Consider the following 144179-nt stretch of genomic DNA (forward strand, 5'->3'; position numbering starts at 1 on the left):
AGAAGCCACATCGTTATGTTGGTGCTCGATGTTGAATGAGCAGATATGCCGGGGGGATTGCCTGTATATCACGTAGGATTAACGAGTACGACACACGGTAAAACTTCTCAAGTGTAACTGAGTTTGTAGGCCACCTCTGGAAGAGTAATAAATGAACTATGAAACACTTATCACGACGACACAAGTATCACTTTCTATATCTGATAGTCTTCAGCTAGTCATAATGTCTACCTCACCGATGGCGCCATTGAAAGGCTTTCCCTCCCTCTTCCATTCCTACCAACCAAACATTCTCACCTATGACATGCCTTTAAGCTCCTCCATATCTTCGCCATTATTCTCTCCTTGCAAATTCACCCTGTTAACTCCTGTATATCATCCACATATATATGTACAACTGACTTTGTACGCTTCCCATCTGCTTTAATTCCTTCAACACACATTCTCTCCCTTGGCCCGTTACCATTTCCTGATTATATACATAGGTTATTAATTTATGAGAGTTTTAATTATATAAGTGTTTCAATAATAGTTCCTTACTTAACGTATTCCGCTTCTTTAAGAAAATCGTGAATAATCTTTGCCAACGTATTCTAAAACGTATGACCTTCCTAATTCCGAACAGTTATCGAAGAAACTATTATCAGAAACTATGCTATTTTCGTGGAAAGTAAAAGGCCGATGATTTATGGCTACCCTGTCACCCTTCTCAAACCAATAACTGGAATCACTTGCCTCCTCCATTGGTCCCCCTTGATCTACAAAGATTTCGGGCTGCTTCACGGTCTCAACTTTGAAATCAGTAATCCCTTCTCCAGTAAAAGAAATTACCCTTAATTTTCCTGTTCTTCGTTCCCGTTTTCCCCACGGCTCTTCCGCCATAAAATTATCGAGACTTTCATTTTTACTGGCCTTGCGTCGTTTACTTCATGCGGGGGGGGGGATTTGTTAAAAAAATTCCTTTGCTCGAGAGAAGACACGGGGTTTGATTGCCCTAAAAAATCTGCCGCACGGCAACTGTAAATTATAATCCAGAATCGTGTTTTTCACGATTCCGAACCACCTTTTCACGCTTGCGTTAATATATCGTGGTCCAAATAAAGATAATTCACCTCTGCCCTTCAAAATGTTCGACCAAAGAGGTATAAACGGTAAGAAATGCTTCAAAAAAGTAGATAAAAATTTAGGACTGAAAAAGAGATTTGGATCCCCACAGCACTCAACGTTTGCATTTCCCGCAATGACAGTGAAGAGGAGAGAAAAAGGACTACTCTTATAAAGGCTGCTTTTACGGACCCGAGGAATGGAAAAATCTTTCCTGATAACGGTTGAAGGAGTCACTGAGCTCTGCGTAACCATCTCTTGGATTTCACACACAGCTGCATCCACCGCCTCGCCACGCTTCTCGCATTTCAATATAATGGAGAAATTTTTGAAAATATTTTCCAAGACGCTCATGGAATTTGACGTAACCATCAAGCCAATTACAGCTGCCGAGAATTTCCTGATTTTTTTTTGGGATAAGCCTTAGCAAGATGTCGCGCCACCAAATGCATAAAATGAGCGCAGCAGATGAATACGGGAACTTCAATTTTGGCATCCATCTTCCCAATCAACATATCATAACAATCATACAAATACTGGGAGAGGGTGCAACGTGACCAAACCAAAATTACAGCATTAATAATGGCAAAACTGAAATCACACACGATGCCATTAAATATAGGTGAATTTACTTTTGTGACGTAGCTAGCGAAATGATGGAACTGAAATAGAAAGTTGGCTATCGCAGTGATATTGTGCCTATCGCTAATTATTTCCAAAATGGGAACAATTACATATCCTATATTAACAACTCCTGCGTAATAAAGAACGCGTTTTTGAAAACTGGGAAGGCGTTTCACGACAGACCCCAATGCATCTAGGTGGAGATATGGTCGGCTTTCTTTCGACAAGGAAGCCACAAGACCAACTTGCTTAGTTGAAAAACAGTATACTGTTAAAGGGAGTCCAAAGAATTGGATGTATCTCTCCTCATCCTTTTTTTCTGCCATAAACATTTGAATTAAATCATATACGGGATTGTTGCTGAAATCCTTTTCGGCTTTGCTCTCCATCCGCGCGCGTTGTAGAACATTAAGAGAATACAAGCCTTGCAAATTCCCACTTTCCAAAGAACCCTCTTCTGAAGATAAAACCGCTCTACTTCGGAAAACAAATGGCCTTTCTTTCTTTAGAATTACTTTTGCAGCTTCTCTATCTGATCCACGAAGAGGACGACAAAATTTTTCGGTGCCATGTTTTTCTTGGCCCTTGCTGAAAACTCTTAAGAACACCTCACCACTATCACTTATACTTGGATCGTCTACCATTATATTAAAGACCTTGCACTCCTTATGCTTACAATACGCCCTAATCACAATACTACCATTGCCTCCTCGGACGCGATAGTCTCGGACAAGAAGAACACAGCGCGAATTAATCGCAAAGAACTTTCTACTTAGCACATTAGTCCATTTCCCTTTAACAAATTTTCCTTGAACAAATATTTCCTCCCACTCCTGACGGGAAAAATGAAACTGCCCTTCACATACACCTCCCGGGTTCCAATTTCTCCCTATTCTCATGCTTTTCTGGGCTGTAAGTGAACTTTCGTCTTCCATTTGCATGCGTAAATCTTGAGGAATTGCAAGCACTTCCTTATTATTATCCATAGTGGAACCTCATTTGATAAACTTTTCCGAATCCCACCCACTTCTTGTGGCAAGCCCTTTCATTATTTTATATCGCTTGATTTTCTGTCTACGGCAAACTACTTGAGAGTATGGACGTCGTACTATCTGGCTACTGCGCAATGGTCACCCTTGTTTGAATGAAGCTTCACTTGTTTATTCCTTCGCCAAAAGTAGTACACCGTACGCCTTCTCCTCTTGTCGTTACCCCCAAGGAATTCGGAGGCGGCATTCCCAAAAAATGTACACTCCATGTAACCAGCAGTCTCCAAAGTAATGAAATCCAACCCCCGCGAAAGAAAAAAAATCACTCATAGCACTTGGACTAAGGGCACACTTCTTCGGAGACGTCATTGCCATCATGAAAAGTGAACTTATTAGGAGCAAGTGACAAGATTAATACGAATAAACATGCACAGGAAAGGGAAAAGAAAAAATTGACAAGAAAGAGTGATTATGAGGATAAAAATCGGTGACTGCTGATGCATATAAGCAGAACTACTCGATTTCGCAAATAATCAATTCCTCTATGAAACACAAATGAAGGGATAGAATCAACTTATCAACGAGATATACAGCAGATGATGGCGCACTCTCTCTGTTAGACGAAGCAGCAGTTGGTAGAAACAGCGATGTCCCTCGTCCGTATGCGAAAGAGCAATGAAACATGTCCGCACAGGGCCATGTGATTCGAGTCGCCCTGAAAAATCTGTGAATCCCGTTTTCCAGGAATACCCATATCACCTACTCCCAGAAGCAATTTATTTTACTCCTCTAAGGCCCGTTATTCTGCGGCTAACCCTTCCCTCCTCCCTCGACCCTTTTCTCTCCTGCAAGGGTGAAAGCGATGCATTTTCTCAAGCATATTTAACGCTCAGCAAAAGCTTTTGCAGGATATTCGAATCGATTTCTCAAGACGTCAGCAAGGGTGCCAGAGTTCGAAAAGTAACGCATCATATTTAGAGAAGTTCCGTTCATAACATATGTTCATTCTTAGTTTTCTGTACCAATGTATTTCCACGTAATGGGGATAACATGCTTTCCCAATGCCACCGTTAGTGAAGACAAATAAAAATAAATAACCTGAGGATAGGTATTTTCCATTGCAAGTTACTATTAATTTCATGTTCACGCGCAACAGGTTATTGTCATGATATTCAGTAGCTCTATTTCCCAATATTCATGACAGAGTTTTCGTTATGGTTATCACATTTTGCAGGCTCCTCTCTCAGGGATTTCCTCATAACCCTTTCTTGTTCAAGTTAGATATGTCTTTGTCATTTGCCAGGGTTTTTGTGCTAGCGCATAGTTGTTTACCTTTTGAGGATAAAGCCACCGCTTAATAGGGTAACAATTCCTTTCGGAAACTAGTGGCAAAGTATAAAGATATATTGTCATTTTAGAAAGAAGAGCAGACGTTGGCAAATCTAATTGGGTGTTTTGAGTGACAATGCTATTACTCATTTATAATAATGATAGGTTACATTATACCCTGCAAGGCACCGCTAGGGTGTGGGACAGGGGGTGACTACTCATGTTATGCTGATCGTTTATCGTCCGTGGGAAAAATGACATTAAAAAATACGATAAGTATTATAACCATGTAATGGTTATTTTTGTTAGATATTTTTAAGATGCTAGCTTACTTTAAATTGATTTTATACGAATACAAACGCTTCCGTGGGCGTTAAGCTGCTTTGTCCTCAGGGTTACGGATATCTCTGTAAACCAAAACATCCTCGGCCAATTAACTACGGAATTAATGTCCTTCGTTTTCTGGGTGAAACATGAACGAGGGATATGTGGAAAGCTAACAAAAAATTGGAATTTAATAGAAGAGTCCTCGGTTAATGCGATGAAAAGGTGAAAGAGAAATGTGATCTTTCGCTGATTAGGTCTCATTTTAAAAATGCTGCAAGTATATGGGATCCTCTCGAGGTTGGATTGATTGTCGACTTGGATCGCGTGCAGCGTGGATAGGAGTTAGATTTGTAAGACATTGTTATGACAAACCGAGTAGAGCATCAAAATAATTACAGCTGCTAAGCTCGGAATCACTCACGGAGGGGAGTTAAATTACAGATTAAATCGCTCGCAGGAATTGAAATGACGTCTCTTCAAGGAATATGTTAAAAAGGAACGCCTACTGCATTGGAAACACCGACATGGAATGAGTGAATTGAATTAAATGCCTAGGCGTTACCCTGACTCACGACCTCTCGTGGGTGAAGCACATATGGGAAATTTGTGGATAAGCTAACAAAAAGTCAGGATTTATCAGAGGAGTACTGGGTATATGTGATGAAAAGGTTAAAGAGAAATGTTATATTTCCCTGGTTAGGCCTCGTTTAGAATATGCTGCTAGCATATGGAATCTACATCTACATCCACTTAATGACCCGCAAGCCACCGCCACCCGTAATTTAGAAAAGAAAAAATACCGCATGCAAAACCCACAAAATCATGCATTCACAAAAAAACATGGCATACATCATGCAAGAACACTTACACCCCACACACATGCAAACACTCAATCTACATCTTACATACACATGCACCTGAAAGTATACCTACAGCTTTGTAGTGTTTAACTTTGCTCCGACTAGTAAATTCAGTGTTTTCAATATTTCTAAAGTTACTTCGGTTTCTTACTATTGTGATTTCTGATTGTTTGGGGAAAGAATGAGTATTTGTATCTATCTGTACTGGAATTTATCTTCCTTATTTTATCTTTGTGGTCTGATCTACTTAAGCAGTGAGGGGCCATTATAATTCCTTCAGTGTCATAGTTAAACTCGTTTGTTCTGAACCTTTCTAAAAGTCTAAGCCTCGCTTGTTCTCTTCGTACTTCAAGTGGTCCCAGCCTAAATCCTTTAAGAGACCTGTCACACTTGTGTTCTTATCATAACAATTTTTAACGAATCTAGCGGATTTTCTCTGGACTTTATCTAATTCTTTTTGCCAAATTTTCTCCCAAGGATCCCTAATACTTTCGGCATATTCCTAATGAGGGTCTAACCAGAGCAAAATAACACCTCTCTTTAACTATTTCATTACATTTCCCCACCACCGGTTTTATGAAGCCAAGTTTCTTTAAAGCTGAACCGCATATATTCCCGATATGTGCTCCCCATGAAAGGCGTTAATGAATCAGCAAAAAGGAATCCTGACGAAGTTGGATTGATTGCCAAAATAGATCGCGTTCATCATAGAGGAGCTAGATTTGAAAAATGTTACTTTGATAAACTTAGTAGCGTATCCAAAATTGTAGAGGAACCAGGCTGGGAATCACTCGCATAGCGAAAATTAAATTACAGATTCAATCTCTTGCATAAATTGGAAGGATGCCTCTATATCAGTGATGTTGAAAATTTATTATCACTCCCATCGTACTACGGTAGGAGGCATCATGTCAATAAAGTTAGAATGAATAAGTGTAGAATAGATGGATTCAAGACGCTATTTTTTTCACGACCGATATGGGATCAGAATAACATTGTCGCGTCGCAGTAGGGGTCATATTCGGCACCCTCTGCCAAACACCCCAGCGGTGGCTTGTAGGGTCCTAAAAAACTGCGCGTTCTTTTCATCTCCCTTCATGCTTTCCGGCATGCTTATGTCTTCCTTCCTCTACAACCCTAATCCAGGAGTTACATTTGTAAAACGTTTTTTTATTGATTACAATTCATCATGGATCACGAAGAACTCATAGAAGTAAAGAATCAGAGGGAACTGCGAAAATGAAGAATCCGTGGCGGGGAAATGGAGCAAAAATGAAAAAAAAAACACCCGTAAGTATTAAATTTAGAAACAGATTGCTGAAATGATGTGTTTTTCATAAATATATTGGTCTACTTTGTGACACTGAGGAAGAAAAAAACGGTCGCTAGAGAGAATATAGAGTACACAAAAGAACAAACTTGAATAAAACCTATCTCCATGGTCCAAGTTCAGTGTCGTGTCGTAGTCACTTTTGGTGGGCCCTGGCTACTATACTAGGCCATAAGCATGGGGTAAGCGAAAGACTGCCGAAAGTATATGTGATACCTAGTGTGCATTATTAAATTTAGAGAAAAAACGTTCTGGTTTAGGAGATATTGTGAAGAACTTTGTGTTTTTTCGTGTGAGATGACGATCATGGTGACGTTATTGGGCCCTGGTTACTAAACTAGGGCATGATCATGGGGTATGCGAAAGACTGCTGAAAGTATGTTGTGGTTAGTGTCTATGGTAAAATTTAGAGAAAGAATGTTCTGGTTTAAGAGATATTGTGAAGTACTTAGTGTTTTTTCGTGTGAGATAATGACTCTGGCGACGTTATTGGGCCCTGGTCATTAAACTAGGCCATGAGCATAGGGTAAGCGAAAAGCTGCCGAAAGTATATATTGCACTTAGTGCGTAATGTAAATTTTATAGAAGAAAATGTTCTGGTGTAGGAGATATTGTGAGGTACTTCGTTTTTTTCGTGTGAGATAACGACCGTGGTGACCTTATTGGGCCCTGGGTCCTAAACTAAGCCATGAGCATGGGGTAAGCGAAAGGTTGAATATAGAGGAAAGAGGGGTTAGTGTTTGTGCCAAATTTTAGAAAAAAAATTTTCTGGTTTAGGAGATATTGTGAAGTACTTTTTTATTTTTGGTTTGAAAGGTCGACTCTGGTGACGATTGTGGGCCCTGGGTCCTAAACTAGGCCATGAGCATGGGGTAAGCGAAAAGCTGAATACAGAGGAAAGAGGGGTTAGTGTTTGTGCAAAGTTTAGAAAAAAAATGTTCTGGTTTAGGAGAGATTGTTTAGTACTCTCTTATTTTTTGTGTGAAAGGGCGACTCTGGTGACTGCACTAGGCCCTGGATGCTAAATTAGGCTATGGATGTGGGTTTTATGCCTACGTCGTGGTAGAGTAGGGAGTGCCGAGTGTTTTTGGTAATTTTCAAGAAAAGTAGTTTTGTAGTTGAGCAGATATTTTTGAAAACGTTTTCGTTACGACCTCTTAGTTTTCGCTATAAAAGACGACCTCCCGCTTGGGCTAACTTCAGTGTAGTTGTCTTTTTAGGGCCGTAAATCATATACTACATAACTCATCCCGGTTTTACAATTGTGAGTGATTACAGGGAGTATCACTGAGTATAATATGTCCGTTGTAGTGAGATTACTGCAATGGTTTAGGGGATTTACTTAGCTACTTCGTGCAAAAATATTTACGTTGGTATAACTGAAAAATCCAGAGCTTCAACGGCCGGTACATAGTTGTGGGCTAGCTCTTCGTGAGCCAAGTTCGGTTCACTTAATTATTATTAGGTAATCTACCGGTTAAGGTAGGCTTTTGGATGGACGTAATTACTTGTTAAATAATTTGCGGCCCCTAGCAAAACACAACATCCTACTCTACATCAGGTCCCTCTTCAGCTCTGTGTACTTCCTTCCTCCTTTCATCCCGCCCAACATCCCTATCCTGTTCCTTCCCTTTCCTCGTTTGCCTAACATTCTCCCCTCAATTACAGTCTTCAACATCCCACTTCCGATCAATACGCCCTTCAGCCACTTTTCCTGCCTCCATAGGCTTGCTCCCAACAAACCCCTCTCTTCGCCCACCATACCAAGTACTTCCTCATTTGTTTCTTCTCTGTCCATTTCACCTTCTCCATTCTTCACCACACCCACATTTCAAAATCCTCCAGTCTACGTCTATCCTCCTGCTTCAATGACCACGTTTCCGCGCCGTACATAGCTACGCTCCATACCAAAGTTTTTACGAGTCTTTTCTTAACATCCTTACTCAAAGTCCCTGTCATCAACTCCCTCCTCCTTGTGAAGGCCTCTTTGCCAAACGCAATTCTTCTCCTTACGTCCTTACTACTTTGACCGTGTTGGTCCAAAACACTACCGAGATACGTTAACTGTTCTACCTGCTCTAGTTTTTGCCCTCTTATTTTAATGTTAAGCTTGGCCTTTTTCTTTCTAGAAAATCGCATAACCTTTGTTTTATTAATATTGATTCTCATCCCATACCTTTCCCACTGAATTTCCAATTCACTAAGCAATGCTTGCAGCCCCTTGGCTGACTGACAAACTAAAGCTTGGTCATCAGCAAACCTAACTGATTTTACGAATTCCCCGCCCACTTTCATTCCTACCTCGAGTTCTTCCCATGCCTCTTTAATCATTTCCTCTACATACAGGTTGAAAAGCAAAGGTGATAATGGGCAACCCTGCCTTACACCTCTTCCTAACACTGCCCATCCGGACTCCCCGTTCCCCACTCGTACCTGAGCTGTCTGAGACATGTACAGGTGTAGGATTAGCCTCCTTTCCTCAAATCTATTCCTATTTTATGCAGAATACTCATTAGTTTTTCCAAATTCACTCTATCAAACGCTTTTTCGAAATCTACGAAACAGGCAAATACCTCCTGGTTGTGTTCTATATTCCTCTCGGTTAATAAACTCATTACTGCAATGGTATCACGCGTACCTCTCCCCTTCCTAAACCCAAACTGATCATCTCCTAAGTAATCATTTGCCCTACTCTCTATCCTTTTGTTTATGATTTGTTGATGAGTTCACTTAATGGGCAAGCCTTAATTTTCTTACGATCAATGTCCTTTCCTATCATCCATCTGTTGCCATTACTCTGGTACAATTTGAACAACGCGAAATGTGTTTTCCCTTTCGAGTTAGAGGCCACCCCTCCAGGTTACTCCTTCATTCTGAATTATTATTATTAGGTAGACCGCCGTTTAAGATGGTGACAGACTGATAAATTTCTTGACAATATTACTCTTCCGTATTACTTTCATTGAGTTTTCCCTTTCGGTCGAACGCCACTGCTCAACTCTTTAGGACATTAATGGAATATGGATTATTTTCAAGGGAAATATCATGGCAAGGCGAAACGCTTTTGAATAAGACAGTATACAATTATATTTGGAAAAAATCTTCAAGGAGAATTTTTATATATTCAAGCTTCGTATGTTTATACTTATTACATATATTTCAAAAAAATACACTTTGATATTAAATGAAGAACAATGTTTTTTTCCACTGCTCTTTATTTTGGCAGTACTAGTTTCAACGCTTAGGCGTCATCATCAAATACATTGTGTTCTTCATTTAATGAATATGAACTTTCACAAAGTTGAGCCAGAAACAATCGAATACACTACGATATATTATCAAGTGTACTTATTTAGATACATAAATCTACGCATGCTCTTCATGTCGTCTTGAGCTGGTTTATGAACAGATATACACTATCCGTGCCAGTTTACCGGAATAAATTCCGCGCCGGGGACAAATACTAAGCTAACACACAAGCACTTGGGAAAGACGCGAGTGTGCTTCGGATACGCGTATTTTGGCCACAATGGAGCCCTCCTCAGAGTACTGAAGGGAAAGAGGACTTGCAAAAAAAGGTTGTAAGTTGCTTACACTTACAACCATTTAAACCATTTTGTCAGCTTTGTGTTTGTCACGGGCGCATAATTTATTCCCGTAAACAGTCACATATACCTCCTTCTCTGTTCATAAAACCAGGTATCCTCAACGGTGTCCCTTCTACCCTGTGAATGTTCTCAAATGTGGGTAAAAAAGAAACTGTACACTTCCACAATAAAGATTCCTCAAAGTTAAACCTGAAACTGCTGTGTTGATCTCCATTGGGTTTTAGTGTTTGGATCTGTAAATGGCCACTGGCAATGAAGTAACATTCCCGCAGATGGGTGGGTTGAGGAGAGTTTGGGGTTGGTCCCTGCCGGGGAATTTCTTATCCCACAACAAATTTTGTTTTCATTGCAGGACGAGCGTCGCTAACTTAATGCGGTAATTGCAGGTTTTATTTTAATAATTATCTAGGCCGTAGGGCTCAATTTCTTTTATTTTAGCCGTATTAATTTAATCTTTAAGTACAGCGACGACTGAAGCCATTTTCACTTTATCGGGTTTTTATCAATTTGGAAAGAGAAACGAAATTAAAAGCATTTCGATAATATCTCGTCGTGAACTTTTTATTCTTTAAATAACCTTTTAGATATTTTAAATGTAGTATTTTAGAATATCAATTGATTAAACCTGTACTTGTTGATGGAAGTTCTAGGACGCAGAAATCATTGGCATTGCCGGTAATTTTTTTTTAAACCGCGTCGTACCGGATGGAAAAATTTTATATTTCCACCTCGGCGAAAATAAATAAAATACAATAGCATAACGAAGATTTTTCCGGGAAAAATGACAAAAAAAACCTCTTGCCGTTTCAGTGTTTGAAACACTGCCGTGACCAGGATTCGAACCTGGGTTGTTGCGGCCACAACGCAAAGTACTAACCACTATACGATCACGGCTATTTCGAGGCGTGCGTGGTATAGGTTCTCAATAAAATTTAAAGAAACAATTGTATTTTGGCAACGAACGAATTATCAATTTGTTCTTTATGATTAACATTTTCGCTACAGAAACTGTAAAGGAATAGATAATATTTCACGAGTCTCTCCAAGACATCTATGCGGAGTCGAATTTTGTTATATATGTGTATCATACTAATAATGCGCTATGTGGTTGCTTCATCTGTTCCACTTGCGATGGGTTAGCTTTTCGGACGGTTACTCTCGTTTTTGATGTAATAAATGCATCACATTTTTCAGCAAAAAGATAACCATAGTACACATTTCGTTCCTTCGTATTTGTCATCAATGTTAATCAGGCCATTCCGTCTCGAATTGGATTACCGAAATGACCGTGGATAAAAAAAGGATCAAATAAGTCAATTTAGACACTTGTCTCTATAGATTTGTATTTCTTTTCAGGAAGAGATTTCGAGCAATATATTTCTTATATCGAAACAGTTATTAAAGTTTAATTTTTCTGTTGCAAATAGTTCCGCTGACGTCCATAACCGCGAGACTTCTACAATGCATGGCGTAAGTTTTCCATAAATTCCAAAGATTGCAACGATGAAATTTTCAGTGATCGTTTGCACATTATCCTATCTAACGTGACTGTATCTGCGGTATATATCGGCTAATTTTCTGCGAATATCCAAAACAGCACAAATCCCATGAATATCCTCAATATTTAATATCAAAACCTAAGTCCTTCTGACTAGGTAGTGGCATTAATTTATTTTGCCTAAATGTGAGATGTGTTCGAAATAAGATATCGGAGATGGAGGCAGTTGTCAAAAATGGTGGCTGCAGTGTGCTATGTCTCCATGAACACTGCATTGCAAAAAATGAAGTTAATTTGTATAACAGTGATTTTAGCTTGGCAACATTCTACTGCCGATCTGCAGCAAAAAACGGTGGTACCTGTATTTATGTCTTCAAAAGTATGCCCTTCAAAGTAATTGACCAGGACAATTTCTGGAATTTCACTTTGAAATAACTGCGAACATGATGAAGGACCTGAACCTGATTAACATTGCTTCTGTGTATCGCTCCCATAATGGTGTAGTTGAACGTTTCTGCAATCTACTGGAACTAGTGTTATCCCTATTCTTGACTCTAAAAGCCAATATCATAATTTGTGGAGATCTCAAAATTGACATAGCACTAAAAACCATTGTCATTGACAAAGCGATTGTCAGGTTCTTGAAAATCTTTTGCTTTCATATAATTTTTACTGGGACAACAAACAGCCTACTCGATTTTCTGCCTGCCTAGATAATGTAATTACCAATTATGGTCCTGAACTGTACAGTATAAGTGTTATTGGCTAACTCCTATCTGACCATCAAGGTAAGTTTCACCTTTGAGACTCAAATTACTCAAAAGATATTCTCAAATAGAGGTAAAACCATAATAATGAGGCCCATAACAATAGAATGTTAAGAGAGTTTCCAACTGCTTCTATCTTATATCAATTGGCATGGTATTTGCACAGACTCTGTAGAGGAAACTTGTTTTTCAAGTTTTTTAGGTAATTTCCGAGACATTTTTGATCAATGCTTTCCGAAAAAATACTAAACTCTATGCCCACTGAAAATAAAAATAACCTCTGGTATACTGGGGAATTATTAGCATTTAGAAATGATTTATTTACTGCCACTCTTGCAAAACCAGTGGAAGCCTGCATGACAAAGAGGCTTACTTGAAATACAAGAGAGATTATATTAACTCAGGTGTGCAAAAAATAAAGCTTTTGAGGATTTTATATTGAGTGCAGAAAATAAACAAAAGGTAGCATGGAGAGTAATCAATCAAGAAGTTGGTCATGGTAATGGAAAAGATATCATCCTTTTACCCCAGATGCTGTATATAATTTTTTCTTAAAAGCTGTTGAAGACAATTTGTTCTCTTGAAACGTTTATGCTGCCATTATTGGCAATATGCAGCAAAATCTTCCTCCGAACAATTTAAATTTTAAATGGAATTTTGTCGCTCCATTTGATATTATACCCCCTGCTAAAAAATTTTTTAAAAATCCAACAGTAAGGATATTTATGGTCTGTCTAATTCTCTAGTAAAGGACATTATTGTGTTCACTGCAGAACCATTAGTTATGTTACTCAACTTATGTTTTGAGACAGGAGATTTTCCAACAGCTCTAAAATATTCCAAAAAAGTACCTGTCTTTAAGAAAGGTGATAAAGACGATTTAGCTAACTACCGCCCCATTTCCATAGTCCATGTTTTTGTTAAAAATTTTGAAGCTCTTATGAAAGATCAAATATGTAATTTTATTTAGTCATATAATCTCTTTTCCAAATCACAGAATGGCTTTTGATTTGGGAAATTACAATTTTGGCAGCAGAGTCCATAGTTAATTGTGTCATCAATGCATTCGAAGAGAAGGAATCAATCTCTGTGACACTTTGTGATCTTAGTAAGGCTTTCGACTGTGTTATTCATTCCATATTACTTACAGGGCTAGAATATTATGGTGTTAAGGGAGTTACACCAAAACTAATGAAGTCTTACTTGCATGATCGCCATCATTTAATTGAACTTGATGGCTGTCGATCTGCAGCTCTGAAAGTAAAATGTGGTGTACCACAGGGCTCTGTGCTTGGCCCAGTACTTTTCGTCATCATGGTCAATGATTTGTCCTGTAATATGAAACCTACATCTGTTTTATATGCTGATGACACTGCTTTTGTGCAAAAATGTCAACATCTAGAAGATGCAAAGGTATGATCTAGTGCTGCCCAAAGACATATTATGGCTAAGGCATGGTTTGATATTAATCATTTACATTTAAATACTAACAAAACTCAGCATATTTTGTGCAGTCTTAAATCAAAAATAACTGATGTTGAAACTGCTAAAATACTAGGAATTTATATTGTTACAAAACTTGACCGGGGGACTCACATCAGTCATGAACTGATGTGTTAATTCCCCTCGTTAAACAAATTTTGCTACTACAAAAAGAGCTATTCACTCTCTTGCTAATATACCACCACATGATTCCTGCAAACCTTTTTTTATTAGGTATGGAGTCATTAATGTATTTAGTTTATATATCTTTAAGGCTCTTGATTCATTTGAAAGTTAATCTAGAAACTTACCAATTAAGATCTAACATCCATAACTACTCCACAAGAGGTAAATCAAATCTAAATACTACTCATTGTAGGTTTTCATCAACTTACAACGCATCTCATAACATGAGCATACGACTGTATAACTATCTGCCTACTCGGTTGAAATCAGACGGTATCCAGAGTCTCAAGAATAGGGTATACATATACCTGGTTACTCGCTCACCCACTTTACTCATTGGATGAATTCTTTTGTGACAATCTTCATCACATTTAAGAACTTATGTTTATATATTAAATAATATTTATATTAACAACATTTAATATGGTTGTACCATTTTTCAAATGAATACAGTATTATTATTATTATAGGTGCACCGCATATCCAATCCACAACCACTTATACAATTGAATCAATGAATATTCATGAATTAATATCTTTGGATAGGTAATGTTTATGCATTACACAGTCTAGCTCAGCTATACGTAAACATTCATCATTAGGTACCTGCCTAATATGCTAGCCTAGCGCGAATGAACTGTCTTAATAACTGGGTTGCCATGTCCCCTTGTTCAACCGATGAACTATTGAAATAAAGAATTCATTGATTTGAAAAGAAATTAAACAGTTCTTTCACTCACTTTTCAGTAGATACATGCAGCCAATTAACTTGAGATGTACACTTGTAAAGCTCACAATGCATCAATCAAAATGGTTTACCTCTAAATTAACACAAGAAGGTAAATATCTCAAAAATAAAAGCAAAATAAACATGAAAACATTCCCAATGTCTCGGTGATAATCCCTAATCAAATCATAGCTAAAAAATATTCCGATGACAAAGGAAGAGTCTAACGAAAACTGTATCAACAATTCATTTAACCAACAAGGAATCACATGGTCGCTAATGAAGAGATCCATGATGTCCTACTTTCTAGTACTGATCCTCAATTAATTACAAATGAATAAGACAGTTATTTTACCAACATATCAAACAGTGCATCCTGCTCTGATATGTAAAATATAGCTTTAAGAATATCGTTGAGCACACACCTGGAAAATTCCTTTTTCCTGGAACATTTCCACAAAAAATGACATGTGATTCTTAATAATATAGGAAGGAAGCAAAAGAAAACATTTAAGTAAGCATGTATAAATGCGCTTGTATTTATTTATTTACATACATATGCACTTACATGTACAAAGATATTTATATCACTGATCAGGAATTTGGAAGTTGAATTTAAGTATCTTAAGTTTTGGGAAAAAAGATGCTTAACTGAATTAGGTGATACTCCAAGCCTATTTTATTAATGAGAGAGTTTGACAAGCTCTTGGAAAAATTCAAGGCATTCATAAGGTGCACCTCAGCCACAATCCGCATCTCCCTGAGACAGTCCTAACCAATCCACCTACCCTTGGTTGTGGTACACACCTCTTGAATCATTACTGCTCCTTGTGCATTGATCATATGTTGAGTCACTTCAGTGGCTCATTCAAGGAGGGATTGAAATCAAAATCAACAATTGCAATAAATAACATGAGTTTATTCACCACTCATGTAATTACACAAACTGTGCGAGTGAAATGCAGACTGAAACAGGAGGAGGAACCAAGTGCCAACCGCTGGTATTTTTACCATCTACCACTGGCTTTATCATGACCATGCCATTGATATGAAGGCCGGTAAGTGCACTCAAAACAACATTAATTTTATGGCTGTTAAAATGCAATTTGTCGAGATAACTTTTTCACCAATGTCAATATGAAACTCACATTATCCTCAATAAAAATGCCTAATGCTTCCATGGATAATGCCAATGTCTCTACATTCAATTTTAAACATCTCCATTTACACAAATGTCAACTTTTAATTAATATATCAATGAGCAATGTTGAGAAACATCTTGCCCTCTTCTCATTAACTTTTCTCCTGCCCACAAGGCAAATTAGATGAGAGTGGTATAGCTGTGATGGCGGCTTCTGAACACTTTTCATCAATGGATAGGATCCCATTAAGCAATGCACCTCCATCATCCTGTGGAAGAAGCAAGCAACTACAGAGATCAATTCTCTAGTTTATAGGCTATTCTGTTTAATTTGGCTGGATGAAAAGTAATAATTACCATATCTGCTACAATAAGGCAACAGCCATAACACAAGCAATCCTTCAATTTCGAACAGCCGGCTTTGCTTGACATAGAACCTCCAATAATGTCTCCCTGACTCCTTGAGTCACTTCCACTGGGATCATCACTTTCAAGCACACAGTCATTGGACCAAACTTCATCCTTTGAACTTATTTTTCCCACAAGTTCCTTGGAAAACTGTGTTGCTTGCTGTGATGAACACTCCCGATTTTGTTGGTCCAGTGCAACCTGAAAAATTAGTCCGAAGGTTATCTCTGGAGCTAGGGAGTCAAAGAGAAAGTCAAGTCATTCAAGGGATGGGTACAACCCCACTGAAAAATGCAAGTGGTAATTCATGCAAATACTTGGTGGAATTGACATTACTTGAGACACTGATTCAGTCCAGTTTTGTCAAAAAGTAAATACAAAATAAAGAATTTCATGACTTCTACAAGGCACATTTAAGCATTTAACATCATGCTACATTTGTGAAAATAAAGTTGGTTCAAACAAAATATTAAAAAACAATGCAAGTAGTGTATAAAATAATAAACTATAAACCTTCGACCAAGGAGGGTAGGGCTGACCATGAACAGGGGCTAGTGGATCATTCTGGTTTTTTAGCTGTGGCATGCTTGAAGTAAGCAATGCACCTGCCCCACAAAATCTGACACCTACAGAATTCAAATCTTGGTCCTCTGGGTGGTAAGACAATAAATTAGCCACCATACCATCCCAATCCCCTTCCTGATACTTCTAACGGTAGCAATGAAAATAACATACTCCACACGGTAGGAAGGAATGGTAGTTTATGTGATTTATTTATCCTTAGGCAATATGGCAAAATGAAAATAGGCTACATGCAAACTTTGCCTGTTGCTGATACATATTTTATCATGTGTCTTACAAGGAAAATTAATATCAGAGCTGAAATCAAAAGTCTTCTGCATGTTGCATATGGTCAATGAATTAGGCAAGTATTTTGTAATGAGACCAGGTTCAATTTGACAAAGGATTACAAATTGTAATGATATCACGTGTGTTATTCAATAACTCCTTACAAACACACCAGAGATGGCACATGTAGTCTTGGAAAAGCTTTACTTTTAGTAAGCCTCATCTCTCACTAGACTGCTGTTAAAGTTTCATCTATTTCCGTCAAGTGGTTTTATTTTCATAGTCGACTGAAGCAACAAACTTTTGTTTATTTGGAAAAATGGAAAAAAAATGAGTTTCTCACAGTGATTAAATACTTCTATTTAAAAGGCTTAACAATGAAAGAGATCAAAGTGGAGTTCAATTAAGTTCATGGCACTTCTGCTCCCGTGCTTGGGACTGTTTACAATTGGATAAATGAGTTTAAACTTAGCCGTACATCCATAAATGATGGACATTGTTTGGGACATCTAGTGAATGCGACTTCCTCAGAAGTGATTGACAAAATCCACAATATAGTTTTGAGTGATACACGAATCAAAGTTCGGAAAATATTTCAAGCCACAATCACATCACAAGGTTCAGTTTTCAAGTGTGCATGAAAAATTGGGTGTGGAAAAATTCTTGGCCAGATGGGTGCTTCATTTGTTCCAGTGGAGAATGAATTCCATTGTATGGTGAATTCAGAGGCCGTTTGGCACTTTTCTGTCACAATCCTGATGAGTTTCTGCATCCATACATAACTGTGAATGAAACATGGATACACTACTACTCTCCAAAGACAAAGGAACGGTTGAAACAATGGGTTTCTAAAGACTATCTGGCTCCGAAGAAGTCAAAGATGTGGTGGAATTGGCTTACAAGGTCATGAACACACAATTTTTGGAGTGCAATCTATATCAATTACTTACTAAAAGCAAAAATGATAAACAGGGAGTATTATACATTATTACAGTAGGTGAGCAAAGTACTCAAGAAAAAGTTCTCATTTGGCAAAGAAAAAAATTTGCTTTAACGCTTTTATTTCTAAACTGGAATAAAAATTGCTCAGCAGAAAAGGATTCACATCAAACAAGGAGGTCATCATACCAACACAGATGCCTATTTTGAGGGCATTCCAAAATCCGAATTTTTGGATGGCTTAAAGGTTGGAGAAATGCTGGGAAAGGTGTAACAAAACTAATTGAAGATTGTTGAAAATTTTTTAAAAATCTACCCAAAATAATTTGCTTTTTCTATTTTTTCTGAAGACTTATTTAATGACCTATGAATCCACCATTAGGTTTGCTTGATGGATTTTTAAGTTTGAAGTATAAGTACTAAAAAAGCACTAAGTCTAAGCTTTATGGCTTGTCAAAGTAAAAAAGTACAACAATAGGTACATATTACACCAGCATAGGTAGTAAACATTTTTCCAGGCCTCACTGAGGCGCACCTAATTATTTTGAATTTATTATAACTTAAAATCTTATCAGTTGATACAACACATTAGTTTATTAAACAAATTCCTGCCACATTTTACTTGCATGACACCATCAAATACATACTAAGACTTGTAACATACATCATGCGTTACATGTAACATACGTCATTGATGTTTTGTTAGAATCAGAGAGGCCTGAAGAAACATACCTTACAAAGGACACACCTAGCAGATCCTTCAGTTGGGAGGGCCAGCTTGTCTCCAGTTTTAATTACAGCAGAAAATGTAGATGGGAAATCAGCATGCAACCCAAAGAGAAAATCTTCTGTCAGCCGTCTGATGCTAGCCATTCGAAATGTCTGTTCAATGAAGAAAAATTTTAATTGTTACCGGCTCAACTTCGCAGAAATTCATGTTGAATGTTCTTTTTTTTTGTACCTGATGATGACACTTGAGCGTTGAAACTGGTTGAACGTGAATAAAGGACAGTGGAAAGATACATTGTATTCTTCATTTAATTGAAGAAAAATATACTGATTATTTCCGTTCACTTATAATGCTATCATTAGAAAAGTCAGAAATACAGAAAAATTAAATAAATAGAGGCATAAATGTTGGGAGCACCTGCAAGCATAAGCATGAATGAGAAAAAAATTATGTATTAAAAAATGATTATTATATGTAATTATTACATGCTATATCATTGCCATATAATGATTTTGTTTATCCGAAAAAGCCTTTCATTCTTCATAAAATTGTGTAAGGGAAGAAATAATAATAAATTCATTTTACCAAAGAACAACATTTACATGTTACGTCAAGTACATCTAGTACCCTTCTTAAGGAGAATCATTATACGGAATTAGTAATAACAAATTAGGATCCATTAGCATAATATTAATTTACTATGTGGAATCAATAGCATCAAGTTATGACAAGAGAACTCTTGTAGCAGAAGTATTAGACATTTTGCATGGGGTGCATCGACAGCTAAAGTCGTTTTGAAGACAGAACAATTTAAAATAAAGGAAATCTTTCTTATTTTTTAATACTAACAAATGTTTAGTATGGCTATAAAATGTATCACAAATAGATCTGGGAGCATGGGCAGTTGCTGTTATGTTGAAAGATTTGGCAGGCTAGTCATTAAACTTCTATTTAAATAAGAATAAAAACTATTATTCAACAAACAAATCTTCTAAATTATAAAAAGTAATTGACAGAATCACTCAAATTGGAATTTCTCATAGAATATAGGGAACACGTTTGGTACTCATCAAGACTCAAACAATTAGAACAAAGATATTGGGTGTATATATACGTGTATTTGTTGCATCTCACATCAAGGAATATGGCATTTGCAGGGTATTTCCATGGAAGGATTTTTGCGAGGGAGACTTAAGTGGATATGCATATTGAAGAATGATTAAAAATTAAATTTAGGCTGGGTAGCAAAGGGTTGTTCATTGGGAATACAAATGGTTGGCCAACAAATTTTTTTGTTGGCCAAGACTTTCTGATCCCCAGGAGTTACTCTGAAAAATGAATAAAAGTTTAAAGAAGTGGTAAATTTTATAGCTATGAAAATAACATTTTATCAGAAAATAGCATTTTAAATTTGATCATAATGTGAATGTTCACATATTGGACAGTGGAGTAGACATGATATTATTAGCATCTGGAGTGTTAAAAAAACAAATAATGGGTTTTAAAGGAAAAATATTAGTTTTATAAAATTAGCTTAAAATAATTGATGAATATACATAAATATTTTGATTTTCAAACAATTCTGACTTAAAATGATTTAATTATTCAAATTAACCGTCCTTCCACAATGATCTGTCAAGTGGGAGTTAATGACAAAGGTTATCATGGCAAATAAATTATGGAAAACACATATAACAGTAAGACCATTACTATTTAGTTGCAGGAGATGCACAGGTTTTAATGAAAAATAAGTAAAAACTCCATTGAATATAATCACACTCCTTAATTCAAGCAAGCATAAGTTTTAAGGCCTTTCAGCCTTTCATTCCCTTTTGGGGTTGTTGAAGCCATAAAGGCCTGATTTTAAGGTTACTTCAAGGACACTAATTCAAATTTATAATTTATTCAATATCACCCTGTCTTTATTATTACTTTTTATTTGCCCATAGATCACAATACAAAAAACCAGGTGGGTGCTGTATGTACATGATATAAGGCACGTCAAAGAGGAGCAAAGACACACGCTCAGTTAAGATACATAAAAGAAATGATGCTCATAGTTACATAAATGTTTGGTACAAACCCATGAACATTGGCTGTAACATGCACATGCAACATCAAATTCAGAAAAATCATTGATCACCAACATGAATCAGACCATGACCATTGCTAGAAACTAAAAGTATGAACTTACTGGTTGGGAATATTGTTGAGATATTCTTCAACCAAGTAAAACATATTGCGCTGTAGATATCTTTTTAATTTATGCCTGAATGCAGCAGTTCCCTTTGTATCCTTGATACTTTTGGGTAGTTTGTTATATAATCTGATGCCCATTTCATTGGGTCCTAGTTTCAATGCTTTAGTTCTTATATTCCCATAATGGAAGTCATTCCTGCCTCTGGTGTAATGATGATGATAGGCAGAGTTAAGAGAATAGTTGCCGATGTTATTTTTTATATATAGAATTAAAAATATAATGTAGATGCATGGGAGTGGTAGCAAATTTAATTCACGGAAAATAGGCCTTGATGGAGCATTGTGAGGTTTCCTGGTGATGATTCTAATAGCTTTCTTTTTGCATTTTAAAGATGGTTTGAGAAATAGCAGCTGATCCCCATAATATTATACTGTAGGTTATATTTGAATAAATTTCCCCATAGTACAAATTGAGTAGTACAGTTTTACTTGTAGTTTCATACAGGTGTCTTAATAAGTAGCAAGTTGAACTGAGCTTGTGTTGAAGGGCTTTTACATGAGTATCCCAAGAATAATTTGCACATAGAGAAATACCTAGAAATTTGCATTCTGTCACATGTTCAATTGATTGGCCATTGATTTTTACCAGCAGATCATCTGACACGTTCTTATTGCGTGTAAAGTATACTATTTTACTTTTATTTACATTTAAGTCTAGAAGGTTGTCTGTACACCACTTATTTATTGCAAGTGTGACAGACTTAGATTTTTCCATAAGGCTGGGATATGTTTGTGTTGATATTATTACATTAGTGTCGTCAGCGTACAACACTGGTATTATTCCATCATTATTTGGTAAGCAGTTAGGTAGGTCATTGATGTATATCAGAAAGAGAAGTGGCACTAGGGTTGAGCCTTGTGGAACACCTTTGTTAACTTGGCATAACTGAATATAGGACTTCATCCAGTTTAAAGGAATTCCTCTAATTCCTATTCTATTGAGTTTAATTAGTAGTCAATAGTGGTTCACATTATCAAAAGCCTTTGACAAGTCAAAAAACATTCCATGAGTTTTGCGTTTAGCATCTAATGAATCAAGTATGCTGTCGATTGCCTGACATATGGCAGTTGTGGTAGACCTTTCAGATCTTAATCCATGCTGAGAATTTGAAAGCAGCAAGTTTTTTTTGAGATAAGATGCTATTTGCATATACATGGCTTTTTCAAATATTTTAGCAAATGTATTTTGGACGGCTATTGGTCTGTAGTTGTTCAAATCATTTACACAGCCATGGTTTTTATAAATGGGCACTACTTTTGATTCTTTTAATTGGGATGGGAAAATCTCTTGTATCAAAGATTCATTAATTAAAAATAAAAGGGGTGCTTTTATGGCTTCAAAACAATGATGAACAACTTTACCAGGAATTTCATCTGGGCCAGTACTGGATTTGTTTCTGATGGAGGAGACAATAGTTTTTAGATTGGTTTCAGAACAGGGCTTGGCAAACATTGACGATGGTGCATTTGCAAAAAGCACATTGGCTGGAGAAGTAGTTAGGCAAGGAGCTGATACGTAGTATTTGTTAAATTTATTAGCTAAAGATGAATAGCTAATGGCAGTGTTATTTTCAGGGTTACAAAGTTTTGGGAGAGTAAGTTGTGGATTTTTCTTACCTCTACAGTCATTAATTATTTCCCATGTAGTTTTGGACTTATTATTGCAATTAAGTAACTTATTATCATTATAAGTTCTTTTCGTGGTAGAAATCAGTTTACAGTAATACTTTTGAAATTCCTTATAGAGTAACCTTTGTTCATGATTGTTTGAACTTTTACTGGAGATAGCAAGTTTTTTAAGGATAGTTGAGTAGTAATGGATCTCGTCAGTTAGCCATGGCTTACATTTTGTTCTATGAAATATTTTATAATGTGTTACTGGAAAACACAATTCAAAATTGTGTTTGAAAATTGAATAAAAGTAATTGAAACCTTCATCTACTGACTTAAAGTCATAGACGTTGTTCCAGTTTTGGGACTGTAGAAGGAGCAGAAAATACTTCATATTTCCATGAGTAAGAGACCGCCTTGGGTAAGTTTTATCATTTAGGCTCTCTATTGGTTGGTTAGTATCAATACGTATTTTCACCATGCAATGGTCTGTTATACCTAGGTCACTAACAGCTGTTACTACTTTTTCTTGGTTAAGATTGGTCACAGCGTAATCAATTAGGATGGCAGATGTGGGAGTGACTCTGGTAGGATTATTGTTAAAACATTCCATGCCGTAAGTTTTGAACAGATTCAACAATTTGGATCTGAGTGGGGAGTCAACTAAGAGATTACAGTTGAGATCGCCGTTCAGCACGAGTATCCGGTTGTTTGCAAATAAGGAGCAAAAGAGTTGGTCCAGTTTTTTAATGAATGTATGAAAATCACCAGTTGGTGATCTGTAGATGGAGATGAGCACGAGCAATCACACTGGAGTTTCATGGAAACACACCGCACGTTCAAAACTTTTTTCTCCCTTCACAGGCACGTCAATTGAGTTAATAGTGCCCTTTATTCTACTATACACGAATATGGCCACACCTCCATTTTTATACGTGGTCCGGAAGAATGAGGCCACTAGGGAGTAATTTGAGATTGAAATAACCATTAGTTCTTCATATTTTAACCAATGCTCAGTATTACACAAAATGTCTGGTTCACACTCATTCACAGCCACTTCCAGCAGGTTTACTTTGTTCCTGAGGCACTGAATATTAACTTGCGTGATTGTTAAAGGCTGCCTAACTTTGACTAACCCTTTGCGGAGGTAAGGCGGGCCTTCAGAAAAAAATACCTACTGACACCAACATGTTTCGGCCAAAAGTCGGGACTTTCCACGACATCTTTTAAGTCTTCACCAACAGATACACGGAAAGAGGTATAGGTGCCTCTAGATACCTTCAGCTGCTCGATCTTGAAGCACTTGCCAGGTATTTTGCTTGATGCATACTTTTTAACTGCTTCGATTGTCGTGTCTTCTTTGAATTGTCAAGCGTGTATGTTGACCATTTTCGGCAGCCCGACTAAATCACTGTCCAAGTTTGACGTCCCCACAATCGGCTTTGGCCGAGGTTTCCGCTTCTTTGAGACCATGGTGCAGCCCTCATCGTCTTCTTTCCTCATGTTGCATGCAGTGGTATGCGGTTCCACAGGTGGTGGCTGTAAATTTCCTTTGCGAGCAACGGAAGAGTACGGCAGCGTCACCTTAGGAGCACGCTCTTTATTATTACCATTACTATCAGTAGCTACGACTTGAGAGTAATTAAAACGTTCCATGTTACTTTTCTTCTCTTTCACAGTTTTTTCGGGAAGTTGCAATCGCTCACTTTCCAATGAGTTGGTGATCGATATTTTAACGTCACCCGGTTATTCCCTGGGTTTCTCGTGCGTTTTCAGTGGACACATTTTTAGAATGGCGATTTCCTTTGACTGGTTATTTATTAAATTCAAACAGTCCATTAGCTTGACCTGGAGATCTGTCACTATATGTAGGACTTCATCTTGTTTAGACTCGATTTTTTTAATTGCGTCCCATGGACCAAACAAACACTTTTCACATCGATAGAGTAATTGCGAGTTGTTAGCTATGGAATTCGCCACTGATTCTGTTAGACCAACACATCCGTAATGGAAAAATGACTTACAGTCAAATCTACATTCCAAATATAGCTGGTTTTCAGGAATAATTTTGGAGCAAATATCACAGTTATTATCGGAAGTCGCCATCTTGAAAATCAATATCCTTCAATTCACTTTCCTAGAAATGGCAGGTACTTTCCAAGTAACTTTAACGGAGTCATCCAATATGCACATTACAAAGCTACAATTTCAATGATTTAAGTGTCTTACAGATGCCTGGGAAGCTTAACTGACAAAAGCAATCAGCCAGACTTTGAGGGATCTGGGTTCGAATGCCAGTCAATGCAAAAGATTTTCACACTTAGAAGTCGTTACATCTTGCATACTTCTCGCATCTTCTTCTGCCACATTCATGCACAGTTTTATTCATGCCATTTTGTTCCAAAGCAAAAACAAACAACTGTATTTAACAGGCCTCAAATTACCATTATAAAGAAACTATAAATGAAGTCCTACTGATTGGACTACCTTCACAGAAAAAACATTCAATCATCTATGAACCACTACTAATCAAGAGTAAAATCTTAGATATAATTTGACATACCAGATCATATAAAAATAAGTATGTCGGTAATAAAATCAAAATAAAGAGACTTAAATATTATATACACTTTCTGAATTTGCTCCAAGATTCCACACATGGTTAATTTGAATTTTAAGCCAAAAGAAGAATATTCGGGTTAATATTTGAACTATTAAGGCTCAAGTACTTTTGTCAAAAGTTGAATATCACTTTTGGCTAATTTCATTGCTGGTAATACAATAACTATTTTACAGATTTAAAAGATGAAACCAGGTTCTTTCCCTATAGGCATCAGTGAGAGCCAGAATCACCTTTGCCCTTTGCTTACTGGGACCATTCCATCAAATTCAGAGATGCCCACCTTTGTGCTCAGAGAGGGTAATGGCACTGCGCTGAGCTTGTTGAAGACACAATAGAAGGCAATTTCCTTGCCCATGAACTCCTTCAGCGGCCTCAAAATCATCACACCTGAATCGCGCACATCACAGAAACCCTGTCAGAGAGCAATGGATTAACAATAAATGAGGATTACTTTAAAATTGGTCCCGTCAGTTATTATTTTATTTAAAATTATGAAACATCTGTGGAAAATGCGACAGTGACAGCCATGATCACAGAATATGTCCTGTCATAGTTTTTCTTCAAGTTTAGCCATTGAGTTTACCAATCGAAAGTTAATAGTTTTTATACTTCTATCATGCGAAAATATAATTTTGAAATTTGAACCATGGACACACAAAATCTTCTGAGAGAGCTACAAAGATACTAAGGAGATACAAAGTAAAAGAAAATACCTGTTTATCTACAAATTGTCTACTTACAATATCCCAAGGCAAGTGAGCTCCTCTTCCGATGGAAACATTTGCGATTAATTTTACAGCCAATTGTGATCCGTTATCACCCAGGAGTATTTTGTTGCAGCCTAACTCTTTCGCAACAGCCATAAGCAGGTTCTGCCTGAAATGAAAATGAAAAAATTCCATCCTTACTTACTCCTACTTGAATCAAGAAATGCAACCCATTCTTTTCCTGCCAATAATAATAATACTTTATTCATTTGAAAAATGGTACAACCATATTAAATGTTGTTAATATAAATATTATTTAATATACAGGTATAAACATAAGTTCTTAAATGTGATGAAGATTGTCACAAAAGAATTCATCCAATGAGTAAAGTAGGTGAGGGAGTAACCAGGTATATACCCTATTCTTGAAACTCTGGATAGTGTCTGATTTCAACTGAGTGAGTAGGCAGATAGTTATACAGTCGTATACTCATGTTATGAGATGTGTTGTAAGTTGATGAAAACCTACAATGAGTAGTATTTAGATTTGATTTACCTCTTGTGGAGTAGTTATGGATGTTAGATCTTAATTGGTAAGTTTCTAGATTAACTTTCAAATGAATCAAGAGCCTTAAAGATATATAAACTAAATACATTAATGACTCCATACCTAATAAAAAAAGGTTTGCAGGAATCATGTGGTGGTATATTAGCAAGAGAGCGAATAGCTCTTTTTGTAGTTGCAAAATTTGTATAGCATGTGGGGAATGACCCCATAACTCAACACCATAATTCAAATGACATTGAAAGAAGGCATGGTAAAGCATTAAACGATACTCATTGGAAATGAGAAAGTTGAGCTTTCTTAACATATAAACAACTTTACTCAGTTTATTACAGGTCTGACTGATGTGAGTCTCCCAGTTAAGTTTTGTATCAATATAAATTCCTAGTATTTTAGCAGTTTCAACATCAGTTATTTTTGATTTAAGACTGCACACAATATGCTGAGTTTTGTTAGCATTTAAATTTAAATGATTAACATCAAACCCTTCCTTAGCCATAATATAATAGTAGTTCACACACACAAAGGAAGGACCTCTTGTTACAGTACATAACACTCAAGGAACAGAGGTAAAATAAATAGTCACATTAAATTACACTGGCTACCTTAGTTTTCCTAAAAGATCTTCTTTTGAAGTTAAAGTTCTTGTCTTGCAGAATAATGATGTTAATTGCTCATCGCCAGCAACTATTCTATTTTCATTCAAATCAATGTCTTCAACCTTTGCATTCACATCAAGAATACTAGTTGGATTAAGATTAAGGGAATTTGACAACTGAACAGTGTAGAAAGGGAAATTTAAATCTTCCGCCTGCTTGGCAACAGCTTTAAGTGCTTCAACCCGTTCGTCTCTTGAAAGCCCAGTCACAGCTCCCTCTGGAAATATTTCATAAAGGAGGATTTCAGTTTTCCCCTAGGGCAAATATAATCATTATTGGTAGCAATTGAATCACATAATTTAAATATTTGCAAAAATCTACAATGACCATCTATGTGTACTGCCAACGATGTAAATAAAAATCTCTTATTATTTTGCTCAGAGAGGCCTTCAGAAACCATGTGAAGGAGTGCCACTGAGGACTGGCTTCCAGATGTAGCCAAAAGGATTCGATCCTTGGGCCTCACTAATTTTGACTTTCCAAGGGTTGCTCGAAATTTGTGAGTGGCATACTTCAAGAAGCAGCCCCTGAAAATTTGGAAAATATCATTTAATAAAAATAACAGCAGATTTGAAATGAAACTTGACATTTTTGGCAGGAAACTTACTGGCAATAGGGATCTTTTGTCCGGAGTACCACTGAAGCTTTTTCTTGAGAACACTTCTTGCAGGCTGAGTTTCTCCTGAAGCAAAAGCCCACCGTTAAATCAATCAGGTCTCTCAACATGTGTGCTAGTAAACGTTGAAGTCTAGTATATAAACAAATCGTCCAGAAGCTGTACCAATGAACAGGTTAGTTTGATATTTACTCTTAGATTGAATACACCTTGAGACAATGGAGTGGTTGGGAACATGAGGGAAAAGAGCCACAATTTCATAAAAGGGGGAAAAAATGTCAGCAAACAAAGACATACAGAAAGGAAGAGCCAAAGTAGAAAAAGATAATTAATATTAAGCAGGGAAGAATGGATGAAGTGATGAGCTAACATTTTCAAGACTCGGTCAATCAAATCATAAGGCGAAATGCAAGATTTAAAGGATTTAACCCAAATTTGAACTATCACCAATCTAAACAATATCATAACTATCGTCCAATTGGACAATATGATTTATGTGTAGAAAATAATCGCCTCATTGCAGTAGTTTTATGATGGGCTCTAAACTGATTTGAGAAAACTGCGTTGCCATTGTCAATAAAAAAAAATTGTTTGGGATTTCACGCTATTTTATCCACCTGAGTCTATTTATTAAATCACACTATTTATCAAATAGACTCAGAGGAATACTGAGATGTGATCCGGGGTTTGCATATCTAAATTATGTATACCAGTAACCCACTACACCACAACAAAAAATAAAACTTTTTTGGCTTCTTGACTAAAATTTCAACTGTCATATAGGTAAAAGAGGGTGTGAAAGTCAAAATTATCAACCACCAACCATTTCTAATGATCAAAGTTTTAATAGTGCATAATGGTCGATTTTTATATTTGTCACCAATATTTGGCACAGAGACTTCAGAATTTTTTCTTTAGTTTTTCCTTTTGTATCTACTTTCTGATATTTATCTCATTGAACATTAATAATACTTTGTATAAACACCAAGGTATACCTCGCTGTTAAGTGCTTCTCCATTGCTCAAATATCTCGGAGAAATCATTCATTATGTTTGTCACGACTGATTTCTCTCAGTACATGGCAATCAATGGAAACAAAGTACAACATACATAACATTCAATAAAATGCAGTTTTTACGACATGCCACCCTTCATTCCGAAACAACTTTTAATTTTCTATCGTGCTACATTAAAATTACCACCTGAACGGTTACCACATCTGTGAATAGTGTATTCTAGCATTAGGAAGCCTCAACATCACTCAGGTGTATATATTGAAAACGTGGATGATGAAATATTTCCATTGTATTTGAAGGCCAATAATGACCCTACTCTTTGACTTCACTGAGTTGGCGGAACTGTTTTCAGCGATAAAGAACTTCATCACTATTTCTCTAGAGCATTTACAAATACCTTATGCAAGCCAATTTTAATATGCACACGCGAGAAATATAATCATTTACAATTAATTAATGGTTTACTAAACATTTATTTTTTATTCCATCAAAATACCAAGACTATGAACTTAAAGTACATTTTGTGAAATTATAATACTCTTTGAGTACGTTTATAGGCGCATCTTCGGACTTCTGTACGTATGTATATATATATATATATATGTATTTTTTATAAATGTATACATATATATGCATATAAAGTTCATGGTTTATCGTGTTATCATTGAAATGTTATTCAATAACGAAATTTGAAAAAAACAAATGTAGCATACAAATATCTTGTTTCATAAAAATACGGCTACGTGAACAAGAATTAAAGAGAGGATTATGTTGTGCTCATTCAATGACACATCGTATTCATCAACCTTGGAATTTACTAGGAACTGAATAAAGATATTACCTTAAATATAAATGAATCACTTAAATATCAATATTGGAACGCACTCACAAGTCATTTTTATTCCTTCTTTCTAGTGTCAAGTCGGCAATGCCTAAATCATCCTCGTTGACTGAACACATCTCTAAAAGAATTCTGTTTTAACTACACGATAATAATAATCACCGATGCAATGCACGACTGAATCTCAATTCAGGTTTAAAGCGTGAAGATCTCTTCGTGTATCATGTTACGCAGTGGTAGAATCAAGAGTTTTGAAGGAAGAGCGCATTTTCCATAACTGCGTACAATTTTGAGCGTTACGGATATTCAGGGACTGTCTGTCAACATTGCCTAAATAAGGTCCCTTAAACGACAACACGTGAGGCACTGCGCTTAAAAATGAAAGCATGTTTCTTGATTCAGAAACAAACGAAGAACACTATTCGTATATAATCGGAGCGCACTCCACAAAATAGTAAATATTATCAGTCTCGCTGAATATGATACTTACTGGAAATTTCTACGCGTTCTTGTGATGTATTTATATTATTCGTTGTAAATAAATGCGTCCAGGTGCTTAAAAATGAACCCTGATTCTTGGAAATCTTTAGTTCATTCGTCGTATTGGACTTCTGTTACTAGTCATGTTCTTGAAGAAAGCGGTATGAATAATTATTTGTTTAATAGGTTTGGAGGTAGATGATTTATTCAAATGATAATTCATTCCTATGATTCTGCGTCTTCAGGTTCTACGGCTTTTATTAGCACGAAGGAAGGATCATTCATAGAATTCCATAAAGGGGTAATTGAAAGGTCGTGTCTGACAGATTACTGCAGCGTACAGTCAATTGAACTATTTTTTACCTATCACCCTTATAGAAGATATTTTTTGTTAAAAGAGTGGGATAAATTAATAATAATTTCTGATCAAGAGGAGTTAAAGGTAAAGTATGGCTTTGTGTATCCGGATTTTAATTAAAACGTTTTTATGTTTAATACAAGTCATGGAATCTAATTTTTATTTAAAGATTGAGCAGGTTCATAGTGGAGTGAGCAAATACGAAATAGGAGATTTCAATGGAGAAGGAAAACCGGAGATTCAAGTTTGGTCATCTGATGATGCTAAAGAGCCATTTATCTTGAATATTTCGACCTTACCCCGGGATGTGAAAAGTGTATTAAAAAATCCTAGCGAAGACTTTCTTTCTTGCCGACTTCAACTTAAACTGAAGGTAATATTTTTTGTAGAATTTCGATCTGTACTTCTACGTTTGCCGTAGCTGTAGAAACATCTAGGAATCTATATTGTGTCTAGGAATTAATCTTAGAAGAGATTAACTTAATTGCTGGGTGGTTTTTAGATGAACTAAGATATTTATTGGAACCATTCCACTCTGGAAGAGAGCAAGCAAGGTTTATGTTCTTCAGATATTAACAGGACAATGTACTTCTCACGCCGGGGAAAATAATGGCTCCCTAAATTATAACAACAAATTAAACTATGGATAAAAGTACCTAAGTTAAATAGGCTTATCACTAATCAATTTTAATTTATTGATTTTTATGGTGACATACGAATTGTTTTCACCTAAGTGAATATTGAACTATTTCCACCGAGTAATTTTTTCTATCATTTCATCTCGTTATTTGACAAGTGTAAAATATAAGATATGCCATGCAAAGAAAAAAATAATGCGTACATATTGAGACATGGTAATGATTAATTTGCAGCATGTCATATCTTGACGAAAAATACTCATTTAGGCCACGAAAACAACTCTCGATTAAAAAGTTTAAACTTAGATTTAAACATCTGATATAAGTAGGTTACTTTTATGCCTGCTGGTAAATGTTTATAAATTTTAACGCCAATTTAAAGACGTCATTTTTGAAACAAAGAAGTAGAATGCTGTATTACATGCAAATTCTTTCTGTCTTGTGGCATTACAATGGGTACTCTCATTTTTTTTTTAAATTGACACGTGTTTTATCGAACATACACATAATGCTGGAAACTAACAAATTTAGTTTTCTGTGTATACCATCATCCAGCATTAGAAATCATATGTATAGGTTAATTCAAAATTTGGATAGTTGCAAATTTTTCCTGTGGAATTACCTACATAGTTTGAATTTAAAATGTGTGTAATTAGCGCTGGAAATACTATAATATAACAAAAGCACTTTTATTTAGGATATGTATCCTAGGTAAGGATTCGTTGATACCAGTGTTTAAATACTGACATTAATGGTTTGAATTGACTGGATTTAGGTGGTGATGGAATATTGAAGTATTTTCATTTTACATTCATTAGAGTATTTTTGATAGATTTTGCATTGGAAGGGTAATGTATTTGAAATAGTCACAAATAAAACAGCAAGGTTTTTTTTCCCTGTAAATATTTTTCCCAAAAGAAATCCTTGTATCCTTGTCGAATTCTCGGCCATGCACTTAATTTCCGGCTCTGCCCTCTGTAAGTGAAAGGCTCCCATCACCATGACTCCTTGTAATTTCTGCAGGAAACCAAGGATGTCCTGGCCAAATTCACCAAGGAGGTGGAGGAGAAAAGGAGGCTGCGAAGGGAGACCCTGCAAAGGTTGGCCCTCAATTGTCCCCTTGAACCCTGCCCTCCTCCCACTGAGGTAATTCATTTTTGTAGGCTTAACTTCCAGCTCTCATACATGTATTTACGTGGCTACTCCTTTCACGTCGATTTTTGATGGAATCTCATTTATTATTGTGTATTGTTTTTGTTGAATGTTTATTTTCCTTCTTCAGTTGCAGCGCTTCTTTGGTGACAGTGTTGGAGAAGATTTACCAAACGCTGAAGCTGATTCTTACCCCCTTCAAATTCATCACAGCTGGCAAACAACTTTCAGTGACAAATGGCTTCTTGGCTTGACAATTAGGAATTCAGACCATCGGTATGTATTTCTAGGTCTCAAAGCATCTCCGCTTGGCTGGCTCAGCTTTAGTTTTGGGACACAAATGCCTATTTGCATGAATGCTCTTGTCACATCTTCTTCATGTCTTCTTTTTGTTTTAAAAAATTGTTTCGGGCTTGGGTCATTCTCAACACGAAAAAATGAAACAATATCACTCTTTCTATTGTAAAACCGAGTCCAACACTTGTCCACACCAAGGGCACCCCTCACTCTAGGCAAATGATTTATGCCCTGTGAGACTTATTGCAGTATTTTTATTACGTCCCATACAGTTGCCTATTATTCTGACGCATGTGGAACCTTGTGATAACACACTCCCATTTTTAGTTCTCCTGATGTTTGCATCACCATGTGCTGGATTAAAAATAATTCTAAACCAGTCATGTCTATCAGCATTTATAAAAATCTTTTTGACTGTGTTTTGTATGCGTACATTTCAAAATACAAGAGAGAGCGGTAATGAAACCAGTTTTAGGGAAGACCTCTAATACAGCAGGTCAGCACAGAGCACCAATATTGAAAAATTTGAGATACTGTATTTTCCCATCAATTACACGCACCATATGTGTAACGCACAACCAAAACTTTGTAGTTCTCATGAATTTGTATAGATGCCACACGCCCAGGGCTTCATAGTTAGTAAGGTTTGGGAGTGTACGCATTGAATTGAAATATTGAATTTCTCGTGTCCAACAGGCCAAATGAGGGTCCATCTCCTTCAGACCTGGACCTCCTCTCCCCTCCCCACCCACGCACCCCTCATTTCTATATCCTTCCAAAGATTCACAAGCCTGGGAATCCCGGTCGTCCGATTTTATCCTCCCGTCACTCCCCAACTGAGAGAATCTCTGCATTTGTAAACCACTATCTCCAACCGATAGTCCATTCCCTGCCGTCACACACCAAAGATTCTTACCATTTCCTGGAAAGGCTAAAATGAACCTCCCTCCCTCCAGGTACCGAGATTATTATGGCCACTATAGATGCAACATCCCTATACACATCGATTCCCCACTCAGAAGGTCTCTCCGCTCTCAAACATTACCTCTCCCAACGCCCTGAGCCACACATGCCCAGCACAGATTTTCTCCTTAGTCTTTCCGAGTTCATCCTCACCCGCAACTCCTTTTCCTTTAACGATAAATTCTTCTTGCAAATCAAGGGCTGTGCCATGGGCAGCAGGTTCAGCCCTTCCTATGCAAACCTCTTTCTTGGTCTCGCAGAGAAGAAATTCCTGTCAAAACAACCACTGAAACCTCAATTGTGGCTCAGATACATCGATGATATCTTCCTCCTCTGGCCACACGGTACCGATTCCCTGAAAGCTTTCATTTCCGACCTCAATGCTTCGTCCTCTGTCTCCTTCAGTTCTACAGTTTCTTCCTCCCAAATCACCTTCCTGGATGTAAATGTAACATTAAGAAACCAAACATTTCACACCTCTGTACATATTAAACCCACAAACAAACAACAATACCTACACTACAATAGTTGCCACCCATATCACACAAAAGCTCCATTCCTTACTCCCTGTCCATAAGAGGACACAGAATTTGCAATGACCCTGATTCCCTTGATAATTTCCTTTCAAGTCTACACTGTTCCCTCCTCAAACGAGGTTATCCCGAATCCCTCCTGAACAAAAGGATCCGAAAACATGCGTACACTCCCAAACCTTCCTCCGCCACGGAACCCCAATCTCTCAATTTGTACAACATACACTGTACTTCCCGGGCTTAGAATCTCTACGATCAATCCTAAAAGACCTCTACCCTATCCGAAAAAATCATAATGCCACCGCCAACCTTTTTCCCCAATGCCCCTCAGTTACTTTCGAACGCCCCGCCAACCTATCCGATCTCTTCAAATCAACTAATCCACTCCTTAAATCCCCAACCCATCCTAAAACCACTCCCACGCCATGCAATAAACCCAGATGCAAAACATGCCCTATTTTCAAAACCAAAATCCCATCCCTCTCCCACCCGCTTTTTAACTCCCTCCCACCAATCCCCTCCTCTACTTGCACATCTAGCAATGTAGTGTACCTTCTGAAGTGCCAACTTTGCCCTGCCTATTATATTGGGCAGTGCACCACACCCCTCAATATCAGAATCAACAACCACCGAGCCTCATGCAAAAACTCTTCCTTAATTGATATGATCCCTATCCCCAAACACGCCTCCGAACACAACACTCCCTTTGATAAATGCTATAGTGTATCCATCATAGCATCCCTCCTACCCTCTGATCCTCCACTGAATCTGAAAACATTAGAGCAATCCTTCATCTGGCTCTTGGAGTCCTGGAACTGGCCAGGAATCAATATTAGGCATTAATTACCCTGATCCAATTATATTTTCATCCCCCTTCCATCCCCATCACCTTCTACATTTTCCCCACCCTTCTAACGCTGCCCCTCCAAACCCATCCCTTCGGAATTCTCTCCCCACCTTCCCCTTCCATCCATCGCTCCAGCCCTCGTATTCCCTTCAGTTCTGTCCCTCTCTTCCTTGATAAAGGTGGTCACCACCACCGAAAATTCGAAAAATAGTGAGTCTCTTTTTCGTGCGTTTCTGTGTTTTTGTCTGTGTCCACTAGTGCTAAGTGTTATACATTATTATTCACGTCCGTGAGACTTTCAAAAAGTGTTATATATATATATATATATATATATATATATATATATATATATATATATATATATATATATATATAATTATTATTATTATTAGGTAATCTGCCGGTTAAGGTAGGTTTTTGGATGGACATAGTTACTAATTAAATAATTTGTGACCCCTAGCAAAACACAACATCCTACTTTACATCAGGTCCCTCTTCATCTCTGAGTACTTTCTTCCTCCCTTCATCCCATCCAACATCCCTATCCTGTTCCTTCCCTTTCCTCGTTTGCCTAACATTCTCCCCTCTATTACAGTCTTCAACATCCCACTTCCGATCAATACGCCCTTCAGCCACTTTTCCTGCCTCCATAGGATTTCTCCCAACAAACCCCTCTCTTCGCCCACCATACCTAGTACTTCCTCATTTGTTTTCTTCTCTGTCCATTTCACCTTCTCCAGTCTTCTCCACACCTACATTTCAAAAGCCTTCAGTCTACATCTATCCTCCTGTTTCAATTACCACATTTCCACGCCGTACATAGCTACACTCCATATCAAAGCTTTTACGAGTCTATCCTTAATATCCTTACTCAACGTCCCTGTCATCGACTCCCTCCTCCTTGTGAAAGCCTCTTTGCCTAGCGCAATTCTTCTCCTTACATCCCTACCACTTTGACCGTGTTGGTCCAAAACACTACCGAGATACGTATACTGTTCTACCTGCTCTAATTTTTGCCCTCCTATTTTAATGTTAAGCTTGGCCTTTTTCTTTCTAGAAAATCGCTTAACCTTTGTTTTATTAATATTGATTCTCATCCCATACCTGTCGCACTGAATCACCAATTCACTAAGCAATGCTTGCAGCCCCTTGGCTGACTGACAAACTAAAGCTTGGTCATCAGCAAACCTAACTGATTTTACGAATTCCCCGCCCACTTTCATTCCTACCTCCAGTTCATCCCATGCCTCTTTAATCATTTCCTCATAAATACCACGGATCAGCCCATATAGCCTCTTCCTCCCACATTTTCCTATACTTTTCAGTAGTTCTGTGGGAATATTATCCACCCCCACAGCCTTATTTAGTTTCATCCTCCTTAATGCCCTTTCTATCTCATCGTTGAGTATGCCTGGACCTAAGCTATCTTCCTCTACGTCATGTCCCTTTTCTATGTCTAACTTTGTTGGCCAAAGTTCTTTACTATGCAGTTCTTGTATATATTCCTTCCATATCTCTAGGATCTTTCCTGTGTCAATTATTATCTTACCCGCCTTATCTCTTACTCACGGATGAAGCAGATGGAAGAGGCTACTCTAGGAGATGTAAGTTCAACAGATTCAGGCTTGAGGTCGTGGAAGTTCATCATAATGAAATAAGGACAATTTGCACTTTTCCACAGTTTCCACAACTGTGGAAAAGTGCAAATTGTCCTTATTTCACTAGGAGATGTAGCTTTGTCTCCAACTGAGAAATGGAGCAGGAACAGGAATTTTATAAGAGCGTATTTCCTGGATATGTGGGAATAGGAAACCTTAGAAAAGGGGAAAACAACCAGACAATTTTTACCTAGCATGAAGGAAAGAATGAAGATTAACTTTAAAACTTACAAAGGTATAATGCAAATTTTAACGGGGCACGGGGAGTTTAGATCATACCTCAAGAAAATAGGGGAAAAAAAGGAGGGGGACATGTGAATGCATAATGGAGGAAGGTACAGCAATACACAGAGTCCTTTATTGCCCAATTTATGCCAAGGAAAGACGCGAAATGGAGGCTATACTTGGGTATTTGCATAACGTCCAACAAATTGGGAAATATCTACACGAGAGACTGATTAGGAAAATATTGGAAAGATTTATCAACAAAAGATAAAGTAAGAACGGGGAGAGTAACTGAAAGGAATGTCATGTAACTCATATTTTGTATTTTGTAAAATTAACGACACTGTAATGGGGGTTTAAACATAAGGCACCCCAAAAAAAACTGAAATTGAAACAATAAATTGCCTGATCCTGCTCGAACGGGCCCAATTATTAATATTATTATCTGTAACTGTTGGTATAGATCTCATTTTCTTACTTCCCGATAAAGATTTAACTTTGCTATACAGCGCACCAACTTCACTCTTCCTCTGCAAACTTCCCATATCTTCACACTGCGTCTTCCACCATGCTTCTTTTGCTTTATTTGTTGCCCGCCTCAATTTATTGTTTAACTCTTTGTACTTCATTTTGCCTAACTCTGTGTGTACATTATTATATAGATGTATTTATATATATGTATGTGTGTATGTATATATATATATATATATATATATATGCTTTCATAGACGTAACACAGAAGTGCCGAATAGTACAATACACAGTAGCACACAATATAGAAACACAAAAAAAGAAGAACACTCACACGTTATTTCTTGATATTTCGACGGAAACAATCCGTCTTCCTCTGAAGATATAGAAGTAATGAGGGTTTATATATATATATATATATATATATATATATATATATATATATATATATATATATATATATATATATATATATATATATATACATATACATATATATATATACATATATATATACATATTTATATATATATACATATATATACATATATACACATAATATACTACCTTGATCAAAAATTTCCCGGAATTTATTCAGAAAATTAAAAATACAAGTTTATTCATCTAAATCTATATTGTCCCCTTCAAAGTAATCCCCATCGACTGCAACACACTTATGCCAGCGCTTGATCCAATCCTCGAAACATTTTTTATATTCGGTTTTCGGTATGTCCATCAGTGCTTCCTGCGATTTTTCCATTACTTCCTCTCGGCTGCTAAAACGCGTTCCCCGTAATGGTTTTTTAACTCGATTGAACAGAAAGAAGTCACAGGGAGCCAAATCAGGTGAATTCGGTGGCTGTTTGATGGTATTTGTTGCATTTTTCGTCAAAAAATTACGAATAATGATAGCACTGTGCGACGGTGCGTTATCATGGTGCAAAATCCACGAGTTTTCTGCCCACATTTCTGGTCTCTTTCGGCGAATTGCTTCACGCAAACGTCTCATAACGCCCAAATAATACTCTTTGTTTACTGTCTGGCCTTCTGGCAAAAATTCATGATGCACTACACCGTTGTAATCCATGAAAACCGTCAGCATTGCCTTCTTTTTTGACTGAAAACGACGTGGTTTTTTGGTCTCGGCTCATTTGGTGAACGCCATTCACTTGCCTGATGTCTGGATTGCGTGTCGTACTCATAAACCCACGTCTCGTCTCCAGTAATGATCCTTTTGATGAATGTGGGATCGGATTCAGCCTCGCAAATCATGTCTTTTGCGACGTCAACACGGTCTCTTTTTTGCATGAAATTGAGGTCTTTTGGCACCAACTTTGCTGCTACACGACGGAAACCCAAATCATTAACCACAATGTCTTGGGCGGATCAATAGGCAATGTTCAAGTCCTCCGCTATTTCTCTGATGGTTAATTTGCGGTTATTGACCAACATTTCTTTTACTTTATCAATTTTTTCACCGACTTTCGATGTCGATGGTCTGCCACTGCGTTCATCATCTTCGATTGACTCACGACCACTTCTGAACCGCTCGTGCCACTGGTAAACGACCGTTTTTTTTAGAGAATCGTTGCCGAAACACTTTTCCAACATTTCCAACGTCCGTGCGCCACTAAATCCGTTTTTTACGCAAAATTTAATACAAGTTCGTTGTTGCAAATTTAAATCCATTTCTGAAATTGTAAAAAATCGCCAACACACACAGAGATAGATGTACTCTTGGCTACGTAACTTTTGCAAATGTCAAGTTATGACACTAAGATTTAAAGGGAATATCAACAACAGATGTACCAATTTAACAAAAAAAAACAGAACTCAAATCGGAACGATGGGAGCGCCACACGGTGGTTATTCCGGGAACTTTTTGATCAAGGTAGTATATATATATATATATATATATATATATATATATATATATATATATATATATATATATATATATATATATATACAAATATATAAAAACACAGATGTAGATTTTTAGAATATAGAGACACAAAGAAAGGACACTCACAATTTGTTATTTTACGTTTCGACAGCACGGCTGTCGTCTTCAGATTGGCGTTCTTGGGGAAGAGCGGAGAACACTCCGCCTTTTCCTAATAATGCAAATAACCTCATCTGTCAGCCACCTCCCCTAATAACTGCTGTCACATTTACTTAAATTTTGAAGTTTGACATGATAATATGACTGGTAATTTGAAGTTGTATCAGCATGGGACCCTCCCCGGACTACAACCTTGACGTGGTGGAAGGGCTTGTGCGTTCCGATGACCCCTAGAGCTGTGCTGGCGGGAGTAATAAAATTTGCTCCTGGTAGGGTCACCCATGCCAGATAGGTCGAAGGTTAGGAGCCAGACGAAAGGTATTCCACGCAGCGTCTGTTCCTCAGTGAGGCGGCTGCAATGGCGTCTGACCCCAGTGGGGCGGCCAGTAAGTGATGGTGTCACGTTAAAAACACTATTGAGGAAGGCAACGGGAAACCACCTCAATTATCATTCCCAAGAAAAATATGATGGACAATAGAGATATTTTGAGTCCTGGCAACCACGGGGTTCGGCCCAATCGGCCGTGTGTCGTGCCCGGCAGCGGGGGAGGCAAGGCTTCCGCGGTCGTCATCCCACGAAACCCTTGCAAGGGAAAACCAGCAGCAGCAGGACAGAAGACGCAGGAGAAGAAGACCACATTAGTTAGAATAGGAACGTGGAATGTTAGGACAATGATGAGGACAGGGAAATTGGAGAATGTTAAGCGAGAGATGGAAAGGGGAAATATAGATATTTTAGGTCAATTTGAGGTGAGATGGAAAGATAGCGGGGATTACTGGAGTGATAAGTATAGAATAATATACAGCGGTGGGGACGAGAGTCAACGAGGGGTTGCCATAGTATTAAATGAAGAGGTAGGAAGAAGCGTAGTCAACATAGAGCAGGTAACGGATAGAATACTACTAGTGGAGATAAAAGATTTCGAAAAAGCGTTTGATAGAGTGAATTGGGAAAAACTAATGAGTATATTGCAGAAGATAGGAATAGATTGGAGGGAAAGGAGGCTAATCCGCAACCTGTACATGTCTCAGACTGCTCGGGTGCGGGTGGGAAACGGGGAGTCAGGATGGGCAGTGTTAGGAAGGGGTGTAAGGCAGGGTTGCCCATTATCAACGTTGCTGTTCAACCTGTATGCAGAGGAAATGATCAAAGAGGCATGGGAAGAACTCGAGGTAGGAATGAAAGTGGGCGGGGAATTCGTAAAATCAGTTAGGTTTGCTGATGACCAAGCTTTAGTTTGTCAGTCAGCCAAGGGGCTGCAGGCATTGCTTAGTGAATTGGTGATTCAGTGCGATGGGTATGGGATGAGAATCAATATTAATAAAACAAAGGTTAAGCGATTTTCTAGAAAGAAAAAGGCCAAGCTTAACATTAAAATAGGAGGGCAAAAATTAGAGCAGGTAGAACAGTTTACGTATCTCGGTAGTGTTTTGGACCAACACGGTCAAAGTAGTAGGGACGTAAGGAGAAGAATTGCGCTAGGCAAAGAGGCTTTCACAAGGAGGAGGGAGTTGATGACAGGGACTTTGAGTAAGGATGTTAAGAAAAGACTCGTAAAAACTTTGATATGGAGCGTAGCTATGTACGGTGCGGAAACGTGGTCATTGAAGCAGGAGGATAGACGTAGATTGGAGGCTTTTGAAATGTGGGTGTGGAGAAGAATGGAGAAGGTGAAATGGACAGAGAAGAAAACAAATGAGGAAGTACTTGGTGGTGAAATGGACAGAGAAGAAAACAAATGAGGAAGTACTTGGTGGGCGAATAGAGGGGTTTGTTGGGAGAAATCCTATGGAGGCAGGAAAAGTGGATGAAGGGGGTGTTGACCGGCAGTGGGATGTTGAAGACTGTGATAGAGGGTAGAATGTTGGGCAAAAGAGGAAAGGGAAGGAACAGGATAGGGATGTTGGACGGGATGAAGGGAGGAAGAAAGTACTCAGAGATGAAGAGGGACCTGATATAGAGTAGGATGATGGATATTGTGTTTTGTTAGGAGTAATAAAATATTTTTTTGGTAGTTGTGTCCATCCAAAAACCTACCTTAACCGGTAGATTAACAGCATGGGATCTATTGACCTTTGTCATTAATGAATGAAATGAGGCATAACACTTCTCATATGCGTATGTAATTGATTTTTAAGTAAATTTAAAGGTTTCATTCACTAGCGATCAATTATCTCCTTGACACCTTTTAGGAGAATTTGCAATATGAAAGTCTTCCTTAATGAGTCACCAAAGCAAAAAGTTAGCTACTCTGTGAAGAGGCTGAATGCCACCAAGATGGATGAAGTGTTCACTAGGATTGATATGAAAACCTTGGGAGTTTTCCCTCTTCCTGCGGTGGCTTGGCAAGGAGAAAGAGTGGACTCTGAGCTGCCTCCTGGTTGTGGGTGTGTCCTCATAAGTAAGTTAAGTGGAGGGACATATCTCCCTTCCTATCTTTTGCCTTCCATACTTAGGCTTAGTACTATATAGTTTTGGATTTTAAGGGCACAGCCTTGTGAGCATATTGTTTCATGTAATGCTAGATGCTGGTTTACACACTTCATTGCAATTCTTTTGCAGTTGTACTCCGATTTCCAGAATTCTTGTGGTCCTCAAAGAAGGTCATCTCTGGGAGACTGTCATATTATTTAGGTATGTTTTCAGTAGTGATTACTTAAATTTATTCATTTTGATTAATGGTACAGCCATATTAAATTTTGTCAAAATAAATAGTGCAATATGTAACATAAAAAAACAACATAAATCCCTAAATGAGATGAATATTATAATGAAAAAATTCATCAATTGAATAAAGTGGGTTTGCAGGTATCTAGGTATACAAGAAGATACATTATCTTTTAATTATTGCTGAAAAAAAAATCAAGATAGAAACTTAACTTTATTAGTTATTCTTAATACTTATTTTCATAGGCACCTCGCAGAGTTTCACATTTCTCAATCTCTTGGAGGCCGACATTGTTGAACTTGGCAGGTTGCATCGAATACTATTGTACCACCTCTTGAGTGATGTTATTTGTGTCGTCAATTCTCCAACCCTGCAATAGATTTTTGAGTTCTAGGAATAAGAAAAAATTAATTCCAAAGAAACTGCGGGAGATGCCGCAACAGTAACTTTTAACGGAGTCATCCGCTAATGTGCATTTCAATGCAACAATTTCAGAGCGTAAAAATCATTCGCCTTGACTGGGACTCGAACCCAGATCCCTCAATATCCGGTTGAGTGCTTTAGCCACTTAAGCTACCGAGGCGTCCTCTTAAACTCTGAAATTTTTGGGGCTTTTTACTTGGGATAAGATATGGTGGATGTGGCAAAACTATATAGCCACATTGCTTTGATTGCTGGTTGTGCCATGTTTGTTTCTGGAAAGGGGTCAGTAGTCATGGAACATAGCGCACTGTCATCTTTGACGTGTATAGTTCTTCGCGAATAATTTTCCACACATTGCTGTAACTTAGATCAGTCTCGTTCATGATCATTTGGATGGTTGCTCTTCCATTGGTCTAATAGGATAATTCCCCCCATTTCTTTGCTGGGGCAGCATGAGTAATGGTCTTACACTTCTTGGATATCCTTGTATTACTACACACTGCTGGACGAATCCCACAATGCTCTGAAAAAGAAACGGGGTGGCATGATCACCAAAGGCATTCGTGTTCCTACGGCAACGCACCTCCTCTCTCATCAGGAGGTGCAGTTGAGGAATCAAAGTGATTAGGCTTTGAAATTTTGGCACTTCGCCCTTTATCTCCCAACCTTGCCCCAAGTGACTTTTACTTATTCCCAAAACTCAAAAAATCAATGTGGGATTGAAAATTTGGCATTAAAAATGACGTCATTCAAGAAGTGGAACAATGTTTGTTGACCGAGTCGGCTGAGCTTTATAATAGCAACCTTTGAAAGGTCAAGACGCGTTGAGAGAAATCTATAACTCTGGATGGTGACTAAGCAGGGAAGTCTCAAGAAGAACAAATAAAATGTGTCTATCTGTATTATTTGTGAAGTAAAATTTGTCAAAAGGAAACACCATAAGTGTTTAAAGTTGGCTTTAACCTCGTGGACAGTGGTGCCTCGCGCACGACTACGAATGCCTGTGACATTGTATGTACGGTATTTCGTCATAACATCTTGTTCCTTTAAAAGCCCCAAAATTTCAGAGTTTAAGAGGACGCCTCGGTAGCTTAAGTGGCTAAAGCACTCGACCGGATATTGAGGGATCTGGGTTCGTGTCCCAGTCAAGGCGAATGATTTTTACGCTCTGAAATTGTTGCATTGAAATGCACATTAGCGGATGACTCCGTTAAAAGTTACTGTTGTGGCATCTCCCGCAGTTTCTTTGGAATTTAAAAATTTAAGGTTTATGATAATCCCTTGTGTTGATATGTGTGTATGGATAATAGCTAGATATGCGTAAAGCTCCATTATTATCTGCTTTGAATGAAGTCAGTGAAAATTGTATATGAACATTCAAAGAAGATTAATGGAGATTAGTAAGTGTACTAGTGTGTGTACCAGTGCTGATAACTTCATCTGTGATTAATAGAATACTTTCACTACCTAGGTACATCAAGGTCTATCCCATGAATAATTATTACCAGGAAGGAAAAGTGTTGCTAAATTATATATTACCATGGTTTTTGGTTGGCTTATTTGTTTTATGCAGCTTTCAACTGGAGAAGCTAATGAATAAGGGCGCTTATATAATTGTTGTTGCCTACTTTTTCAAACATTAACATATGTAATAGACTGAAGTTTTGCTGGATATTACATAATTCAGGTTCTAAATATTCTCTTTATATTTTCTTCATTCTGAACTTCAATTGCCTGACTTCAAAAGCGCAGTTCATTGAGACAATTGATTCATTTTATTCGTGTCTTCATCATTTCTTCTGCTTTCAGGTTCTCCTGATGACGGTGATGTGTTTGCGATAAAGTTGCCTCAATTCGAGGTAACACCAAGGAGTATTTTAGATGGCTCACTTCTACCCCAAGGGCCTCACAAACAATTTTGTAAGTAATGTGGAAAACTATTTCAAAGATATACATTTAGTATCTTAACTTCGATGAATTTTAAAATGAATGAAAAGACCCATTGTAGAAACAATCATGTATTTCACATCCATGGATTTTTCATACTAGTCTCAGCGGAGAAATGTTCTTTTGTACCGCCAATTTCCTTGTTCTCTGACCACCATTTCCTTGTTATATATTTCGCAAAACGTTTTCTTTCTGTGGGGAATCGGGATGTTGCGGGAGCTAACATATTGGCTTCCCACCCAGAGAGCCCGGGTTCAAAACCTGGGGATTGACAGATATTTCTCAGTGGCATGCTGATCCCTGCTGGAAGTGCTTTGTGGAGAGCACTTTGCCATCTGTCTGATGGGAAATTCCAAAGAAACTGCGGGAGATGCCGCAACAGTAACTTTTAACGGAGTCATCCGCTAATGTGCATTCCAATGCAACAATTTCAGAGTGTAAAAATCATTCGCCTTGACTGGGATTCGAACCCAGATCCCTCAATATCCGGTCGAGTGCTTTAGCCACTTAAGCTACCAGGCGTCCTTTTAAACTCTGAAACTTTGGGGCTTTTAAAGGAACAAGGACGCCTCGGTAGCTTAAGTGGCTGAAGCACTCGACTGGATATTGAGGGATCTGGGTTCGAATCCCAGTCAAGGCGAATGATTTTTACACTCTGAAATTGTTGCATTGGAATGTCTGATGGGACGTTAAACTGTGCACCCCTTGGCGCCTTTCGTCAAGAGGGGGCTAATGCTGATGCCAGGTTTCTCTCCACCCTTCCTCCTTTTGCATCCATCCCCAATAGCGGAAATGACCTCGGCTGTCGGTCGCCTCCCCTTAAACTACTGCTGCTTTTCTTTCTGCTCGGTACATGTTTATAGAGTTGTTTTTTCATTTTATGATTCTGATCCATATGTATTGATGCTACATTCATCACATTACTCATGTGGAGATATGTAGTTAATTCTATCATAGTATAGCAATCAACATGTTAGTTCTTTTGCCCTATTTTCCAAAAACCTTTCGAAATGTGAGTAAATTTCACTGCAATTCAAAGTTGTCTTTCCTTGGGATGTAACATTGGTGATGATGTGCAAATGCCAATCATTTTGTGCACCGCATTCATTTCATTGTCCTTCAATAGAATTATGACCCTATTCATTCATTTCATTAGTAACACATACATTCTTTGTGTAAAAATGTAAACTAGTTATTGTGCTTTAGTGTGCCTTGATGTGTGCTGTGCTCTAGTTATTAGTGCCTTGTATTATGTACTGACAACACCTACCTGGTAATTTTGTCATATTAACTTTGGGCAAATATATTATTATTACATCGGCTCAAATTGAAGTAAAAATTTACATGTAAGCGTGAAGAATTCTGAAGAGCGATGATGTCGAAGGTCTCTGGATTTTCCTTCTGCCGCAGATGGAGCACCACTGGAAAAAACCAGAGACCTTCTTCAATTGAAAATTCACAAAGTTGAAATTTATTATTCATCATATATTTTTAAAATAAAGGAATGCATTATTTTTTCAGTGCACACTATCAGTGCCATTGCCATGTGTAAGATGGTGACGCTAACAGTTACCATGGGAATCACACCTTCCCCCTGCGTGGAAGACATACTCACTGCTAAAATTGGGTTCTCGTGCACTCCCAGAGGAGATAACTTTTTTGTGCATCCTGGTTCAGATAGCGCTGCCCTTGGAGGATGTATGATTCAGATAATTCATGCTTCTGACGGATTCACGATGCAATTATATGCTAGGTGAGTTGGACATTGTTGTAGATAATCTTACTTACTGAACTTGCCATCATGTCATAAGATGCACCGATGTGTGAGATGCACACCCCTTTTTCATTCATATTTTTTTAGGAAAAAGGTTTCTTTTGCATTTTTCATAAAAATCTTTAATGTTATACTGTACTAATGTTATAGCTTTTTATTTCTTTGAAATATAACTACGGGACATTGTAGCTACGTGTCACCTTTTCATAGATTATCTGAAAACCCAGATTTTCATCTCCTGATATAAGTGAAGAATCACTTGAAGTGTCGTCTTCAGATATCATATCGCCATCAGCGACATCAAATACGGTAATCATTCCGCATCTCTTAAATGATTTCACAACTGTGTCACCTTTCACAACATTCCACGAAGTTTGGACCCATTGGCAAATCTGTGAAATGCAGGGCTAGACCTCTTCCTCCTTACTAAAGGTGTCACTTCTAAATCTGTGGACCAATTTTAATTTTTGGACCCATTTGACCAATGGTTTCCTGGGTCCACTTTTATTTTACTTCACAGTTAGTTGGGGATTCCTTTGAATCTTAGTTCCCCTTTTTACAAACAATAATGAGACATAAGGAAACAACATACATAACAAAACAGGCAAAAAGACAAAAATAATCAGACATAAGGAAAGTTTTTCTAAAATTTTAACATCTACAAGTGCTTATATATGTTGGGAGTTAAATTAATGATTAACAATTCAAGAAAAGAAAAAAAAAATCACTCAATAGACATATAGAATACATTGCTACATTTTACACAAAATTTTACACAAAATATTTCCCAGTTAGTTCGCTTGTTGTGGTTCACTATTTGCTGGTTTTCTTATTGCAAATTTTCCGAGCAGGTTATTGTTGTTCTTTAGGCAGAATGTAGTCATTTCCCTAATGCTCGTTAGCTTCTCTTCCATAGTGTTCCATAAGAGTTGCCGCTCTGTCTCATAGAAAACACAATCCTCCACTCTGTGCTCTGCTGTGTCTTCTTTTCCACAGTTACACCATCCAACTCTTCAATGTCTCCCTCATTGAACCTTGATGTGATAAATGATGCAAGCATCTAAAGGTTGAAGCTGACTTGCTTGGCCACCTGGAAATACCGCTATTCAAATATTTTGGTCAGTTGAAATACTCTTCCCAGCTTCCGTTCTGTGACTCAGAAACTGATCCCATTATAGTGAGGCAGGTTTTTAGGACACTGAGACTGTCCACAGCTTCTTCCCCCAATTCATCCATCCAGCCCTTTGGATGGGCATGTGCAAGCACACCCGCCATGCCATAGCAGAGGTCACTGGAATGGAAAGGGGTATAGAATACAATCAGGACACATTTTACTATTTCGCAGACTTCAAAAAGGCATTTGATAGAGTGGACAGGGAAAACCTAATGGATATATTGCAAAAAATAGGAATGGATTGGGGAAATAGGAGACTTATCCGCAACCTGTACATGTCTCAGACTGCTCAGGTGCAAATTCTGAAGAAACTGCGGGAGATGCCGCGACAGTAACTTTTAACAGTGCCATCCGCTAATATGCATTTCAATGCAACAATTTCAGAGTGTAAAAATAATTCGCCTCAAGGTGCCCGAGAGTTGAGATGGGCAGTGTTAGGAAGAGGTGTAAGACATGGGGTGTCCATTATCACCGTTGCTGTTCAACATATATGTGGAGGAAATGATTGGAGAGGCATGGGAAGAACAGGGGGTAGGAATAAAAGTCGGAGGAATATTCATAAAATCAGTTAGGTTCGCTGATGACCAAGCTCTAATTTGTCAGTCAGCCAAGGGGTTGCAAGCATTGCTGAGTGAATTGGAAACTCAGTGCGATAGATATGGGATGAGAATCAATATAAATATAATAATTTTTTGCGATTTTCCAGGAAGAAAAAGGCTAAGCTAAGCATTAAAATAGGAGGGAAAAAACTAGAGCTGGTAGAACAGTTAACGTATCTAGGAAGTGTTTTAGACCAACATGGTCAAAGCAGCAGGGACATGAGGAGAAGAATTGCGCAATTAAAAGATGCATTCACAACGAGGTGAGAGTTAAGGGCAGGGACATTAAGTAAGGATGTTAAGAAAAGACTTGTTATGGAGAGTAGTTATATACGGCGTGGAAACATGGCCATTGAAGCGGGATGATAAGCATAGATTGGAGACTATTGAAATGTAGGTGTGGAGTAGGATGGAGAAGGTGACATGGACAGAAAGGAAAACAAATGAGGAAGTACTAGGTATGGTGGAGGAGCAGAGGGTATTATTATAGGTAATCTAATGGTTAAGGTAGAATTTGGGAGGACACAACTACCAAATAAATATCTTGTCTTTCCTGTCAAAACACAACCCAGCATCATACTCTACAACAAAGTCCCTCTTCATCTCCATATACTTCCTTTCTTCATTCCGTCCAACATCCCTATCCTATTCCTGTCCCTTCCTCATTTGCCTATCATTTTCCCCTCTATTACAGTCTTCAACATACCATTGGCAATCAATATGCTTTATATCCATTTTTTCTGTTTCCTTATGAATTCTCCCCGTGATCCCCTCTCCTAACGCTGCTGGACAGGACACACGGCTGATAGGGCTAAGTCCCGTAATTGCTTGAACTCATTTTCCCTGTATTCTCAATCTTATAAATATTGGGAATAATAATTGAGGTGGTTTCCCGTTGCCTTCCTCAATAGTGTTTTTAACGTGACACTATCACTTAATGACCGTTCCACTGGGGTCAGATGCCTTTGCAGCCACCTTTTTGAGGTACAGATGTTGCGGAGACTACCTTTCATCTGGCTCCTAACCTTCAACCTATCTGGTGACCTTACTGGGAGTAATTATGATTGCTCCTACCAGCACGGCTCTGGGGGTCATTGGAACACACATGCCCGTCTAACACGTCAAGGTTTTAGTCCATGAGAGGGGAGAAGGGATTGTTGGGATAGGCAGGAAAGATAGATTAATAGTGTTTTGATTGGGATGGGTTGTTGAAGACTGTGATAGAGGGGAGAAATTAGGAAGGGGTAGGAATATGATAGAGTTTGAAGGGAGGCAGTGTGTGTTATGTTGGGAGAGGCAAGTAAATATATTATTGTACCATTGTAAGGGATATGTCCATTCAAAACCAACCTTAATGGATTGAATACTAATGATAACAATTGCATAAAAATATATGCCTATCATTGATTTCTTATCTATTTATTGAATCATATTGGAGATTTTATTTTGTTATTTCACAGATATTAAGTCCTGACTTTGTGGTTTGGTTTCTTCCCTTGCATGGCCACAGTGTGATCCCTTCTTTTCATTGTAATTAAAGTTGAAGAACATGGAATTATTATAAAATTAGTGCAAATGTACATAGCATAGGTCGGTATGTGAATTGCTGACATGAGGTTGATTTTTTTTTCAATTTCATTTTGGATATACCGTGACTGAACCAAGTAATGAGTGAATGGGACTTTTTTCATAGATCGCATGAAATCCTATGCCTACTGGTGTATTGTGTTTTGGAGGCTTGCCCTGGCAGCTGGAACGTTACCCACAATCCCACCCAATCGCGGGATCCTGCCGGCCACTCTTCTTCTGTGACTTTGGGTGACTGCTCGGATGCCTTATCCAAGGAAATTCGCTGCATTATTTACAGTCTGTCAAAATGGAGGAAAGATGATTCTCTAAGGGCATTATCGACAGATGTCAAATCATATATAAATTTCAGAAAAGAAATAACTGCCTTTCAGGAAAAAACTGATGACTTATTTTCAAAGTTTGAGCATGAAGCCATGAAGGGTGGGTATGTCATTTATCATTAAAATTTTGGATTGTATATGTTTTATAGCTGACACTTTTGTAAGTATGTTAATTCTATTGTAATATATTTATTTTGTAACGTTTTTGCTGATTCTCATTTATTATTAATAGGCAGCACACTGTGTGATTTTCCCTGCTACAATTTTCACCCAACCTTTTCCAGTTTACTTCAGACAAAGGAGAATTTATTTCAGACATTTTTTTGCCATCATCTATTTTTGTTATTTTATTTTGCATTGGTAGTACTGCATCATCTGAAGTGGTTTGGCTTACTGGGCTAGCATCCCATTAGTCTTTTAATTAGCCAGCTGAAGACTACCAATGCAAGCAACTGGTACCATATTGAAAATATGCCCAGGTGGAATAACTTAGGCTGGCAGATTCTCAATGGTTAAACTCCAATCACTTGGCATTGTGTGACAGCATTAAAAATTCACCCATAATCACTCACACCAACACGATCACATATGATTTCATCCTTGAAAAACTCTTCATTCTCGGGATGTCACCGTGTAGGTTGACAACAGTTTCGCCCGTGTTTCAACGAGCGTCTTGAGGTCGAAGACGCTCATTGAAACACGGGCAAAACTGTTGTCATAAAAACAAAGTCTTTCATCTGAACGCCGCGAAAATCTACGATCCCTGATTTCATCCTTGCAGATTGTATGTTTTTTTACAGCCAAGCTTTTATCCCCTCTCATTTTGGCATGCAATTGATAAGACGTACAATATTAGCATTGCATGAGCATAACAAACTTCACAGGGTAATATGGGTACCTTCCTGTTTCACGCATTAGTTCTTGATATCTGGTTCACTTTTCCATCTCTTTCGATTCCACTTTCAATTCAGCTGGAGCTGAAAACTCCATTGCTAACAATTGTGTGCAATAATTGAGGAAAACAATATCAGATTTGGTTGTGACCAAATGCATTGTGGTATTTTGTATTTTTTAGTACCCTGAAAGTCACTGCTAGGGTGTGTGGCAGGGGTGAATACAGAAGAGACTAATTTATTCCCTAGATCCATCCTGCTATAGTATGATAAGGCTAATAATATATTTTCAACATCATCACTAAAAAGGCTTCCTTCCAATTTATGCAAGAGACTTAATCTCTAGTTTAACTCTTTTGCCATTAAGCATTTGCTCCTCCTAAATAAAAATTAAGGCTGTTAAGAGCTGACAGTGATAATTAATTTTGTTCTTGTTCGCCATTCAAATTGATTCATTTATTTATTTAGCCTTAGTCCAAAAACAGCTCTTTATGGCCTTAACATTGAATTATTAACAGTGACAACAATGGAGATGATTACAAACACCCAAGCCCTAGGTGGAGGAAAACCGACCCAGGCGGGAATCGAACCAGCAACCCTTGGATTGGCTGGCGATTACATTACCCCGCCGCCACCGAGGCCAGCAATCCAGCCATTAATGTAATAGGTTACCTTAAAGCTCAATATTATTGTTATTATTTGGTTGTCTATGGCTTAAGGTAAGTTTTGGGTGGACACAAAATTAAAACTGCCACATTAACACTGCCACTGCATCGTCTGCAAACAAATGCATCCCACCAATCTAGCAGGAATAAAAGAGGTCCAACAAACACTTCCATGTAGAGCACCCAAAACAACCTCCACCACATCCGAGCTAACTCCAGGGTCCATGACTACTCTTTGTACCCAATCATTCAAAAAGTCTTTTATCCAACCCAGAATATTTTTTATCTATGCCATATACTTCTAGCTTCGTGAATAGTTTACTATGAGGTACACTGTCGAAGGCATTCTGAAAATCTAAAAAACCTGCATCCCCTGCACCATTGCTGCCTCCTGAAATAAGAATGTCATGAACAAAAAGGGCAAGTAGTCGCAAGTTCATGTGTGAACATGATCTAACCTTTCGGAAACCATGCTGATTTTTCATCAATAACTCCTAGTGGCTACAAAGATGAAATTATAAATTAAATGAAGAATACAATGTATCTTTCCACTGTCTTTTATTCACGTACAACCAGTTTCAATGCTCAAGCGTCATCATTAGGTACCTGATGATGACGCTTGAGCATTGAAACTGGTTGTAAGTTAATAAAAGACAGTGGAAAGATACATTATATTCTTCCTTTAATTAAAATGAATTTCCACAAAGTTGAGCCGGAAACAATTGAATGAAAGTATAATATATGTAGGACCACATCATGTTCGTCTAATATTCCAGTAAACCTAGACATCTGGCTTAACAGCTGAAACCAAAATAGATATAAAAGTACATACATTATGTTCACCTCATATTTGAGGCAACATTGCAGGACATTAAAATGCAATATATTAAAATGTACAAAATATCCTATTGCCATAATTTCAGTCATCACTTCGTTCATAGCTGCCAAAAAACCGCTTTTACTCGGGAGGTTTTTCAGGTGAAAGCTGTTGCATTATAATTTCTAAGAACAGGGATGTACTTATTGATTTCATCTATCCATGAACTGCAAGGTCATGTCAATGGCTCTTATGACCTATACAAATATTGTTAGTATTGCCCTTCTGACCTGCAGAATGTCAGAAAAAAAATATCAGCTCATTTGATATTGACTGTGGCTCGGTTTTTCGATAGAAATATTTGTGCATTGATGTGTCAGCATGGATCTTGAATACGTGCTTATGAATGTGGGTCTGATCTCTATTATTTCGAGCTTAGGGATCAGCAATGTAGAGTATGATTGGTAAATAGATGAAACACCGAAACTGACTCATTTTCATTAATTTACTCTACGTCAACACTAAGTGTACATTTTATTAGATAAACCGAATCAAGACCCAAGGAAAATCAGTTACGCTTTCTTCCCGCTGGGTTTGAATTTTGTGATTCACAAAGGCAAATGAAAAACGAAATTGCCTGTGTTGTTACTGTTGCCGAGGGATTTCGATTGTAAACACTACTGGAAGAAACGACGGATATTATCATGTCTTTAATTAACCCTCCGACATTGCTGTCTTTGTGAGTATTTAGCTAAATAGATTAGTGACATCGGTTTTTAAGAGCTTTTTCTAGTTATTTTTGGCACCAGGAATGCGCATTTTGTTTTAAATAAAGCCACACCAGCATTTTTGTGATTGCTTTATCGTGGAAATGTAGGAAAAGTTCATTTTCTCATATTTAATCCGATATTTGTGTATTATTTCTGGTAAATACGTGCTAATTGTATACTATAGGTTAATCTTTTCTGATGGGAACTACTTAAATTGGAAAACTAAGTTATGGCGAATGCTTCATTTTGATACAGTATTGTGAGAAGCGTTCACTTGGTCATTTACATTGATTGTGCACCTTCACAAAGAAATTATCTGTAAAATGTTTCCAATCATTGCCAATGTGACGCGAGTGCGTGACATGTAAAGGATAGAATTTCTTCATGGCCCTACAGTACCATTCATAGTAGCACTCTACTAAAGTACGTTATCAGCTGTACCTATGTACGTAGTATCAATAATAAATAAGGGTGTAAACTTAAAATGAGCGTACCTACTGTCGTGAAAAAATGGAAAACGAAATAGCTAAGACCGTAAACTTGATTGGCCCTTGGTTTGTTTACGGGCGGGTAGGTAAGAACAATGGGACAAGTCAGGGGATAAAGCGAAAAACACTCTCAGTCACTAGGGTATGTTTGGAAAACAGTGACCAAGGTGTGCCTCAATCACACCCAAACAATGCAAAAATGAATATGGAAACAGACAACTACTCGATCACTAAAGTGTATTAAGGAATAACTGTCACTCTCGTGAATCGCCTTCACACACACACTCATGGTTTGCAAAGATATAACCAATGCCAGAGGCTCATTTTACTCTCACAAGAATGAAATTAATTAACAAAATAAAAATAATATTAAAAATCATAAACGAAGGGCCCAAGTTCACGTTCGCAGTCACTCAATCAACACATCCGAGTGATTGAGCGTTAACGTATGTTCATTCTTTTTCGTATTTGCATTTTCTGTACGATTGACTGGAATGGGAGAAATTCACTGGAATGGGAGAAATCCTTGTTAACCCCAGAAGTGTGATACGCAAAGGTCCCTGTTTCCGAACACAACCGAGTGATTGATCGAATGAGCGAGGATGTTCGTTCATCCGTCTTATAATTTTGTATTCATGTGTATGATTGACGGGTCACTGGCATTGGGGGAATCCATTCAAGCCCTGAACAAGTGGATGACTGTGACTCACAACGCTCACACACATTCGAGTGATTGAGTGACCGTGAAAGTGAACTTGGGTCCTTCTTTTTTGATTTCTAATTTTATTTTTAATTAGTTTTCATTCCTGTGTGAGTAGAATGGGTTCCTGGCATAGGAGATATCCTTGCAAACCCTGAATGTGTGTGTGTGTGTGTGAATGCAATTCACGAGAGTGATTGTTATTCCTCAACACACCATAGTGATCAAGTGATTGTGAGTCTGTTTCCTAATTTATTAATTTTGCATTGTTGGTGTGTGATTGAGGTACACGATGATCACTGATTCCCAAACATACCCAAGTGACTGAGTGTGTGTTTCCTTATCTTCCCCTTACTCGTCACATTGTTTTCACCTATCCCCCTCAAACAAACTCAGTGCCAATCAAGTTTATGGTCTCGGCTATTTTGTTTTCCATAGGTTAGGGTATTTAGCGTTCTTTGATGTGATCCTGGAGCAAGGGAATTTGGCATTGGCATGCTCTCCCAAACTTGGCTTTGGAAGGTTTTGTTTTGACCAAGGACAAGATATTTCTTGTTATTTTTGCAGTATTGAGTCATCTCAGAAGTCGCACTTCCCACTCGACCCTTGAAAAAATAACATTTAATATGTAGTTAGAGAAGCTAATTCCATAGATAGGCTACACGCATAGGTATGCTTCAATTAAATGATGAAAGAACACTGCTTTTCCACGTAGAATTTTTTAATTATGATCTAGGTTTTTTCACAGCATAACACCTTCAGGTAATGAAACCTAGATTGTTGTAAAAAATATTCTTTGGGGAAAAGCCAAGTCTCTACTTTAATCATGAAAGATTTCCACCATGGTACGCCTGAAACTGTGTCATTTCTTCAATTAAATGTTCCTCTCTCGGCAACCACTTCTCAGAGTGGTTGTTTTGAACCTCTTTTATTCATTTTAGATAGTTAAAACTAAATTCTATTACCTACATATATCCTCTATTCTTTATTGCGTTGAGTGTTTTGATTAATATTGTCGGTGAATGCCCCTGACTTCATTGTCTTTCTCTTCCTTCCAATGCCCTTCTGTATTTATTAACTAATTATCGACCCACAAAACAGTATTTTCAATGTTGCTGTATACTTCTTTTTATTATCACTCATAGGTCAACTGAAATCGTTAGTAAAAATATTAGCTCTCGAGTTCAAGGATTGGATGCACTTCCGGGAAACCTTAAAAAAAAACTCCTGTCTGTGATGAGCAGGAGGGGTACCCTTGATGCAACTTCCCTTAGTAACTTACTCACTGGTTTTGAAACATTCTTGGACCTCAGTGAATCATTTTTGAGTAATGAATGTTTGGCAGCCGCAAGAACTTGCCGTTATCTTCAAAATTTGAATCTAAATCCAGGAAAAAATCAAGTTCATTCCTTTAACAGCCAAGGTAAGTTAGCAACCTTAAACCTGTTATTATTGGGAAAATCTCTTAATTAATCTGTCTTGATTCCATTTGAATCACTGTAATTTCTTGAATAATTTAATTTCATTTTACAGACCATACTATCAGTTAAAACATACAAAATCATACCACTCATTAAAACGTAACTACAAATAAAACAAAATACTATGATGAACTGCCAGAATTGAGATCACAAACTGTAGTTCATGTGCAGTATTCATATTTCCCCGAGTACTTTCATTTTTTTTGTTCATTCTGTATAGGCTTTTTTCACACATTTCATTCCACTCTACTTCGTTTTTATTTTAAGGCTGACCTAAATGTAATCTTTGCTGCTCAGTTTATTTTTTTGTACATTTCTTGCCAGTTACTATTTTTTGGGGTGCTCTTTGGACTCTTAAAAGGTAGCACATGCTGTTTAATTTTGATGATGTAAGATAAGAACTGAATTAGCCATTCCGTATAAGTGTATCAGTTATCAGTTATTATTTAATATTTCCTTGAGAAATAGTTATGTTTCCAGTTGAAAATCCAATCCTGGATACAGGGATATTCATGCTTTAGCTTTTCAAGTTTCCTGAAGAAAGTTTCCTTAATGTAAAATATGTACAAAGTTTAATTAGTCTCATGACATTTTTATTGTTACTCCTCTCAGCTGATTCTTTTTGTTTGCCAGTCTTTAATAGGGAATTGGCATTTAAAGTACTGATGTAGAATTTATTCGAAAATGTGTTTTTTGCCTTTGAAAAGCCGGATGAAGAAATATACATTGAAATGCATATTTCTTTATAATTTATTATTTCTTTCTTTCTGGTGTACCACCGGCTTTTTTCTAAGGCTGCTGTGCTGTAGAGAAACATTTGTTTAAAATCATCAAAAAATGAAATAAGCCTAAGGCTATGCATATCAGATAATGTCATTATCTTCTTCAAATACTTACAATCTTCAGAAGAATCGGTAGGGAAGACCACAGGAATTTCAGAGATCGATGTATCCACTGTTAAAAAATAGCTGGTAATAGATAAGATTTCCAGTCACATGCTATATAATGAGCAATATTACTTGAGAAACTAAGGTACAACAATTTGCTAGTATTTAATGCTTTCAAAAGGGTGTAAATTTCTGGTGTTCATCGAATAGTGATTGATATAGAGGGGATTTTTTCCACAAGGTCATCTTAGCTCTAATTATGTATGGCAAGTTAATTTTAAAATTATTCAATATTTTTGCACTCAAATTCGGCAATTTGTAGAACTATGCAGAAATTAGTTTAATTTAACCCTAGAATGGTGAACGCTATTTTTTTCACCCTATTCTGGTAATAATTCTCAAAAATTCGTAGCTCCCACCCATTATGACTGTGAGAGTCCTATGGGGGCCCATTTTTTTCGTTTTTTAATGCAGAATCACGTGACTCAAAGATTTTTTTTCAAAGTTCATCGGATGAGAGGAAATTTATTTTATATAGCTATATTTTGTACAGCTCTGGGGTGTGTTTTCGCCCCAGTTACCATTCCAGGGTTAATAATAGGTGACAAATTTCAATAACTAACTGTAAAATATGTGCATCATTCAGGTTTAGATGTTTTTAACAAAGTATCATTTACAGGCTATTTTTGAGGCTTTGTCATAATGCCAATTCAATTTTACTTTAAATAGCTTTGGGTTTAAAAACTAATCTTAGGAAATAACAATTAAAATTTATATTACTGTAAAGTACATATGCTACATCAATTATGTTCGATTGGGGTGGAATTTCCTTCCAGACATTCTTGGACAAGCTGCAAGGGAATGGCAAGGGTTTAAAATCTGAGTGAAAAATGATAGCAGCCATCTACCCTATATTTTTAATTATGTCCATTATAAGTAGGATAAAAAGCTTCATTGTACCCTACCTAATATATCTTGAAAATTAATGCTCTACATAATGACTAAGGCATTATGATTTGGCTTTAATTGGTAATATGATGAATGAAATGAATAATATAGCCGTGAGCTGACAGAATACATTGTAAATGCTGTTTCAATTTTTACATACCCAAATATTCTCCTGAGGAACGTCATCAACTGCAAAAATAAATGTTTATTAGGAGTAATTCCTTATATAGTTAATTTATACTTTTCTCAAGAGTTAATAATTAAGGCTTTACTTACTCTCGACAAAATCTGAATCATAGGGATTTTCATGCTCCCAGAAGAGGGATCACTATCTCCTGCACCTGAGTGAGTGAGTGAGTGATGCATGGGGCATAGTTCCACCACCCGCGTGAAATGTTGGTTGACGACCTAAAGCCAGTACTTTCTTGTTTGTTTTTTGATGCCATTGTGCTGCTCCCAGATTTGGATGCACTAACTTGCGATTTAATTCTGTTGTTATACATTTCCATGCATCTTCCTGCTTATATGCATTGTAAATACCTGATTCCTTGGTCCTCAACTGATAATGAAAATAATTAAAAGGATATGGATACTTGCCTTCTGTTTCCACATCACTCTGCTTGTTTTCCAGTAAATTTTTCTTCTCTGAAATCAAATGAATTAGGAGCATTTGCTCCTCGGTGCCAAAATTGGAATATCTCTTTGTATTTCCCCAGGTTCCTTACGATGTTTCCTCAATTTTTTGTCAACTTTGTGAATACCTCTGGGGCTGTGCTTTTTTTGGTTACGTCTTTGTTTGAGGTCATCGGAGCATGTTAATTGTTATACCTATGCTTTTCCTTCATTAAAGTTGACATTTCTCAATGACCGGTTTTGTTTCCTTTATAAAACTCATCCTGTCTTTAACCTTCACATTAGGTTATAACCCCCACATTGACTAACCATTGGATATAACCAGGTATTATAAAACCAGACCTAAATGTTCTACAAACACACACATACATTAATTGTGACATACCTGTACACATAAATATCTATTAAAAATCACTGAGCTTTAATAAAAACTAGACTAAGAGCATTGCAATAAACTAAAAGGAGGGACTCAAAGATCACGAATATAGTCGAGATATTCGCCAACAGAGTGGAACATGTTACATTGAGATATTTTTTAAATTTATGTTTGAATGCAATAGTTCCCTTAGTATCCTTTATACTTTTGGGTAATTTGTTATATAATCTGATGCCCATTTTCTTGGGCCCTAATTTGAATGTTGATGAATAAATTCAACTAACTTCTTGAGAAAGCAGTAGCTTGACCCAAAATGTGTACTACTTTCATTTGTTAGACTTGTTGCCGCTGCTTCATTACCAAGACATGGACCTTTAAAATTTGCAGTAGTAATGCCTGTACGCAGGCATTACAAAGGCCATCTCTCAAAATGACATGATACCATGCCTGCTACCCGTACATGTACACCAATGGCACATAGATGCCAGTCACTTCATTCAGGCATTGCCATACGTGAAAAGCACATTCTTTCAGCATTGTCTTATATAAGATCCAGTCGGGTAAGAATGATTATTTTACTTTTTGAGCGACTGTCATGTATCAGGGCATAAAAGCCCCTTGATTCAGCTTAATGTAGCTCTGGCATGGATAAATTTACCTGAGAACAAATAATCGGCTAGCATCTCATGCGCGGTGAAGTCAGGGAGAATGCAGGTGGGTTTGTTGGCTCAGACTAGACTTTTTCTGACTGGTGGCTTCCATATCTCACCAAATGCACTTAGTGAGCCCAGTAGTTTATAAATTAGGGGATATGATGCAGGAAGAAGGTCAAGAAATAACCTTGAATACCAGCCCTTTTCATTGCTTTCATTAAAAATTTTTTCCTATCTATTTTTAGACCAAACACCTCTTTCATCATAAAGTTGCCACAAATACACCTTCAATTTTTAATGTAATCTTCAATTAAAATTCACCAGTTCTTCTCCATATTGTAATGCATTTTTAACTGTGTTTCTTGAAGTAGTTTCTCATTATCCTATATTCGGCTTCAAACATTCCATGATCTATTTCTGTTAACCAAAGCTCTCATTCTTGTAGCAGTTCTCAGCACTTTAGTTTTAGTATTTTCATCTTGCTTCAATCAGTTGCACTACATTCTTTGTGATCAATTCTTATCATCTTCCGTCCCCTGACAGCTTGCCTAAGCTTAAGGATTTAAGCCTGTGTATGTTGGCCGAGCAACTGTAAGGGTGCTCTTGGGTCGTCTTGGAGTCCACTGGCTGGCTCTCATCACTCACATCCACTTTCCTAAGGGTACTCTCCTTCTAACACCACTTTCTAAATTACAGAATATGATTCACTGCAACTGAAAATTTGTATCAGTATATTTCAAATTGTATTGAATTCTTCGGGTTCAAATCCCAGTCAAGGTGAATAATTTTTACACACTGAAATTGCTGCATTGAAATGCACATTAGCGGATGACTACGTTAAAAGTCACTGTTGCGGCATTTCCGGCAAGTTCTTTGGAATTTATTGCACATGTTTACAAACCAAAAGACATGCTAATCTTGGGTATTAACTTAAAAGGTTTCCCAAATTAACAATTAAAAGAAATGGACTGCATATTATAAGACCTCTCAGTCCAATCCTAGTTAAGCTGACAAAAGTATTCCAAATTAGGCAACCGAATGTGGCCATTTCCCAATTCCTCTCCTACAAAATCTTCATTATTTTCTGCTCCTACATGAATGTTAGTTGGGGGATCATTTTCCTTTGCTTTTATTGCTAAACTGTGAAGGACTGAACAAGCTACTATAACTGACATTGCTGTCTAAACAAATTCTCATGCCTATAGATAAAATGGGGAAACGTCACTTCCATTTTCCAAATAATCTTTCAACTACATTTCTTGTTTGAACTTGATTGCCTTTAAATAAATATTCCTCTGGCCTTTTTGGGTTTCTTATTGTAATTGTTGGTACCATATTTTGTATCTCAATTGAGCCTGTATGAATTTGGCTCCTTTTTGACTTGCGTTATATCATGTATGTATGCCATTCACCTGTTATTTTTGTAATGTAATCTTTGGGCAAATAAAATGTATTATTATTGTATAGTGACCATGGTATGGTAATCGAGGTTTTCACCTTTACTGATTTATATTACCCTTTGCATGTAGGATGACATGAAATGTATATATGTGTGCAGGGTACTGGTAGTAACCCTAGTCTTTTGAAAAGAGGTTTCCATGGTGCATCACATTGAGAATGTACCTAGTCTGGCACCAAAACAATTCAAGCTGCATTTATACGTACTCAGTTGATATTTTCCATTTGCCGTTGGATCAAGTCTCAATGACATCTTTCTTGATTGTGCCCAAGCATGTTCATTTGATGAGTATTTGATGGTGCTGTAATTTATATTATTATTACAGTATTGTATAGTTTTACGCAGTATGCACTCCCTGAGTCTAATTGATAAAATTTTTCAATTCTTCTTCTCGAATAGCATTGTTGGACTTGTTTCCGAGTTTGACAAGATTGTCGACACTGTACATGCAACGATGTCCAGCCGTCTCTGATGAGGTGATTGAGTCAGTGGCGAGAAACTGTGCTCACCTGACTCAGCTGGATGTCGGTGGGTGTGCGGCGCTCACTGACAAGTCTCTCAACTGCATTGCTGAGCGCCTGCCGCGGCTGACCTCCCTTAACATTTCACACTCGCAAGTGAGTTGACAGCGACATTGGCCATCATCATCAAACCGTTATTGGTTTATGGTATGGGCATTTACTTCTCACTCAATCACACGACAAGATTTCAAGCAATCTATGATAGACTAAATAATTCCAGCAAAGGAGAATGCAGAAAATATATCCTTTCAAAGATTTTATGTGCATCGGTCAGTATTCTGAATCTCAGAAGTGGGAGAGGATTTTAATTCTCATTGGAGAGATTTTATGAGAAAAATGGTTTGATTATGAAGAAAATATCCTAATCTTCTGCACTTGAGAGGCACTTTGCATGTGAGAAGCACTTACATTCCTAATGAGCATTATAAAAATTAAAACATATTTATTAGTGCATTGCTGTAATTTTTACTTTATGCAAGTTATCGCCATTTTGCTGGAAATAGTCTTTTTATCAAATGTGTTATAGCTATTATAAATTCTATTTAGCTATTATAAATCCTATATAGTTATTATAAAAAGCATATTATAGATAATTAAAATGTCATTCCTTTTTTTCTTGAATGTATGTTCAAGTTATTTAAGAGTAATATTGATGCATTCAAATTCCATGTTTAGTGACATTCAATAAACTAGTCTCAAATGCTTTCAATGTTGACGTATTAATTCTTATGTACCTTTTAAATAATAGCATCAAGTGTCAACTACATGGTTATTCATACTCATTCATTCCATGAAAATCAATGATTGCATAATGCCAGTCTCGCCTGCTTACTTCAGCCTACTTTGCTAGTTGGTTTGAAGTGGAGTCTTGCATAATGAGCCAAAGTTCGGATGAACCCTCCCCACTCAATGTCCTTGATGTGCTATTATCTCTCTTTATTCAGATTACAGACCTGGGCCTAGCCTCTCTGTCCCAGGGAAGGTCCCGACATTCATTAAATGAACTGCTCGTAAACAACTGCAAGGGAATCACTGAAAAGGGGGTGGCCAGTATTATAGGCTCCTGCAGCAAAATAAAATACTTCCTATTTCAAGGATGCCCTGTCTCAGGTTAGTGCATTTAAGGTATTCTTTGACTTAAAAGAGTTGGGATTAGAAACACATATATAAATATATATATATATATATATATATATATATATATATATATATATATATATATATATATATATATATATATATATATATATATATATATATATATATATATATGTATGTGTGTGTGTGTGTGTGTGTGTGTGTGTGTGTGTGTGTGTGTGTGTGTGTGTGTGTGTGTGTGAAAAACACAGATTTAGATTTTTAGAATATAGAAACACAAAGAAAGGACACACAATTTGTTATTTGACGTTTCGACAGCACGGCTGTCGTCTTCAGAATGGCGTTCTCGGGGAAGAGCGGAGAGGATGTGCGGGGGAGAGGTGGGGGAAGGAGAGGTAAAGGGACCAATAGGAAATGAACAAGGGGGTGGGGGGGATATGTAGGCAGCCAATTGATGCATTCAGTGGGCTTGGTTCAGCCCGGGCGGTTTGAATGATTGGGCCACCCAGATATGCGCCATCTCGTGGGTTCTCACCTCTATTATACTTGCAGATTTGGGAAGGATTTCAATCACCGAAACGGAGAAGCAGTCGTCAAAAGATTGACTGTGGGAAGCGGTGTGAGTAGGGATGGGATAATTAAGGAAGGTGGGAGATTTGGTGGAATATCGGTGGTTATTCATGCGGAGGGAGAGTACGGTCATGCATTCGCCCACGTAGAAGGCCGGGCAGAAGTTACAGGAGAGGCGATATATAATATTTTTTGAGGTACAGGTGGCGAGTGGTTGGGATTTGGTACTGAGTGAGGGGGAGGGTCTTAAAAGATGACAGCATTTGCAGCGTGTGCGGTTGCATGGTGCGGATAGGGGCGGGGGAGAGACGGGGGTGCTTGAAGTTGGATTTGTGGACTTGAAGATGTCTCGCAAGTTCGACGGGCGTTTAAACGAAACAGAGGGACAGTGTGGGAATAAAAGTGATGTGGACTGAGTGTTATTGATAATTGGGAAGAGGTCACGGATTAGATGTTTAATTTTGTGTGAGCAATCCTATGGAGGCAGGAAAAGTGGATGAAGGGGGTGTTGACCGGCAGTGGGATGTTGAAGACTATGATAGAGGGTAGAATGTTGGGCAAAAGAGGAAAGGGAAGGAACAGGATAGGGATGTTGGACGGGATGAAGGGAGGAAGAAAGTACTCAGAGATGAAGAGGGGCCTGATATAGAGTAGGATGATGGATTTTGTGTTTTGTTAGGAGTAATAAAATATTTGTTTGGTAATTGTGTCCATCCAAAAACCTACCTTAACCGGTAGATTACCTTAAAAAAAATACGTATACTACCTTGATCAAAAATTTCCCGGAATTTATTCAGAAAATTAAAAATACAAGTTTATTCATCTAAATCTATATTGTCCCCTTCAAAGTAATCCCCATCGACTGCAACACACTTATGCCAGCGCTTGATCCAATCCTCGAAACATTTTTTATATTCGGTTTTCGGTATGTCCATCAGTGCTTCCTGCGATTTTTCCATTACTTCCTCTCGGCTGCTAAAACGCGTTCCCCGTAATGGTTTTTTAACTCGATTGAACAGAAAGAAGTCACAGGGAGCCAAATCAGGTGATTTCGGTGGCTGTTGGATGGTATTTGTTGCATATTTCGTCAAAAAATTACGAATAATGATAGCACTGTGCGACGGTGCGTTATCATGGTGCAAAATCCACGAGTTTTCTGCCCACATTTCTGGTCTCTTTCGGCGAATTGCTTCACGCAAACGTCTCATAACGCCCAAATAATACTCTTTGTTTACTGTCTGGCCTTCTGGCAAAAATTCATGATGCACTACACCGTTGTAATCCATGAAAACCGTCAGCATTGCCTTCTTTTTTGACTGAAAACGACGTGGTTTTTTGGTCTCGGCTCATTTGGTGAACGCCATTCACTTGCCTGATGTCTGGATTGCGTGTCGTACTCATAAACCCACGTCTCGTCTCCAGTAATGATCCTTTTGATGAATGTGGGATCGGATTCAGCCTCGCAAATCATGTCTTTTGCGACGTCAACACGGTCTCTTTTTTGCATGAAATTGAGGTCTTTTGGCATGCTACACGACGGAAACCCAAATCATTAACCACAATGTCTTGGGCGGATCCATAGGCAATGTTCAAGTCCTCCGCTATTTCTCTGATGGTTAATTTGCGGTTATTGACCAACATTTCTTTTACTTTATCAATTTTTTCACCGACTTTCGATGTCGATGGTCTGCCACTGCGTTCATCATCTTCGATTGACTTACGACCACTTCTGAACCGCTCGTGCCACTGGTAAACGACCGTTTTTTTTAGAGAATCGTTGCCGAAACACTTTTCCAACATTTCCAACGTCCGTGCGCCACTAAATCCGTTTTTTACGCAAAATTTAATACAAGTTCGTTGTTGCAAATTTAAATCCATTTCTGCAATTGTAAAAAATCGCCAACACACACAGAGATAGATGTACTCTTGGCTACGTAACTTTTGCAAATGTCAAGTTATGACACTAAGATTTAAAGGGAATATCAACAACAGATGTACCAATTTAACAAAAAAAACAGAACTCAAATCGGAACGATGGGAGCGCCACACGGTGGTTATTCCGGGAACTTTTTGATCAAGGTAGTATATATATATATATATATATATATATATATATATATATACACATATATATAATTATATATATATGTATGTGTATATATACATATATATATATATATAAAAATATCTTCGAAATGGAACGCTCTTCGGCGACGCACAAATATATAAAAACACAGATGTAGATTTTTAGAATATAGAGACACAAAGAAAGGACACTCACAATTTGTTATTTGACATTACGACAGCTTGGCTGTCGTCTTCAGATGACAGCCAAGCTGTCGAAACGTCAAATAACAAATTGTGAGTGTCCTTTCTTTGTGTCTCTATATTACTACACCATCTGAATTAATGATTTTGGCAAACCGTTGATAAAAATTGGAAAACTGATTTCACAAATAGCATTCATATTAAATGTTATCATATTATTTCGTAATCACACAGGATGCTTAAGTGTAGCTATCCATAAGGATGTACTGGTGCCCTTCTCGATTTAGGTAAACCTTTTGAAATAAGCATCATTAAAGTTTTATCTAAGAGTATTATTCAATGATAAATATAGTTTTGCATAATTTATTGTGCAAACTTTTAAGTTTATATCATTAGCTAAATGTGCAATCTATATGTGATACAAGTTTCATTGATTTGACATTTAATACTTTATCTGCAGCAGCAATTTGGAACATGCTTGATTTGTCTTATGTAACATACAACGCTGCATTTAAATGTTGATTTTCCCTGGACTAGGTTTCAAATAAGGCCGCTGCAGTGCAGAAGGCTAATGATAATAAAAATGCATATTTGATATGCAAGAATGTTTGAATGGATTAAAATTAAAAATTGATGATTACTTTGCAAATTTCTTTAACCCTTGTATTAATTTAATTTTCTGATTCCCCACTATAATTAAGAGATGTTGTATGACTGACTATGTTTTCCTATCGAAGAGGCCAAGCTAATATGTTTCTGTGTATAGCCATAAAAAAAACCATAGACACGGTAATCAACCCAAAGGTCGGTTTGGTAGGTGATGATAGAGTTCACCCATGACTAAGCTCGACAGCCTGTGTATTACTAATTCTTACTTAATACCCTACTTATGTGTGAAATTCACACATAAGTAGGATATTAAGGGAGGCCAGTTCCTTTCCCTGTGCCGTTTATGGTATCCCAGGGAGATCTGGTACCCGAAAAATCACAGCTTTGGTGCAGCTGTGGGTGCCCAGAGAGGCTTGCCCAGGAATCAAACCCTGGTCAGTAGTCGAACACTCTACCCCTTGGCTACCGTGACCCACAGCCATGAAATATCTGAAGAAAATTTATTTTACTGTCAGTTTAACATATTTAATGCTTTTCATTTACAGAGGTTGTGCAGCAGTGTTTGGCTTTATCCCTACAAGGCAATATGCGGCAAATATCATACACAATCCACTAACCAAGAACTGCAACAATTTCTGGCTGTGATGCTCATTTCTGGTACTACTTATGTAATAACTGTGATGAGCCTTGACACTTTTCTGAATCTTTTTATTCATGTGTGAATTTTGCTTGAAGTGATGTGTAGTAAAATAGTATTTTTATAAGTGGAGTGGAATTTTTCTGCTCAATTTTTATGTTTATCCACAATTATTTAGTACTTATTTGAAAATCATTTCATTAGTAACTTACCTTTCTATTTAAAACATAGATTAATATTTCCTAAGGAAATATTTTCATACATGACTGATAGATGGAGCATGGAATCCTAAAAAATTAATTTCCTAAGTAATGTTTTTTACGAGCATGCAGACAATAATACAGGGTGCAGAAACATAGCTTCTTTTTTTAAAGGGGTTTTGCTTGTGAAAAAAGGAAGTTATGTTGTCGCACCCTGTATTATTACACCTAATCCTCCCATGAAATTTAAGAAAGTTGTAATGGCATTTTTAATGAAGTAGCAAATTTGGTAATAACTTCTCAGTTTATCTTTCATTGTAATTAATTTACAGTTCAACCTGCATAGGTATTACAAATAATAGTTAAAGTAGTGGTAAAACTAACTTGTCTTCACTTAAACTGTCGAAAATAATTATTGTTCAGTGGTCAGAAAGGCTGATGCCAATGTGGTGAGCAAAACATGTCATTTGGGGGGATTAAGGGGAGGGGTAAGAAGAGACTGAAGTGAATGACAGGCAGGGTAACAAGTTATTGCCACCCATTGTGTCAGAAGCTAGCTGAAGACAGAAAGTGGCACATTCTCAGGTTGCCAATGAAGGTGCATGTTTGGGGTTACTGTTAAGTGGGCGATAGCTGCTACACATTCTCCTGAAAGTACTGATTTTAGGAAAGTCCCAAATACATTTACTGTAAAGAAGAAAGGGGAAGAAAACTCCAATGGCCGTAAGGATTAGTTGCCAATCTCTCGTCAGACCAAATGTTGTGTTGGTGTGACGGGAATCACGTCAGGGACCAACCACAACCTCTCGACCAGAATACCCTCTGTGGTGGTTTACGGGAGATTAATCCGCGTCAGGGACCAACACACAGCCACACGCACACTATCCTGTCTGAAATCCTTCACGAGGCTGTGAGACCCTGTTAAAGAATTTCAGATGGAGATGGAATCCTTCACGAGGCTGTAGAGTAGACCCCGTTAAAGATTCCAGGATATTCTCAAGCACACACTCTGTGGCGGTTTACGGGAGATCACTTTCAACCTTGTGTTGGAGGTGTTTTCCCTTCGGTTCGCTGAAGAGGGCCACTTTGTGGCCGAAACACGCGTGTTCGACGCACTTCCTAGTTGCTTTTTACCTGTGTCCAGATTCTCCCAGAAGTTGGGCCCTTTTGAGTGTGTGTGCGTTTCTCGAGTGCTTGTGTGTGTGTTTGGTCTGTGCCATCCACAGAGTGTGTGCTTGAGAATATCCTGGAATCTTTAACGGGGTCTACTCTACAGCCTCGTGAAGGATTCCATCTCCATCTGAAATTCTTTAACAGGGTCTCACAGCCTCGTGAAGGATTTCAGACAGGATAGTGTGCGTGTGGCTGTGTGTTGGTCCCTGACGCGGATTAATCTCCCGTAAACCGCCACAGAGTGTGTGCTTGAGAATATCCTGGAATCTTTAACGGGGTCTACTCTACAGCCTCGTGAAGGATTCCATCTCCATCTGAAATTCTTTAACAGGGTCTCACAGCCTCGTGAAGGATTTCAGGCAGGATAGTGTGCGTGTGGCTGTGTGTTGGTCCCTGACGCGGATTAATCTCCCGTAAACCACCACAGAGGGTATTCTGGTCGAGAGGTTGTGGTTGGTCCCTGACGTGATTCCCGTCACACCAACACAACATTTGGTCTGACGAGAGATTGGCAACTAATCCTTACGGCCATTGGAGTTTTCTTCCCCTTTCTTCTTTATTGAGAGGCCGTAGAGCTCATTATTTCCTGCTACATTTACTGTAGTTCCATAAGTGTTCGTACGAGCTGTAATACTGAACAATAGAAATTTCACTGCTGATTTTATTGTATCAATAAGGTGGTATTCTATCCTTTCTTCAATGAGAGTAATCAGTAAAACATCTGGCTCACATTTGAATAATTAATAAGGATTATATTAAAAAGTTTTAAAAATGGCAAAAATAAACTCAAGGATAAAATACCTTAACTGATTTGATATTAAAAACCGCATCCTCAAAATGTTTCAAAGTAATATCACTAATTATTTTCTTGGTTTAAAACAAGTCTAGTCACTTAAAATAATACCCTAAGCTGTTACAATATTTCACCATGTGCATTTGCAGAAGGCATCCATATTGTTTTCAGAGCCCCCTTTGGTAAGTCAGGGTGGTGTGCAGTAATTCCCAGCAAAATTAACGAGATTCCTTTTAAAGCTATTTGGGAAATACATCGCCGTTTATGTGATCTATCTTATATTTTGAATGTGTCTGATCACTGATTAGGGATAAACTTTCCCCGTAAATCATCCAAACAATATAAATTCCCCCTATTTACTTTTTTTTAAAACCTTTAAAGGCTTCAGGATATATTATTCAATATAATTAGTAGAAAATTAACAAGATTCATTTATTCATGCGCTGACAATTGGTTTTTCAACAAATTCTATAATTATATGAAAATCATATTCTCATTTAAAATTCAGAAAAAATATTTTTCTTAAATTTAATGAAAATATATGCGAGACACGTAATAGCTTCGTTGCTTCAACACCAGCCTTAAGTTCTTGGAGAGCAATCAACTCAGAAGGTTAGCTTGATAGCCAATAATAGTTCTCTCAGTACTATGACACAGGATAGTTGTTCTCCATTAAGTTTCAGCTCACAGAAAATCGCAGCACTTTATTTTCAGCTGCAGTTTCCTTGTTTTTGTGCTCCCCCTGACGTAGAATACTCTCGCCTGTAGCAAATGCTGACAATTCTACTACTCCATTAGCAGGCTCTTGGCGTTTAAAAATTGTAATATTACGCATAATCTAGGTGCTGAAAGTAGGTTTGATCGTTGTTTTAACGTTTATCTACGAAAACAAGCCGCTTTTGTGGATTTAAAAAATTCAATAAAATATGAAAATACTAAATAAATCTAATTATTATAGCCATGTAAAAGTTCAAAATGTTATTAAACGAAAATATAACAAAATATTAATTTTGTAATTGTATATATTCAATGTAAATCGTATGCCAGTGTGAAAAGCGACGGATACAGTGCAATGGGTTCAAAAACAACTCCTTGTTTGGGATGATGAAATTTAGGCTGGGAATTTCAAAATCAAATATCCTGCTTAAAACCATTTTAACAGCCGGGTAATAGGACTGGAAACTGAAGTGCCAAATACATTTACCGAAACTACAGTATTTAATTACTATATCCATTCCATTGGGCGCAGTGACTTAGAATGCCTTCGTTTCTCCAAGTTTGAATATCTCATTTGTTTATGAAAATATTAGCGTCCAATTGTCGCTATTAGCGTCTCTTGAAATTTCATTCGCGACATCTTTTTATTTTAGACAAAGTGGCTGTTGTTTCAAATAACCTCTGTTGAACATAATATTTTTAAGAGTGCCAGTTTTATATGAATATCAAAAATGGATCGCGATGAATGAACTAATAACACGGGAATAATGCCCTCCTTCGTGAAATTTGCTTACTTCGAAAAGACGTTCGAAATCATTTCGATTGTCAGATGTTTGCTAAAATTTGAAGATCGGTTCAGAATTGAGAAGGCGTGAGGGGTGTCATCTCCTGGGCATTGAATTCCGGAATCATAATTTGAGTAAAAATATAGTGTGTTGTGAATTAGTTGGCAAATATGTCAGATATGTTTCCTTCCGACGATTCCAGTTTTCCGGCTCCATCTGGAAAGGAAGTAGATCGGGAACTTCAAGAATTCCTCATGGCAGAGAAGCAAAAGGCACAGTTAAATGCACAGGTTAGAGAATATTATTTAATTTAACAGTCTCTTCTTGCATAGAGGTTTACTACATTTTAAGAATTCCCTCATGTTATATTGATATAATTTTCTTGTCTTACTGTTTCACTTTAAATTCGTCTATAGTTCTATGGTGTGGTTTTTATTATATCTTGCAGATCCACGAATTCAATGAATTCTGCTGGGAAAAGTGTGTGGACAAGCCTGGAAGTAAAATAGATAGCAAGACAGAAACGTGTTTGACGAATTGTGTGGAGAGATTCATCGACGTTTCTCTTTTAGTCACGAACAGGTTTGCGCAGCTATTACAGAAATCATCAATTTAGTCGCTGCAACTCTTGTACTCGTAGATATATTTTCCTATCTAGTGTTACACAAAAACTGTGTATATTGAATAAATAGGTTTTACAATTATATAATCTTCAAAACATTTTATGGTTGTAAATAGGCATTGCAAAATTAATTTTAAACGGCATTTCGAAGGATATTACCTATTGCTTATTAAATGAGACGTGTAATTAACAAATTGTGCTCAGGGAACCTCAAATATTGTGAAAGTGAATCCAAACCAATATTTTTTTTCATTTATTTTCATAGCGTAATGCTCATCATCTGTGTGCAACACGAAATGTAAACATATCTCTTGAAAATATTCTTGAGTTCTTAATTACAAAATCAGTAAAATATTGTCTCCGAAGTACCATTTAAAATGTAAACTCCATTGTAAAAATTTCGTATAAATACATTTAAATAGATTGGCTTGCATTTAGAAATAAATTACACCCTTTGGTAACAAAAAAAGTCTGTGTTTATGACATTAATTTCACATCAAGACTTTACGAACATTGCCCCATTACTAATAATTAAAATCAAGATAACAATGTAAATGGCTAAATATAATGATGGGATATTCCATAATTCTTGCAAAATTATATCCTATACAACTCATTCACAACATCTTAATCACTCATGACAAGTACAGCATAAATTAATTTTCTAGTACTTCCACTTTACAAGGCCAATACATTGGCTGAGTAATCATCTATTTTCTTCTTCATTTGCATGTTTATTCTTCTTCGATGTTTCGCAAATTAGGGTCTTGAGCAGCATGTTGCCTTCCCATTAACACATTAAGCGTGCCACTCAAAATCACCATTCCCTTGTTTCCAGTGCTTGCATTTCCTAAGGACGGGGTGGAAGAATTGGCAGCAATAAAAATTATTTATCTTCGACCACAGTATGTAGCCATCTCGTGGAAGGTGCAGCTCTTGCGACAGCACTCATCATAGACTCCACGTGTCACTCTGCGAAAGGAGCCTGGCGCAAGGGGTGTTGCGCTGGCTTTTGGCCGGAAGGGAAACGTCAAGGCCTCCAAGTCAGAATTCTGCAGCCAGAACCCACTGTCACTGTCAGGGTCTGCATGCATGAACTCTGAAACATTGATTACATCGCATTAAAAGGTGACATCATGGATAAAAGCAACCTGAAATAGTGATCATCCCTCGTTCCTTAACACCTAGTGTTATTCGCACACGAGGGAAACATTTTGGAGACTGCTCCAGGTTAAAAATAGGAGAAACAGCCAAAATTATTGATGCTGATATCACTTAGTCATTCAAGTCTAGGAATGTAGGTGTTTTAGCAAGGTTTATTAAATAATGTCCATGAGAAAAACTTTGCATTTCACAATGGTTTAATGTGTTAATTCAATTAAATTACCTAACATGTTGGAAACACTATAATTACTGGTTGTATACGGTCTTTACATGGGCAATGATGGCCGTTCACAAGTGACCCTTCCCGGGAGCACACCAAAGCCTCTAGTGCCTTAACCTACCCGAGTTTCATACATTCAGAATCCACCAGTAATCAAGGAAAGAATTTATTCATTTTAAGACTTATAATTTTTATTAAATGTCTACTAATGGAAAAGTTAAAATCAATCGTTGGTGAAGCTATCACCCCTGGTACCCACCCAAGTACACTCGCTAATATTCTTTGAATATTCAAATACAGTGTTCACCCTCCTCCACTTTTTAAAGTTTTGACTGATTTCATTCAAACTAGGTAAAAACTGAGTTTTACACATTTTTAACTATTACCCAGAGAGACATATCAACACGAGGGTATCATAAACCTTCAATTATTACTTGAAAATAAAGGAGATGGAAACTTAATTTTTATTCGCTATTCTTAAGACATGTCTGAGTATCCACCATCTGGGGTAACACATTGCTCCCACTGTTTCTTGGCCTTTCAAAGGGCGTCGTTGCAGACCGCAGCAGATTGAGTCGAAAACCATTGTTCCATCTTTTGAATGACATAATTTGTGTTGTCAAATCTCTGACGTTGCAATGGTTTTTTGAGTTATGAGATGAAGCAAAAGTCCTTCGGTGCGACCTTGGGAGGATAGGGTGGATGTGGCGAAATTTCAAAGCCACTTCACTTTGATTACTCAACTGCACTTAGAGATGAGTGAGCGGGTGCATCGTCGTAAATAGACGGATGCCTTTGGTGATCATACGGCGCTGTTTATTTTTCACAGCATCATGCAATGTGTTCAGTAATAGGTGCAAATGATGCTCTGGCCCTTCTTCAGGTAGTCGGTTTGGAAAAATCCACGGCTGTCCCAAGAACAGACAGAATGACCTTCCCGGCACACTTCTATAGCACCTTAGCCTTCTTGGGGGGGAGATGGGTCGCTCTGCTTCCACTCCTTGCTCATCTCTTTGGTCTCTGGACCTAAAGAATCCAAGATCCACCAAGCGACCAAAAAAATCCTCCTCGTCTTTTTCCATGAGATTCAACATCTCCCTTGAGAGGTGCATGCTTCTGAAAAGGAGTCGGTAGTCATGGAACCCATCATGCTGGCACCTTTGACGGCTGCAGTTCTTCGTGAATAATCTTACCCTTATCCCTGTAACTAAAATCAGTCTCATTCATGATCATTTGAATGGTTGCTCCTTGGTCTATTCGAATCAAGTCCTTCACTTTCTTCACTGTGGCAACATCACCCTTGAGTGATGGTTCTTTCACTTCTTGGATTGTAGTCTATTCCTTTTCCATTTCATAACCGAGTCATATGCCAGGCTATCATTTCCATCCAACAGCCTCTGTTTCATTGCTAATTTGCTGGGCACTGTCACCTTTTAAATGAAGGAACTTAGTCATTACAAAAATCCTCTCCATACTGAGAGATATTTTACTCTATGGGCTCTTGGAACAAATTTAATCAAGATTTATAGATGTAATTAACAACATTCTGTTCGTGAGGATCAATTAATGTGCATAGTAATTTTTTCCAGGTATCTCAGTTATTTCTTAGTAATAATTACTTAAAAATGATACCCGAACATGTATACAAAAGAATATGCCTTATGTGGCGAAGTATTTCATTCTCGTCTTATTTGGTTTGCTTCAAAAGGAGACTCACCACATTGAATGGAGAACATTGCGGCAGTTGTGAGGCTGGTAGGATGAACATTAATGTATTATAAATTTTATATAAAGAATGTGTGACAGAAAATTAATATTGAAACCTATCAGATTTGAAAAGAGACATTTCAGGCGTGATATGGCAGAATATCATGATTAATTAAAAATAGCAATTTTCCACAAAAATAAAGTTTAATGCGACCGGTTTCAATGTTACTATATCATCATCATCGGAAACCTGATGATGATGTTGTAACATTGAAACCGGTCGCATTAAACTTTATTTTTGTGGAAAATTGCTATTTTTAATTAATCTATCAGATTTGGTATGAAATAATCAAAATTGCAAGGAACTTGAGTCCTATGTTTACTGTAACTTTACATGTCTTGAGGGAATACAAGATTATTATTAAAGTAGATTTTCGGTTATTAACTGTCTTCCAGGCTCAACTTTGTGGAAGTTCATGTTCATTAAATGAAGAACACAATCTATTTTTCCACTGAGAACAGTATAAAAATACGTAGTGTTCTTCATTTAATGAAGTGTCCTTTAATGAATTCTTGTTTCATGATCTCTATTTGAAAACCATGGGTAGGAGGAGTGACTGAGGATTATCTTCCTCAAATTACCTGCCACGACCATTTTCAGAGGCTTCTGTAGGTGTTAGCTCACCTTTGCATGGCTCCTTCATTTCCTATAACCCTCTGCAATATTTATTTGAGTTTCCCAACATCTGCAGTCAGTGCGTCACTTCACCTTTCAATCAAAGCTGCGAAATGGGCACACTGGTCAAGAAGGGGGAGGAGGTTGTCAGGGAAAGCCTCGACTCGAAGGAACAGAAATCTTATCAGTGATTTCCACGAGCCTTTTTGTTCTTAGAGTGACATCCCAGATCCTGAGCATTAAGCGATGGGCACATCCGTGTAAAACTTTGCAGGGAGTTGAAACGGGTGATGGTAAAAATGCCCAGTGTTTGGTTTTCTGGAAAGTGAAAGTCAGTGAGGGGAATTGGCAGGAAAATTTGGAAATATTTCCCTGGCAATGTAATGTCGGTGTGTCGATGTAAATTTTAAATATTACAAGCTGGATGGAGGGGACTCCGCTGAGGTTATTCTTATTTTCTCTTTTGTTCCTCACCATTGGATAATGCTCATTGCTGAGAGCTTTTGTCAGAGTCACCTTTTAGAAAGAAGGGTAGCGATTCCATAAAAAGGCATTTAAGCAGAGTTTGTGAAATGCTCTAATATGTAATATTAGCATGTACAAACTATTCTGAAACACCTGGTAATGCCCCTGAAAATTGCATATGCCTCCAAAATTGAAAAACACATTCCACCTGTCTAAATTATCCTTAATTACGACTAGTTCCTATGCAGGAGATGTCAAAATTGTGAAAGTTCTATTTCAAAACGGGTATCAATGTGATCAGTGGGATGGGAGAGGTTATAGGGGGAGGCAGGGATGCCCGGAGTGAACCGAAGGGCCTTCCACTGCCACTCATGACCACAAGAAAAAATAAATCTCAGATTCCATGGTATGCATATGTGGCAGTGCAAACTTGAGGGATTTCGCATTTAAATCCTGTAAGCCACCACATGGGAATTAGGAGAGGGAATTTTAAGTGACATCAGCGATGAGGGTAATTTTATCTAAAAGCATTACTTGGTGGCATTTTATAATGAAGTGAATCAGCACGTCGTTTCTTACGGTTGTGATTATCAATTGTTTGGTGAGTAATGCACTCCTTCTTTGACGTCATCTGGCAGTCTGTTTCCCCAGCTTTTTATTGTTGTGTTGCCTACCATGGTAATACAAGGCAAAAGCTGTATCCGAAATGGTGGTATTCATCTCATACAATTCATATTTATCTAGCAGATTATGCACGAAGACTTAAGTTATAAAGAGGGTGTCAAAATGTAAATGTATGCAGTTTTTTTCTAAAAACATATTAATATGATGATTTCGTAATGATTTTGAATGAAAGTGAGAGCTTTTCTCCGCTCATTATTTTGTTCGGGAATTAGACTCTTGCCAAGTGCTCTCTGGGTTTCAAGGCAATGCTCAACGAATGTAGCATAACATATGTCCCGAAATTCGTCATTTAAGTTTTTCCCCAGTTGGCATTTAAAAAAGCCACTGTTCGTCCTTGTAGCTGAGGATATATTTTGAATGTGTTCTTCCCATTTTGGTCCAAAATTGGTGTAAGCTTCAAGTATTTCACTTGGTCTGTTGCACTTTTACCTTCCCTTCAGAGTATATAGTGTGAAGGAGAATGGTTTTATTTTCTCATTAATGTGTCATTGCACTGGAGTCCTTTTTTTCAGTCAGAGAATCCACCCTTGACATTTAGCACTAAGATTATCGAGGTCTCTGGGAAGAGCCTCACCACCTGCTCTATTTCTTTCATCATAGAAGATAGCTTTTTCATTGGAAATCTTAAATTGATGGTTATTTTAGAATTTGTCATTCCTTCCTCCCCTACTATGTTTAGGTTATTGTTTTTTCCCAGTTGATTTTTAAGTTCCTATCCCTGAAGTGTTTTTGGCCAAATTGTTTTAAACAGTAAAGAAATAAGAAGCATTGCGTAAGATACAGAAGCTCTCATGAGTAGCTGGGAATTAATGACTGGGACGTTAAGTAAGGATATTAAGAAAACAAACTTAAGAAACCTTGATAAGGAGCATAGTTTTGTATGGCACAGAAAAATGGTCACTGATGCAGGATGATAGGCGTAGATTGTGGGCTTTTGAAATGTGGAGCAGGTGAAGTGGACAGAGAGGAACATAAATGAGGTAGGTGGTGCTTGGTATGGTGGGGGAGGAGATGGGATTGTTGGGAGAAATCTTGAGGAAACGGGAGCAATGGATGCAGAGTGTATTGATTGGTAATGAGATGTTGAAGAGTGATAGGGGGGCAAATAAAGAAGCGGCAGGAATGGAATAGGAATGCTGTATGGGATGAAGGGAAGAAGGAAATATACGGAATTGAGGTGGGGATTATTTTGAGGTTGGATTTTGCGTTGTTTTTTAAAGAGATACGAGAGAATTGTTGCTGTGCTGCTTGGTGGCTGGCACCCATTGAAAACATACCTTAACCAGTCGAGAACTGAGACTAAACGTATCCCAAAAGTGCCAACGTTGTAATTTATGTCTTGTTATGCCCCGATTGCATTGAATTCAAAGTGTGCCCTCTCACCAGGCCGGATGAGAAACCGCGAGCGTTTGGGGATATAATAGTGTGGTGCACAATTAAATAGACCCAGTGGGAAATGACTCTACCTTAAAATATGGTAATTAGCTCGTGTGCCATGGAAAAAAGACAGGAATTTGGCCGAGCTATCATTCCAGACACCCTGCACATTGACTGCGAGGGTCTTCCCAAAAGTAAGGTTTTCCAATTTTTAGAAATAAAGAGGAAAGTGTCAATTTGGGGCTGTATGGTGGGTGGGCGGATGATGAAGTCTCCTCGAAACTGTATCAAGAGGAGAGTGATGGTTTGATGCGTGACATGGGGGCGATCGCTGTCTTGAAGAAGGCTTGTGCCCCCTGCTCATAATCCTCTTCTCCAGTTCTGAGTTGCCCATCTGACATGATTAAGTGCCTCCCAATACCTGTCGGCGTGTATTCCGTACTGAAAGAAAATTCAGCCGGATGGCGCTTCAGCAACAATGAAGAGATGTGATTGCTTGGATGCAACTTTTCCTCAATGACATCCTGGTCAACTGGTATGGCATGTGAACTTACGAAATCTACCCCGGTGCCTACGAAAATTCATCAATTGAAATAAAAATTAAAAAAAAATGGAGAAAATTGGGGATTTTAAATGTGTATATTTTTTAGAAAATAACCTTTCTCTTTATTTCTAAGAAAAGGAGAAACCTTATTTTTGGGATAAAGTTAATGCCCTCCCAAGCAGAGGAAGTTAATTTCTACCCCATTTAGCAAAATATTTAATGCCCATTCCTCGTCATTATTTGAATGGCTAATCCTTGTTTTTGTTGGAAGGGTAAATTGGGGCCAATGGGTTGAAACATACCCGCTGGGATCAAGTCTCCACTTGACTTCTTGTGTATTGGGTTGTTGTAAACTCCATTACACACAACCTGAAGTGCGTTTGACAGATATCGCCCGCAGTATTTAGAACTGCTTCTCTTTTCCCCCATCGACTCCAACTGGCCACTGCAAATGTGTAGCAGGTGTAAACATAATACCGTCATTATGGCTACACGCGGAACCACGGAACACATCTGAGAAAAGAAAAGGAATTACTTTTTACAACTCATTAAAGATGTTTATGAGAAGGAAAACAAAGAAGAAATTAATCTCTCTTTAGAATTCTATGCACTGTAAACTAACGGAATGCCTTAGCATAACATATTGCAAAATGGGAGTAATTGTAATTGGAGCATGTAACATAGATAGACATTGTTTTTTTTTGGTCTAGACTTCCTTATTAACTTTACCCACACAAATGCTGATGCAAGATTGCCTTAATCCTAGTTGCTTTAATTCTAAATGGCATTTTTGCTGGTTACTTATGAATAATTTTTCTTATAATTATTTTACTATTCATATAATTGATTGCAGTTTCGTAGTTTATATTTTATGTATTCCTATCTTCTTATATTTAGTTTTTGCTTCTTGAAATCTCTTAATTTCTTGTTATACAAAATAGTTTCCAGTAGCTTAATAGCTCACCAAATCACATTACATTGATGATAAATTTTTAAAACTACTAAAGTAAACCCTTCAGGTGCCATCAAATAAATAAAATGAACACTTTCAATTTGATCAAGAATCAAAAAATTTTGAATTATAAGATTGACTGAATTGACAGATGAAAACAGTAAAAATTCCAAGCAACTTAATTTTGACGTACTATCAATAAAACTGTTGATTAATACATAGTACTCAAGTAGACGGCATAGTTACCTTATCTTCCAACAAAAGTAATTGTGGTTTCTGCATAAATTAAGAGGCTCCCTAAAAATTTAACTACATCAAATTTATCAGGAGTTTGAAAATGAGTTTATTAGTAATTCTAATGTACAATAAAAAATAAATTATTTAATAGACATGCCTATTTATTAAATGTGCAAGCAACAGATGCATTTTCTAGTCTCACAAAATGTGGGGTCTTGTTTCTCCATAGTTGCACCACTGAATGGTATGAACACTCCTGAAGTGCTGGGCATGGAAGATATTCAGACTATGAAATAGAACAACTCTTTATTACCACAACATCAAAGAACTCCTTAAGCAGTGAAATTAATGATGGTTTAATGGATAATATTATGAATGTGAAGTAACTGCAGATGATTTCCTGGGTCTGATTGACCACGGTAAATTCTGGAAAAAAATGCAAGTAAAATTGAGAGGAGGATATTAGATTAAGATGACTGATTAAGTATGTTTTCATATGTAAAAAGTGAAAATGGTAACTGTTCCAAGTCCTTGGAATTCCATTTCATGATACAAACAGAAGAAGGTAGTTTAGCGGAAGCAGCTACTTAGGTGAAGATAAGACTCTGTTTAGAAATAAGGGAAAACACATCAGGTGAATAGAGCATTATTAGATAGGTGTACATAGACTTGTCAAAGTATATTTGTTGTTTGTAAAATAATTACAAGCCTCAAAATGATTAAACAAATCACATGAAAATATTAAGGAATACAAGGAGATAGAAGATTGTACGATTGAAAATATCCACATAAAAATTGATCATGTGAAAAAGCAATATTCCAAGGCGTGCTGTTGTGGTTGCTGGCAAGATTATGTTTAGATAATCTCTTGTCAGGTGAAAATTGCAAGAGTATTGATGAATTAATCTGCTCTTCCGTACTTTGAAACAGATTTTTTAGGTATAATTGGGAAATAGGATAGAGGTCCCTGGTGGCTTCCCCTGTTCCGTAAGGTGCATTGACCGGTTTTTTCTTCCTGTGAGAGTGGTAACTTCAGGCAGGTAATAATGAAAATTCGATAGGTTCTGAAAGAGTATGTTCCACAGGGGATAAGTAATATTTGTGAGATGCGAGTGTATTGTGGCCCAAGGGTGGTTCATGGATACCATAAGTGGGGAGCAAAGGTCGTGACCTGCTCCCACTTCTACCCATATGTCTAATCGGGATAATTTAGATGCCGTATCAGATTCATAATTGTTAATTTTCTAACCAAGTTCGTCCAGGAAAAGTTGCAAGAAGAAAATACATGAAGAATTGGCAGGAAAGGGAACGTTATGATTTCAGTGAGGAAGTACTTCTCGTCCATTGCCCATTATCTGCCACACTGGGTTTCAATCCATCGCTACACTTTTAGTTGATTTCTTCCCTACGACTATAGTTTTTTCTTCCCCGGAAGCGAGCACTCGACCTTCCTCTCCCAAGTTCTGGAGCCGGTTGGCCGTATTCAGTGAATCTCGGTTCTTTGTGTGGGATTGAGAATCATTCGCAGAGCGCCCGCCTCCTTCCTTCTCCTTCAACGAATTGATGGAAGATTGAGGGTCAAGACGAACGTCTATGGAGACGCCGGCGGGGGCGGACACGCGCTGGACCCATCCTCTCCCCCCATACGTGGTGGAAATAGATGGGGTGGGGGGTCGAGTGATTGGGGTTGTATTAGAAGGGCGCGACCGGCGGAAGACTAACTCAAGAGAAGGGAAAAGAATGTAACATATTGATTGCGTCTGGGATCTAGAATGGGGGAGGTAGTCCTCCTCCAGCGGACTCATCCCCCCTCGGCGGCGACGCCCGTGTCAACCTCGCCCCCTCGCCATACATCCTCCTCGTCGGAGAGGGAAGAAGAGAAGGTGGGCACTGCGAACCCGACGAGAGGAGGTTTCATCAAAGCGCGCGTTTGGGAATTCTCGGGCCTCTTTCGACCCCTATGGCCCCGTGGTACGATCATCCCAGTCGATACTTTCACCCCAGCGTTGGGAACCTCGCCTTCGGATGAGTTTCATTTTCAAGGGTTGCTCAATCATGTTCACTACGCAATTTAATTTATTTTTGCGTCATACAAAGATCAAAGGTAGGTATTAGATTGGTCTCAGTAGCTAACGCAATGGTTCATCCAACTTAACTCGGCTGGACTCATTAGTAGCGTCTTGTAAAGATCTTTTTAATTACTCTTGAATCATTCTTCGCGTTCCTTAAAATCTCACCGCTTGCTTCCTATTATTATTTTTTTCTTCCTCTACCTCGCTCGTGTGACATATGTGCCTTCAACTGTATCTTCATTGCCTCTTCAACAGCTCTTCGTTGCCTCTCGATATTCCTTCTATTCACTCCTTTCTCCCTCTTCATTTCCCCAAACCTTCTCTCTCCTCCCATATCTAAGAGTTCTTCGTTAGGCTTCTTCCGAATCGATCGAAATTATTCCCGTTCGGTAACCGTAGATTAACGCCAGACTGGTGGGTCATCGCATTACATACATACATACTTCGAGTAGTTCAAACTCCTCTCTCGCTTCCCCAGTTCAGAAACCGCTCCGATAAGCTAGAGCTGAGAGAGATTTCAATATTTATGTCATTAACATACTTTTTCTAATCGACTAGACATTTAAGAAGCCAATGGTATTGGATGAAAAATCTCAAGTTGACAGTTGGCACGACGTCGTGGGCGATATAGCCGATACAATAATAATTTTGCAGTTACGGTGGATACACTTAGAGAAGAGAAAGTGATAAGGCAACATTCCAAGTGCCCACAGGTAGACGATGTCCGTATACTGTTCGGCGATGTCGATGAACGATATTGGTCGGATTACTCCATTTACTCAACATTGTTTATAATGTAGCCATAGTTGCGATAATTGTCTTCCATTCGATATAATGTTGCTACCTCGATACTTTTTGTGCATCGCTGGTTTATTAGAAAATGAATATCCCCATCCCTAAGAATAACTTCAAATTATAAGTTTTTACCATTTAACATTATTGTTTTTCTTATTACACTATGGATGCTACCAAAAGCACGCCATTGGAACTAGAAGGGGAAAGTGGCATTAAGGTTGAACGATATGTTAGTAACGGGGAAGCAGTGAATGCTGAGATATACTATATTTCTTGGCATTGAGCTCCGTTTCCGAAGGATAAAATTTTTAATCGCTCAGTATTGTCCATTCCTTGGGATTTCTTTGTTATTCCTGGGGAATAATTTCAAAGCACTAACCCAATTCCATCCATCCTCGTTCCGGGAATTGGAGGAAACTGCGATCGATGACAAACTAACTAGTAGTAAAATACAATCGAAATTCTGAGATGAAGAATCAAAATGCCACCAGGAGTGCCTAAGACGACCATCAGTCCCAATTAAAATAAACCCACCGTTTATGATATGTTTTGCGTAGGTATGGTGATAAATGCCGTATTTTCAACTCACCGAGACGAATTCGAAGGATGTGGAGTGCATTGTCTCGATGACATGCTGCAACTGAGGCTTCGAGTCAGAGGTGATATTAAAATTGCTAATTTAGGGTTAACTGACGTAATAGTTAATTCTTCGGATTATCTTTCTCCGCAGCGAAATTCGCGAACATAATTTTATTAAGTATGAAACTTATTTAAAATGCATAATAATAATAATAATATAATACTATGCAACTAGGCTTAAATAATAGGGGTGTAAAGCTTCAGTTGAAATGTTATCCCTTGCATTTCAGGTTCAATCAGGATCCTTTTTTTAAGTGCGTGTGGTCTCCCGATCGAGTATAATTTTCTAATGAACACAGCAGGACCACTACAATATGTTCTGGTCTCCCAAGGGTTAGACTCTGTTATGTTCCGAAGTCCGCAAGTTAACCACCCTTGGAACTTACCCTGCGGTAAATCATTGCTTCATCTCCAATTCCTTCGCGCTATCCGAAATGCCTATTCTTTTCAAATGCGAAATAGATTAAAAATGTATGAATAAGTCAAAAGCACGTTGATCGATGATATGCATGTATTCAGGAAGAGATCGCTCAGGATAAATTTCACATATTAACTGCGAGACGAAATTAAGCGTCCCGAAATTAAGTCATCATCCATTTTCATGCCACCCATCGTCGAGGGTAAAAACTCGTGAAGGATAAGCGGGCAATCTAGGACAAGCCTGTAATGAAAAAATGTTAGTTTTCACCTCGTCTCGACACTACACAAGTATTTTTTTACTTTAACAATCTTCCACATTGACGCCATGAATGTTCATTCCTAGTTTTCTTGGATACAAGAAAATATTAGTCTCTTATGTTAGCAAATTCTTTGTGAAATTTGTTGTAAAGAAGCACAACGCCTGTTTCGGGGTTGCTTTGCAGAAACTTGGGTGTATCTCGATCGATTCGCAGGAAGAAGTGACGAAACCGACGGAGCACCCACTTCAGATATGTGTGTAATTATTCTGATGTCGTAATGAACAGAGCGACTTCGGTTCGACCATGAGAAAGCTTCCGAAAATCGGGACTTTCCGGATTAAGCATCGGACATTTTTGGCAAACTTAAAATTTATTTCACTTCCCTGACAATTGGTATGGGGAAGGTTTTTTTTTGCTTGCTACGTAAATGCGAATTTGAAATTTTTAGGATGCGGCTTCAAAATGGGAGAGTGGAAAATTTCCACTTCCTTGGATTTTAATTACTGCATCCAATCCGGCATGCATATACGTAGATATGAAAATGCGATCAGGCTTAATTCCAAACGAACATTTTCAAAATAAAACTGAAATCTGAAGCGACGATTGTAACGTTTTTAACGAAGGGATTATGCGTATCACAGTGATGTTCGTCGATTTGAACAATGGTGTTTACCACCTTAGACCTTTGGTTTATGGTTTCTGAAGAACTGTTAAAATATATGAAGTCAAGCATAATCAATGATCAGATTCCGTCTCATGACGAATACGTGCTAAATGTTTTCAACTTTTATTTGAACAATCTAAATAAATTGCCGAATTGCTCGCATCAAGCCCTCTTCCTAAAATCTCGGCATGCGAATCAAGAGCCCATCATTCTATAATCTTCTCATTTGCGCTGTCAGTGAAATCACTGTCCGCGCCACAGTCATCGATCCGCAAAGGCTTCCGTCCGTAAGAGAGCTGCAAAAGGAGGAGGGGTGAGAGAGAGGGTGGGAGAGGGAGGGGGGCAGTTAGGGAGGCTCACTTGAGCGGTCGGCGCTTTGTTGAACCGCCGGCGTGAGGGCCCTCCCAACCCCCGATGCGAAATCTAGGAAGGGCGCCATCCCCCGGGGGGCGGGGTCAGCCGAGAGATGCTAATTGCCAGTGGCGCCTCCCTTTGACCGGAGAGCCAGTCCTCCACTCTGATGGGCTTACCCTTGAATGGCATTTCGTCTACATATTTATTCCTCTCTCATGGCAATTTATACTGCCAGGCGGCTCGAAAGGAGTCTCCATTGTCCACCTGTGAGGGCGCTCGGCTATCTGTGAGTCAGCAAATTCACAGCCGAGGTCAAACTCGGTTGTAACGAGGTGAAAGGGTCCGAATAACATTGCTTGCAAAAAACGTAACATATGGCAATATGTTCCATGAACTGTCTCTCACTTCTCTCTCTCTCTCTCTCTCTCTCTCTCTCTCTCTCTCTCTCTCTCTCTCTCTCTCTCTCTCTTTCACACACACAGACATACAGCTCACGAAAAATATTTATAAAACAACTAGCTAAATTATGAACTTCGTTCTTAATTCACTGAGGATTTCGACTGATAGTATCTTCGAAATGTTTGGTAATTTCTGTTTTAAGGAGAAATTGAAAGGAGACAGGGAAGGGAAACTTCAATCAGGGATTGTTCAATAATTTATCATAGCCTCTGGGTAACGGTAGTTCATTCTTTGTAAGTTCGTCTGCCATAATATTTGCTCGTTTTTTTCGTAAAACTATTTCAAAGATAGTTTTAACCGTGACATGTTGCTCACGAAATGGATGATATCTAACCAACTCTTCACTGTGTGCTCGCAGTAGCCAAGATATCATTACAATTATGCTTCGTGTAGAGTTCGATTGTACTCGTGCTCTAGGAGCGGATGGGAATGGAGCTCACGGAGAAGTTTGTATTGATTTTTTAATGAACTATCTCATTTCTGAAGATGCCATGTTAAAGATAGGAGTCTTTATACAACACTACGCAGCGTGATCGTTTTTTTGCAACCATCAAAAACCTACCCTGGATGGGAAGATAACATTTGATAAGAAATTACTTCAATCACTGATTTACCGGAATGAAATGCTGCACTTTTAACCCGACGGCCAATGAGAGGATTCGGAGGTGACAATGGAAGGAATTCCGCGGCGACGTGAGGATATGATGACGGGCATGGGAGCAACGCGATATGCCGTGGAGAGAGTGTTGCTCAATCGATCGAGAGGGGGGGGGAGGGCCTTTTTTCAGGGGCCCTTGCGTCATATTATCCGTTGCACCCGAGGGTCGCGGCGGTATAGCGTGGAGGAGTCGTGGAAGGAGATTCTCGTCTCCCTCAACGGCCTTCCTCTCGCTCTCACCCGGGAGAGAATCCATCCAATGGGCCATAGCCGCTCGCCATTGATGTTAGTCGAACCCGAACAAGTCGGTTCCCCACTCTTGGCTATTGACTATGGAGGACCTTGAAACGCAAAGCTCGCGCGCGCGCGAATTCGGCGTATTTTAAACGACGTTTGCGCGATGAAATTATTCTGAAGGCTTCCGCCAAGGGAATTCAATGAATGTTTCACTCTTCTTCCGGGAGTCTAAGTCGCGCAAGTTGTTTGGGTGGTTCCTTTCAGTCCTGGAGGTTCACCTCGACTTGAAGACGCCTCCGGGAAAGAGGAGGGAGGCGTCGCCCAAGCAACTTACGCTTTCGGAAGAAGAGTGAAACGTTCATGAACCTTTGATTAACGCAAAGTTCAAAGCGCGATAGTATGCATTGCCATTAAATGAACGTACGCACGCCGTTGAAACGTCAGAAACGTTGTCATGCAGGGTCATATTCTGGTCAAAATATCTGGTATGTATTCACCCACTGCCACACACCCTAGCGGTGGCTTGCAGGGTATTAAAATATCTAAAAAAAATACGGTGAGGGACCGCTCATCTCCCATTATTATTTATTATTATCCACATTCGTTGCCCTCGTGTAATATTGAATACGCCTTGAGCATTGATAGATCATGCATAGTTTATTTTTAGAACCAAAGCACCAAGAGTGCCATCCTGTATATTAATGCTGCTGCAAACGAACAGAAGGCGACTAATGGCTATTGGAGTGGAGTGGAATTCTCCGGATACACGAAGATTACTTGTACGACTTCAATTACTGTGAAAGAAGCCAATCGTACGAATGTAGTGCCGAAACCAAACATACTTATAACCCAGTATTATTACAATGAAAATGGACTGCCGTTAAACTTAAGACATTTGGAAACACTGGGTTTCCACTCGGTTGCTAAGAAAGCCTGGCGGAAGTGCCGCCGATCGGGGAAGGGGGCGGTCCAAACCGAACGCCAGGGCTTTGGTATGCCTGGTTTAAGTACCAGTCTCTCTAAGGCCTCTTTCAAATGGGGGTACTTGAAGTGTATAAAACAAACTTGAGATTTAATAAGCTCCTCGAGTGTTATCGAGCACGTATTGTGTCAGTGCTAATGTTAAATTGAGGGAGGTCAGTTAGGCAAATGAATCCTCCCGTTCCATTCGAGGTCATCAGCTCGTGCGCTGTCGCCGATCAGTGGATAGCACTTCTTGCTGCTTCCTTCATTCGCATGCGACGTTCCCTTCTCCGCTCTCGACCCTACCCGAATGATTTTTCACGATTTGCACTCGAGAGAAATGACACGAAAGCCTCCCGTGGTCGGGTAAACCTCTGGTCTTCTAATGCCTCGCAGAAATATTAAATCGGTAGGCTCAGTTTTTGCATGAAATACAATTCTGATGGCCTTTTTTATGACGAATTACGGCTGTACTGATGACAAAATATTTTTGACAGGTAGAAAATTAATTATTCAAATAAACTGCATAACAAATTTGGAAAGCGATTAGATTTCTTCGGGAAAAGATGAAATTTAGACCCAATTTTCTACGTGATAGAGAGCACCCGCCTTCGAAATGCCCGCTTCGTATCGCGTATCCGCCACCCCTTGCATTTCCCTCTATCTCTCTCCGTCGAGAGAATCTCTCACTCGCATCAAAACACCCGAGAGTCGGGCGTTAACCCCAACGAGCGATCTGGGAGGAGGGAGAAGACAAAAAGGAAAATAAAAACATTCCGAAGCATTCGCTCATTCATTTCACTCTCCCCACCCCTTCTTCCTCCTCCCTCTCGTTCCCCACCCCCGCCTTTCGTCTCCGGCCCCTCGTAACCGATCCGCTCACTCCCCCGAACTCCTCAATCCCTCAACGGCCGTCCTCATGGATACCGTCGACGCGGGAGCCAAGTGCTCCTAGTCGAAGGATAGAGAGCATGGCGCACGGATAAAGTGTAGCGGTGGCATCATGGGGTCATAATGACTAGCGAACTATCAAAATCTACACCATTGACACCGCGAAGTTTCCTCACGCTACATACCACATAATGCCGCACATTCAAGGCTTGTATAAAAGTATGGGTAATGATTTTTCCTGACGTGTGCGTAAAGTGTTGACTTCAGACGGTCAGTGAAGGGTGCGCATGATCGCAGATCGTATATTGGCATTGATACAAGATGAAAGAGTGCAGCATTATTACTGAAAATTTGGCGATGAAAAAGATCTGCGCGAACCTCGTCCCGAAGGTCTTCGGATGGAAGACCAAGAAAAGCAGAGTCGAGTGTCTGCTTGTGAAGACTTTATGCAACGACATCGCGACGATTCCCCAACCTCCTCCCGCCAAGTCCCGACTTGGCACCAGCAGACTAATTGCTATTCCCAAAAGTGAAATCCTCGCTCAAAGGACATCACCATGGGGCTATGAAGTCCGTCAGAGAAGGTTGCACGCGTACCTTTAAGGACCTTCCGGAATCCGCCTACCAGGGAGCCTTCGAGTCGCAGAAAAGCCACAAGGGCAAAAGTGTGACGACTCTCAAGGGATGTACATTGAAGAATTTTAAGGCATTGTATCAAAATATGAAATAACTCTATTTTCCGAAACTTTCCTTGATACAAACCATGTATCCCTAAGAGATTGGACCCACCTTGAGGAATTGCTTGGTTAGAAACTTAAAATTAAGAAAAAATTGAAGGTAACAGCCCGCGAGGAAAACCAGGAGACAAGTACACAGGACAAATTAAGGAGGAAGTAAAACAGATGCTATCAGGGAGTGAACAAATTAACCCTGAATAGAGAAAAATTGAGGCCTACGACATATCAATCTTAGGTTAGGAATACTGATGACGATTTTGATCCCTAATAGGTTTTCATATACATTTATTGAATAATTGATGACTAATTTTCCTCAGTAAGCACCTGGCCTGATGGAGAGAGAATATTTTGGTCAATTACTTACTGACTGTGACATTGTTGCGTCGAAACCGGTTATTCACTAAGCGTGGCCGTGATAACAGTTCCTCAAAATTCCCCAGAAGTCGTGGGGTAGGTACATTTCGTCTTTTCAATTGGTTTTTGCTCATGAAAACAACATATTTTGGCCATTACCGTCCAAAGTTTCCCTAAGTTAGCTTTTTCATGACAATGCCTAGCTTCCTAAAACACGTTCCTTGCCGAAAAATGGTTTCACGGAATATTATTTGCTAGATAACTCTGCAGCTAGGGTTTCTCTGTCAGATATTTTTAATTTGAAAAGTTATTTGTTCATATAAAATGCCACTGTCATCGCAGAAGATTATATTAAGAATAGTGCAATTCATGGGAACTGGCACGCGTAAACGAAACCCTATCATTGGCTTCGGACAAGCCTATTCAGAGTGGAGTGAAGGTGATGCAGAAGGGTCATCACATCGCTCAGTCCTAGACAATCATGAGCTGATAGTCCGCATTTTGTCTAACCTCTCGGAGATTTTTGTCATCCATTTAAAACTCCATTTATTTGGTTTGGACTTGCTGGTACACATTTGCAGTGCAGATGGGAGGAAATGAGGTGACGGGCGACAGTTGAATTGAACATCCCGATGCCAGCATATTTAATATTTTTTAAAATGTAGAGAGGAGGAATAATAAGATGCAAATTATTTTGTTTCTAATCTGAAATTTAAATCAGCCTCCCATGTCACCGTTGCAGCGCGGCCATCGAACCCAGGGTTATGAAATTAGGAGCGCCGAAGATGGGGAAACGAAGCGACGCAGGGCAAGAGCACACGCCCTAACCTCGCTCGGGAAGTAAACGCCCCGACTGATCTTTTCTCTTCCTTCGTGAGTGAAGGGAGTCGCGGCATCGCTCAGCTCAGAGCCACACGATTCGGCAAGGGGAGAGGCGGATCCAAGGGATGGCGGCTCCGTTGTTATGGCACGTGGCTCACGGGGACGAAAATGAAGACCCTACACATTCCCTCAGTTTCAATGAGGTCTGATTCTGAACGCTCCAGGCCAGGATTAAAGAGGGCCCCGCTTTCTAAATTTCAAAGGGAAAGCTTTCTAAATTTCAAAATAAATTATCGTTGGAGACATTTATACAGTGCTACAACGTCCCAACCATGTTTTAGGTAACAAAGTGCATAACTTTTTTCCTTCTTCAACGCAGCATGTGCTCATGTTTTTCAGTAACATGAATTGAAGCATTGCGAAAATGGCGCGCATTTATGTCGCGAGAAAAAAGTGAACACACAGTCTAATATTCTTAGACTATTTTGATATTTCTTATCTAACCTAATAAATCGTAGGACCTGCGAAGTTACTGGCAATGGGAGTACCCATAAAACCTGCAGTATTTACAGTTAACCTTTACAGCACTCCATCAATCAATTTTGACATATTTTCCATCATGCCACAACAAGGAAACCAAAACCTAGTGGCACCCCGGACCGATTTCCAGCATTCTTAAGAAGTTTATAACCGATCTTATGGAACCATCTTGAATGTCAGTCCTGCCCGCGCCAAGTAACTTGTAGATATATGCAGTGTACGAACACATCAGATAATTATTGATTCACAATAAAAAACGATTACTCTTGGATGTATTTTTAGTTTAATAGATTTACATATGCACGCGTCAGCTAACATTTCATTGGATAGAGGGCGGTTTCACACGGGTCAATACGGTATAATCCATTAAGTTCAGGGGTACAGAAACATTTAGCGGAAGACGGAGAAGGGGGAGGTCAGGGGCCGAAAAGCGCAAAGAGAGAGGAGTTAGTCGCGGAGATTTGCCGGTGAAAGGACGAAGTGTCAGAACTCGAAGCTATCCCTAATGGATGAAAATTTGGGACTGGTGAAATTCGGGCTACGTACAAAGGCGTTTATAGAGGAGGGAAATAGAAATATACTTTAGTGATCGCATCTTATTTATGTAATATAATTCCCTAATTTTCTAAAAATATTAATGGGCGCCTATAACCAAAATACAGTCCTACAACGCGCCGTAAAAACAGGCTGTAACCAACCATTAAAATGACAGAAGGTTGACTAATGAGAGGTGTGGACTTGGCTCAACTCTGGCGAAGCCCCAAGGTATAAGGAATTGAGATATTCAGGTTAGGCGAGGGTAAGTCCCCTTCGCCGTGCCGCCTTCGATTCCCCAGGATATTGAGGTACCCAACACGGCACGTGAAAGTCCAGAAGCATCGCCCGGATGTGAACCCAGGACCCTCCGCTCACTAGGCAAACGCTAGACTATTGGATTTATTTGTGTAAATTTGGCACTGTGAGATGAAAGCAATCGTTAATAGCCCTTACCTAAAGTATATCGCTAAATAAATGAAAAATATTGCCAACACTGAATTTAACATGTTTTTCTAAGTTACTTTAACCCGAAAAATTTACAGTTTATTGAATAAAATGAGGTTACAGTAAAAAGTCAGATTCCAAATTAAACACGAGCATATTTTTCCCGCGGAAATTTACTTTTCGTGTTCGTCCACGAAGTATGTTTCCTATAAATTTTTCCTTTGCCCTATGCCAAATGTATATAAAATTATATATGTACAATAAAGCAATTGGAAACCATTCCAATGTGGAAGCTTCCGGCGATTCAGAAGTTTTGGACGGCTCTTGAGTTCGCTCCCCCCTCCCAAAGTGACGGTGCCGATTCCATGCCATTTCCTGATAACCGAACTGGACGATAGGGTCGCCCAGGACATGGCCCCAATTCAGGGCAACCCCCCATGGGTTTGGGACACAGTTAATTCCTCTCAGGAATGGCGGAACCTATACCATGGGCCGGCCAAGCGTGTCTCCTCTCGTAAGGAGCGAACGAGACTTACGGTTGCGGGCCGTACTCCTCCTTCGCCGATGCTCCGTCCACCGCCGGCGGGCCGCACGGGGTGCGTACCTCTCTTCTGGCCTCCTCTCGGTCGGATGCGCGCCGTGCAGTCGCACTGGGTCGCAGTGGAGGGTTGCGGCGCCGAGAGGGTTTCCCGCCCTTTCCTAGGAGCTCTCCCGGGGCGCCTCCGCTCTCCTCGTGCCCCGGCGTTGTTGTGTCGATCGCGCCTTCTTCGGGGGCCCGGCCACACTCGCAGCCATCAATTACTGCAGTCGGACGTCCGGAGTGATCGCCGCTCACTTCTCGAAGGAGATGAATGAAAGCACTCGGAGAGAAATGTATCCGTTCCGCTCCCTCCCTACCGTCTCACGGTTTGCGTCTTCCGCAGCGTCCGTTTCTACGACGAACCCCTGCCCTTCTCTCTCTCGACGGACAGACCCGCGAGCGATGGACCTCCTCCTGTTGGTATTCTCGAGGTTAGCGGGCCCACCCCGTCCGTGTCTTCTCATTCAACGCGAGCGGGTGGTGTGCTGCGCGGTCTCCTCCTTCCTCCGCGTGTTCCGCCACAGTGCCGCTCCTCTCTGCGTCGGGGGTGCGGCGGCTGCCTCTCGCGTCCTGTCGAGAGTCCGGTGGAAGACTGCACAGCTGTGCGGACCGCCTCCGAGAGGCCCCCGAGAAAAGGTGGAGGGGGCGGGGAGAGGCTTAGTGTGGGGGGAGGGAGGGGAGGGCACGGGGAATGGGCAAAGGGGGGATGGTTGGTTGCCCGAGCAACGAGAGCGATCCCTCGAGTGTGCGTGCGTGCGTGCGTGCATCTGCTTGGGGCACGAGGGCGCCTGTCCCTCTTCCGCCCCTCTGCCCTCTTCCCCCTCCCCGCCCCTTCCTTGCCTTAAGCCTCTTGGGCACCACGCGGGATTATCAAAAAATAACATTTGGACCGACTGTTAGGGAAAATATATCGTTGATTCATCATTTATCTTCTTCGTGTCGTAAATTTTATGGCTTGCCGGCACCCATGATTTTTTCTATTGAATCCTTTCATTTGCACTTCCATTCTTATCCTTTTAAACTGTTGCCTCTAGTATCCCTCATAATCTGGTTGATTTATTTTAACCATAGTCTGTCTTCCTGAGCTTTTTCTTCCTTCCGCTAAAATGGCGATTAGCTCGTCGCTTCTAAAATTACGTTTACTTCGGTTTAATCTCCTTCGTTTTGAAGCATTTCAATGATTTCTACTTTCTCTCAATCTATTAAGGGCCTCTTCATTGCTCTCTATAGCCATCCAAGATATCCTTTCTAATCTTATGCAGCAAAGAATTTCAAACGCCTCTACGTTGTTCGTTTACTGATTGTCCCTCTGTCTGAATCACAACATACTGCGATATACTGCATATACAAGCCTATTTCTTGTGTCGACAGTAACATCCGAGTTAGCCCACCATTTACAGGTATATTTTGGTCGGCGCTTAAACCTATATTACTGTTCGTCTTCGTGGACCTAATATCCCTTCCTTCCAGCTTGAACTCTTCCTTTCTCGATTTTGTTCTTCTACTACAGCTCTTCACGCTAAAAGCTTGCCTTCTAATTAACTAAATTAACCAAATATCACCCTTATTTTTTTCGAGATTACCCAAATTTCTCTCATTCAATTCTTCCGTAGCAGTTATACCCTCTTAATTAAGTTTTAATAATCCAATCTTTGCGTCTGTGCTAGCGTGATTTTCGTCGCCTCCTTTAAAAAAAATGCATACTCGTCTCCTAGGTTCCATACTTTACCTCCGCTGCTTTTCCTCCGAAGAAGTACGCCCACCGTTCTACCCACTCTAATTTATTTCCTCGTAATTTATTGAGAATAACCGCTCCTCTTCAGTAATCAACCCGAAGGTCGATCTGTTAGGTGAGGGTAGAGCTCGCCTGGCACTAAACCCAACGGCGTGTGATATACGGTTCCTTTCACTGGGCCACCTGCGGCTCGTCAAGAAGATCAGGTACCTGAAAAATCACCCGGATTTAAGGGTGGCCAGGGGTGTCAACCGGAATCAAAGGCCGGCCTGGTCAGTAGCGGGTCTGGTCAGCAGCTCAGCGTACCATTCAGCCCATTCTCATTCCAATGCTAAAAAAAATATATTTCGACCTAGGTTTCGATGTTACTTCGTCGACTACTTTAGGTGCATACGTTTGGTAGATGGAAGCTTTTAAATAGTTCCCTCTTTAGGTAGCAAGGGGGAAGAAGGTTGGAGGTACTTGGGAGAGGGAGGGGGGTAATGCGAAGGGAAGGAATAAAATAATTTTTGACAAAAAATTACATTCTATACCATTGGGAAATTTTTTCGTAGCATTTATGAGGGAGGAATTAGCTCGATCAGTGTTATTTCCTATCCAAAAATAAATGATAAGGCAGCCATATGTGAGGACTACAGAACAACACGTTTGATTTCTCTCGCACCTAAAGTGGTTCTCAGGATCATCAATAAAAGGGTAAGAAGGGAAATGTGAGGATGATGAGGGAAAATGATTACTTAGGGGATGATCAGTTGGGGTTCAGGAGGGGCACGCGTGATGGCATAGCAGTACTGCGGTCACTAATGGAGAGGAACATGTGTGGAATACAATCAGAATATATTTGTATTTTCGGGGCAAGGTGAAGGGGGCAGAAAGGAAAACAAATGAGGGGGTGGAGGGTATGGTGAAAGGGGAGGAGAGGGGATTATTGGGAGAAATCATTAGGAGCCTGTAGGAATGGATGCAGAGGATTTCGATTGGCAATGAGATGTTGAAGGCTGTGATAGAGGGGAGAACTGGGGGTTGTTGAGAGAAATCCAAAGGAGGCAGGGAAGATGGATGGTGTGCGTGTCAATCGTTATAATAGTGAGGGCGTAAGGGGTTGATCGCCTGCAATCCTCCCCGGGATCTGCCTCTTGCGTGAAGCCACCCCCTGCCACACACCCAAACATTGACTCTGAGGGCATCCTCGTCGGTGCATGTACCCCTTTCCCTGATTGAGACTAATGTGTGTTTCTGATCCTAAGCAAATCGCTGTCTGTCATTGCTTGCGCTGAAGAATCGCGCGTTCCATTTCCCGATGGGAATGTCTCCTGTCTCTGTTCATCAAAGTGTTATTTCATAAACCTGCGTGCGTGTGTGTTTTCATCCACCCTCGTGCCCTGTGCGTGCACCCGACGGCAAACTGACCCCCTTCCCTTCTTCTCCATCTGACCCCATCTCCTCCGTCCAACTGGGAACGGAAGGGGACGGAAGACCCACAATATGGCACTCAGGCTAGACTGCGTGGAAATACATCTCCAATGAAAGAAGATTACTAATTGGCCTTTTCCTCACACTTTTTATTTGGTGCAACTAGTTCAGGTACCTGAGGACGACGCCTATTCGTGGAAAATAGTCGTACCAAATGAAAAAACGTATGGAAAATACCAAGTGTTCCTCTTTCATTCATCCAGAATGGCTCCTACCCGACATAGGTCCTGTCTCACACTAGCAGCAAATTACCTTCTATCTTCCAACTCCTGATGACCGATGTCCTTCCACATGCTAGGAGCAGTATCACCTTAACAGTTTTTCCATCTCATGGAACGCCTTCTTCGCCATTCCTATTCTGCTTTCTCTGTTCCTCTTGCTTATTTCATCGCTAGTGACTATGCTGTCTAAATAGCAATACTCTTCCTGTATTTCCTGTGTCTTACTTCGTGATTCTCTTCCCTCATATGACTGCAGATTATTACCCTAGTTTTAATCTTGTTTTTCTTTTGTTTGAAATTAGTTCACTCCCTTCTACATAGTAGCTAGTACCCCTGTAAGCTATTCTTTCTCCTGCAAATACAGCAATGTTGCCCGCTAACCGCAGGGTGCCAATCCCTTCCCCGCGCTTTCGTAGGCCCCCTACTTAATAATATCGATAAATCCCTACTTCTCAGTGCACGCATTAAATATTAAAGGTCATGGTGAGTAACTCTCCTTGCTCCTTCACTTATTCTACCTTTTATCTACTTTCTCTGCGTCCGTTTAAACGCTGCCGCTACATAATATATAGAGGAAATCACTATCACAGTGGAAACTCATTCGGGATTTAGGCCGAATTTGGGAAGACGGGGACATGCACTGCTAGTATTTTTGTTACCCTCCAATAATCCCTGGCTTAGAGCATAAATAATAATATAAAAGGAAAACGCTCACAGTTTCAGGCTTAACTTTGTGGAATTCTTTCATGGTGAGGGTGGAAGAAAGAGAAAAAACAACTTTGCACTTCCACACACTTTTAATAAAACACGACCATGGTTTCGATGCTGCCATCGTGGTCGTGTTTTATTAAAAGTGTGTGGAAGTGCAAAGTTGTTTTTTCTCTTTCTTTCACCCTCAAAGGAAAACGCAGCAAGGATATGGAAACAGCCAGAGGTCAATACCCGTGACAAGATACATGACCAAGGGAAAAAACAGCAAAGATAGATCAGCCGATTTGTGAAGATATGCATGTACATATATTTGTTAAAATTTATAACTTCATCAATAAAGAGCCGCAGATGATTATTTATACTTAATATATTGATAATGTTATTGATACCAGAGATTAAACCAAATGCAAAGATTTCGGCGGGTTTCGGCTGGTCACATTTACCGTGAATTCATAGCTGTGCTTCGAGGAAATTTAATTTTATTAATAGTTCTCGTTTGTGATTAATGTTTTTGGTGTCTCGCTATAAATGAAACTATAACAGGTGTTTTCTCCTGGATAGGTCCCTCTGAGTCGTGCTTCCCTTTTCTGATATTCTCCTCTTGAAAAGTCTATCACAGGATACTCGGCCTTGTAAACGAGAGAGAGATATTCCATTTGATTCTATCGAAATGTTTGGTGCCTTGTGCGTATTTGAAGTAAGGCATTGGATTTGTAATTTGATTGTGGTACTTTTGAATTATATATCGTCCCTGGTGGACTATGGTAAAAACAACAAATTTATGATTAGAAAAATCAACTACCTTTTTGAAAGAATGTGAGCAAAATAAGTTTAACGTGAGAATACAGCTTTGTGAAGGTATGAGGCTTTTGCTGTGCATTATAAGTACATATACACTTGTATAGTATAAGTCTGTATGTACGAAAGAGGGCAGCAGTGGTTGCTTTGGCCTATGGGTAGTAATATTAACGCGCGGAGGTCGTGCCGCGTTGTGCACTTGTTTTCCCGCCTTCATTCGGGTTGGTGGTTTAGTGCGAGTAAGTCGAATTCTTCTCATCGTCATTCAATCATGGTTGCTTCCAGTTGAAGTAACTCTCCGGTCCTTATAAGCTCGTCTGCAAGACCTTGGTTTTTCACATCAGACACAAAATAGGTAATACAGTGTTCATACGCCGATATTCAATTTACGCACATACGTCGATATTAGGAGGACCTCCATCGACGGGAATCGTGGCCGACTCGTTGGAGCTGTAACGGATTGGCGATGAAGAAACAAGAGACTTGCATGCGTGATTTTGGAATGACCCTCGGTTGTTGAAAGGATATCGGGGTGTCTCCTTCCCGACCCCGAAGTTAGAATCAGCGGAGTTTGGTGGGAGTAAGCGGTGAGTCAAACACCCTCAGATACCACACACTTACTTTCGTTGGATGTCCATTCATTTGTTGAGTACGATTTGAAGGGTTCACTGCGCTGTTTCAATTTCAGACATGTGTCGCTAATATTAAACTGTGTCCCAACGCATTAAAAATTAATTAGTTTTAATAATTTGGCAAGAATGTAACATATCTCTGTCGTAATAGTGTATCGAACCTATCTCATTGTGACGACAAAAAGAAAGTGCACGGGCATCTTAAAACGAAGTTAACATGAAGGGCACGATTCCTTTTAATTTTTGGCAATATATAATGTATGTTCCTTCGACTCTGTTTTAAGAATATCGTTCTTCAACAGAGTGCACAAGATGGCGGGTGTGCGTTCAAGTTCGGTAGTGCAACCATCATTTATTACTCGGGTGTGTGTATTCAATGCCTAACCATGTGCGCCTGGTTTTCTTTCGTTCCCGGATATCAAGATTTATTTATCCGATTATTTGCATTTTCGATATTCTTTAGTTGCTTTAGGCGACTCCAATAAACTTAGTTTAAGAATTGGTTAAGAGTGAATGGTGAATATGAAACCTGTTTCTATGACTTAAATTTTGTTTTTCAACACAGTACCGCTCAATAAATTTCGTAAAGTATCATTTTCAATCTTGAGCTAGATAGTGTTTTTTTATTTTTCAAAACTTGTTCGTAGATATTGAGAAGAGGTGTATGATTAAGACGTTGAGAATAACTGTTGCAAAAGAAATGAGGAAAAGGAAAGAATTGGTATGTCGGAGGAGGTTGAGAAGCTTAGGGGAACACTAAGTCGTAGATTAAAGAGAAACGAGGCCATTAAAAGGAATAAGGATGGCAACCATTTGTTCGGATATAGTCGAAATATTAATACCAGACACTGAACTAACTGCAAAGATGCAACCGGCGGGGTTCGCCTGGTTACATTTACCGTGAATTCACAAGCTGAGCTTCTTGAAAATCGGTTTTTTATTAATTCTCGTTTGAAATTCATTTTATTTGGGTGTCTCGCTGTCAGTGAAACCGTTGCAGGTGTTTTCAGTCGGGAATGCCCCTCTGGATACTGGGAAAGGACCATAGATATCCCCCCTCCCTGCCCTGCGTGTTTAATCTTCCTTCTGGGTCCTAAAATTGGGCACGTGGTACGAAAATGAACGGATTTCAAAATATGGTTCATAAACCAAGGCCCTGTGACTTCAGAAATCGTGATGAATTTCTTCGTCAACTTCGCATCTTTGTCTGTTATTCCATTACGGAATTGCAGATCGACGCTTGGACATGTTCTTAAAAGCTGAACTTAATTTCTTAAGTTTCCGAGAAAAGCTTGCTTTCTTATGCAGCGCGTATCGATTATAAAATTTATATTGAGTGTATTTGCGTGTTTGTGAACATGTCGATATGGGTCCGAATTAATGGGGAGATGTCGAATTGGGACGAATATGTTCACATGCTGACCGTAAAATATTACTAAGTTCCACTGAACTTTATTTGAAAGAAGCGGTTTCGTCGAAGATTTCACATTTCCTTTCAGTTATGAAGTACGGGTTTTTTTGGCGCATGGGTGTGGTGTGGGGAGATTTGGGAGGGGGAAGTGAGGGGAAGGATGGTGATGTACTATTTAAGTAGTGTAAAAGGGGTATTAGGAGGGGAGAGAAGGGAGTTAGTCATTGAGCAGAGGGAATGGGGTGAGAGAAAATGGCGGAAGGGGTGAAGCGTTAGGCATGAGTGGTTGTACTGACCATACACAAGGAGGGGGGGCAGTGGGTTGGAAGGAAGGCAAATAGAAGCGAGGGGGGATGGGTTGGAGCATGGATAACTGGGAGTATTGACAGCTAGGAGAGGGCAATGTTTAAAAAAATATTATCATATACTAAGCGTCCATAAGCACGATTTCTCTTATTTCGAGTTGCTCCAAAACGTCTATTTTTCGGTACTCGACTTCTTGATGAAGGTTTATACCTACACAGAAGCAAATACATATATCATAACATAATGATGCACTTATTATTTATGCATGATTTCCACTGAAATTGATTGAAAACGACCTATTGCGTCGTGTATATACACACAAAAAAAAATCAGCTCTAAGGTCGGTTTGATAGGTAATGTTAGAGATCACCCAGTACTAAGCCCTATACGGCGTGTGAAATTCACACATAAGCAGCGTAGGGGGCCAGTTAATTTCCTTTTGGCGCTTATGGTTTCCCACGAAGATCTGGTTCCCGGAAAATCACATACCTAGGGTGGAGCTGAGGATGCCGTGGGAGGCTTGCCTGGGAATTGAACCCGGGTCCAATGCTCGACGAGGACCTCATCGAACTGACCCAACTCGTTCTCACCAAAATTGCTTTCAAATTTACCGACATAATCTACTTACCAACAAAATGCACTGCAATGGGCACGCGTATGGCTCCTGCATACGCCATACTTCTTATGGGTATACTCGAACATTTTCTTTCCGTTAGTCCATCTTTCCGAGGTCGTGTTGCATGCTCTTTGTATGAAGGTTTAGTCGAACTGCTCCCTTGTTTGCAAACCAGGGAATATGGACGCAGTGGCTGCCTCTTCTTCATTATTATCTCTTAGCAATTGACTCCTCCTAAGCTTGAGCTATTCCTCGTTTCATTTCGATGACGCCTCTTCCACTCCAGGCGATATTTACTGCTGACCAGGTGGGTCATGTGTTCCAATTGCTTTAGTTACACTCCTTCAATTGTGATTTCCGCCTTCAACTTTTATCTCTCTCCCGGCCACATGTTTCTGGTGACCTTGTTGGTGCTCCTTCCAAATTAATATCGTTTATCTTCGCGACACTACCTTTTAACACCTTTTGTGCTCAGGGAATGAAATCATTTGCCAAAGCGTGGATCACCATCTCAAAATTAGTGCGGCCCTTCTTTCTACAGATCACTTAGAAGACAGGAAGTGCGCTGAACGGAGAGTGGGATAAATGTGGTTTAGTGTCACGTTTTATAAGTGTAGCGGTGTTTAGACTGTGTGCCCATCTAAAACTCAACTGGTATTTCACCGTTAATAACAATTTAAATAATTATCACTGCTATCATTTCGTCTCGCTAACTGAAGAGTATTCCTCTAAACTCAATCACTGTAATTAAATTTCTACCTCAAATCCCGCTCCTTAAATTTCTACCTCAAATCCCGCTCCTTAAATTTCTACCTCAAATCCCGCTCCTTAAATTTCTACCTCAAATCCCGCTCCTTAAATTTCTACCTCAAATCCCGCTCCTTAAATTTCCATTCGTAAAACCTTTACTGGGTCACTGAATTCGCTGGATTATTGTCATTTCTTCGACCGAAGGCATTCGTTGGCCGATGAGACGGCTGGTAGGGAGAGGAGGGGTCCGACTGCGGGGGTCCCTTACCTCCCTCCCCTGGCCAACCCAATTCGAGCTACGAAGCTTCGCCGGTTGGATCTTCCCTTTGGATCACGCGTACGGCGAGGACAGGCACAGGCAGCCGAACGAAGTCTAGAGTGAGCGCCGAAAAAAAACATTCATATTCCTTTTTCCTCATTTGAATTCTAAAGACATTAAAGCACTCTTTCGTCGGTTACTTTTCGATGAGAATAGCGACGCAAATTGAAAATGAGTTGGATTTAAAGTTTTGATGGAGTGCTCTGTTAATGTAATTTTTGACATAGCTTATGACCCTAACAAATGAGCTGTGAGGCATCTTTTTTCCCGTGATATGCCGTAACATTCCTCGCCATAGCACCTACAAGGCAAATTATATATTCTATTTTTTTATGCATGGTACCTTGTAAAGGCATCGCCAGGGTATGTGGCAGGGGTTGATGACACACCATTCATGTAACATCACAAATTTTGTTATTCTTATTTTTGACACAACATAAAGTTAATGCACCACCCCGGACTGAAACCCAGACTTGGTACTCTTGAATACTCAGAGCTGAAGAGGGACCTGATGTAGAGTAGGATTGTGTTTTACTAGGGGCCATAAATTATTCAGTTAGTAATTACGTCCATCCAAAAACCTACCTCAACCGGTAGATTACCTATATATATATATTTATATATATATATATATTTATATATATATATATTTATATATCCCTCCCCGGAATAAAACCATGACGTGGTTGAAGGGCTTGTGCATTCCGATGACCCCTAGAGCTGTGCTGGCGAGAGTTAATAATTGCTCCTGGTAGGGCCACCCATGCCAGATAGGTCGAAGATTAGGAGCCAGACGAAAGGTAGTCCACGCAGTCTGTTCCTCAGTGAGGCGGCTGCAATGACGTCTGACCCCAGAGGGGCGGCCAGTAAGTGATGGTGCCACGTTAAAAACACTATTGAGGAAGGCAACGGGAAACCACCTCAATTATCATTCCTAAGATTTAAATGATGGACAATAGAGATATTTTGAGTCGTGGCAACTACGGGGCTCGTCCAAATCGGCCACGTGTCGTGCCTAGCCGCGGGGGAGGCAAGGCTTCCACGGTCGTCTTCCCACAAAACCTTGCAAGGGAAAACCGGCAGCAGCAAGACAAAAGACGCAGGAGAAGAAGACCACATTAGGTAGAATACGAACGTGGAAATTTTAGCACAATGATGAGGACAGGGAAACTGGAGAATGTTAAGCGAGAGATGGAAAGGGGAAATATAGATATTTTAGGTCTCTGCGAGGTGAGATGGAAAGATAGCGGGGGTTACTGGAGTGATAAGTATAGAATAATATACAGCGGCGGGGACGAGAGCCAACGAGGGGTTGCCATAGTATTAAATAAAGAAGTAGGAAGAAGCATAGTCGACATAGAGCAGGTAAGGGATAGATTATTACTAATAGAGATAAAAGCAGAACCGACGAACTTAGTTATTATTCAGGTATACATGCCACCGAGCAACCATAAAGAAGAAGAGGTCGATAAGATATACGATCAGTTAGAGGACATGATCGCGTGTGTTCCAGCAGGGAAACATTTGATAGTGATGGGGGATTGGAATGCGACGGTAGGAGAAGGAAAAGATGGTGACGCGGTCGGGGACTACGGTTTAGGCACGAGGAACGACCGCGGGGAGAAAGCATTTGAGTTCCGCAGGAGACAGGGGTTAGTCATCACCAACACTTGGTTTAGACACCACAAAAGACATACATTGTCCATGTATATCTGTGGTTTAGACACCACAGATATACATGGACAATGCCAGGTGACTCAGAAAGGTATCAGCTGTATTATATCCTGGTTAAACGCAGGTTTAGGAACAGTGTGATAAATTCGCACAGCTTCCCGGGAGCGGATGCAGAATCTGACCACAATAAAGTTGTTATGAAACGTGGCGTCCGTTTCAAAAAGATAAGGCAGGGGCCTGCGAGTTAGAAAATGGAATGTAGAAGCATTAAATGATTTGAAAAGGAAGGAATACGAACTGGCGGTAGAGGAAATCATGGAGGATGGTAAAGACCTATGTACTATCGAAGAAAAATCGGAAAGTTTCAAGAATTGGTTTTTTAAAGCCGCAAAAGACACTATTGGAACCGTTAACGCTAAAAGGACTAGGAAACCATGGATCCCGGAAGAGATGATTACAAAAGTGGATGAGCGGCGAAAATGGAAGAATGTAAGTACAGGATTTAGCAAAATGAAGTACAAAGAATTGAACAATAAATTGAGGCGGGCAACAAATAAAGGAAAGAAGCATGGTGGAAGACGCAGTACGAGGATATGGAAAGTCTGCCGAGGAAGGGTGAAATCGGTGCGCCGTACAGCAAAGTTAAATCGTTATCGGGAAGTAGGAAAGGAAGATCTATGCTAACAGTTAGAGATAAGGCGGGTAAGGTAATAGTTGACGCAGGAAAGATCCAAGAGATGGAAGGAATATATAGAAGAATTGTATAGTGAAGAACTTAGACCTTGAAGTTAGACATTGAAAAAGAAAATGACGTAGAGGAAGACAGCTTAGGTCCAGGCATACTAGACAATGAGATAGAAAGGGCATTATGGGAGATGAAGCTAAATAAGGCCGTGGGGGTTGAAAACATTCCTGCGGAACTACGGAAATGTTTCGGAAGATGTGGGAGGAAGAGGGCTATGGGCTGATTCGTAGTATCTATGGGGAAGGAATCTGGCCGGAAGACTTTGTGAGATCAGTTTTAGTTTCTATTCCGAAAAAGGTAAAGGCTAAATCATTTGAGGACTACAGGACGATAAGTTTGATATCCCACGCCGCTAAAGTTTTGCTCAGCATCATAAACAAATGGATGGACAGTAGGGCAAATGATTACTTAGGGGATGATCAGTTTGGGTTAAGGAATAGGAGAGGTACGCGTGATGCCATTGCAGTAATGAGATTATTAATCGAGAGGAATATCGAACACAACCAGGAGGTATTTGCCTGTTTCGTAGATTTCGAAAAAGCGTTTGATAGAGTGAATTGGCAAAAATTAATGAGTATATTGCAGAAAATAGGAATAAATTGGAGGGAGAGGAGGCTAATACTCAGCCTGTACATGTCTCAGACAGCTCAGGTGCGAGTGCCGAACGGGGAATCCGGATGGGCATTGTTAGGAAGAGGTGTAAGGCAGGGTTGCCCATTATCACCGTTGCCGTTCAACCGTTATGCAGAGGAAATGATTAAAGAGGCATGGGAAGACCAGGAGGTTGGAATGAAAGTGGGCGGGGAATTCGTAAAATCAGTTAGGTTCGCTGATGCCCAAGCTTTAGTTTGTCAGTCAGCCAAGGGGTTGCAAGCATTGCTGAGTGAATTTGAAATTCAGTGCGACAGGTATGGGATGAGAATCAATATTGATAAAACAAAGGTTATGCGATTTTCTAGAAAGTAAAAGGCTAAGCTAAACATTAAAATAGGAGGGCAGAAACTAGAGCAGGTAGAACAGTTTACGTATCTCGGTAGTGTTTTGGACCAACACGGTCAAAGTAGTAGGGACGTAAGGAGAAGAATTGTGCTAGGCAAAGAGGCCTTCACAAGGAGGAGGGAGTTGATGACAGGGACTTTGAGTAAGGATGTTAAGAAAAGACTCGTAAAAACTTTGATATGGAGCGTAGCTACGTACGGTGCGGAAACGTGGTCATTGAAGCAGGAGGATAGACGTAGTTTGGAGGCTTTTGAAATATGGGTGTGGAGAAGAATGGAGAAGGTGAAATGGACAGAGAAGAAAATAAACGAGGAAGTACTTGGTATGGTGGACTAAGAGAAGGGTTTGTTGGGAGAAATCCTATGGAGGCAGGAAACGTGGATGAAGGGGGTGTTGACCGGCAGTGGGATGCTGAAGGCTGTGATAGTGGGGAGAATGTTGGGCAAACGAGGAAAGGGAAGGAACAGGATAGGGATGTTGGACGGGATAAATGGAAGAAGGAAGTACTCTGAGATGAAGGACCTGATGTAGAGTAGGTTGTTGTGTTTTGCTTGGGGTCACAAATTATTTAATTAGTAATTATGTCCATCCAAAAACCTACCTTAACCGGTAGATTACCTAAAAAATATATATATATATAGAAATATATAAAAATATATATTTGCTCACTTATATTCATTTGTTCGCCGTTTGGCGGGATTTCGTGTTTGAATGTGTGTATATATATATATATATATATATATATATATATATATACACACACACACATATATTCACACACCAATGGACTATTAACCTTAAGGAAACCTAACGGTGGAACCTTTCGCACACGAATTCACTGACAACTAATCCCGTTTGGCAAGAGAAAATTCAATGTGAGCAATATATTTGTACTAAGACGTGATAAAAACGTTAATTATATGACAATTTTTTCATTTGGATGTAAAACGCATTTGACCTCGTTAGATTCTGTTCTATCAAGAGCAGAGTAGCGCAATTTTCCTAGAGCATTTCAATTTTTCTAAAATATCACATGGCGATGTTTTGAATGAAATGCTCCAGTTCTTCAATTTCCTTGAGTGTGTGTGTGTGTGTGTGCGTGCGCGCTATCATTACCCCAAAACCAATGGCTATTTATGTCTCTAGTCGAAGTTTGGCCGAGATAAAAGTTTACTTTCTATTATTAAGGAAATTAATATGTTTCGGTTTACTTTGTGACATAGCGAGTAGTTACCCGTAAATTAAGGTAATATCCAATAAAAAGAGAATTTTTCCCCGTATTTTCACCTCCACTGATTTCCTCTGTCAAAGTTTTTGTGAGAAGAGCGTCGTAATTCACATCAAGGAGTCGAGGGACCATCAAGGTTCTTAGCCCCCGTCCGCGTGGAGCGGAGCGGAACCCTCCCCCCCCTTTTCCCGATGGATCTACCCCCTCTGGTGTCGGAGGAGTGCATTCTTGTAAAAGACCACGTGAAAATAAATGGGTTCTACCATTACTTATAGACTCTAATGGAAGTGTATATTTCTGCATGAAGAACATGTAGCACGTAATATTAATTTGATAGTTATCATCTCGTATCCTAAACCGCTAAAATATAGTCTTATATGTACGTGGTTGGGTAGGCTGATAACTATTGCACACATGCTTGTAGACCACAAACAAAATGACCTTCAGAAGAACTTTTGGTGGCATGTGGAAGTAAAATTTCCCTTCAACACGTATGCGTAGGTTTGAGGTCGTCGTATTCATCCATTGTATTTTGAGAAGCAGAAGTATGGGGTCGTGTTCCAGTCAACGCGAGTTAAACAGCGTGCATTTATCGAATTTTTAACTGCTGAAAAAGCAATTCCTACTGAGATTTATCGTCGTTTAAAGCTGATTATGTTGACGATTCTATTGATATGTCTACTCTTAATCAATGAGTAGTCAAGTTTCGTGGTTGCGAGCCTGTAAAAGCCATTACTGTTGATGAAACACGCAGCGGACGTCCGATCACTGCGACTGGCGGTGAACATCGCAAAATCGTCGAAATTTTGATTCAAAATGATGGACGAATCACTGGAAAGCGTATCGCAAACCATATTGGTCGAGTTTGTTGTGTTAAAGGCAGCCTGGCGCCAATAATCTTCCAACATGACAACGCTCGTCCGCACACCTCGCTCGCAACTGGAGAGTCTCTGCGAAACCTGAGATTTGAACCGATTCCACACCTTCCTTATTCCCCCGATCTTGCGACCTGCGATTTTAATTTTTTTCCTCAACTCAAGAGACATCTCAAAGGGTAATCATTACACCTCGGACGATGAGGTGAAAGGCAGCTGTCAAGTCCTGGATTCGAGAAAAGTCGAAAGAGTTTTTCAGTGACGGAATGAAAGAACATGTTAGCCTTAATGGTGACTATGTTGAAAAGTAAATATATCATTTTGAAACTGAAAATTTATGTACTTTGTGCCCAATCTCGCTATTTGTTTTTGTTTGCGTGCTACAAACATGTGTGGATTACTTTTCAGCCTACCCTAGTGGCATGAAAAACTCGAATAGCAAGTTATATAAAGCGGGTGAGAAACAATGATGCTGTTCCATTTATTACCATCTGCATCAGGCCATGTGGGTGCGAGTTACAAGGACTATTAATAACTTGAAAGGGGCGAGCTCGAGGTGGATATGAATGGAAGATCAGCAATATATGAGTCTTCATTTCTACTGAAATAAAAATGTAGCAGTGGAGAGTGGATGATGGAGAGTTGATGACATTTTTCAACGTGACCGGTATGAAGGTTATCTGAGAATAGTGCGAAAAACGTGCTACTGCCCGTCCCTCTGACAAAATCAATCTTTGCACTCGTGCCAATGAGGTGCCCTTTGGAATGCCCTGAAATGATGATGACCACGGGAGCGCGACCCTAGGAGCCTCGCAATTATATAGCACGTGGTTATGACAGTGGGAGGTTGAGGATGCGAGGGCTGAATTTCGCTCAATTGGGGGTGTTTGAGGTTTAGAGGATGTGTGATCCTGGCCGGATTACCCTGGCAACTCTGCACTCGCAACCAAAGTAATTGGTTGAAGCGTTGGCGGTACATCGAGGAAAGCTAATTTCCTCTGGATCCGCATCATAGGTCCTCCTATCGACGAGGATATTTGTACGTACATAAATAGCCACTGTCTGCCTGAAAGCAGAAGTGACCTGACGTCAGGTTCCCCCACGGAGGGGTTAAGAGATTGGTGGAAGCACATTTGCGACACGGAGTCACTGGAACCTGCATCATTAACCTCAAACAACGCCTTTTATGCGAGTGCCTGAATTTTGTGTCATCAATCATATTTTCTGTGGAAAGTTCTCACCGTTACCTCGCCTCACCTTTGCCATCTATGGTAATTTAACATTAGTTTGCAGGTTGTATTGATTATGTATTTTTCATGGAATGGTAATAAAATAATCGAAGTGTTAATTTAAATATTTGCTATTATGGTGTGCTATTTCTATGTTTTTCATAAAAATTGAAAGTGGGGCACGTTGTAATTAAACAGCAATGATCTGCCCATGTAGCTTTCATATGCATCTGCATGTTACCTTGCAAGTCAACTCAAAGGCCTGGGTCAGTGCAGTTTACCTGCCGTTAAAGTGGGTCTTGGACTTATTTCCTCTATATCTTGAATGTGATTGATACGTTAATGATAACGATTGATACGTTACATTTACAATGTGTTAGATGTAAACGTTGAGTTTTTTATTCTCCAGGGACTCCAAATCCCTGGTCACGTAATAATTGTCTGAAAACTCAGGATACTACTCGACAGGATGTTCAGGAATGTCCCTATATATTAGGTTCCTTACTTACGTAGATATTTTTGGATGCATTTCACGTGCGAGTAATTTCTCGCCGAATTTTAGATATGAGAAGCTGCGTGAAATAATACCGTTCCCTTACAATTCAATCGCTCTGTTTTCTCCAACTACATGATTTGCCAATGACGGCCTCTTCTGAGCACCATTGCATACACCTTCCGCAACTTAAATGCGATGTGCCAGAGGACACTTTTGAGTCCTACGGGGTCAGCGGTTCTCCCTCGGATACTTACGAGAGTTTGAGTGGGCCTGTACGTATCCTTGGTTGCATTTATTAAGGAGCAGGTTACGGTCACTATGTATTACGTATTACTCGACGTCTACTGTAAATAATGCAGTAAATTTCCCATCTATCCAATGCTGGATTTTTTTCTCCTCCATAGGTTAAATACAATTCGAGTGGATAATTTTTTCAACGAAATCACAGTTGTTACATCAAAATGAGGTGAATTAAAGCTTTATTTGTAATATCCCATAGACATAGAGAACATTGTATCTTCATCATTAAATCTATACTTAATAGTTCACTATCATCCGTGCTGTGCATATCTAACTCAGTTCCTCACATGGTATTTTACTACCTTGATCAAAAGGTTCCCGGAATAACCACAGTGTGGCGCTCCCATCGTTCCGATTTGAGTTCTGTTTTTTTGTTAAATTGGTACATCTGTTGTTGATATTCCCTTTAAATCTTAGTGTCATAACTTGACATTTGCAAAAGTTACGTAGCCAAGAGTACATCTATCTCTGTGTGTGTTGGCGATTTTTTACAATTTCAGAAATGGATTTAAATTTGCAACAACGAACTTGTATTAAATTTTGCGTAAAAAACGGATTTAGTGGCGCACGGACGTTGGAAATGTTGGAAAAGTGTTTCGGCAACGATTCTCTAAAAAAAACGGTCGTTTACCAGTGGCACGAGCGGTTCAGAAGTGGTCGTGAGTCAATCGAAGATGATGAACGCAGTGGCAGACCATCGACATCGAAAGTCGGTGAAAAAATTGATAAAGTAAAAGAAATGCTGGTCAATAACCGCAAATTAACCATCAGAGAAATAGCGGAGGACTTGAACATTGCCTATGGATCCGCCCAAGACATTGTGGTTAATGATTTGGGTTTCCGTCGTGTAGCAGCAAAGTTGGTGCCGAAAGACCTCAATTTCATGCAAAAAAGAGACCGTGTTGACGTCGCAAAAGACATGATTTGCGAGGCTGAATCCGATCCCACATTCATCAAAAGGATCATTACTGGAGACGAGACGTGGGTTTATGAGTACGACACGCAATCCAGACATCAGGCAAGTGAATGGCGTTAACCAAATGAGCCGAGACCAAAAAAACCACGTCGTTTTCAGTCAAAAAAGAAGGCAATGCTGACGGTTTTCATGGATTACAACGGTGTAGTGCATCATGAATTTTTGCCAGAAGGCCAGACAGTAAACAAAGAGTATTATTTGGGCGTTATGAGACGTTTGCGTGAAGCAATTCGCCGAAAGAGACCAGAAATGTGGGCAGAAAACTCGTGGATTTTGCACCATGATAACGCACCGTCGCACAGTGCTATCATTATTCGTAATTTTTTGACGAAAAATGCAACAAATGCCATCCAACAGCCACCGAATTCACCTGATTTGGCTCCCTGTGACTTCTTTCTGTTCAATCGAGTTAAAAAACCATTACGGGGAACGCGTTTTAGCAGCCGAGAGGAAGTAATGGAAAAATCGCAGGAAGCACTGATGGACATACCGAAAACCGAATATAAAAAATGTTTCGAGGATTGGATCAAGCGCTGGCATAAGTGTGTTGCAGTCGATGGGGATTACTTTGAAGGGGACAATATAGATTTAGATGAATAAACTTGTATTTCTAATTTTCTGAATAAATTCCGGGAAATATTTGATCAAGGTAGTATTTCTTTCCTATATTTTCCACAAAAATGTCATAATTTCTTCAGTGTTCCGATAGCTTCCAAGTCAGGCCGAACTATCATTGGCCCTGACTCACTCGCCGTCACATAAATCCAGTGTTGAAAAACATTCCACTGCTGGCTCCATTTCGTCGAATCGATATCAGTCCGGGAACGAAAATAATGCTACGGACACCTTAGTGTCAATAAAAATATCTCTCTTTTTTAGGCTAAGCTATCTTGTTTCCCGTCATAGATGCCTTTGAAATAGCAATCGATTTAAAGTGGTTTCCACCGGTTAAGTCATGAATGGAAGTGGTCCACTTCCTCCGCTGCACTTCCACCTTTTCCTTAAATATAAAGTTGCTGAGAAATCTCCATACTCATTCTGCGGGGCGTCTACAATCGATTCTGTTGTCTTCATATCTTTAGGTGAGTGGCGGGCCGATTATTGAAGTTAACGCTACGCCATCGCTTCATGGATGCGTATCGTTCCGTTTGTCGGAATCGTATTTATACGCGTACCTCTGTGTCGCTCAACTCTCGACAATTTCATTTCACCGCGTTCGCGCCCGGAACGCCCAAACAATTTTGCTTCGAGAGAATGCCGGCCCCGGTGGCGGCGGGGTAACGTCCTCGTCTGCCATTCCAAGGGTCGCGGGTTCGATTCCCGCCTGGGTGAGTTTCGCTCCATCTAGGGCTTGGGTGTTTGTAAATGTGACCATTGTTATCGTTGTTAATAGTTCGATGTAAAGGCCAAAATGTGCTGTTTTCGGACTTTTATACTGAATAAAAATAAAAAAAAAACCCCAGACCTCGGCGAGGTGCTGGCTGGCAAATGTCCACTTCACTGGGGCTATCCGGTACTATAACCATCGCAGTTGCCTCTCTCTTCAGTTGCCATTTCGAGTAGTGGTCTTGACTGCTATTTAGGATCGTGAAAAGTAGATTTAGTCCGAGATTAAGAATAATATAAATATCGCTGAGAACCGGAAAATGGCTCTGGAACATGCGTTATCTGACTGCTACTTAGGGTGGAAATGCCACCCGAAAACATATATGGTTTGTATGAAATTTATCGGGAAAAGTTTCGGAAAAATATATTTATTTAAGATATGGCTCCGATGCCTCAAAATTCTTCTAAGTACATTTCTTGAGCGAGGAAACACTTTGGCCGGCGGCTTTCCAACGACTCGAAGGCTCCCCGGTAGGTGGATTCCGGAAAGTCCTTAAGGGCATGCGTGCAAGCTTCTTTGATGGCACTTGGGGTCCTATGGTTGGCGTCCTTTGATGGATGGTGGATTTCACTCTTGGGAATAGGAAATAGTCGTCAGGTGTCAATTCGGGACTGCAAGAGGGTTGGGTAATCGTCGCGATGGCGTTGCAGAAGGACTTCGCAAGCAGAAACTCGACTCTGCTCTCTTGGTCGTCCGTTCCTACCTTCGGGAGGATGAATTAAGCACAATGTTTCGCATTTGCAAATTTTCAGTGGTAATGGTGAGCACTGTCATTTCATCAAAACCATTACGATATGCGATCATACGCACACTTAGCCGGCGGTCTAAATTCAGCACATGTCAGAAAAAAATTGTTACCGACACTTTTTATACCTTGCACAGAAAGTGCTTTGAGTGTGCCAAATCTAATACATGCCATCCATGTAAGCTAAATAAATAAAGAAATAGTTCTGGGATATTTCTGGGTTTCGTATGGTGGGGAAGAGGACGGTGTCTCGGCGCAGATCGAAATACTCTCCGGGAATGGTGAGAGGGGGGAAATTTATGAGTGGAAGTGGGGAACTGAAGCCGACAAGAGTGATTGCTGATGCTGGGAGAATTATGACAGTCCAGCAAGAGTTTATGTAGTCATGGGGAGTCATTGCGGAAAGGTAGTTTTTCCAAAGCCCTTTTTCTAATGCTGCGATGATTGCAGAGAGCGAGAAGGGCTTCCGCATAAAAATAATCCCACTTGCGAGGTGCCCCCGTCCATATGTCCGCCTGCGACGGATCGTTCCACGCGCCCGCTTGTGGAGCGGGACTTTTTTGGCCCCCTTTGGGGGGAGGGGGGTTGTTCGAAAGGACATTTGAGTGTGTCTGTGCAAGTGTCCGTTGAGTGGACGTACGAAAGAGGGACGCGACGATTCCTTAAATGGTTTCTGGGAATCTCCGTGCAGGGAGCTAAAACATTTCTCGGAAATGAACGAGAGAGGGCTCAAAGGGCATGATTTGGAAGGGGTCACCAAACTCGTTATAATGAAAAAAAACATCGTAAGAGAGGAGACGTGTGATTGGAAGGTTGGGGTCCTCCCTTTGATCAAAGCAATCCTTGGGTTTGATAGGAGGGAAAATATCACACCCCAGTTCCTACAAACCTCAATCCCCTTTCACACTATACAGTTAAACTTAGATAAAAAAATTGAACGATGCGGCTTGGATTTATTCGTAAACCTCAAGCGATAAAAACTCCTATATTTGAATCAAAATGTGGACTAGTTATTTTCATGACCAGATGATGCATGGTAACAAAAATCACTACTTCGGTCACTATCAGCAATAGAAATAAACTCGTAAAATTAATACTCGTATTATTCGGTATTCTTTTCACGTTTCATATAGAAGTATGTCTAATAAAACTGTTTTGTAATCGCTGGAGCCGGTGAAGAACTTCGCAGAAATTGAAAACGTCGCGATAATATTCAATCGAATGCGTTTAAATTTATTTTATTTATTTATGTACCCTACAAGCCACCGTTAGGGTGTGTGACAGGGAGTGGATACACACCAGACTAATTATGACCCGAATATGATCCTACCGCGATTGAACAATATTTTTATCAATACCATGTGCTTCTAGTTTTGTTAGTAGTTTACTATGCGGTACTTTGTCGAAGGGTTTCTTAAAATGCAGAAACACCCGCGTCCACTGGAACATTGCTATCTCTCTCGAAGTAAGAATATCGTGAACAAAGAGCGCAAGTTGTGTTTCGCTGGATCTACCTTTCCGGGAACAGTTTTGATTTTTCATTATTAACTTCTGATTATCTAGGTGTCTCACGATCGAACTAGCGACTATATGTTTCATAATCTCGTACGAAATGGATGTTAGGGAAATAGATCTGTAATTGATCGGTTCCGCCTTGTCTCCGTTTTTAAAAATTGGTGTTAAGTCAGCCGTTTTCCAATCTCTGGGAATCTCGTGATCTACTAGTCTTAAACTCTTAAATATGATTTCTAGATACGCGGCAATTACCGAAGGTACATCCTTAAATATACGACCGGGTATTTCATCGGGCCCGGAGGATTTATAAGGATTGATATTTTCCAGAAAACGTCCTATTCCATTATATGATATTTCAATGGAGGGCATCGGTTGTTTGGAACGGTTTGGTAAGCTATCGGGGTCATTCGGTGAGATATTGCTGAAGATCCTTTGGAAGAAGGAATTTAGTAAGTGAGCCTCGTTCAAATTGCTGGTTACTCTTTCGCCTTTATCATTTTGAGTGGATTAACAGTTGAATTATTTCCCTGAACCTCTCTGACGTACGACCAAAATGCTTTTGGATTCTCTTTAAAATGTTCCTCTAAACTTTTCCTTTTGAATTCGCTTAACGCTCTCCGAAATTCCTTCTTGGCATTCACCCTAGATATCTTGTAATCATCTGATCTCATTATGATCTCATTCTTTTTGTCGCTAGATATATCATCACTAATATTTTTCACCTTGGCGTGGCATATTCTTTGACGTCGCAATGCCTTTCTAACATCCGCGTCGTACCATCCGGGTTCCGTGTTATTTTTTATACATTTACGGGGAATTAACTTGTTGACTGCTGAGCACGTGATCTCAAGGAAGTGATTCCACGTATCCTCAGTATTTCGGCGATTGGTATCTTTCCTATAATTTGCAAATTGATTCTGCAGCACACACTTTAGGCCATTACTCGTGGTCCCCTTCTTTGAACAAGTAAAGCTTCCTGCCAGACTTCTTAGTTCGGACCCCATGTAGCAAAAACTTAGCATTTACTTCCCTGTAATCACTAATTTCTTTTATAGTTACTATAGTGAGGACTTTATTGGGAATATTCGTTGCTAACAAATCAAGTATATTATCGCCCCTAGTTAGTAAAATCCTAATTTGCCATCAAAATGCGAAATCAGTCGCTGGTGACAAGAATCGATAGATGATTTACTCTGGTGTCATAACGTTAACATGGGACGTATCGATTTGAAAAACTAGCAGAAGCATTATGTATTGCCACTTCAAATGTTATGAATGCCTGAGCGTGTTGCCCGTACGTGATTTTAGATTAATAATTCCGTACAATATCCAACTTTTCGTTCAATTAAATAGCCAACGTAATTTCGATCTGGGTTTTGAATGAGTATTTCAGTGTGAAACGAACTTCCATTCAACTCGATACAAGTTGCGGCCATCGTGTCAGTTATATTTTAGCTTCTTTTGCAAGATTTCTTAAATGAAATTTAGAAGAAAAGGCGAAAATATAGAGAATTTAGAAAATATGTATTGTGAAAGAAACTTGATTGGGCTATGAATGTGTTGAACTTAATGGAACGATTTACAGTGACAGGAAGAAAAAGAAATACGAATTTCCTACTGTTCTGTGTGCAACAGAATCACATCTACAATCGCTGCAAAACTTATGGAATGTTATGGATTTAATTGACATAATCTTGAATAGTCGTTAGTAAATGTTTCTCTTCGACTTTAAATTTAAAACTACCTTGAATGTTTCTATCTATCATTGGTGGAGCAAAGCTATTGAGATTTATTTGGGGAAAACTCTATTTGGTTCATTCATATCTACAGGTTGGAGAAGAATGGACTCGCTGATTTGACGGGTAGATTCTAAAAAAACAACCCAGATAATCACAAAAGTTTTCTATTTCTGAAAACTATATTAAATGCCATTTTATTTTATTTAGGTTTTGAAATTTATTTCATCCAGGTGACGACCTTGGTGAGCGATGCACAGTTTGAGTCGGTCCAAAAGGTTTTCGAAAACTCTTCTCAGCATACCTTGCGTTATTTCAGCGATGACATCTGCAATTGCCTCCTTAAGAGCTTCCTCGGTCCTTGATTGAACTTTGTAAACCTCAGCTTTGAGATATTCACAAAGACAAAAATCACAGGGGCTCGAATCCGTGGAGCGCGTGGGCAATGGAACATCCCCTCTTGAGGAGATCAGGCGACCGGGAAATTATTCTTGCAGGATTTGGCGTGGGCGAGGGGTGGTATGAGCCGTGGCACCATCCTGTTGAAACCAACAGGCTTCTGTGTCATATTCCTCACCACACTCTTCCATTTTGGGGAGTGAAAAGTCCTCCAGCATCTCACAATAGCGCACAGAGTTCACAGTAAATGTTGAACCTCGAGATTCAAAAAAGTAAGACCCAATAATGCCTATGGAGGACACAGCGCACCAAACTGTCACTTTTGGACAATGAAGAGGTCTTGGGTGAAGTTCATGATGGTTGTCAGTCACCCAGTAACGAAAATGTTCCTTATTTACTGAGCCGGAGGGGTGAAAATGATCTTCATCGCTAAGCCACAGAATAGTGTCGGGTTACACAGAGGTTAAGATTGCCTTGCAAGCATCAAAACGTTTCGCCAAATCTTCTGAACTCAGTTGTTGAACAACCATCATCTTGTAGGGGTGTAAGTGAAGGTCAGAATACGCCTTGCCGTTCTGGGCGATATTCCAAGAGCAAGAGTATGCTTCCGCCCATAGTGCGATGGAGACTGTTCAATGGACACTCTCACTGCCACGATATTTTCACGTGTCCGCACACTTAAAGATCGCCCAGCTGGATTTCGAGGAAGTGCGAATCCCGTCTCCCTTACACTAGTAATCCTTTCCTAATGGTTTTAGCATCAGAGCCATATAATGACGAGTCAAACCAAACTGCCTACGAAAAGCCCTCCGCGTCGCCACCACACTATCATTGTTCTTAAAGAACGTTTCAACGACAAAGCATTGATGCTTACCAGACCACAGCAGGGTAATTACTGAAAATGACGTCGTTTCCCCCGACTAACGCCACTACTTTCACTCCTTTAATTTGCCTGCGCGTTCTTCAATGAGTTTTTGAAACTAGGGAGTCAATTGTCTCTCACCCTTTACATTAGACTGTAAATATCAGCCAGAATGTATTCTTCCCTGATTCCTCACGGTTTTAGCTGCAATCCGTCGTGTTAGAGGGGATGAAATCGTATCAGACGATGACCGTCCAGAAATGATCGTAATTGCGTGTAAAAGGTCTGTACGAAAAGTAGTAGGACTGAGTTTTGGAAAAAAAAAATATCACCAGAATTGATACATTCACTCAAGTCTTCGGAGTAGTACCCTTGTGCGTCCACAAACCGCTGCCAGCGGGTTTTCCACGCCTCGTACACCTCCTGGAAGGCGGCGCCCGGAATACTACTAAGCTCCCTCGTCACGGGCTGATGTAACGCTTCCACCGAGCTATGGTGACGTCCTTTCAGTACGAATTTAAAACGAGGAAAGAGGAGGGATTCTGGTGGAGCAAAATCAGGGCTGTAGGGTGGCTAAGGCAGGGACGAGAAGCTCTTGGTAGATCCGCGTGCGAGTTTCCCATGTTTTCGCTCGCAAGTCGATGAACATCACTTTTAGAAATACTAGGTTCATCAGAAACCGTGGGAATACTCGATCTACGATCCCTGTCCAACAAAGCCATCTCTATTGCAATATTTTCACTCACTTTTTGAGGTCGAAGGGCGTCACGACCGTTCGGCGTCTTCAGCATCTTCTCTATCCTCCCGAAACAACTTGTGTCACTCCAAAAAATCCGAGATACCCATGGCGTTGTGACCATAAGCTGCCTCGAGCATGTCATGACTTTCTTTTCCAGTTTTGCCTAGTTTCACGCTCAATATGATGACACAGTGCTGTTCCAATAACCGGTTCATGACGGAGAGTAACGAGGTCACGTTATCGAGGTTTCGCAAACGAGCGTTTCGCACTCCGCAAAGGCTGGGAGCCAACTACCACTAGCCTACAGCCTTTCCTGAGAATCCCCTCCCTCGAACACAGCCAGAGATACCGCCGCCCGTCCGTCCGTCTGTCCGGGTTAAAATAAGTCGTACTAATTTTCGAACAGACCGTTTAACTAAGGCGAAAATGTTTTAAAACGGCGCAGATGAGCAAAATTGGCTGAAAGACCATTGTACCCATTACAATACAAACGTTTCACTGAAATATTTAAGGTTCTATCTCAATAGAACTTTTAAGAATTTAATTAAATATTTGGGATGAAAAAAACGCAGCATTTGTGTCCGAAAGGGTACTTATAATTAACAGTGAGGACGTATGAGTTGTCTTATTTTTACAAAAATACTCCTAAAAGGCCGAATTACTTTAATTGAAAATTGCAATTGAAATCAAGATTCCATTTTTTTCCCGAATTCTCTCACAGGCACTTCCTAATCGTAGCGTGTCATTAGCAGTGGGCGGAAAGTATTTAATTCAACTTTGCGGCTGTTTAAAATTTTAAAATATTGTATTCCACTTGTTTAAGGCTTGAATAGTGACAGGAACTTCTATTTTACGATACAAATGCTGTTGGAAGCTTCCATGTTTTCAGGCGGGAGTACAATCACTTTTCTCCTGAGCGTTCACCGATTGAAATCTCCTCGGATGGCTCACTGAGGAAAAGGCGCTGCGCAGACTACCTTTCGTCTGTCGCCAACTCTTCCACCCTACTTCGGCATGGGTGACAATACTACCACCAATTATCATTGCCCATCCTAGCACAGCTCTGGGATTCATCCGAACATGGGATGCAACTCATTGGGTTGGTGACCACATTTGTGAGAACAAAATATATAATAATCCACATGTGAACGACGCTTTATGTGTCTTTCGCATACGACACAAAGTGAAGATATTAAGGACAAAATCCCTTGCGGAAGCTATCGGGATATTGTGCAGATGTAATAAAAATGATTTCAAATGATATTTCACTTTAGATAAACGGTTTTTTGTGCTGGCGCCGATGATGCACTTTGAAATAATGTCGACGAAATTCCTTTTGGAGAATGAATTTTTGTCAAAATTATTTTACGTTATATATCGTACATATAAATGACGATGTTTCAACTAAAAAATGATTCTCCTCAACTGTATGGCCTATTGCTCGCAAATGGTCAACAGGTGCTTAGGAGATCTCAACATATTTATTTCCGTTGAAATCCCGAGATTAAGAAAATGTCATGAAAACGATACCTTCCCTTGTCAACGGGGAAAGCAAAAAGTGTGGTGACGTAGTTAAATTTGCGTCATGCAAATCTCGTTGAAAACGTGCTCTGCGTCCGAAAAGAAAGGATTTACATCTCATTTTTTTGGAGCAGTTAGCTCGGAATCATTCGGCCCCTGATTCATGGCCGTTATCTCACAGAAAGCAATGAGAGGCCCTGACGGAATCACTCACCCCGGTCCTTTTACAATTAGCCTCACATTTATTCGCGAAGAACTCCGCCACACAACACCCTCCACTTTTGCTTCATCTATCCTTCGTTTCCCACTAATGTCTGGCCTTCAGCGATCACCATATTCGCAGAAGTCCCATTCCAACAATGTGTTACCAGATGATCAATGAAGTTCGTTGAAGCTGTGTCATGAAAAAGACACGCGGTTCGAGATGTAACTGTGATCTTTCCGTTTTAACCTTTATCCTTTGTTGTTGTCATCACGCAGGAACGCACGCACTCAAAACACGCTTATCAGTGTGGATTCATCCTTATACTGAGGAGTGACTCGGAGTTTGGTTTATTTTTTGTTCTCAAGTCCGGGAGTGCGCCTTTTCGATAACTTCAATCGTCACATTGTTCCGCTTGCTCCCTCACGAGTTCGATTTATTTTTGAGCCCGCTATCTGAGAACGTGGTGAGATCAAAGGAAGAACAAGAGCTGATCGATCCTGAACTTGGAAACACTTTTATATAAATCATAACTTGACAGAAAAAAACATCTCCTTTCTTTAGAAATGACTTTACGAATTTAATCTTTTTTCAATGCTACACATTCCATGGTGTGGGAAGAATATTTATTAAATGAAATACTTATGCATTTAATAAATCAATGACCACAGAAAGCGAAGCGTATTTTTCAAATTGTCACAACATTAAAAACGAAACTAACTTCTAATAAGTAAACATTTTATGAAACTACTAAACAATTATTTTTGTTGAAAATATTTGTCATATTCGTTGAGTCTATTATTTTTCTGTAATTATGCTATGCATTGCGTAATTGCCCTCCGAATCAAGGAGCGTATGTCGTTGATGACTAAATGTTTTTATACGTTAACACCAATCTACGAAAGCATTCGTGAAATCGTATTTCGTGGCTCCCGTCATTTGTGGAGACTCGTGTTCGGGAAGGAAAAGGGTTTGAACCCTATCGCTAGGGTGCCTACCCGTCTGTCTGCTCGTGGGGCACATGAGGAGGAGAGGGTGGGTGGAGGACAACAGTCCTCTGCATGTATGTGTGCATCAAGGGATTCGCGAGTTATGCTCCGCAGGTCGTGACTGACTTGATGACGCTAATTAGTCAGCTCGTCTCCATTGACGACGCCTATGGTGATCACAACCACAGGTCATTGAATTAAAGAATAGGGAGGGATAGATTTGATTATGCTATTATTTAGGTCGTACGTTTCTGGTTAATGTCCATGGTGTTCTCCGATAATCCCATTTTCTACTTGAATCGACAGAAGTAGGAACAAGAAGGGTCTTATGCATGAAGTTAATCGAAATTATTATACTATTGGCATCTTAAAATTTCCAAACCTGCCGAACAAAATGATAAGAAGGAAAAAAAATTATTTGTAACACTGATCGATTCAATTCCTCCTTCTCGGCCACAATCGCATTAAAAAAACTGAAATCTATACCTCCTCCTACCGATGCAGAGGTCGCGGGTTTGATGAGGTGGGTTTTTATCGACGTAGAGCATGGGTGTTTGTAATTGTCTTGAATGCTATGGTAAGGGGTTCGGTGGAAGAAGGGACAGTATATTTAATCTCTATCTCCCCCAAATTATTATAAGATAATTACCGATTAAGGTATGTTTTAGATGGACATTTCTACCAAAAAAATATCTCCTAACAAAACACAATCCAGAATTGTACTCTACGGCAAGTCCCCCTTCATCTCTGTGTACTTCCTTCATCCCGTCCAACATCCCTATCCTGTTCCTGCCCTTTCCTCGTTTGCCTAACATTCACCCCCTCAATTACAGTCTTCAACATCCCACTGCTGGCCAATACCTCCTTCATCCACTTTTCCTGCCTCCATAGGATTTCTCCCAACAAACCCCTCCCTTTGCCCACCATACCAAGTACTACCTCATTTGTTTTCTTCTCGGTCCATTTCACCTTCTCCATTCTTCTCCACACCCACATTTCAAAAGCCTCCATTCTACGTCCATCCTCCTTCAATGACCACGTTTCCGCGCAATATCAAAGTTTTTACGAGTCTTTTCTTAACATCCTTACTCAACGTCCCCGTCATCAACTCCCTCCTCCTTGTGAAAGCCTCTTTGCTTAGCGCAATTCTTCTCCTTATGTCCCTACTACTTTGACCGCGTTTGTCCAAAACACTTCCGTGATACGTAAACTTTTGCACCTGCTCTAGTTTCTGCCCTCCTATGTCATGTAAAACGCCGACGCGACCTCATCCTTACTACCCCAATGCCCATCTATCGCATACAGACGACCCGCCAATCTCAAAAACATTCTGAGATCCACCAACCCTTTGGCGCCCTCCCGTGACAAATTTCCTAATATTTCCCCAACTTGCAACCGCCCCCGATGTAAAGCCTGTCCTCTTATTATGCCTACTCCCCTCTCCCTACATCCCCTCATTGCCCCCTCACCTCGTTCCCACGCTAATTGCCTCTCAAAAAAACATTATTTATCTTTTATCATGCAAGCATTGCACTTCCTTTTACATAGGCGAATGCATTACCCCTTATCCATTCGAATGAATAATCACCCGTACTCCTGCAATTCTGCCTCACTCTCTTCTCTTCCTATCCTTTCACACGCCAATTCCCACAACCTTTCATTCGGCCAGTGTTTTGCTCTTAGCATCCTAGAATCCCTACCTGATTCAGCCACCAATATAGAGGTGAGAACTCGTGAATCCGCCTACATATTAGCTTTCCGTTCTTTCAAAATTCCCACCCTTAACCGCCATCTTTAATTTCCCTCCCAGCATTCCCTCCACACCTCCCCTCCCCGCCCATACCTCTTTCCCCTCGCCAGAGCAACCGCATATTTTCAGTCTCACTTGAAGAAGGCCTCTGAGAGGGCCGAAAGCTCGAACCGTGTGAGTGTCCTTTTAAATATATTCTATTCGTGTTATATTGTGTCAGCCCATTATTATATATATATATATATACATATATATATATATACACACACACACACACATACACACACATATATATATATATATATATATATATATATATATATATATATATAGTACAATACACAGTAACACACAATATAGAAACACAAAAAAAGAAGAACACTCACACGTTATTTCTTGATATTTCGACGGAAACAATCCGTCTTCCTCTGAAGATATAGAAGTAATGCATCCATTACTTCTATATATTCAGAGGAAGACGGATTGTTTCCGTCGAAATATCAAGAAATAACGTGTGAGTGTTCTTCTTTTTTTGTGTTTCTATATTGTGTGTTACTGTGTATTGTACTATTCGGCACTTCCGTGTTACGTCTACGAAAGCATATATATATATATATATATATATATATATATATATATATATATATATATATATATATATATATATATATATATATATATATATATATACATACACACACACACATATATGCAATGCAAATTTTGCTGGATTCGAAACGGAATGCAAGGGTATTCCGATCATGTAATGCCAGACATTTTCCTTGAAGGTTACATTTGAATGACATGTTATGACGGAAATGCGCAAAAATCTTAAAGGATCCGCGTTAGTAACAGGATATTCAAGTGAATAACCAGTGGCGAATAGCATTCCGGTGACAAACATAAACAAAAAAGCCCTTTCGATAACCCGTCTGATATTTCCGCTCAACCCGTAAACATAGACATCAAGCGCATAGGGCAGGCAAAGGTTAAGGAGATATGTCCCCGATATTGACTGACAGCGAAATGCAATAGCTCCACCACGTTTCCCTATTAATTAATGCACGGGGCATGAAAATTCGGAAATGGCGCAAACATGTATTCTACGGCTCCACCCAAGCGTTGTGGTTTTCCGGGTAGCAGATCTTCCTGGGAAACCATAGGTGGCGCAAGGAAAGGAACTGCTCCCTGTCCCCATGCCCTGACGTGTGAATTTCAGTCTTTTTTTGGGCTTGGGACTCTACCCTCGCCTATCAAACGGGTTGGAAACGGTGCCGAGGCACTTCACCGAAATCGTGAAATTCAACTCTAATCATAAGACAGTACGGTAGCTGGGGAAAAGGAAACACTTAAAAGTTAACCAAGAGTCTGCTGTGGTTCCTTTGGTGCTCAGAGGACACCAGGAGAACATTAATTTTGAAGCCTAATAAGTTTGTGAAGCATTTTGACTTGTTTCAATCGTCCTCATCATGTTCTTAGAAGGACTCAGCATCGCCCAGTTCACTGTTTTATGTATGGGAATTTGTTTGACACTACAATGACGAGATTGAAGCATCTTCTATTAGTTAATTATTAACGTCCATCTTAATGAAAATGAGCACATTACTTGTTCAAGATTCTCCCAAGGACATGTTATGTTATGGTAACACCCAGTAATCTTATTGTCATAATGTGTGTCAGATAAGTCTATCCAGGCAATTGTATCCTTCTTTTCGGAAAGTTTCTAATGAATACCTTCTTCCTCCACCGTTCGTACAACTCCTTCGATTCGTAAAAAAAAATATTCATCTATTTGATCTGTTATCAGATTGATATCTTCTTCGCCCTGCTGCTATCTGGCATCGTCCATGCCTCCATTCCGGAGCTTACGGTGATGTCGCAATAATAGGGATTGCACAAGTGTGGGCACCGAATTATTTTGATTTGATAAGGTCAAGTATCATTCTGCAATGCATTCTTATTCACTCGCCATTGGGGTGTATTGAAAGGTCAAGGCTAATCGCAATCCCGATGTATGCATTTTCCATTCTAAGATAGTCGTATCAAAATGCAGAGTTATTGCTTTTGGTTCGTACTTTTGGGTCAGGGACGGAGCTGAGAATACCTAGAAATAACTTATCATCTCCAGGGTGAGGCTGAACGGAGTGACGATGGCCAGGGTCAGTGGGGGGCAAGGGTCTCCCCTCCACCCCAAACCCTCTTCGCATTGCATTTCGTTGTTGGGCGCCCTTGGGCACAAGGAGTTCCTTGATTCCGCGACTGAATCGAACGCTCATTTCGGGTTTTTATGTAATTATGTCGTGAACAGATATTTTCTAATATTCTTCTTTCTCCGAATTAATAAAATTGTGCCCACAACATTGAAAAAAAAATATTTTCATTACATATGCCCCCGACAGAGAGTGTTCTGACCCCGGACGGACTATCGTAAGTCTCTGCGACTTATCTTCTTGGAGCGAAGAACTTCCTTGAGACGGATTAGGACTTAAGTCGATGGCATGTGAGAACGGTCGATGTTGACGGTGCCGAGACCCAGGAACATCGCGCGAATAATACCTGTGGGGCAATATGGCGCCTGAATACAATAAATTGGATGGCTTCAGCAGTCGCATCAGTCATTTCGCCCATTATTTACAGCTAGTTTTACAGATATAAGGGATTAACCAAAAATCTTTCACAGTTTATTTCACTTTAATTTTTCGGGAGAATAAAATCAAGCGCTTTTGTCTGCAGTGTTATTGGGTAAAAAATTTAAAATTTTCAAGAGAGCTGGAGATATTTATGTGTGACGACGTTATGTTTCATTATCGTTCGCTGTGAATGTCCTCATTAATATCTTGAATTTTATCGCTCGCCATGCCTCCACACTGCAGAGTTTTGCTCCGCAGGACTACGCAGCAATTCTAAAACATACGATTCGATTTTGATTTGCTCATTGTCATTCTACATGGTACGCTTGTATGGATTTTGCCGGCTTAATCCCACTGCTTCCGACTGAGCCGTGCCAAAACTAAATGTATGGCACATTTTTGCCATAGATTTAAAATAGGAATTATTAAATAACTTTCTAAATTCATCCAAAAAAATAAGAGCAGACACTAATACTGAAAATAAAATTTATTGAAATTTATTTTTATACCTAAAACTGCAGTAATCGACCCGAAGTTAGGCTTCCTAGGTGGCGGTAGGCTCACCTCTCTCAAAACCCTGCGCGGCGTGTGAACTTCACTCTTAGCAGGGTAGCAAAGGCGGGGGGGGGGGGGGGGAGGGCAGCAGTTCCTTTCCTTGTGCCGCCTGCAGTTTCCCAGGAAACTCTGGTATCCGAAAATCACTCAGCTCGGTTGAAGGGCAGAGCAGAGGTTGCCCAGAGATATAACCAGGTATCGAACCCGGGGCCGTGCACTATCCCAGATATCTACCCACTGGACTACCCCCCCTCTCTCTTGATGTAAAATCACATGAAATGAAACAAACGAGATATACTACTCGTCTAATGCTTCTTAATATAAATGGATATACGGGGAACATACGATGAGTCTATGAGAATTAAAAAACAGTATTTAGCATGCGATCCTAGGGGGGGACAATAATTCTGGCTGCCCGCATAGGGCCTGGAATCTTTTAATACACAGGAATTGTCATAAATTTTTACACAATAAGCTCCTTCAAACATTAAGGGAGATGAAACTAAATAAGGCCGTGGGGGTGGATAACGTTCCCGTGGAACTTTTAAAAGGCTTAGGAAAATGTGGGAAGAAGAGGCTATATGGGCTGCTCCGTAGTATTTATGAGGAAGGAATCTGGCCGGAAGACCTTGAGATATCAGTTTTAGTTCCTATTCCGAAAAAGGTAAAGGCTACATCATGTGAGGACTACAGGACGATAAGTTTGATATCCCACGCAGCTAAAGTTGTTCTCAGGATCATAAGCAAAAGGATGGACAGTAGGGCAAATGATTACTTAGGGGATGATCAGTTTGGGTTTAGGAAGGGGAGAGGTACGCGTGATGCCATTGCAGTAATGATATTATTAATCGAGAGGAATATAGAATACAACCAGGAGGTATTTGCCAGGAGGAATTCGTAAAATCAGTTAGGTTTGCTGATGACCAAGCTTTAGTTTGTCAGTCAGCCAAGGGGCTGCAAGCATTGCTGAGTGAATTTGAAATTCAGTGCGACAGGTATGGGATGAGAATCAATATTGATAAAACAAAGGTTATGCGATTTTCTAGAAAGAGAAAGGCTAAGCTAAACATTAAAATACGAGGGCAAAAACTAGAGTAGGTAGAACAGTGTGCGTATCGCGGTAGTGTTTTGGACCAACACGGTCAAAGTAGTAGGGACGTAAGGAGAAGAATTGCGCTGGGCAAAGAGGCTTTCACAAGGAGGAGGGAGTTGATGACAGGGACTTTGAGTAAGGATGTTAAGAAAAGACTCGTAAGAACTTTGATATGGAGCGTAGCTATGTACGGCGCGGAAACGTGGTCATTGAAGTAGGAGGATAGACGTGGATTGGAGGCTTTTGAAATATGGGTGTGGAGAAGAATGGGGAAGGTGAAATGGACAGAGAAGAAAACAAATGAGGAAGTACTTGGTATGGCGGACTAAGAGAAGGGTTTGTTGGGAGAAATCCTATGGAGGCAGGAAAAGTGGATGAAGGAGGTATTGACCGGCAGCGGGATGTTGAAGACTGTAATCGAGGGGAGAATGTTAGGCAAACGAGGGAAAGGAAGGAACAGGTTAGGGACGTTGGACGGGAAGAAGGGAGGAAGAAAGTACTCAGAGCTGAAGAAGGACCTGATTTAGAGTAGGATGTTGTGTTTTGCTAGGGGTCACAAATTAATTAAATAGTAATTATGTCCATCCAAAAACCTACCTTAACCGGTAGATTACCTCAAAAAAAAAAATATATATATATATACATACTATATATATATATATATATATATATATATATATATATTTTTTTTTTTTAGGTTATCTACCGGTAAAGGTAGGTTTTTGGATGGACACAACTACCAAACAAATATTTTTTTTTTTACTCCTAACAAAACACAAAATCCATCATCCTACTCTATATCAGGTCCCTCTTCATCTCTGAGTACTTTCTTCCTCCCTTCATCCCGTCCAACATCCCTATCCTGTTCCTTCCCTTTCCTCTTTTTCCCAACATTCTACCCTCTATCACAGTCTTCAACATCCCACTGCCGGTCAACACCCCCTTCATCCACTTTTCCTGCCTCCAAAGGATTGCTACCAACAAACCCCTCTCTTCGCCCACCATACTAAGTACTTCCTCATTTGTTTTCTTCTCTGTCTTGGTCTTTGTCAGTCAGCCAAGGGGCTTGCAGCCCCTTGGCTGACTCACAAACTAAAGCTTGGTCATCCTCTGTATACAGGTTGATCAGCAACGGTGATAATGGGCAACCCTGCCTTACACCTCTTCCTAACACTGCCCAACCAGACCCCCACTCTTTCCCCACTCGTTCCTGAGCAATCTGAGTCACGTACAGGTTGCGGATTAGCTTCCTTTCCCTCCAATCTATTCCTATTTTCTGCAATATACTCATTAGTTTTTCCCAATTTACTCTATCAAACGCTTTTTCGAAATCTACGAAACAGGCAAATACCTCCTGGTTGTGTCCTATATTCCTCTCGATTAATAATCTCATTACTGCAATGGCATCACGCGTGCCTCTCCCCTTCCTAAACGCAAACTCCCCTAAGTAATCATTTGCCCTACGCTCTATCCTTTTGTTTATGATCCTAAGAACAACTTTAGCTGCGTGGGATATCAAACTAATTGTCCTATAGTCCTCACATGACGTGGCCTTTACCTTTTTCGGAATAGGAACTAAAACTGATCTCACAAAGTCTTCCGGCCAGATTCCCTCCTCATAAATACTACGTATCAGCCCATATAGCCTCTCCCTCCCATATTTTCCTAAGCATTTCAAAAGTTCCACGGGAATGTTATCTACCCCCACGGCCTTATTTAGTTTCATCTCCCTTTAGTTTCTATCTCATGGTCTAGTATGCCTGGACCTAAGCTGTCTTCCTCTACGTCATTTTCTTTTTCAATGTCTAACTTTGTTGGTCTGAGTTCTTTACTATACAGTTCTTCTATATAGTATACTCCTTCCATCTCTCTGGGATCTTTCCTGCGTCAACTATTAGCTTACCCGCCTTATCTCTAACTGTTAGCATAGCTCTTCCTTTCTTATTTCCCGATAACGATTTAACTTTGCTGTACAGCGCACCGATTTCACCCTTCCTCTGCAGACTTTCCATATCCTCGCACTGCGTCTTCCACCATGCTTCCTTTGCTTTATTTGTTGCCCGCCTCAATTTATTGTTCAATTCTTTGTACTTCATTTTGCCTAATTCTGTATTTATATTCTTCCATTTTCGCCGCTCATCCATCTTTGTAATCATCTCATCCGTGATCCATGGTTTCCTAGTCCTTTTAGCGTTAACGGTTCCAATAGTGTCTCTTGCGGCTTTAGACAACCCTTTCCTGATCATTTCCCATTTTTCTTCTATAGTACCAAGCCCTTTACCATCCTCCATGATTTTCTCTACCTCCTGTTTGTATTCCTTCCTTTTCAACCCATTTAATGCTTCTACATTCCATTTTCTAACTCGCCGCCCCTGCCTTATCTTTTTGAAACGTAGGCTACATTTCATAACAACTAAATTGTGGTCTGAGTCCGCATCCGCTCCCTGGAAGCTGTGGGAATTTATTACACTGTTCCTAAACCTGTGTCTAACCAGGATATAATCTAGCTGATATCTTCCTGCGTCACCTGGCATTTTCCATGTATACCTGTGTCTTTTGTGTGTCTAAACCAAGTGTTGGTGATGACTAACCCCTGTCTCCTGCAGAACTCAACTGCTTTCTCCCCGCGGTCCGTGCCCGGCAGCGGGGGAGGCAAGGCTTCCGCGGTCGTCATCCCACGAAACCCTTGCAAGGGAAAACCAGCAGCAGCAGGACTGAAGACGTAGGAGAAAAAGACCAAATTAGTTAGAACAGGAACGTGGAATGTTAGGAAAATGATGAGGACAGGGAAATTGGAGAATGTTAAGCGAGAGATGGAAAGGGGAAATATAGATATTTTAGGTCTATGCGAGGTGAGATTGAAAGATAGCGGGGATTACTGGAGTGATAAGTATAGAATAGTATACAGCGGTGGGGACAATAGCCAATGAGGGGTTGCCATAGTATTAAATGAAGAGGTAGGAAGAAGCGTAGTCAACATAGAGCAGGTAATGGATAGAATACTACTAGTAGAGATAAAAGCAGAACCGACGATTTTAGTTATTATTCAGGTATACATGCCACCGAGGAACCATAAAGAAGAAGAGTTCGAGTCGACCAGTTAGAGCACGTTAGTTAGAGGACATAATCGCGTGTGTTCCTGCAGGGAAACATTTGATAGTGATGGGGGATTGGAATGCGACGGTAGGCGAAGGAAGAGATGGTGATGAGGTCGGGGACTCCGGATTAGGCATGAGGAATGACCGCGGGGAGAAAACAGTTTAGTTCTGCAGGAGGCAGGGGCTAGTCATCACGAACACTTGGTTTAGACACCACAAAAGATGCAGGTATACATTAGGGAAGGGAGAATCGCAGCAGCGTCATTAGAGGACTGAATCAACACCAGAAGTATCCTAAGAGGCAAGACTGCCCTACCGAAGTAATGCCTAATGGCGGTTTCCGGGGGCAGGCACAAATAAGAGTTGGAGTTTAGTGGGTAGGCCGAGGGATGGGCCACTGGTGGTAAAAGTGTCCACTCTGGGAGGGTCCCACACACCGCGAGTCCCGATGGCTCGTGATGGTGCGTAAAGCATTCTCCAACTCTTCGGGGGAAAACAAAACACAGAGACACACTGACACATAGAGACAGACGGACACACAGACAGACACACAGAAAGACACACATACACACAGACAGACACACACACACACACATAGACAGATGATGGCAGCTGGCCGTATTCTCCCTCGTACCACTTTGCATTCCCGGTGCCTTTTCCGATGAACCGCATTGTGATTAAACTCAGGGAAAGCACGAGTGGCCGAGATGGAATTATTGCCATTATCAACGGGAGGGCTAAATGGGAGGGAGGGTGAATATTCTGAAATAAATATGTTTTTGAAGCAAGAAACTGTAAATCAGTCGGATGAACAACCTTCCAACTACTCGCTCCCAACGCTTCTTTTTCGATTCGACGAGAACTCTTCGGTTCATTTGCTATTTCGAGACACTTGAGAGCTGTACTGTGGACCTCAAGGAAGGGAACTGATGACTGAGAGGCAGTTCCCCTCCCTTGTGGTTTGTGATAAGACCATTAGAGGAGGAGCCTTAGGTTATTGCGGGGAGGGAGGTGCGTGCATCAACATCAGCGGCAATCAATCGCTCCTCGGATTGATTGAATGCCCACTCCTCTGCTCGACTCGGCTCATTTGCTGATCTCCTCATACTATATGTTCGCGGTTCCATGACTGTCCTTACTTTTATCTATCCATTCAATGCTTCGTGCTACTCTAAGAGTCATTTCCGTTCACCTTTCTTACTTAAACTGTCTCGAGCAGGTTATCACACTCCGAAATATCTTTTTGCTGATTTATTCTCTTCATTTTCCATCTTTTTATAGTTTTTCCATTGACATTTCTTCAAATAATTTGCTATAAATTCTCCTATGTTCAATTGGACCGTCCATTTTGTCTTCATTTATCTCATGAATAACGTCACATTTCAATTGTCTACGACTATCATTTTTGGCGCTATCAATATTGGCGATTTATTTTAAAATTAGGAAAAATGTATGAAGGGCTAAATGTGTTTTATCTTGCACTATTTAAAGAGGATATGGTGTCGAATTGTGACCAAATATTATCTGAAGAAGGAAGAGAGCCTCGGAACTGTTTCACCGACTCTTCGCATCACTGATCGCACATTTAATTTGCCATAGCGTTTGGAATTTGGAGGATCGCAGGGACATGACTCGAGGAAAGAGGACCGGCATCGGAGGGAAGAAAGCGTCTCCAACTCTCCGTCTCCCTTGTGATCTACCAGTGCAGTGATTTATTCGAAAATCAATGCTTCGAGTTTTTCACATGACTGGTATCTATGACGAAAAACCGCAAAATGGGTCGTCGCATTTCAGTTGATCGACAATTCTGGAAATAAATAAAATTTTCAACAACAGAAATTGATGATTGAGAAACAATGTAATGTTTACGCTGTCCTGTCCTGTGGGCGTTCCACTTCTAAACAGATGCTGGTGAGGCGTATGCATGCATTCGATTTTTCTCTAAAATATTTTGAAATATTGCATTGTGCATAAATTTTAATTTGATGGGCGAGCATCGAAGACTCTCGAATGAAGGAAGAACATCAGTTAACATTTTTCGTGAACTTTAATTAGTGGCAAGCCCAACCCGTGTAATACGAACGCACGTGTACCACTTTTGACGAGTGGTACATCGAAGCTTAAAGGCAACAATTTCCGAGTGTAAAAATCATTCGCCTTGATCCCGGGTAACTCTGAATTGTTGCATTGAAATACATATTAGCGGATGAGTGCGTTAAAAGTTACTGTTGCGGCATCTCCCGCAGTTTCTTGGTATTTGTCTACATTATTACTAATTCTATTTGGATAATCTTTTTACACGCATTAATATAGATACACAATGTATCGAACGTATTGCAGCCTTAGTTCGTAGTTTATGAGGCATGCTGATCGCTAAGGAACCAATGACGCTTATACACATCTGCACACGTAAACCCACGCATGCGCGGAGATGCCATCAGAAGATTTGGACCGCGCATAAATATATTCAGGGGTCATCATGACGTGCATTCCTGTTGTAATCCCTATTTTTATAAGTTCGTGTGCTTCCTATGGAGAATTAAATAATGTTGCACAGTGGGTTTTACCTCTGCACCATCGGCCTGAACCGATACCGCATGCAGACGGGCATCTTCTTCCTTCCATTTTCAAATTTCTGATGGACCAATTTTTTTCCAAGCGAGAATACCCCACCGAAAAACAACCGGATATCTAAGTATTAAGGGTTTGGGTGGACTTCCGGAACAGAAACGTTGATCGCGGCGCGCCGGTAGTGGAGGAGGAAATCTAGCCCTTAAATGTTTCACTCGTTTTGACGTCATTTTGGATTCAGAAGATTTGAAGCCAAATTTGAATTCATCTTATACAAAAACTCCTTTGTACCATTCTTGAAAAATATACGATAGTGTCTTGAATATTGGCCAGGTTTTGAGGTCTATTACTCCAGTAGTGTGCGGTGATGCTAAAACGTCTCACAGCGGAGAATCCTCTCGAAAAATTGGCAAAAGTTTAAAAACGATGTGACTCAAAACGAAATTGGCATATAATATTTCTATGTGCCGCTAATTTAAAATCTGATGCAGAAAATCAAAATGGTTGATCCAAATTTGACGGAGTAGGAGTTGGAAATTTGAAATCAAATAATGCTATGGTATACGTGACATCCCCATGGAAACGTGGATTTCGTGGAGTTTGTGTATTGGTTAATTTCTAGCATTGATGAGGGAGGAATTTGGCAGAAAGATTTCGTCATTTGTGCGTTAGTTCCCATCCAAGAAAACGGAAAAATGACTCAACATGGGGACTATATGTGGGAGAATCAGTTTGATTTCACTCGCCAGGGTACGTGGTAGACCTGTGGTTTAAGCGCTGGAATGTTGATCGAAGAGACTGATGCGTGAATTTCACTCGCCGATGGACGCCTACGCAGATGAGATCGAACCACTCGTATCAACCCAACCCACACGTTGATAACGGTGATTTGTTTCAAAAGTAGCTAAAGCTAAGGTGATACTTGGAATAATCATTGATAGGATGGTGATGAGACGAAATATTTACTTAAGGGATGTTCGTTCTGCTTTGGTTGAGAAAGGGAAGTGCTATTCCGGATGCATAGATATACAGGCTTCGTCCGGAAAATAAGTGTACTGAGCTCAGGAAAAAAAAAATTATTACACTTTTACATATCTTAAGCTAATATTCCTCAAAATAGGACCCTTGTGAGTCGATACACTTGTTCCAGCGGCGTTCCCATTCCTGGAACGCTCCCGCGAAGGCATCATCGGGAACCTCTCGAAGACCCGTCGTCGACCTCTTCTCTGCTCTCCACGAACATCTTGTGCCACCGAAAGATCATGTTTCTGGACATGGCTGACTCCCCGTAAGCCTGGTCAATCATACCGACAGTTTCGGTAGACGATTTCCCAAGCTTTACCGCAAATTTGATGGAATAACGCTGCTCCAAAAACTTCGGCATCGCGTTCCGTGACGTGGGTCGAGCGTGGAGGTTCGCGTTAACAGAGCTCCTCACTACACCACAGCTCAGAGCCGACTGCCTTTTTCAGCGTCGCTTGTCAACATACCCCCCTCCAATCGCAGCCCGTCAGAGCGGTGCTGGGCGCGCCTGGAGCGGCGCGCCCAGCCCAGGAGTCAGTACACTTATTTTCCGGACGAACCCTGTATAGATAGTCTTTATTACCACGAAATTTAGACCGAATGGTCCCATAGCAGTAATGAGGTCACTAATGGAAGGGAACATATAGTGGAATCAAGATTTGTTTTTTGTCGTGGAGTTCGAGAAGACATCTGATAGATTATACTACTCTGTTCAATAAATACGCGAACTGAGGCCAAGAAAACTTTATTTTGCAAAATTTAGTCTACATTGATTTTGTCCTCATCAGAGTACTCTCCATTCGTTGTTGCTATGCACTTATTCCATCTTCTTTTCCGCTGTTCAAAACACCCTTGGAAGTACTCGGCAGTTAGGCTTTTTAGTTTTCTCGTCGTTTCAATCTTTATTGTGTCCAAATCTTTCCAGTGATGTCCCCTCGTCACATTTTTGCATTTTTAGGATGGGAAACATTCGCAGGGAGAGAGATCTGGCGAAGAAGGATGGTGATTGAATGTTTTGCCAGAAACTGGCGAACAATTAGTACTGAATGTGCAGGTGCTTGTCATGGTGAAGGATCCATCCATCGTGTTCGGTTAAAATAGTGTGCACTATTGATTTTACCTAAATGCAGTTCATCTGCTATCATTCGGACAGTTTTTCGACGATCGGTAAGGGCAAGGGACCGCACACGATCAATGTTGTCGTCAACACAGGTGGTTGAAGGTCGTCCCGGCCTTCTATCATCATCTGTGGCGTCTTGTCGGCCATCTTTAAAACGCTTAATCCACTTGAGAACGGATGTTTTCTTCGTTGCTCCGTAATTTCGTCAATTTCAATTTTCGACGGACAGTAAAACCTAGGACAACAGAAACTAGCATAACTGGCACCGTGCGCACAGCTCGACGGCCCGCTCATTGGGTCTTAGGCAAGTAGTAATGCTAGTGGGCGGGGCTATAGTCCGCGTCATGGCCGTGAGATTGCACAAGTTCACGCATTTATTGCACAGACCACATATTGATAGAAGTGATGTATACACAGGTATACCGTTGTAGCGGAAGGTACGAGTGGATTGGCGAGTCAATTTGCACATGTCTAAGACTGTTTAGTGGCGTGTGACTCATTGAAGATCGGTAAGGGCTAGTCGGGGTAGTAATATGCTACACTACCGCCTGTTCTTTCCCATGTATCTGCGGAGGTGATGGTAAGAGAGGTATGGATGGGGTTGGAGGTAGGAGTGATCTTTCTTTAAGCGGTGGAATACCTTGAATGAAAACTTTGATGGGACACGCACATCAGGAGAATAGTTAAAGGAGCTACGTGTTGTTTTCATTGGACGGGGGGTTGTAGGATAATTTAAGGAAAGGGTAGGAGAAAGTTGTTTCTTCGCTGTAATTAGTTAGCCAACGTTCGGAAGACGTGGGAAGTATTTGGGATTCATGGGAGAAAATTTCAATGGCAGAATTGCGAGAAAAAGTCCAGAGAAACTCCGCTAGATAAGACGAGCGTTGCTACGAGACGGAGAGTAAGGGTGAGTGAGGAGGCTGGAGGGATTGTATTGACAGGCCCTCGATGGGTGAAGCGATCGAACAAGAGGGAGGCTATTGAGAGAGGTCAACGGGGACCAGTGAGTTTTCTTGGGCGCCGAGGGAATAATTATGACCCAAACATATTAGAATGGAAGAATCGACCACCGGGATGCGGAAAGGTAAGTCACCGCCAACGGCCAGATACGAGCACTCGCCCTCTTTCTCGCAAAATGCGCAATCACAACAAAATCGAACGTATTATCCCGAACCTCTACGCATAATAACCCATCGTTCAATAACTCCCGGGCTTTGTTCAATAAATCCCGGGAATAACTAAGAAAACAACATTTGTTTCGCAAAATTCATTTTTATTCGTCAACATTCAAGAGCTATTATTATTATTAGGTAATCTACCGGTTAAGGTAGGTTTTTGGATGGACACAGCTACTCAATAAATATTTTGTGATTCCTAACAAAATACATAATCCAGTATCCTACTCTGCATTAGACCGGTTGCATACAGGTTGAACAGCAACGGTGGCAATGGGCAACCCTGCCTTACACCTCTTCCTGTTATACAATCTTTCAAATGCTTTTCTAACTTTTCGATGCCATGCTTGTAAAACGATTTGTTCTTGTCCTCAAAATAAGCTTCGGTTGATCAGCGATGACTTCCGCATTCGAGCCAAATCTTATTTTCCCTGGGGCATCTTTTTGAGATCAGCAAACATCCAGTAGTCGCTGGGGGCTAGATCTGGAGAGAGGGTATGGTGGGTGGGGAAGCAGATTGAAGCCCAGCTCGTTCAATTTGGCCGTTGTTTTCATTGATTTCATTGGCACGGTGCATTGTCTTGAAGAAAGATAGTTTTTTCTTCTTCGTGTGAGGTCTTTTTTTACGATTTCGTCCTTCAAAAGCACCAATTGCTCATTCTAATATCCGCTATTGATAGACTTTCCCTTTTCAAGGCTGTCGATGTAAAACATACCTGGCGCGTCCCAAAATATAATCCGTTCAGTAAATCCCGGGACTCTTTGAGTAATAGGTTTCAAGAGCAAACTCAAATGAGTTGGTCAACACACATTAATTTTCCATGATATTTATAGGCGGGTGTGTGTACGAGAATGGCTGCATGAGAGAAAATATGTACTTCAATACAAGTATTAAGTAATAGGTGTGCATGAATGACTGGTGACCTTGCCACACGCCTTTGCGGCGGATTTGGATAGAAGTGGGGTTAGGTGTAGAAAATTTGCAGTGGCCGAAAAGTCTTGCGAGAAGGGATTCGGTGGGAGTGGGAACAAGTGTCGCTGTGGTCTGGCCGAGAGAACCTGTCCCTTGTAACAATGCTGTCTTATGATTTGAGGTGGATTTCACGATTTCGGTGAAGTGCCTCGGCACAGTTTCCAATCCGTTTGATAGGAGAGGGTGGAGTCCCAAGCCCAAAAAAGACGTTGAAATTCACACGTCAGGGCATGAGGAGAGGGAGCAGTTCCTTTCCTTGTGCCACCTATGGTTTCCCAGGAAGATCTGCTACCCGGAAAACCACAACGCTTGGGTGTCTCAAGGGTGTCCCGAGAGGGGTGCTCGGGAATCGAACCCGGACCCTGGGCTGCTGAGCCGTTCAAAATATTTTCGCGGAGAGGGAAAGAGCTAATTACAATCAATAACTTTTTGCACAAAAATAATATAAATTCCGATCACAACGAACGCGGGGTTGAAAAAATACTCGATTTAATTAATGGAAACTTTTAAAAGTTTCTGCGTTTCCCGTCGAACACAGCGAAAGTGGATTTCCCTCCATTAAATGGCGCATGGACCCGAGGATATGTTTCCTAATATTCCGAATTTTCATGCCCCGTGCATTAATTAACACGGAGACGTGGTGGAGCTATTGCATTTCGCTGTCAGTCAATATCGGGGACGTATCTCCCTTAACCTTTGACTGCCCTATGTGCTTGATGTCTATGTTTACGGGTTCAGCGGAAATATCAGAGGAGTTATCGAAAGGGCTACTTTGTTTATGTTTGTCACCGGAATGCTATTCGCCACTGATTATCCATTCGAATATTCTGTTACTAACGCGGATTATTTTAGATTTTTGCGCATTTCCGTCATAACATGTGATTCAAATGTAACCTTCAAGGAAAATGTCTGGCATTGCATGATCGGAATACCCTGGCACTTCGTTTCGAATCCAGCAAAATGTAGTCGGCCATCTGGAGGGCCCCCGCTCAAGAGGCCTTACGTTTTGGGTCGCCACCTCATCAGCGAACGATCACACGCCTTCACCCTGGGTATCCAAGTGCATTTGATCAAATGCGGTATTATTGGAAATTTATGAACTTCTAGCGCTGGCAAACCATGTTATCATCTTAATCGTATCTCCGGTCTTGAAAGCCCTACCTAAGTCTGTTTAGGATCAGTTTACAAAAGGATCCAAGCGTAGGTTCGGATTAACGTCTTTCCTCGCGAGGACCGTCTTATTGACTCGCAACTTCTTATGCACGTGGCTTCAGGAGGTCACCACCAACTCCTAGAAATCCACTGTCTACGCTCTGGTTCAGAGGCCTTCTGAAACACGGGCACCCTCCGCTCATTCGCGCACGTGGGCGGTTGGTGCTCACAAGGGTGCACCAGGGTGTCCTCTGGCACCGTTGCCACGTGCATGAGTACATTTAAAGAAATTGCCATTTCCTCATGTCGTAATCAAATTTTCATCGCCGTTCAGTTTTTTTACGCATAATGAAAAGTAGGGACATCACGTCAAACAACAATTCAAATTAAACTGAGTATTATTTCAGCGAATTTTCCAAAGTTATAATTATTCTCAATAAAGATTTTTTGGTGTAATCCATGACGATGTCCTTTATTTCTATCGAATTAAATTGGCAGATGTAGTCGTGGAGGAAATTATTGTGCAGATTACGAGAGCTTTATTTTTGTGTTAAATACACGTAAAAATGTATTGAATTTAATTTAATCTTTAAGTGCTTGATCAAGTGAATACCACGCAAGAGGGTTAATAGAAGTCGAAATGTATGTTAGGCCAGGTGATGATAGATAAAACTTGTTGAGTTAAAACTGACGCAAATTTCATCGGGAACAAAGGAAGCCATTGACTGCCCGTGCTTGAGTTGTTAAGAAATATTGATTGAACGGGGACACTTTTTATTACGAGAAACATTTCAATTTTTTTGATTGAATACTGTTGTAAATTCCAAAATTAGATTTGATTGAAATCGCACAACGCCCTACAACGATTTACGTCATTCTCATGCCAATTGAATGTATTCATTTTCGTGCCAGTCGTTTCGAATGGTTTCAATTACAGTTTTCATCACTTTTTATTAATTTGCATGTGGAGTAGAAATCTCTTAATCGGTACATTTACAATTCTGGAATTAAAAGTGAAGGTTCGATTAGCACCATAGCAATATACGCATTTTTCTTGTAGGTTATTTTAATTGGCAGGAATCTTACTGTCTACAACACACGCACATGTACTATGAGTGCCTTAATGAAATAACAAAAACGAAGGTTTGTAAAGAATGACGACTCAAACTTTGAACTGCAAAACCCATTACTATGGAGAATCAGTGCAAAGAAACGGTAGATTATAATGCAATTAGTGCACTTATAGAAGTAAATATTTTTACCCTTACCACGGTTTGACGATGCTATTCTGATCCCTTATCGTTCGTGGAAAAAATTACATCTTAAATCTGTTCTACGCTTAATTTCTCTAATTTTATTGAAATGATCTCTCCTACGGTAGTACGATGAGATTAATAATTCATTTTCAACATCATTTCTAAACAGTCATCAATTTATGCAAGAGATTTAATTTGTAATTTAACCTACGCTTCATTAGAGACTCCCTGCCTAGCTGCTCTAATAATTTGGATACGCTAATAAGTTTATAATAAAAACGCTTTACAAATCTAACTTCTCTACGCTGCACGCGATCTAATTCGATCCCATATACTATACTTACAGAATAATCTAAATGAGGCCTAACCTGAGACATATAACATTTCTCTTTGATCTTTTCATCACATTTACCCAGTACACTTCTAATAAATCCTAATTTTTTGTTAGCATATCCACATATTCCCCGTATGTGTTTCACCCAGGAGAGATCGTGAGTTAGGGTAACGCCCAAGTATATTTAATTGAGTCCACACAATCGATTCTAGGTGTTCCCAATGCAGTAGGCGTTCGGGAGGGTATTGCTCTTTTTCCAAAACTTTATCACCACGCACTTTTTTAAGTTTAGTGCTAATTGCCAAGTGTCGCACCAACGTTGCGTATAGCATTTAGGTCATCAGATAAAGCTGCTTTGAGGGATAGGAATGCATAATACGCCAGGGAGTTCATATTATGAGACATACATTTTCTTAATAAGCATGTACTTCATTCTATCATCATGCCTAGTAGCTAAAACAAGTCGCGACTATTTTCCCAAGATGCATTGCATTCGCCGACGTGGATTATGGCATGTCCAACTCAAAATTGAATTTTCGGTGAACCTTTTTGTAACGTTTTTCTGGAGGGATGTAGATTGTCAACTATAAATTTTAAACAATAAAGCTTATGTTTACGTATTTAAAAACTATCTATTGCGCTAGCTATTATTTTGAATACCGTTACGAGGAAAGATCTATAAACGATCGGAGACCAATGCAGAAATGAGAGGCCGCTGAAATTGGTTTGACACCTTCCACGGTATGTCTCACGGGCAATGCATAGGATGCATTTAAAATAGGATTCCTATTCAAATTGTGAGATAATCACGTCAGCAGATAATCTGGTTTGGACTGATTCTTCTGGAGAATTCGATGCTCCAATCAATTTCACACTTCGGTGGGGATGTCGGCAACATGTTTTTCATTTTGAGGCCTTGTAAAGGTCTCCAAACCAGATATCGTGAGTCGTCCATGTTACGTTTGGATTTCTATTTTAGGCTAAGAATAGACCAAAGAACGGACCCCATTATAAAATTTTCAAAGGATCGACGTGTTCACGTGATTTATGAAAGCAGCTTTCAGAATCCGAATGACAGTTACAAATGTCGGATACATTATCAGCGCAAGCCGTGATCTCTCGTGACTCTTACACGACAGCTCGACTGATAACGTCCATTAATCTTGCAATATTTTCCATTAATCATTTCCGGGTAGAGGAGAGGGCCATGAAAACATTTTGACCTGCCTTTTCGACTCTTTTTAAGTTGGGACCCTGAACCTCATTATCCTGGAAATGATGCCACGAGGATGAACGCTCCGAACGTTTTAGAGCTCTTCCAAGAGATACGATCTCTTCCTGACTTTCATACAAATGGGAAGCGTGGTGCATAGGCGCTCGTATGTGGCCAAGTCCTCAAAGAAACTTATTGTCCCATTGCGGCCGCTACTTGAATAGTGTATTTAATTCATGGGATACTACGAGATGGCGGTTCATGGTTAATGAATTGGGAATCGTAGCTGTTTGTCACCAATATGCGCAGTTTGACAAACTATAAGCGCTGAAATTCTGGAGCTTCCGCAGGAGCTATTTATTCTCGCCTCTAAACACTATTTCTCGTTGGGTGTGGAGGCTTTTGGATATGGCTGGGTGATTAAAATAATTACCATTCAAGTATGTGCGTTATCTGTTCTACATCTAAATCTACATAATACCCCGCAAGTCGCCGCAAGGGCGTGTGGCGGGGGGTGTTAGGTCACCAACCGTAAAAAGGAAAAATACCACATGCAGAAAAAAACAACACGGAAAATTACACCCACAGCAGCGCACATACTCATGCAAAAATCCCTTCATCCAATACTCATGCAAACACATATACCGCAAAACAACTAAAAAACTGCACCCCATGATGCAGCACGAAAGCCATCCTACAACACGGAAGCCAGGACACAACAAGCAAGAAACATCACTACCACATGAAAATGCACTACGAAACACTCTACCCCCACAGAGTCTCTAAAAGGCAGGGAATGCGACCCAACGTTGCAGGTAGCAGGAATTTGCCCCCGCGGAGAGGGACGAGGGATTGAAAGGGAAACTTAAAAACAGATGAACAGAACACGAATGAGGTCATTCGGAAAGAATGGGTTATTACAGCAAAACACATAAGGTTAGTGGAAGAGCATGCATTTAAATAGAACTAATTATTTTTTAGACGCTGAGGGTGGCAAGTCTAGTTCTAGATATACATTTTGCCACCGCTTTCTATTCTCTAGCTACTTTGCCAAACCTTAGATGCTCAGTATGCCCGAACTGGAGTCATCATTCATTTGGTGAAATTTACAACACGGAAAAATACGTATCACTGAAGTGTCCTCTCAATCTGGTCCTTTTTTATAAATTTCGTTGAGAAATGCAATGGCTAAAATGGAAAATATCTCCTTGTTACTTTGCTTTAAATTATTGAATTAATCTCGAGACAATTTCCATTGGCAGGGAAAACTAAGACTCGCAAATTAGTTCAATTAAACACTTGTGAGGAGAGCGTTGGAAGACCGTGGATCATCTTCTTCCCTTCTCGCTGGGACGCGTGTGCCAACACTTCGGATGGCATCAAGACGGCTGCGCTATGACGACGCCGGGAATTTCCGATGAAATTCATCGCTTGGCTCATTCGCAATCGTAATATTCTCTGACACAAAGGATACGGTTGCCCGTGACTATTATTTGCATATCATTTATGTATAAGTAGTAGTAGTATTTGGGGGAGGTGACCGACAGCTGAGGTCATTTGCGCCATAGAGGGTGGACAGGAAAGGATGAAGGGTGGAGAGAAACCCGGTGTCGGCATTAGCCTACTCTTAATAACGAAAGGCGCCAAGGGGTCCGCAGTTTAACGTCCCATCCGACGGACGGCGTACTCACTCAAAGTGCCCTCCACAAAGCACCTCAAGTAGGGACCGAGATACCTCTGAAAAATATTCAACACCGCCGGGATTTGAACCCGGGCCCTTTGGGAAGGAAACCAGTACGATAGCCACCGCACCATCTCGATCCCCCATTTATATATAATATGAGGTTACCCCATCAAGTATTTATAAATTTTGAGGCTGATCGATTTTAATTTTTATGAAAGGGAATTAGTAGATGACACCATATTCGGACAAAAAATAATGATATTAAAAATATTTTTTACCGCCATTCTCCAAAACTGAATTCTAAAAGGTGGGAGGTGGGGGGAAACTTAATTGATAATAGAAATCTGATATTTCCGAGGAGAAACGAATAATATGGAGCCAGATATAAATTGAAATTTTACAACAATAGCACTCCTAGAGCCTTATGTGGAAAATGGGAATTCATTTTATATGGTCGACTCTTTTACCGGAATAAATTTAAAAAATGGAAAAAGTGAGCATCATTCTTTTTAATATGCATTCATTTAAGTTACCAGTGTAATAACATGGTACTGGCTGAAAATACTCATAATGAACTTCTACTTGGCAACACAATGCTATTCTATCAATCAAGGTAGTTTTAAGATGGGCCTTGGCAACTATTACCTTAAGGCTATGAAGAATTTCGAGTCATATTTGGCCAAAATTTCATGTGCATTTCACTAATCATTCTTCAGGTTATCCCTCATATTCGCCTTTTCTGCGTTCTTAGAATGTATTCCAATTTTCTCTCTTTTCCAACCATAACTTGCTATTCAGAAGAAATAAATATCGTTCGGGAGTGGCGGAATACCTCACCGTAGAGTTCCGTCGATAATACCGATAGTGGTTCACCCGCTTTAGTGCATAAACTGCGTAAACAAATAGCTCGGGTGTCGAAGTGGGAACGAACCCTCAAATGGCTAGTTGCAATCGCCAAACTCTAAGACATGTCTCCCAGCCTCGGCGCGCCGCGGCTCGGAGGCGTCTCTGATTGGTCCAATTGTCTTCGAACGTGGTGTCCATTGTTGTACATTATTGCGTGCTCGCGCGTGTGATTGTGGCGGTTAGTGCGCTGGTGGACATCAATGCGTACTACCTATTTCGCCCTTCGGCGTCAGATTCGAGGCAGGCTCACTTACGGAGCGCGGAAGGGCGCCGATGCTCGCGAAGGGCTCTGGTGCACCCTTGGCTAGCCCACCCATGAAAATTAAAATCCTTTCACATGCAAGTAGTGGTATCTGTCAAGAGTGGCATTACTCAATGTAAACCCCTTCAGTTGCAATGACCGCCTCCATTGTTGCCCTTAATCGATCGCATGCACTCTTTAAAACGGCTCTGTCCACATTCACGAATGCTGATACGATAGCGGTGCTTAGAATTGCTACATTAGGATAACTCATTATATTGGCAACTCTTTCGATTACGCTGCAAACATAATAGTCGAGGGAGTTCAAGTCCGGGCTATTCAGGGGCCAGAACTCCTTTGACCAGAACATGTCAATGTTGTCTGAGAGCCAGTTTTGGACTAAATAACTCGCATGAGCTGGTGCACCATCCTGTTGAGAAACATATATCGTGCCTCCTCGAGGTCACAGTTATCATCCACGGTTTCACGGCATTCTTCAAAATTTGCAAATTCGTAAAAATTTGCAACATTTCTCTGAAATCAGCGCCTGAGCGTTTCCTCGAAAGAGGTTCCCTCTCCGAGTTTGCGAAACCTTCCCCAGACTTCTCCGAAGCATTATACTTAGCCACAATATCGTAAACAGTTCTTCTGGAGAACCAGAAGAATGAGAACGATTTCACTGGGCGAACGCCCAGCGCGAACACTTTCGATAATAGCTGTTCTTCGATTGGACTCCGCACTTGTGCGTAGCATCTCGGCCATTTTGCGGTTATGACTGTTTACTAGATTCCTATAGCTTTCAAGAACGCCAATCGCGACCACCAGTGGAACTACGATATGGCGGGAAATTCAAATTAAAACATGTGCGGATTTAAGCACTGCACCTTGTATGTACGACTGCATTTTAAACACTTAGTGCCTCTACTTTATTTCTTAACCATTAATTAATAGTTATGTTTTAATCAACACTTTTACCGTTAAATACAAATCGTAATAGCGTAAAAATATGAACATTGCGTTTGGAAGAAAAGAAGATTAATCGCAACCAATCTTAGGATTGAAATACTAATGAATGATAGAAAGCACTGCATTGACCTCTGGCAACTTCAGGCAAGGTTCGCGCGGAAATACGAAAAAAAGCTGAATTGATCCAATTTACTTCACCATTAATATTACACGAGACTCGAGCATTGACTTCTCCTAAGTTCACGGAGAAGAGAAATCCAAGAGGCAAACATATTTGCTGGGAAATGTACTTTGCCAGTATTAATCTGCAGGGGAATGGTTCTTGCCTGTTTTTTCAGCGTGCCACCCCCCACTATCAACAGCGACCCCCGTTTCCCCACCAAATAAATGGTGCACCGTCCTCCATTCCGCCGTCCTCTGCTATCGCGGTTCCTCCGCGGCGCTCGAGAGGTCAAGATTCATTGGGGTGCGGGCGATCGAGGTGCCGGGGTAAAACCTCGTCCATTTAGGGCGCGCCTCCTCCCCCAATGGGGACAACCCCCCCCTCCCGCCACCGGTATTGTTGCCGCGTGGGAAACCCTCCCGTCTCAATCGACGCCGGACGGCGCTCCGTGAATGTATTTCCCTCCATTTTTCCTGCCTCCTTAGGATTTCTCCCAACAAATCCCTCTCTTCGCCCACCATACCAAGTACTTCCTCATTTGTTTTCTTCTCTGTCCATTTCACCTTCTCCATTCTTCTCCACACCCACATTTCAAAAGCCTCCAATCTACGTCTATCCTCCTGCCTCAATGACCACGTTTCCGCGCCATATAAAAGTTTTTACGAGTCTTTTCTTAATATCCTTACTCAACGTCCCTGTCATCAACTCCCTCCTCCTTGTGAAAGCCTCTTTGCCTAGAGCAATTTTTCTCCTTACGTCCCTACTACTTTGACCGTATTGATCCAAAACACTTCTGAGATACGTAAACTGTTCTACCTGCTCTAGTTTTTGCCATCCTGCTTCAGTGACCATGTTTCCGCGCCGTACATAACTACGCTCCATATCAAGGATACTTATTTATCTTCGTGCAATTAGTGCCATCGAGAATTGGAATGACCGAGTCGTAATTTGACTGTCAAAATCAGATGTTTGGATGAAAAGTATTTTTATTATATTAGCTGATTCTTCGGAGTGACATACTTTTTCCCTGCCCACCCTCTGCCGTAGGGACACTAGATATAAATCAGGTTCTGCCTACATTGGGGGCAACTGCTCCAACAGGGCCGGCTATTCTGAATAGTTTTCTGAATAGCTTTCGAATAGTCCGTAAGTCACGTAGGAACTCCTCTTCCTGATTCACAATCTCCTGCAGTAGTACTCACGAGAATGAACTTCGAATTACCATTCATTCGATATTTGTTTGAGTATATTTCTCTTTGAATCTGAGATCATGCAGGTTCTATTATTTTAATCAAAAAAGTGTATTTTGAAATGTCCTCGAAACTCGTGAATAAATGAATCTCTGACGGACACTAATTTTCTCTTCATCGCGTCCTCAACACAATGGGACCTATGTGCTGGTCGAAGTGAAATGAGTGGTGCCATTTAAGAGGCAGAGGAGATTGAACGGGTACTTCATTGTGGTGTTAAGGGAGGGTGCGATCACGGCATCTC

At 39.9% G+C, this 144179-nt stretch overlaps 5 protein-coding genes and 1 non-coding gene across 10 annotated transcripts; 3 read left to right on the forward strand and 3 right to left on the reverse strand.

Annotated features, from left to right (window-relative positions):
- Positions 1 to 10993: 10993 nt before the first annotated feature.
- Positions 10994 to 11065, reverse strand: TRNAH-GUG (transfer RNA histidin (anticodon GUG)). The gene has a single exon. It is a non-coding gene; the product is annotated as a tRNA-His (tRNA).
- A 4664-nt stretch (positions 11066 to 15729) lies between these two features.
- Ctu2 (Cytosolic thiouridylase subunit 2) lies at positions 15730 to 45902 on the reverse strand. Of its 4 annotated transcripts, none has more exons than XM_071586081.1 (9): positions 45866 to 45902; positions 27930 to 28004; positions 27650 to 27849; positions 27269 to 27539; positions 26132 to 26267; positions 25672 to 25803; positions 18901 to 19050; positions 16330 to 16581; positions 15730 to 16241 (listed from the first exon to the last, which is right to left on the reverse strand). In XM_071586081.1, coding segments are annotated over exons 1-9 (1335 nt in total). In that variant the 5' UTR covers positions 45868 to 45902; the 3' UTR covers positions 15730 to 16124. The 4 variants fall into 4 exon arrangements, with proteins under 4 accessions (XP_071442182.1, XP_071442178.1, XP_071442180.1 ...); XM_071586077.1 differs by lacking the exon at positions 45866 to 45902 and adding an exon at positions 29844 to 30140; XM_071586079.1 differs by lacking the exon at positions 45866 to 45902 and adding an exon at positions 29840 to 29865.
- On the forward strand, positions 30266 to 50126 carry LOC139688543 (uncharacterized). Its single transcript, XM_071586076.1, has 10 exons — positions 30266 to 30436; positions 30521 to 30717; positions 30803 to 31006; positions 32295 to 32417; positions 32554 to 32699; positions 41676 to 41884; positions 42046 to 42117; positions 44384 to 44494; positions 46043 to 46274; positions 49762 to 50126. Exons 1-10 carry the CDS (start codon positions 30358 to 30360, stop codon positions 50099 to 50101), a joined length of 1713 nt encoding a protein of 570 aa, XP_071442177.1. The 5' UTR covers positions 30266 to 30357; the 3' UTR covers positions 50102 to 50126.
- A 2889-nt stretch (positions 50127 to 53015) lies between these two features.
- Positions 53016 to 70409, forward strand: LOC139688534 (protein AMN1 homolog). 2 transcript variants are annotated; one of them, XM_071586064.1, is made up of 6 exons: positions 53016 to 53092; positions 55457 to 55734; positions 61148 to 61365; positions 62214 to 62379; positions 66360 to 66471; positions 70322 to 70409. In XM_071586064.1, the coding sequence occupies exons 1-5, from the start codon at positions 53058 to 53060 to the stop codon at positions 66428 to 66430; spliced, it is 768 nt and encodes a 255-aa protein (XP_071442165.1). In that variant the 5' UTR covers positions 53016 to 53057; the 3' UTR covers positions 66431 to 66471; positions 70322 to 70409. The 2 variants fall into 2 exon arrangements, with proteins under 2 accessions (XP_071442165.1, XP_071442166.1); XM_071586065.1 differs by lacking the exon at positions 53016 to 53092 and adding an exon at positions 53410 to 53546.
- Positions 70179 to 71143, forward strand: Tim8 (translocase of inner membrane 8). Its single transcript, XM_071586066.1, has 2 exons — positions 70179 to 70409; positions 70568 to 71143. The coding sequence occupies exons 1-2, from the start codon at positions 70290 to 70292 to the stop codon at positions 70733 to 70735; spliced, it is 288 nt and encodes a 95-aa protein (XP_071442167.1). The 5' UTR covers positions 70179 to 70289; the 3' UTR covers positions 70736 to 71143.
- A 36-nt stretch (positions 71144 to 71179) lies between these two features.
- On the reverse strand, positions 71180 to 91773 carry LOC139688536 (LIRP-like). Its single transcript, XM_071586068.1, has 3 exons — positions 91150 to 91773; positions 77881 to 78091; positions 71180 to 71840 (listed from the first exon to the last, which is right to left on the reverse strand). The coding sequence occupies exons 2-3, from the start codon at positions 78089 to 78091 to the stop codon at positions 71632 to 71634; spliced, it is 420 nt and encodes a 139-aa protein (XP_071442169.1). The 5' UTR covers positions 91150 to 91773; the 3' UTR covers positions 71180 to 71631.
- Positions 91774 to 144179: the final 52406 nt, after the last annotated feature.

Source organism: Hetaerina americana, unplaced genomic scaffold, assembly GCF_022747635.1.
Source record: "Hetaerina americana unplaced genomic scaffold, ioHetAmer1.1.p SCAF_20, whole genome shotgun sequence".
NCBI lineage: Eukaryota > Metazoa > Arthropoda > Insecta > Odonata > Calopterygidae > Hetaerina > Hetaerina americana.

What these genes read in the sequence shown, in the direction of transcription:
- Ctu2 (XM_071586077.1), bottom strand. Translation starts at nt 29,914, where the DNA reads ATGTGTTCAGTCAACGAGGATGATTTAGGCATTGCCGACTTGACACTA. An exon ending in CTCACTTGCCTTGGGATATT is followed by an intron (nt 25,804 to 26,131) that starts GTAAGTAGACAA and finishes GCTCTCTGACAG; the next exon opens with GGTTTCTGTGATGTGCGCGA. An exon ending in CTAGGTGTGTCCTTTGTAAG is followed by an intron (nt 16,582 to 18,900) that starts GTATGTTTCTTC and finishes CTAATTTTTCAG; the next exon opens with GTTGCACTGGACCAACAAAA.
- LOC139688543 (XM_071586076.1), top strand. Translation starts at nt 30,358, where the DNA reads ATGAACCCTGATTCTTGGAAATCTTTAGTTCATTCGTCGTATTGGACT. An exon ending in TCATGTTCTTGAAGAAAGCG is followed by an intron (nt 30,437 to 30,520) that starts GTATGAATAATT and finishes CTGCGTCTTCAG; the next exon opens with GTTCTACGGCTTTTATTAGC. An exon ending in GACTTCAACTTAAACTGAAG is followed by an intron (nt 31,007 to 32,294) that starts GTAATATTTTTT and finishes TAATTTCTGCAG; the next exon opens with GAAACCAAGGATGTCCTGGC.
- LOC139688534 (XM_071586064.1), top strand. Translation starts at nt 53,058, where the DNA reads ATGTCTTTAATTAACCCTCCGACATTGCTGTCTTT. An exon ending in CCTCCGACATTGCTGTCTTT is followed by an intron (nt 53,093 to 55,456) that starts GTGAGTATTTAG and finishes TATCACTCATAG; the next exon opens with GTCAACTGAAATCGTTAGTA. An exon ending in TTAACATTTCACACTCGCAA is followed by an intron (nt 61,366 to 62,213) that starts GTGAGTTGACAG and finishes CTCTTTATTCAG; the next exon opens with ATTACAGACCTGGGCCTAGC.
- Tim8 (XM_071586066.1), top strand. Translation starts at nt 70,290, where the DNA reads ATGTCAGATATGTTTCCTTCCGACGATTCCAGTTTTCCGGCTCCATCT. An exon ending in AGGCACAGTTAAATGCACAG is followed by an intron (nt 70,410 to 70,567) that starts GTTAGAGAATAT and finishes TATATCTTGCAG; the next exon opens with ATCCACGAATTCAATGAATT.
- LOC139688536 (XM_071586068.1), bottom strand. Translation starts at nt 78,091, where the DNA reads ATGTGTTCCGTGGTTCCGCGTGTAGCCATAATGACGGTATTATGTTTA. An exon ending in TGGAGACTTGATCCCAGCGG is followed by an intron (nt 71,841 to 77,880) that starts GTATGTTTCAAC and finishes TCAATGTTTCAG; the next exon opens with AGTTCATGCATGCAGACCCT.